General features: G+C 42.4%; 1 protein-coding gene across 1 annotated transcript; it reads right to left on the bottom strand.

The window, feature by feature from the left end:
- Window positions 1-27,306: 27,306 nt before the first annotated feature.
- On the bottom strand, window positions 27,307-135,094 carry TMEM116 (transmembrane protein 116). Its single transcript, XM_082243805.1, has 11 exons — window positions 134,915-135,094; window positions 83,808-83,854; window positions 74,169-74,232; window positions 71,769-71,897; window positions 59,017-59,109; window positions 51,958-52,007; window positions 49,493-49,570; window positions 46,021-46,156; window positions 43,876-44,020; window positions 43,030-43,106; window positions 27,307-27,617 (listed from the first exon to the last, which is right to left on the bottom strand). Exons 1-11 carry the CDS (start codon window positions 134,981-134,983, stop codon window positions 27,420-27,422), a joined length of 1,086 nt encoding a protein of 361 aa, XP_082099931.1. The 5' UTR covers window positions 134,984-135,094; the 3' UTR covers window positions 27,307-27,419.
- Between the last annotated feature and the right edge of the window lie 9,085 nt (window positions 135,095-144,179).

The following is a 144,179-nucleotide window of genomic DNA, read 5'->3' as shown; positions in this document are numbered from 1 at the left end:
GGCGGTAATCACCGCCGCTCTTCCACGATTGTCGGGGATTGAGTGAGGAAATCCACCCACTTGTGTACACAAAGCCAGGGACAGATTACAGGATTCAGCATAGCTGAACCTGCGATCTGTGTCTGTGTCACACAACCCCCTCCCCCCACACGTCAGTAAGCATGAGACATACATTTAACCCCTTGATCACCAATAAAGTTAACCCCTTCCCTGCCAGTGTCATTATTACAGTAACAGTGCATATTTATAGCACTGATTACTGTGGTAATGTCACTGGTACCCCCAAAAATGTCAGTTAGGGGTCCGATCTGTCTGCTGCAATGTCGCAGTCCCACAAAAAAAATCGCAGATTGCCGCCATTACTAGTAAAAAAAAATAAACAATAAAAATGACAAATCTTTCCCGTAGTTAGTAAACGCTATAACTTTTGCGCAAACCAATCAAAATACGCTTATTGTGATTTTTTTTTTTTTTACCAAAAATATGTAGCAGAAAACAAATTCGCCTAAAATGTTAAAAAATTTTGATTTTGAAATTTTTTTTGGGAATGTTATATATGTTATAAAAAATAGTTTTTTTTTTTTTTTCAAAATTGTCGCTCTTTTTTTCAAAAATAAAAATCGCACAGGTGATCAAATATCACCAAAAGAAAGCTCTATTTGTGGGGAAAAAAAGGACATAAATTTAATTTGGGTACAGCATCGCACGACCGCGCAATTGTCCGTTAAAGTAACGCAGTGCTGAATCTCAAAATATAGCCTGGTCAGGAATGGGGTAAAATCTTCTGGTCTTAAAGCGGTTAAAAATACGCTCATTGAGAATTTTTTTGTCAAAGACATGTAGCTAAATACATTTTGGCCTAAATATATGACAAAAATTGAATATATTGGATCATTTTTAACTGTCAAAGTAGAAATGTCAATTTTTTTCGCAAAATTTTTGCTCTTTTTTTATTAATATCGCGAAAAATTAAAAGCGCAGAGGTGATCAAATACCACCAAAAGGAAGCTCTGTTTGTGGGGAAAAAAAGGACGTAAATTTTGTTTGGGTACAGGGTTGCATGACCGCGCAATTGTCAGTTAAAGTCACGCAGTGCCAAGTTGGAAAAAGTGGCCTGGACGTAAAGCAGGAAAATCCTCCGGTGGTAAAGTGGTTAACAGAGGCATGGTCTCCAGAAAGAGAGATATCATTTTACCCCTGTACAGATCATTAGTAAGACCTCATCTGGAATATGCAGTTCAGTTTTTGGCACCAGTTCTTAAAAAAAGATATCAGGGAACTGGAGAAAGTGCAGAGAAGGGCAACAAAACTGATAAGAGGCATGGATGACCTCAGCTATGAGAAAAGATTAGAGGAACTGGATTTATTCTCTCTTGAGAAGAGGAGATTAAGGGTAGATATGATCAACATGTATAAATACATAAGGGGTCCATGTAGTGAACTTGGTGTTGATAGTTGTTCACTTTAAGGTCAAGATAGAGGACAAGGGGGCACTCTTTAAGTCTAGAGAAAAACAAATACGGAAAGGTTTCTTCACCGTAAGAGCTGTGAAAATGTGGAATAGGCTCCCTCCAGAGGTGGTTCTGACTAGCTCACTAGATTGTTTTAAAAAAGGCCTGGATTCTAACATTTTTTTTAAGGCAAAGTTGATCCAGGGAATATCCGATTGCCTCTCGGGGGATCAGGGAGGAATTTTTTTTCCCCTGCTGTAGCAAATTGGATCATGCTTTGCTGGGGGGGGTTCGCCTTCCTCTGGATCAACTGCGGGTATAGAATTGTGTATATGGGATTGTATGGTTGGGTTTTCAATACTGTTTTTTTTTTTTTTTTTTAACCAGATGGACTTGTCTTTTTTCAACCTAACTATATAACTATGTAACCAGTACATGTGTGAGTATGGCACAAGGACAGGCTCAGGGTAGCTTGGCTTTTTTCCCCCCACACCAATGGCTGCTGATAAAGGATGCATGCACTGTACTGTCACCATATAAGGAGGTGACAAGAATGGTGAGCTGTGACAATACATGAAGGCACCACCAACACCCAAAGACCAATTTTTCTGCAACTGTTAGCCCAGCGCATATAATTTAAATTTTTTACAGCTAGACCATGTCTTGCTTTCATCAAAAGTACCTCTATAGGGTTGTGTTCTGAAGGCACCATACTTTATCTAAAAAAAAATGATTAATCTTTGCCTGAATGTACTATAATTTGGCTTCTTCACATCCATCCAAAGTCTGCCAAAGAGACACCAGAATTAATCCAAAAATCTCTAATCTTGTTCCAAGTTCATTAAATTGTTGCCTCATCATACAGACTGGCTCCCCAAGCCGTTGTTTACAAAATAAAGAAAGCTTGCAAGGAAAATCAATTTAAATGTCATTTTTTTCTTTATAAATGTCAGTTTTGCTGCAGCAGGTTCTATACACTGTATAGATGCGTGACTTTACAGGCAGACTAAAGGGACCCCCCAGGCACTATATTTAAGGGGATTTTTCATTTTTGTTTTAATTGAAGCATTGTTAAAATCACTGCACCTTTAAAAACGATCATTATCTTGTATATAAGCCTTAAAAATGGGGACTTTTGATTCTTCAAGTTCGGTACCCAAAGATTTTAATAGGATTTGCGGTTCAGCTCCAAACTTTTGCGATGTTTGAACGGTCTGGCATGAATCAAACTGGCAGGTGTTCAGCCCAACTTTACTCTACATATTGTATGTTGTTAAGGTATAGTGGTAGTGTCCGTGAGGTTAAGGCCCTAAATCGGGTGGAAACAGGAGCAGGGGACCCGATTCAACCAGCCACTCCTGCATGAGTAGCGCTACAGAACCAAGGGGCATAGTTTACCACTGGTAAGTAAATCTTGATGAAGGGCGTTCCCTTTTTAAAACAAATTAAAAAAATAAAACCATAAACATGCCTGACCTCCAGGCTATCCCTAAGGATACCCTAAGAGACTAGCTTTAAAAGTCTTAGCGGTATTTACAGGCAGAGGAGGTTCTACCAATTCTACTATATTGACTAATGGGGGGATACCTATGGAACCAACAAATGCAAGACATTTTTTTTAACCGCCTTGTGCTTATTAACACAAGCTATTATTGATATCATGAGTCTTGAGGTTTGTAGAGCCATCTAACATGATGAAAAGGGACGTTTTGGGCTGGGACAACTGACAGCTACACATGATCTCTCAAGCCCTTTAAACGATAAACACCTAATGCCTGGTATACACTACGTTTTTTTTCTTTTTCGTTCAGCCTGGAGCTCGGAAGAAGCTCACTGTACTATGCAATGTTAGTACAGCGATCTCCCTGCTGAGCATTTGTGTTCTGACAGGGGGACTGCCCCACTGCTAGAACACAGCAGACAGCACTCTTAGCCATTGGCTGCGAGAGCTGATCAGATGCCAATCGGCTGCTGATTTTCCAGCATGCCCGTTTGAACGAAGCCGGACAGGCTACTGTACGCACTGGCCAAATGTCGCCTAGTTTCTGTTGAACCAGCTGATACCGGACGATATTCGGCCAGTGTGTACAGCCTTAACACTAATACATTGAATAGTTAAACCCATTTTAAACAGGTAATATTTGTGAACTTGACTAATGGCCCGTACACACAACCTGAAAATTGGACGACAGATCGTCGCATGTTGAAAATGGAGAGGTTACTAAAGTTACTAAGAATTCGGAAGTGATGTAATGTGTTATAGTGTATTTGTATTGTATTTTAGGACGACAACTGTACTGGTTAAACAAAACATTTTCGTGTCTATCCAATCAGATAATATTGGATGAACTGTCATGATCGGCTCTCGAAAGCTCTGTTCTAATGATCTGATTATCGCATGATCGCTTTGAAAGAGGTATTTTTCGTCCGATTTTGGGATTGTGTGTACGGGCCATTAGAATGCTTTTGCTGTACTAAGCTTTTTACGTATAGATGATTTACTGTGACAGGGTTGTCAGCCTCAGGACTCTTGTGCATTTTACATTCTTCTGTCAGTCGGTCTGATATGACTGCAAGCAGTTTTTAATGGTAAACACTTGTGAACTTTGTGAACTCTAACTTTATCTTAAGCTGCTGTTTAAATAGCAGGTTGCTAGTTCTGTAGACTTGTGCCAGACGTGTGCCATAATCAAATTTTTTTATAATCTTGAGCTTTATCAACAAAGATTATTCATTAAAGGGTGTTAAAGTTAACAATACATCCTGTCTACTAAGGGCTTGCTTACATTTATCCTGTTGTCATTTATTTTTACAGACATTGCACTACATTTTGAAAGAATCGTGTTAATTAATTGGACTGCTCAGGGCAACTCACAAAAGATGCAACATGTAGAAAGACATCTTTTCCTACTGCTGCAGCTCTGTTTGGCATCTAACAAATGGGAAATGTATTGTTTTCTATAGGACTCATTCCCATTACCATGCTGCATTTCAGCTTATTGGGAAAAGGTTTTCTGCATGTTTGTTTAGCCAATGGCAATAATCGCATGCTAGAAATCCAACATGCTGGTTGTATCCAAGTCAGTTTATGAATCAACTTGGATACAATCAGCCTGCTGATAGATGGATCGAATCTTGATCAGTCTCTGGTGAACTGGCAGAGATTTTATCAATCTATGGCTGGCTTTAGAGATTCAATGTGTAGAACAGAAGCCAACCACATCTAAGTTACCATGCATCCACCATTTATTCAGTGGATCATCCTGACTGAGGTGGCATTTGTCTGCCAAATTTTTCATTAGGCTGCCCATGTTGGCTTATGACATTAATGTACTTAAGTGGCAAAATTGGCCAGTCGTTACAAAAAAAAAAGACTTGTACTGGGAATGTTTTGTCTTCTTGTCAATTTGATGTTGTGCGCTTGTGTTAAGACTATTCTAATTTACCGGTAATGGAGTAATATCTGTCATTTGGTCAAACCCATAGATTAAACAGAAATGCAACTAGACCCTGGCAACAAAGCTAACAAAAGTGATGTAATTCTGGTTGTTCTAATGCACAGACTACTGTTCACTCCTTATTACGTTGGCCACTTGAACTGAAGCAGGTTGAAAATTAATACTTTTAGCGTCTGCTCACCTTGACACAAACTAATGAAGCAAGAGGGAAGAATGCCACTGTAGAGTCTAAAGCATTCCTGACAAGTATGAATGATACTTGATTCTATTTACTAAGGAGGGATTGGGTATATCCAACGTCACATCCCTCCCTCTGTTACTTGTTCTTTTCACTTTCATTGGCAAACAGAAAAGACTTATGATCATTTATAGCAATCTTCAAATATTTTAATAGTTGTATGTTACACAACTGCATTCCAAAAAAGGAGAGTTACACTGACCATTGACATGGGACAGTGGTCTGATGTTGGCTCATGATTAAAATATTTTTTTTGTTTTTGATTGGCATATAACCATCCTTACTGGAACTGCCACACATGCATGTTTATGCACCTCTCTCTTCTTTTCTGTAAGGAAATTCAAATGAAAATAGTCAACTTTTATCTCTGAGAATGATTAGCTTAGAGTATCGATTTTCACCTGAGCATGGCCATGGTCATTAAGGTCTTTGTCAAATTTTGCTGGATTGAGTGACAATCATGCATGTACAGTGAGTAGGTTTTATACATACATACATTATTCGTATTTGTCACAAAAGATGCCCTACATAAATAATACTGTACACCTAATATTTGACATACTGATAATATTTCCGCAACTAGAGTATAGCAAGAAACTAGAGGTGGAAAAAAGCGAGATGCAATAAATGGATTAAAAGTATTGGTATCCTGTAGGAGAGATATTTCTTGTGGTCTTCTGGGCTTGGCGTTTGTGAAGCAAGACATATTTCAGACCAGGGGTGTACCTAGAGCATTTGGCACCCGGGGCAGATCCTATATCTGGCACCCCCCCCCAGGGCAGTCGTTGCACCGCATGATGACACGCTGACGTTGACGCCATGTGTAGTGCCTCTGTGCAAATGTAGGAAGACCCCCTTTACATTACACAGCTCCCGTACCTCTGGACCCCTGTACATTACACAGTCTCTGTACCTCTGGACCCCCTTTACAATACACAGCCCCCCATTACTATGGACACCTTTAGATTACACAGCCCTCGCACCTCTGGACCCCTTTACAATATACAGCCCTCGTACTTCTGGACCCCTTTACATTACACATCCCCCACACCTCTGGACCCCTTTATATTACACAGCCCCCACACCTCTGGACCCCTTTTCAATACACAGCCCCCACACCTCTGGACCCCTTTACATTACACTGACCTCACACCTCTGAACCCCTTTACATTACACTGCCCCCACACCTCTGGACCCCTTTACATTACACAGCCCCCCCACCTCTGGCCCCATGTACATTAAACATCCCCCCCACACCTCTGGAACCCTCTACATTACACAGCCCCCACACCTTCGGACCCCTTTACATTACACAGCCTCCACACCTCTCAACTCCTTTACATTACACAGCCCCCATACCTCTGGACCACTTTATATTACACAGCTCCCACACCTCTGGATCTCTCTACATTACACAGCACCTATTGACACCAATTCTGGGGGTAATATTACATCCTCTTGACACCAATGCTAGGGCTTATTATTGCATCCACTTACACCAATGCTGGGGGTAATACTGCATTCACTGACACCAATGCTGGGGGTAATATTGCATCCACTGACACCAATGCTGGAGGTAATATTGCATCCACTGACATCATTGCTGGGGGTGATTAACAAACTGGCTTTTACTCCTGCTTTCATTTCCGTGTGTGCCTTGCTGCAAAAAAATGACATTTACTGCATTCTATCCATTCATAGAATAGGAATAAAAGAAAATTATGGGAGCATTGGAACTACAAAAAAAAATACTGTTAAAATTTGTGAGTGATATCTGATTTGAATGAAATGCTTGTTCATACCAGAAGGTGGTGCAAAAAAATCCACATTCCGCGTGTGTTTCCCTCACTGCATTCAAAACGCACTGGGTGTGTGATCTCCTGCGGGTGTATATATATTTTTCTAAGGACACCTCTAACGCAGATCACAATCGCAGTGCGTTAGCTTGCCCCGGACCTCATGGTACTGCAGTACCATGCAATTTGGTGCAGTACGTTTTTGAAAAAGTAGCGCATGCATTACATTTTTGTGCTTTGCAGTGTGATTTCAGCCCATTTAAATGAATGAGCTGAAAATCGCACCACATGGAGTTGAACAGGAATCCAGCATGTATCTGTGTAATTCAGGTGTTACCCAGCCATAAACCTAATTTCAATTATTATGTTCTAAATATGCTCTTGACTAATTTGCAATAAAACTGGTATGGGGGGCAGTTCGGCATTTTCGCCCTTGGCTCCAGAAGATCTTGTCCCATCACTGGCCAGGACAGGACCCCCTCCCCCCCCTCTCTAGACTGTAGCTTGCAGACTTTACTTTACGCTACTTATAGGCTCAAACTAGTGGTATGAAGGGTTCTATTCACAATCCCTGATCACCACTAGAGGGGGAATTTTCAAAGCTGCAATGGAAAAACAAGTAAAATATGGAACAGCAAGCAAGTCACATAAAAAAATTACTCTGAAAAAATGTTACTAAAAATGACTGCACTCAAATCACTGAATCGCCCTTTAAACTAAAAGCAGAGAGTTAGTACATCAATGAGTGGTGGTGAACACAGCAACCCCCCCCCCCCCCCCCACTTCCACCGTTATCAGACACCAGCTCAGAGTGGCAGACACAAACACCCCACCCTCTTCTCACACCTGCTCAGGGCGGCTCAGGTGACTGGGTGGCAAACACCATGCAAAAAACAGAAAAGAAGCCCGTGCGCTGCCAGAAAGTATTTAAAGCAAAGCAGAAGATGAAAATAAAATAAAAGCAGGAGATGAAAAATAAATGTGTAGAATAATAGGGAAAAATCAGCCAATTCTGTATTTTCATAGAAATACCAGATGAAGAGATAGAGCACATAGAATACTAGTGTGGGCCTCTCACACATGGAGGGAGGAGCCTGCTAATGGAGCTGATCCCGACGGCCTGCTGAGTCTCTGAGCCACCGCCCAGAGAGATGTGAGGGAATGCTCTCTCACCTAGCCTCGATGCCTGCCTAGCTGGATCCCGCTGCCCCCCCACCCACCCCGCTACCCGGAGGCCCCGACCCGGTCCTGGTTGCCGACCCCCCCTGAGGCTTGGAGGAGGGAGAACGAGCACCCTGGGTCCCTCCGGGAGACTGGAATCGGCTGTGTATTGGAGAGGTGGCCGCCGAGTGCAGGAGCTGCTGAGAAGCTGGGAGAGCCGGCGTCCAGGATCAGGAGAGAAGGTTTGATTGGAGTGAACACCGTCGAGGGGCCAGTGCTGGAGGGATCCAGTCTGGAGAGACCCAGCAACATTGGATATCGTAATCATCCCCACCATACCACTCTACAAGGGACGCCACAGATTAGCCGAAGGGGACTGGTGAGAGGGGAAACCCCCCAGAATTTTCATATGAACGATATCAAAACCGTCTTTCTTAAAAATACTATCATCATTTTGGAGTGTATAAATTAAGAGCTAATGTGACTGTGATGGAAAAATGGTGTGGGACCCTGCTTGCTTGAGTGCGAGAGAAACCCCCAGAGAGGTTGTACGTTTATTTTTTAACATCAGCTCTTCTTAAAAAGCACTGTCTTATTATCATCTGAGTATGTAGCTTAATAGAACAGAGGGACAAATCTGAAAAAAGTGCGGGACTATGCTTATTTAAGCGAGAGGGGAAATCCCCTAGAACCCCCCTGCGTTGGATCATAAAATCAACCTTCCTTGAAGCACTGTTAAATTATCACCCAGGAGTATATAGCTTAAAGAGTCAATGAGACTGTTGAGAAAAAATGTGCGGGACTCTGTTTACCAAAGTATGAGGGGAAACCCCTATAGAATTGCACTACATTTGATCTCATTCCTAGTCCTTCGTGAAAGTATCAGTATATTTTCATCTATGAGTTTATAGGTTAATGAGTCAGAGGGATGGTTCTGAAAATTGTGCGGGACGCTGCTTACTTATGGTAGAGGGGAAACCCCCCCAGGATTCTATTCCACATGATCTCAATATCAGCCCTCCTTGAAAGTACTGCTGGATTATCTTTCATGAGTGTATAGCTTAAGAATTGTCGGGACTGTTTGGAAAAAATGTGTGGGACTCTGCTTACTTATATAACTTAAGAGCTAATGTGACTGTGATGGAAAAGTGGTGTGGGACCCTGCTTGCTTGAGTGCGAGGGAAACCCCCCAGAGAGGTTGTACGTTTATTTCTCAACATTAGCTCTTCTTAAAAAACACTGTCTTATTATCATCTATGAGCATGCAGTTTAATAGAACAGAGGGACAAATCTGAAAATAGTGCGGGACTATGCTTATTTAAGCGAGAGGGGAAATCCCCTAGAACCCCCCTGCGTTGGATCCTAAAATCAGCCTTCCTTGAAGCACTGTTAAATTATCACCCAAGAGTATATAGCTTAAGAGTCAACGAGACTGTTGAGAAAAAATGTGCGGGAATCTGTTTACCAAAGTATGAGGGGAAACCCCTATAGAATTGCACTACACCTGATCTCATTCCCAGACCTTTGTGAAAGCATCTGTATATTTTCATCTATGAGTTTACAGTTTAATGATTCAGGGGGATGGTTCTGAAAATTGTGCGGGACACTGCTTACTTATGGTAGAGGGGAAACCCCCCAGGACTTATTGCACAGGATTTCAATATCAGCCCTCCTTGGAAGTACTGCTAGATTATCTTTCATGAGTGTATAGCTTAAGAATTGTCGGGACTGTTTGGAAAAAATGTGTGGGACTCTGCTTACTTAGGGAGGGGGGAAACCCCCTAGAATCCTCCTTTATTGGATATAATATACCGGCCCTCTCTGAAAGCAAAGACATATTGTCATCTATGAGTATAAGGCTTAAGAGAAGGTGGGTTTGTGTTGAAAAGGTTCGGGACTCTGCCTGTTTGAATGAGAGGGGAAACCCCCCAGAATTCCTATATGACCAATCTCAAATACTAGCTTTCTTAGAAAGCACTGCTACAGTATTTATTTACGAGTGTATGCTTAGGAGCCAGTTGAACGGCCCTGGAAAAAGTGCGAGACTCTACTCACTTAGGTGAGTGCGGAGGCCCCTCAGATCTTACTTGCGCGCATTGAGAAATGTGCGGGAATCTGAGTGCTTGAGTGAGAGGGGAAACCACCAGGGTTTTCATACGTTTGATTTCAACAAACTGCTTCCCCTGGTAGCACAGCTATATTATCATGCGTGAGTCTATAGCTTAAGAACTAGGGAGACTGTCGTGCAAAAAGTGCGGGACCTCTCTTACCTGAATCACTGAATGATATATATGATATTTAGTTCATACTGAGACATAAGAGGAAGCTATACTGAGGGCTTATTCCCCAGAGCCGAATCCACAATGAGAGGTAAACCGGCAAAGGAAGTGGCAGGGAAACCTCCAAAAACTACTGCAAGCCCAGGAACAATTAAAAAATACATGACACCTGAGGGAAAAGATCAAAACACACAGCAAGAGGATCAACCGGTTGTTAGACCCAAACAAAATACAGAGGGAACCAAGAAAATTAAGAATCAAAAGCATATAGGAGTAAGTGGAGAAGAAAGCCTACAAGTGTCAAGAGAAAGCAGTATAACAATAGAGGATGGAGACATGAATAGAGAAGAGAAATTTAATGAAAAAGATTATCCACCATCAAAATCAGAAATGCGGGAAATGTTTGCCAGCCTTGAAAGATCCATCAAAGCCGAGATGGCTACCTTATACGTCGACTTTGGGCATATTCTGGGCAGAGTAGAAGAAATAGAAGAGAAGGTGGAGTCCCAAGGAAAAGAACTAAAAAATCTAAAAGAACAAATGAGAAAAATGAAAATGGAGCAGAGAAATATGTTATACAAAATCGAAGATCAGGAGAATAGAAATCGTAGAAAAAATCTGAGAATAAGAGGATTACCAGAGAAAGGGCCAACAGAAAAATTAGAAGAAACCCTGGAGAAGTTATTTAACCCTCTGCTGGGAAAGGCGACCACAGATAAAATTGAGTTTGAGAGAATTCATAGGTTGCGTAAACCAACCAATCTACCAAAAGAGAAAACAAGAGATGTGATTGCAAGATTCCATAAATACGAGACAAGGGCCCAGATCTGGGAGAAAATGAGAAGTAGACCGGAATTAAAATATGACGGGGAGGACATTCAGATTTTCCCAGACCTGGCAAAAGAGACAATTAACAGAAAACGCATTCTTAGACCAATGGTAGAAATATTAAAGAAAAAAGATATACAATACTTTTGGAACTTCCCTGCAGGCTTAGGAGTGAGAAGAGATGGGAGGACAGTACTACTTAGATACCCAGAGGAAACCAAAGACTTTTGTGAAGCAGTAAAAATCCCACTCATAGATATTCCAGGCTGGACAGACCAGGAGTGCCCAGAGGAAGAAGTTGATGAAGGAGAATTGAATCAGTGGAAACAGAAGAAAAAGATGAAAACAAAAGGATGAAAAGGGACTGGGGGGACCGGGGAGATTGGGGGAGGGGGGGGAGGGCTGGCGGAAGAAGGGGAGGAGGGGAGGAGGAGCAAGTAAGAATAAAAAACAGGTGGCCCTATGGAGATCAGCGGGCCGTCACCATTAGACCCTACGGTAGGGAAGATGGGAGGGAACGGTGACCACTAGCAGAGCTCGACCTCGGCCACAAGTCGATTGGAAAGGGAGGAAGGAGAATCGACAACCCTGATGGAGGGACCGGGAATAGTTGGGGGAGGGGAGGGTAGGGGTGGGAAGAGGAAAGGGGAAGAAAGAGGGAAAAAGAAGTCAATAGATCAAAACGTCTCCTATAAGAAAATACAAGAATTAAGAGAACCCATAAGACAAGAAAAATCAGAGGGATTAATGCCATCTCTTAGGGATCCCTGGTGTTGGTTGAACAGTTTTTATGGCCACCTTAGAGTTGAAGAGATGATAGAGAAAGACAGTAATGAAGATTAAGAAACAATGGTTATAGTTAACATATTATCTTACAATGTCCGAGGTTTAAACTCTCCAGAAAAAAGGAAAAAAATTTTAAAAGAAATTAGTTATTTGAAGGCAGATCTGACATTCTTACAGGAGACTCATTTATCTCATGCAACTAATATTAGATTATATTCTAAGAGCCATCCTACCTGGTATTACGCGGACTCACCCGGGAGGAAGTCCAAGGGAGTAGCCATTGGCATCTCTAGGGACCTTGGATTTGCTCTCGAGTCGAGAATGGTAGACCCAGAGGGAAGATACCTCTTTCTAAGAGGAAAAATAGGAGATGAAGATTTGACCCTAGTAAATATATATAGCCCTAATGAGAGACAAGTAGACTTCCTAGGTAAAGTACTGGGAAAATTAATGGAGTTTAAAAAAGGAGGAGTCATACTGGCAGGGGACCTCAATCTCTGCCTCGACCCTAAAGTAGATACCACATCAAAAACCCTACGGATAAATAAAGTACAGGCAAAGAAAATAAAGGAAAAATTATTTACAAATCAACTGGCAGATATTTGGAGAATTCTCCATCCGAAAGATAGAGATTATACATGTTACTCAAGTGTACATGGAACATACTCAAGATTGGATTATATACTAATCGAACATAGGTGGATCGAAAGGGTAAGCGAGGCTGAGATTGGGGTCAAGACTTGGTCGGACCATACCCCCATTATGGTAAAAATAAAAATGGCGAAAGAGCGGCCTAGGATGGATGCTTGGAAAATAAATGAGGAGATTTTTGGAGATAAAAAGTGGGAAAAAGAAATAGTGAAAGAGTTGGAATTCTATTTTCAAATAAACGATACAAAAGATGCACCAAAAGACATAGTATGGGAAGCTCATAAGGCTTATATGAGGGGCATATTTATCTCAAAGGGGACCCAAAGGAAAAAAGAAAGAATAAAAGATAAGATTAGGCTAATGACAGAAGTACATCAATTAGAGCAAAAACATAAAAATACACAAGATATATTAATAAATAATTTACTTGAGGTGAAGAGAGAAGAATTGAAAGATCTACTAGAACAGGAAATAAAGCAGGAAATGAAAAGATGCATAAAAGAAAAATACATTGAAAGTAATAAGGTTGGGAAAAACCTAGCAAAAATCCTGAAAAAGAAGAAAGGAAAAAATTTTGTAGATAAAATTAAAAATAAAAATGGGGAAATAATTCAAACAACGACAGGAATAGCCAAAGAATTCCAAAACTACTACGCAAATCTTTATGCAGTAAAGAAAGGTGAGATACAGGGGAATGAAACAGAAAGGAGGGAGAAAATCAAAAAATACCTTGTAGACGCAGGATTGACAAAGATAGATGAGGAAAAGTTAACATTCCTAGAAAGACCAATCTCAGAACAAGAAATAGAGAGAGCTATTAAAGAAACGAGTCTAGGTAAAAGCCCAGGACCGGATGGGTTTACCATAGGTTATTATAAAAAATTTAAGGACATTTTAATCCCAAGATTTAAAGAATATATAAACGGAATAGGGACTCAGTACGAGATGAGTAGAGAGGCCCTGTCAGCATCAATCACAGTTATACGGAAAGAGGGAAAAGACCCGGTACTATGTTCTAGTTTTAGACCCATCTCCCTACTTAATGTTGATACTAAATTATTCACAAAAATTTTGGCCACTAGAATGAAGAACCTAATGGGGGAGTGGATACACAATGATCAAGTAGGATTCATCCCGGGGAGACAGGGACGGGACAATGGGATAAAAACTATACTGTTGATAGACCATATGGTAAAAAGTAGAGCTCCCAGTCTACTTCTGTCAATAGATGCGGAAAAAGCATTTGACAGGGTAGACTGGGAGTTCATGATAAACACCCTAGTGGAGTTGGGAATAAAACCTAGAATGTTAGCCTGGATCAAAACTTTGTATAATCAACCAACTGCAAAGGTAAAGGTCAATGGAACTTTGTCAGACTCGTTTAAAATGCTCAATGGAACAAGACAAGGATGTCCCTTGTCTCCGATGTTATTTGTCTTATCTTTGGAATCACTACTGGCAACTATTAGAAAGAGTGTGGACATCGGGGGCATAAAGGTGGGACAAGTGGAGCATAAGGTATCTGCCTTTGCAGATGATATCCTGCTTTACATAAGTAATCCGAGGATTACTTTGCCCAACATAATTAAAATAATGAAACAATATGGAGAACTATCCAATTTAAAAATTAATCAAAAAAAATCAGAAATATTAAATATTAATATCCCTAAACAAGAAGAGGAGATGTTAAAAAAAGAATTTCAGTTCAACTGGAGAAAAGATGAGATTAAATACTTAGGGATAAAATTAACCCCAACTCCAGAAAAACTCTACAAAACAAATTTTCTAGAACTTCTGAATGAAGTAAGATCAGAATTAAATAGATTATCTCCGAGAATTTTTTCCTGGATAGGGAGAATAAATACGATAAAAATGATAATCCTGCCAAAAATTATATATAAATTCCAGATGATTCCGATTTCATTACCTCAAGTATTTTTTAAAACACTGAAAAGATTAATATCCCGCTTTATTTGGAAATACAAAAAGCCAAGGGTAAAGTACACTACACTATGTAAAGGTAAGGGACAAGGGGGACTAGCCCTACCCGACTTTAAAAATTATTATTTTGCAGCAATACTCACAAGGGTGATAGAATGGACAAAAAAAAATAATGATAGAAATTGGGTGGTAATTGAAAGCACGATGAGTGGTACACACCTAGCAAAAGTTATATGGATACCTGAGAGGTTTAGAAATCTGGACACTAACACGCATATAATCACAAGACATGCTATTAAGGTTTGGGATAATATACATAAAAAAGAAAATTGGAAACACAATTCACCACTGATCCCGTTACAGGGCACAAAATTTTTTGCACCAGGGGAAGAGAAGGAATTAGGTAAATGGATAGAAGAAGGAGAAGCACAATTAGGGGATATAGTAGAGAAGGGGAAAATTATAACCTTGGCGGAGCTGAAACAAAGGAAAGAAAACTGGAAGATAAATGAGTGGAGGTATATCCAACTAAAACACTTCACATTGTCACTACCGCAGCCATTGAGAGATAAAAACGACCTCCGCCCTCTTGAGCAATTATGTCTTAAAGATAAGATAATAAACAATATTTCGAATGTGTATAAAATACTATTAACAATAACAAAAGAGAGAGGAATAACATTAAAAGAAAAATGGGAAAGAGACCTCGGCCCGTGTAGTAACAACAAACAGTGGGATAAGAGCCTTCAATTAGTACATAAATCCGCGATAGACACCAACACGGAGGAGATGAACTATAAATTGATTACAAGGTGGTACAACACTCCTGATAAGATGGGAAGAATTCAGGTAGAGAGTTCAAGACTTTGCTGGAGGGGATGTCAGATGGTAGGGACTATAGCCCATATATGGTGGGAGTGCCCAAAAATTAAAGTATTCTGGAGTGAAGTTATAGAATTAATAAGTAAAATTACTAAAATAGATATTCCCTTGGATCCTTGGAAATGCATGTTTCATGGAACCCATATGTCAGTGAATCAATATAAAAAAACATTACTCCCTCACTTATTAAACTCAGCTAAGAGCTTGATTCCCTTTAATTGGCAAAAAGAAGAGGCCCCCTCCAGGAAAGATTGGCTGTTAAAAGTAGAGAAAATAAGAAAGTTGGAGCAGCTGAGGACCTGGGAGGAGGAAGAACAGGGGAATGAAGAGGAGATTTGGGATGAGTGGCAAGAGTTTAAGGACACAAGGGAATACAGAGAAATAATAGGAGTCGAATGATAAGAAGAGACGGGGGGGGGGAGGGATAAGGAAGGGAAGGGGGGAAAAAAAAGGGATAAAAGGTAATATGTGTAAAATGTATATGAAAAAATTCTCCAGCGATTGGAGTGTTGTAAATAATTTTTTACCTGGAAAATTTAATAAAGAAATATAAAAAAAAAAAAAAAGAAATACCAGATGATCAAAAGTATATGGAATGAATCGGCGCTATTTTCAAAATAACTGAAGAATAAATAAATAATATAAAAATATCATAAATACATAAATCTGTTGAGATAAATAAATAAATAACTCTTCAAAGTGCAGGTGATGATAAATGCCTAAAAAAGATATATACAAAACCACAAGGGGATTCTACAGCAGGTGAGTAAAGGTGACAGTGACAGTGAATCAAAGTGCCATCCAATAAAATCAATCCAAATAACCATGGAGTACAAAATAAATATATAAAAATTAAAGTGCCATGTAATAAAATATATATATCCAAAATATCCGTGGAATGAAGTTATATGTAAATAAATCAAAATTATTCACATGGAAAGTTCAAAAAAATTGTCCACTTGTTGAGGAAAATAAATATACAAAATTTCTAGTGCAATACTCTGTGCAGGAAAAAAAATCTGAATCCTTCTATTATGCCATATCCATAGGTGACAACAATTGATAATAAAAATTGTGACTAGTGGTGATGATCCAAACAAATATTTTTTGACTGTGTGGTTCAAATCCAAAAGTGATGATGCAGGGTGAGCAGGGAATCCAACAGAAAACATACAGGTGCAATGGCCGCTCACCTCACATTACACCAATACTGGCGTTTCTATATGCAACCACTGGGAAGTTATAGGGATGATGGATTCCTCCTTCTCTCCTTGTAGGTAGGGGTATTATTACGAGGGTCCCTCGGTGGCTTTTCCTTGGGTGGGTCAAAAAGACCCTTGAAAAACTCACGTCATCTGTGACGCAATGCGTTGGGAGGAACTTGGTGACGTCACTTCCGGTCACGGCCGAAACCGGAAGTTCCCGCATTATACACCGCTATTGCGCCAGCCTACTGTCTCTTCACTAAATGTGAGTTATTTACCTATTTTATTGATTAAATAAAGCATTACATACTTCACTATGGGAGTTTATTCTGTCTTTCTGAGCCCATGGGAGTAATCGTGGGGATATATATATGATTGAGCGTCCCACCCAAGGAAAAGCCACCGAGGGACCAGGGGCCATTGCATCTGTATGTTTCCTGTTGGATTCCCTGCTCACCCTGCATGATCACTATTGGATTTGAACCACACAGTCACAAAATATTTGTTTGGATCATCACCACTAGTCACAATTTTTATTATCAATTTTTGTCACCTAAGGATATGGCATAATAGAAGGATTCACATAGTATTGCACTAGAAATTTTCTATATTTATTTTCCTCACCAAGTGGACAATTTTTTTTTTTTGAACTTTCCATGTGAAGAATTTTTATTTATTTACATAACTTCAATCCATGGATATTTTGGATATATATATATATATTTTTTATTATATGGCACTTTAATTTTTATATATTTATTTTGTACACCACGGTTATTTGGATTGATTTTATTGGAGGGCACTTTGATTTACTGTCACTGTCACTGTCACCTTTACTCACCTGCTGTAGAATCCCCTTGTGGGTTTTGTATATATATCTTTTTTAGGCATTTATCATCACCTGCACTTTGAAGAGTTGTTTATTTATTCATTTATCTCAACAGATTTATGTATTTGTGATATTTTTATATTATTTATTTATTCTTCAGTTATTTTGAAAATAGCGCCGATTCATTCCATATACTTTTAGACACCATGCTAACCCACACTCCCTTATCACAAGCTCACCTTCAGCGGCAGAGGACACTGCCATCTCAAGCTGCCACCCACCGCCTCCCCAGGGCAGCAGCTCAGCCTCAGGAACACCAGGGCAGATGACACAATGTGCAGCGGTAGCCATGGGCAGAGAATAGTGACAGGCCTGGCTCAGCAGCGCAGCAGTGGTGGAAGGAGCGAGGCGGAAAACACAGACCAAACCGTGGGTGTTCCAGCTGAAAAAACTGCCAAAGGAAGCAGCCAGGGCTCTCGACACCCTCCGGATGGCATCACCTCTGGCAGGTTTCTCCCATACCGGGTACAGACTGCACCCCCATAGCATCGCCACTGAACCCCCCAATGTGTGACATCTGGGGCGGACAACCCACAAGCTGGTATATCCCTGTTTCAAACCGACAGTTTTTTCCATTGTGCCTGGCTGTCTATATACCTACCATGTGCCTATACTCTCCTCCTAAAGAAGTGAACATTAATCATGACATGCATTGAGAGTTGCTACACTTCTATTAAAGATATATGCACCCAGTCCTATATGGACATGGGGCATTGTTTATACATCATAGGTACAGTCTAAATGTTCATTGTTCTATTGTTGGTGTCTTGATCCTCCCTATTGCTTGGTTGTACTTATGCTATGTTTACCTTAATACCGCTGTTTCTTTATTATGGTCTTGTTGACATAGAACTGCCTTTCTGTTAAAAAATAAAGTATAACAAAAAAAAAAAAAATAATAAAACCACCATTAAGAGATTTAGAGACCCAAACTATGGCTGGATTCATAAAGTGAAACTCCAGTTTAAAAAAAAAAGTCCTCTCTGGGTCACTTGTGTACATTGCAAGGATTTTGGCGAAAGCACCACTGCAGAATCTTACCTGCTTCTAAATGCTGTGTGGGGGCTTATTGCTGTAACTGCTATAATCTGATCAGTCCCCATGTTGTAATTTGGAAAAGTTTGGAAAAAGTAAAAGCGTTGCAATAACATGGGCAGGAAACGTCCCCCCCCCCCCTCCCCCAACTACTGTATTTGTTTTAGTAAGCCTGTACAGTATATGTGAGTCGAGCCACCTTGTTGACTAATTTATATTTATTGACACCACTAAAAACATTTTGTAGTGAGTGCAAAATGCTATGTAGAAAAATTGGTAAGTTCATGATTTCCCAAAGTTTACAATGTATGCTGGTGGTACACATTCTGGGTGATAGACTACCTCGTGAATCTAAAGCATACAGTTAGGTCCATATATATTTGGACACAGGCAAAATTTTAGTTTTTATCATTTATTTACAAAAACATTTTCAAGCTATAGCTATATAATGGATATGGGCTGAAAGTGCACAGAGTCAGGTTTAATTTGAGGGTATGTATATCCAAATCGGAGGAAGGGTTTAGGAATTATAGCTCTTGAGAATAGCCACCCCCCCCCCCCTTTTTCAAGGGACCAAAATTAATTGGACAATTGAATCAAAAGCTGTTTCATGGTCAGGTGTGGGCTACTCCTTCAATATTTCTTTTTCAATTAAGCAGGTACAAGGTCTGAAGTTGATTCTAATTGTGGTATTTGCATTTGGAATCTATTGCTGTGAACCTACATCATGCGTTCAAAGGAGCTGTCCATGCAAGTGAAACAGGCCGATGTAAGGCTTTAAAAACAAAACGAATCCATCAGAGAGATAGCAGAAACATTAGGAGTGGCCAAATCAACAGTTTGGTATCTTCTGAAGAAAGAAGAATGCACTGGTGAGCTCAGCAACATAAAAAGGCCTGGACATCCACAGAAGACAACAGTGGTGGGTGATAGCAGGATCCTCTCTATGGTAAAGAAAACCCCATTTACAACCTTCAGACAAGTGAAGGACACTCTCCAGGAGGTGGCGTATCATTGTCATAGTCTACAATCAAGAAAATAATTCACAAGAGAAAATACAGAGGATTCACCACAAACCATTCATAAGCCTAAAGAATAAAAAATCCAGATTAGACTTTGCCAAAATACATCTAAAAAAGCAAGACTCATTCTGAAAAAGCATTCTTTGGACGGATGAAACTAAGATTAATTTGTACCAGAATGAGGGGAAGAAAAAAGTGTGGAGAAGGCTTGGAACAGCTCATGATCCAAAGTGCACAACGTCATCTGTAAAACATGGTGGAGGCAGTGTGATGGCATGGGCATGCACGGCTTCCAGTGGCACTGGGTCATTTGGTGTTTATTGGTGATGTGACAGAAGCAGCCGGATGAATTCTGCAGTGTTTAGAGATATACGGTCAGTCCAGATGCAGCCAAATGCAGCAAAGTTGATTGGACACGCTTCACAGTACAGATGGACAATGATCCAAACCACACTGCAAAAGCAACCCAGACGCATTTGAAGGAAAAGAAGTGCAATATTCTGCAATGGCCGAGTCAATCACCTGATCTCAACCCAATTGAGCATGCATTTCACTTGCTAAAAGCAAAACTAAAGGCAGAAAGTCCCACAAACAAAGAACAACTGAAGACATCGGCAGCCTGGCAAAGCATCAGAAAGAAGGAAACTCAGTCTTTGGCAATGTCCATGGGTTCCAGACTTCAGGCAGTCATTGCCAGTAAAGGATTCTCAACAAAATATTAAAAATGAACGTTTTATTTATGATTATATTCATTTGTCCACTTATTTTTATGAATGTGTCCAATTAAATTTGAGCCCCTAAAAATAGGGAGACTGTGTAAAAAAAATGGTCGCAGTTCCTAAAATTTGTACCTAATATTTTAAACGTATAAAAATTGTGCCTGTGTCCAAATATATATGGACCTAACTGTAGCTGACCAATGCCCATAGACACTCCCCCTCCCCCCTTTTCCCCCTTGTATTAGTCATTTTCTCTCAGTTCGCTTTTGTATTAGTTTACCTGTCTAATACTAGAGGGTATGTTTATATTTATTAACAAAATATATCCTCTTCTATAGCCTTGGTGGCAATTAGCAATTCTAGAAAGCTGTGCTTCAATTAAAACAGAATTTCTTTGAAAATGCAAGAAACACACCTTAGTTTTTGCAAAATGTTTATTAATTATCACTTAAAACAGCAACACTAGTAAAATGCATCAGCAGAAATAACAAGATATGTCTAATGAAAAATGAAACTAAAGATCTCAATATTCTTCTTACAGGAGTACTTTTTAAAACAATTGCTGAACAAATGTGACAAGCATTCTCCCTGCCATGACAGATTAAATCTGTATTTTATCTAATAAGATTATTTCTTTATGATCATCAGCTCCATCTAGTTGCCACAATGTGGTACCTTTTACCACATTGTGGCAAAAAAAGGGAAATTACAGATAATGGCCAAAAGATGAAGCTACGACTATAGATATTTATCAAATTAGATGAAATACAGAGATAAATCATTATGGCTGGGTGAATACTTGAGACATTGATACAGCAAATTTTTTTTTCTAAATAAACCCCAAAGTGTTATTACAATAAAGTGTAAGTCTACTTTAATTTGATGCTATGAGATAGCGCTGTAAAATGAAATCAAATACATTAACAAATAATATTTATTGCCTGGTTTGTTCCAATATGTCAATCTAACGTTTTGCTAATGGGTAAAGGTAAGGTAATTTCATGTCAATGCAATGATCACTATACAAAATATTTAAAGGGACCCGTCCATGTAAAACTAAGATATTAAATAGTGGATGGCAGATGAGATAATCCCCTAGCTTTACATACACCTGTCGGAATGTCAGGGACAGAAATCTTCATTCACGTATCGTGGTTATTTTCTCTGCCACCCAGTCTCACTTTGAATTTTAGCATTCATGTTATATTTAGAGAAAATTTCAGGTTTTCTGGCACTTAAAAATATTTATTTGAGCCAGCTTGGACCAAAATAATTATTTGTATGCCAGAATGGTCCAACTGCTAGGCTGTGATATACTGCAGCAGCTTGTGCTAAGTTCGGTAAGTGGTACTGTGTTCCAGCAACAGTACAACAGACTCTCCCTCTACTCATAGATATAGAGAGAGTCTGTTTTATTGTGTCTCCACTGTGACAAACTCACTCAGGACAGGGGCTTTTGGAGGGGACTGCAGGCTAGCCTCTTGCCTACTGACAATGGGCCCTGGCTTGTGAGGGAACACCGCTCTTTGTGGGGTGTATGCTGGGGGGACCCTTGGAGTTATGTTACTTTGGATTCAAGTTCACATCTCCCCAAGACACACAGACGCTGGGACTATAGGCCTAGGATCCATGTTAAAAGCCTAGCTGCCTATTGCCAATATTGGACTGCTCCGCACAGTCAGACTCATGGCAGATGCTAATGTCATCACCCCAACCACCTTTCTTCCACACATTGTTGATTGTGCTGATTAACTCACCTATTGTCTACTCTGGGGATGTGTTTCACTTCTAATAATATGTATTGTACTTCATGAGATCGATGACGGCAAATCTGCTAGTTATTTAGCTCAAGTTAATTAAATCACTGTCATCTATTAGTTGCTAGTGGGAAAGTAGAATACTGTTTGTGTTGGTTGTTCCTTAGATATGTTAATTATATTTCTGTACACAATTTAATCTGCATAGGCTAATATAATCAGGCAACTGACCTGGTGGGGTATATATTCGGTGTGAGTTTGTTCAATAAATGTTCCAGATTTTATACAAGCTATTTTTGGCTAGTTTTGTATGGGGGTAGCTAGAATATCTGATATCTATGTTCAAGACTGAAGGAAGCAATATTCTGACAGAAAGCGCATTGTGGGGTCACGGTTCCATTACATCCGCCATTTAGGGAATGGCCAAGATGGGGCTTTGTGAAGTCATCTGCCTGCCTCTCCAACTAATTGCTAAAAATATATTGCTCAAAGCAACGTTAAAATGTATCTCTTATTTGATCTGATTGGCTGCAAATGGGTTCCTTCTTGCTGCCATTGCATTTTGTACATTCAACAAGGAAATATTGAGCATTTTTCACTAAGCACAGTGGAGACTTTAAAAACTTAAACCTACGATACAAGATAAGATAAACATTATTTACAAATGTACTTTTTGCCCTTGCTTACAAACTCTCAGCTGATATTTACAGACAGTAAAGCTGGCTTTAGAGAGCTCAGTCCAATCAGTATTGCACATAATTTAACAGAATGCCTTGTTTTCTATTAGTAACCTTTCATAGGCTACACAACTGTCTTGTTAAGGTTAATATTTTTCCTAAGGCAGTTTTATTATACCTACCACTCACACACAGCATTTATCCAGCAACAATAAATATGTTTCATGTTGTCCTTTAACACTCATTTCATGCCATACTCAACATAGTACTGTACAGGAAGAAAATAAACTCTTGTGTATACCTCTAGAACAATGCTTCCCATTCTTTTTTTCTCTTGCATACCCCCTTTTCATAAATTGTACCCCTCAATAGAAGAAGGCCAATAGAGATGTGCCTGGCTAGACATGCTGTGCGGTGGGTGTGTCCACATTGCAACAGTGGAAGGGGCTTAATGGTTAAATACCTGAACCTATTTTTCTCTAAGGCCGGCCATAGACAGAGCAAATTTATTTCCTGCAACAACGGAATGTCGACAGGTATGACAGGAGAATCCCTCCTGCGGAGCCATTGTGACAGTGATTATTGCTAGCGGCTATAACAGTCGCTTGTAAAATCCAGCAGAATGGTCGTACTCAAGTATTCAATCAATCTACTTGGGTACATTCAGCCTGCCCATGCATGGTTCGAATCTCATCTTGTTTTTCCTGAATTGGCCGAGATTCGAACTGTCTGTCCAAGAGTGGGTAAGAAACAGAGAGCCTCTAAGTAACAATTACCATCTCCTCCTATGACAAAACCATCTTCAGCACAACTATATTTATTTATTATGGGTATTTATATGGTCCTGACAATTTATACAGCTCTTCACACACTGTACATTCACATCCCCCCATTTCCCTAATATGAAAGTGAAGTGTATATGTGAAAGTATAAATGAAAAAGTAAGAAGGAATAAGCAGAACATACAAAAGTGTATGATGTATGCTGTGCTCATACTATTTTCTGCTACTTGGCTTCACTGTCCTCACCGCCGGTCTGCAAGGTAACGTTTTCTGCTTCCTCATGCTCATCCTCTTGCTTCTTTGAATACGTTTTTAGTTGCACAATTTGCAAGCAATATCAAATTTATACTTATTTATAACAAATATTGCAAGGAGGACACCTGCAGAGCATGCAGTACTGTCAGTGTTCTGTGACTGCTGTTGGTGGATGTAACTTCAGCAAGAGGAGGAGGGTGATGTCATGACTGAGCTACACTTGATTACAAGGATGGTATAGCCTTTTGTGTTATTTTGAATTTTGTGTTCAAGTACCCCAAATGTACTACCTTGTATCCAGAGTTGGGAACCGCTGCTCTAGTGGATCTTACGCAATGTGCATAGTTATTTACAGAAACTAGGTTTTTTTTTTCCCTGTGAAATCTTGTAAAAAGTGAGGTCAGGTCGGTACTATTAGTTCTTATTGCCCACATCCTTCTACTTCCACAAACTTGGGCTCTGATGGTGGATCACAGAACATGTGATGTAAAGCTTTCTAAGGGTGGCTATAGGCAGGTGCAAACCAACCAAACTCAGTCCTCAGAAAACTGAAGTATGTATATATATTTTTTTTAATGTCAGTAAAGAGGGGAAGACCAGATGCTGCCAGCATCTCCTTATCAGGGGGAAAAATGGCCCAATTGCCCAGTTGCTCATTAGCCCCCTAAAGTGTGTTGTCTATAATGCCTACATGCCTTCATAGATATGAGACATAGAAATGGTACTTATCATCCATGGTGCTGTCATGTGGAATCTTGTGTTGAGTATACAAATAATCACTATTGAAGAGCTATAGAAAAAATGTAATTTCAGCTAATGAATGCATTTATTAACCACTTAAGCCCCGGAGGATTTTCCTGCTAAACGACCAGGGGGTATTTTGCGATTCGGCACTGCGTGACTTTAACGGACAATTGCGCGGTCGTGCAACGCTGTACCTAAACGAATTTGACGTCCTTTTTTTCCCACAAACAGAGCTTTCTTTTGGTGGTATTTGATCACCTGTGCGATTTTTACTTTTTGCGCTATAAACAAAAAAAGAGCGTAAATTTTGCAAAAATAACAATATTTTTCACATTTTTTTATATGAAATTCCCCCCAAAAAAAATGTAAAAATCCAAATTTTTTAACATTTTCGGCCAATTTGTTTTATCCTACCTATGTTTGGTAAAAAAAATCGCAAAAAGCGTATTTTTATTGGTTTGCACAAAAGTTATCGCGCTTACTAACAAAGGGAAAGATTTTTGTCATTTTTGTTGTTTTTTTTTTTAACGCGTAATGGCGGCGATCTGCGATTTTTTTTGCGGTACTGCGACATTGCGGCGGACAGATCGGATCCTTGACTGAAATTTTTGACACTTTTGGGGTTACCAGTGACATTTCTACAGTAATCAGTGCTATATATATGCACTGTTACTGTAAAAATACACTGGTAGTGAAGGGGTTAACTTTATTTGGGAGGGAGGGGCTGTGTGTGTCCCTAGGGGCGTGCTTTCTACTGTGATTGGCTGTGGTTTGAGGTGAAAGGACACTGATCAACAGATCTACATAGTAGATCTGTCTGATCAGTGTTTTAACACCGAGGAGAATGACAGGCAGCTTGTTTACACTAGCTGCCTGACTTTCTCCCTCTCCCATCGGGTCCACCGGTCACACGCGCGGGGGGGTCCGTGACAGCGCGGGAGCGCGCCTCCGGCGGCGCGCGCTCGCTCCCCAAACCCTCCCAGGCTTGTGACGTTAATTAACGTCACTCTGCCTGGCAGGGGCTGACCGCCGCAGTAAATTTACTTGCGGCGGTCGGCAAGCGGTTAAAGTACCCACCTGATCTCTCCCTCAAGAAACCACTTCACCATCTTGGCAACGTATATTATAATAATAGGTGTATGTCAGCCAGGGGTTTTAAAATTTTAGACTATGTTTAAACAAATATTTAAACCAATGAAAACAAAAGCTAAGTTGAGTCCATCTTAGTTTACAGATACATTACCTGAGGGAAAGATTTGTTCTTGTTACACTAGAGTTCTTTCCCCAGGCAAATGCTGAATGTGAACAGAGAAATTAGGAAAAATGTGTAGGTCAAGACTTTCAGAGCAATTACAAGACTGTAGCACAATAAAACACACGCAACCTAGCCACTATCTCTCCAGGTTCTAGACTATCAGTACGGTAGAGGCTCTGCACATCCAGTATGTACCATCACTCCTACAGAAACACTTCATGGTTTAATGTTCATGACAATATTGTGGAGATCTGAGTAAAAAAAAAAAAAAACTACGAGTCTATATAAGAAGAAGGCACAATTTGCATTGATAGAATGAACTCATTCTAGAAGAGAGCTCTTTTCCACTACCACCATCGGCAACAGCAAGAATTTTACAAAATGTTTAATTTTATTTCACAAAAAAAAAAAAAGAACAAAATGTAGTGCTTAGTACTCTAATGTGAAATTATCCAATGGCAGGCAGCTAACAGTTTTCCAGCTGCTTGTAAACTCTTACACCCCTCATTCTCTTCCAGCACTTGTCCGTTTTTCTTCAGCAGCTAAAAGTTGAGAAATTACTGGCCTTTGTGACTCACAGTACAAATCATGAAGAGGCCACTTAGTATAAAACATACAATAAAACTAAATATGAAAAACAAGTTACAGAGACAAATAAAATAACCCATGTAATAAAGTAGACAGGATTGAAGCAAGTTGTTTGGCTACCAAAACATAGCTACAAACTCATCCCTTACATATATACAATAAATGAGCCGATGTATCAAAAGTAGTGTTGTGTCATTTCAGGTCTGCAAAAAATATCTGCAACATAGTCAGTATGGGACTAAAACATCTACCATCCTTACCCTGGTAATGCTGCCTTATTGAAGCTAGATTGCTAAATATGTAAGTCCAATTGTGCCATAGTGCAGAGCAGCCTCACTTCATTTAGTTTAGGTTTTAGTCTATCATAATATGTAGATAAGTGCAGTAGAAATATATTGGCATGCTCAGGTTATTTGAATAGAGACATAGGTAACACATTGTACTGCTGTAGACAGTGCTAAGACCTAGTGCCACAGAACAGGTCCCCTAGGCTTGTAATAAAAATAAATATTAAATGTTATAGTCACATACAGTAAGCATATGACTACCCCTATTTATTAATTAAAAAAAAGTGCTATTATATACATAAATGATAAATTATAGAAACCTATAACAGCCGCTCAGTTACCAGTTTTACCATGTTTAGTGTAATGTTCAAAGCTGATTTTTGATTGGTTGTTATGATTTACATCACATCATTGCTTTAACATCACAAATTAAACAAAGGCCAAAATGCACTGCTGGGCAACCAACATTCTCCTGCATGTTCACCAGATTTCCAAAAACTATCAGGATGCTAAAACAAGGAAGAAAGTGTACAATGTTCTATAAGCAGATCATGACAATGACCCCAGTGCTCATTATGATAGCATGTATATTCAAATAGGCCTTCCAATATCTCCTTATAGCTTATGTGCAGTTCACTTTTTAAGTCTGTCAAGTATGGCAGAAATCCAATAAATCCTTGTGGACAGGTTAGAGGCCGACATAATAGTTGTTCAGCATTGCTTACTGTGGTCCTCACAGCGCTGATACAGTGTTTGGTCTAAAGTCACTGGTAGAGGTGTGCATGCTAGCATACAGTTTTTTCTGTGAGCGCAGGAGAGGAGTCTGTGTGTCCACATCCCGACAGCCTCTTTGTTTTAAGCGCCGTAGCATGTGTTGTGTCCAGCCGTATGCCAAGCAGTTAATAAATCCGGGTGAGACTGCTGTAATGGCCTAAAAAAAAATAAAAGCAAGCTATACTTTAACATAAGGAATGAATTATTGTAATAATATCAAACATGAAACACAAAATGAGAACATTAAATGGAAAAATAGCCACATGCCCTTGTCAAGTATCTAGTAATTGTGCAGAGCTTGTTTAAAAAAAAAAATGCTGACCATCAAAGCGAATCTAAAAAGGAGTATCAAACTATCAGAGGGTGCTTTTGTGCCAGGGTGGTGCCATCTGGCCTTCTCTTTGACTTTTCCAATCGGAATACTTGTTGCAAGTCAGACAGGGACAAGCAGGGGTTAATCTTCTGCATTGTGTATAAAGGCTGTGTGATCCTGTCTTCTGTGACCCTCCCCTTCTTTAAAGTGCATGTAAACCCTCACATATACCAAGTGAAGTGAACAGCCTCAGATGATACACAGAGATGAAACAAATCTCACTACATAAGTTTTACATGCACATCTGCTGTCTTCAGCTTTCTATATTCCTTAGAAAGTGCCCATCGTGTTAGCATTTGTCTCTTCCAGTTCAGCACTGGGAGTGTAGTCTTGGCAGACACTGTGAGACAGCTGATTGAAGGAAAGGCACACACCCCACTCCACATAGGCAAAGGAAGAAAGGAATGTGCTGTGAATAGACAAGCTTTCTGCTAATCTATTTATAGCAACCACCCCAACACAAATTTCAGCCTGGTTTTATCTCGGTTGTCAGAGAACTTGTAAGAAAGTATTATTCTGATAACAGAAGAACAGAGTGGGAGAAAAACACAGGACTCAGGGCTTTGGAGAGAGATAAGAAAACACTATTAATATATGTGCCTAGGTCAAATTTATGAATCAGGTTTACATCCACTTTAACTGATTCCAACACATCTCTTGATAGAACATAGCATTAGGGGTCAGGCTGCACATGCTCAGTTTGGTGTGTATTGCTAGAGAGTTTTTTTTTTTTCTTGGGAGAATTCATGCGATCAGCACAGGGCCAATCAGTACTGTCCGGACACAGGATCAGGGAAGAATGAAAACTCCTCCTAAAAGCTTAAGCAGACACTGATACAATTACAAAACTGCTATATACTGCTGATGAAAAAAAGGTATTTAGCAGTTTATATTTACTAAAACTATTGCATTTCCATGTTCTGTGTACGGTGGGAGACCAGATCTAGTGAATGCAGGCTCCTGGATCCAGTAACACTTTAAGTCTCTTTAGAAACCAAAACGTCTGGGAGTTTTGTTATACTGTGCCCACAGTAGTTCCTCCAACCCTGATGTCACTACTGTGACTTGTAGTGGCTTGTGCTTCAGCGGAAGGAACCAGTGAACACAGTTGGGCACACAGGAGATCAAAACCCCTGTTAGCGTCAGTCTCTATTCATCACAGGGGTATTCGTGACATGGTGCCATCCATTTTTATGACAGATTGACAAATTAAGTTTTGCCATCCTCTGCCTATATCTCCCTCACCCGCATAGCCTATAGGAATGCTGGCTTCTGACTTATTGGTGCTGGCTTTTAAGAAAACCCATGATTTGCCCAACAGGGCAATGCAACAGGTTCACTTTAATGTCCCCCTTCCCAGCAGCACATGCCTTCCCTTCACTTCTCTGCTGCTTGGGAGAGGGGCATTTTTTTTTTGCTTTGCCCTGCATGGGCAAAGTACAGGCCTGCTTTCAGTTAGAACCAGTGCTCCCGTAGATCAGGAGAGCAGGCTGGAGACAGGAAGGGGCACTTCAGGGGTACACAGTCTTTGCGCCCTTCTGGTAGCACTGGCTCATCCAGGCGAATACAAAATAAAGAGACTTTCAAGTATTTCTGTCACTGCTTTGTACTGTGACTGTGGTTAATGTTTTAGGCTCTAGAATATACTTTCCTTTAAACTCAGATGCTTCTTGATCCATACATGAAAACATGGCATTTTACCAGTTTGACCGCACAAGAGGCTGGCTATGACTTGCTGGAATCACTGTTAGGAAATTAACTTTTAATGTGGAAAATGTTTGCTTTGCAGTTTATAATGATCTCATTCTGTTTAGTTCTATTATGGTTGTGGAATGTAAGCAGATGGAAAAATTCTGCTAGAGGCATGAAATAACAGTACAAAGCACTGCCATTCCTTTTTTAAGGAATTGTATTTAATACTTTTCTTTTAATATTACATGCATAGATCAGCCTTAATCAACCACTGTGCCGCGGCACACTAGTGTGCCGCCAGAGGTCCTCGGGTGTGCCGCGGGATCATGGGGGAGAAGGGCTGTCAGATGAGCCAGATCTTCCGATCCCCTGTCGATCTGTACATCGGCACTGATAGAGAGCTTGGTCAACTTCAAATGTGAAAGTAAAGGGAGGGGAAGTGTGCTGTGCTCTCTGCTTTCCCCTACAGTGCAGTACCCGGCCAAATGAAAAAGGTACTGTGCTAGAATGTTTCAAAAAGGCTTTATATATATGTGTGCGTATGTGTGTGCGTGTGCATGTATTTACATGTGTGTACGTGTGTCTGTATGTGTGTGTACGTGTGTGTGTGTGTGTCTGTATATGTGTGTACATGTGTCTGTGTGTGTATTTACGTATATGTATGTATGTTTTAATCCTGACCCCCCTATTCCTGTACAATCAGAACTGCTTTTGTATGGGTTGTTTGTGATAGCAGCAAGGACTGCTGCTACTCTGAAAAGCAATCAATGCTCATATCAAGCATTTAACAGGTGGTAATGAGGCAATATGTTGCCTCCTCACCACCTGTTATAAGCCTGTAAATACAGCATTACCACACCACAACCATGCAATGCACACAGTTGCGGGGTGGTTGCAGTGCAGCCCCATTCACCCTGGGTATACATCCAGCTGCAGCTACAGCATGTGTATGCCCCCAGCTGCTACCTTTGCAGCTAAAGGGGGGAGAAGTTGGGGGTGGTAAAAACAGCTCAGCCATGTGGTTTTACCGCCCCTCCAACCTGACATGTGAACAAGCCTTTGGTTCACATCTGTGTGGCTGCTTGCTGCGTGTAGGGCAGCCCATTCATTTCAATGGGCTTCCCTACCCGCAGAAATGCAGAGAAAGAAGTCTCTAACACTTTTTTAAAAATTGGGCCGCATCAAAAGCACCCAATGTTTTCCAATGTTTGGGGTACCAATAAGAATAATGGCACCCCTAAAGAGCAGAGCATTTGTCTGTGTGTCAGGAAAGAGCGCAATTTTGCACGCGTTCCTGCGAAACACAGTAACGTGAACCAAGCCTTGGACAGGGGTGCCTCAAGACTGAAAATACTTTTCAAGGGTGCAACGACTGAAAAAAGGTTGAGAAACACTGGTCTAGATAATAACATTTGAAGCAAAAAGCAATAACTGTCTGTTGTACACAACTACTGATTCAATTAGTTGTCTCTCCCCTTCCCCCCAAAGTCCCCATAGGAACTCACAGGATACCAAATATAATTTTTTTTGTTTAATTTCTGTTTATTGAAAAAAATGTTTCAAGAAGACAAAGAAAAACAGAACATAGACCATACAGTCCGACATTAAATACGGCAAGTAGCCATGGAACAATATCAATGAGTACATAAACATCTCAGAGCGCGTCAAGCACGCCCAGTCATGAAAAGTCTGAGAAAACATACTGATAGCAGAACATCTTGCATCATAAAACCAATGTCAGAGAGAGCCTATAAGAAAGTGAAAGGATAGTAAAAAGCAGAAAAGAAAGAGAAAGAAGAGAAGAGGGCAGCAGGGAGAAAAAGGTAGGAGGGGGGAGAGGAGGGTGGGAAAGTAGGCCACGGGTGACTTATGTACCAAATAATAAAAACTTTTAATCAGATAGGATTACATTTTAATAAGAGGACCAAGGTTGCCATGTAAAGGGAAAACGGTCTAGTTTGTCACGGGCTATGAAAGTAAGTTCCTCTAATTGGTATGTCATATCAATTTTCCGTAGCCAGTGACGTATCGTGGGAATGGTCGGTGAGCCCCAGAGGGCGGGGATCAGGGCTTTGGCTGCATTAAGCATATGAGGGATCATTGATCTTTTGTACTTAGAGGGCGGCATGTTAGTTCCATGCAGGAGGACAACCCAAGGATCTGATGGGATGGTAACTTCCGTGATCACATTTATAAGCCGAAGGACTTCCATCCAGAACGGTTGTATTATTGAACAGTGCCACCAGATGTGTGCGTGCGATGCAATATCTCCGCATCCCCTCCAACATAACGGGGAGATGGCCGGAGAAATAATGTGCATTTTCCGCGGGGTATAGTACCAACGGGACAATAACTTGTAGTTGGATTCCGCCACCTTGGTGGAGAGACAGGAAATGTGAGCCAATGCAAGAATTTTGTCCTTCCGGCTATCGGAAATTTGAGATCCAATATCTAGTTCCAACTGCGAGGTGGAGTGAAGGGGGGGGGGGGGTCCCGAGGGGACAATATTGCCTCAATTGGGTTCAAATCCTTGGAGTCACGCAGCGGACGTGGAAGAGCAGCTATGAACCTGGATAACTGTCTGTGTCTCCAATGGTCCATACCCGTTGCGGGGCTGGAGCCCAAAATGTGGCTAAGTGGCTTCACAGTATTGGAGTGGGTTACGTGGGACAACAGGAGGGGAGTCTTAGGAGACCAATTTTTAAATCCAGCATCCAGTTTGCCAGGCATGAAGTGGTTGTGATTCAGCAGAGGCATTAAAGGAGAGTTGTAGTTCCAGGAAAACTTTGTATGCATGGAATCCCAGACAGACAAGGTTGATAGGGTCAGGGGAGAGGTGTTTGGGGAGAGGGCCCTGGCGGACCTTGGAATCCATGGTACTGCAGACAAGTCTCTGTCACATAGATCGTATTCCAGCTGTACCCATAATTTAGAACTAATGGAGTACTTCCAGTCAGCCACACGGGTTAGTGAGACTGCCCGAAAATAGTCCCTGATACTAGGGAGAGCAAGTCCCGCACAACGCTTTGGACGAAAAAGCGTCGTCTTGGCAATCCTGGGGCGCCTGCCCTGCCAAATATACCTGGAAAGCAAAGACTGCAAAATAGTAAAAAGCCCAATAGGAACACCCAGCGGTAACATTTGAAAAAAAAATAGAAAACGAGGCAAGATGTTCATCTTAACTATGTTGGTCTTGCCCAACCAGGAATGGTGTAAAGAGGACCACTGTCGAAGATCTGATTTGATCATATTCAATAGGGGAATATAGTTATGGCGGAACAAATTATCCAAGCGGGGGGTTAGATAAATACCTAGGTATTTCAATTTGTCCGGACACCATTGAAACGGGAAATGTGGGGACAGGGCGGAAACTTCAGCATGGGGGATATTAATGTTTAATATTTCGGATTTAGACATGTTGATCTTGAAGTTTGAGAGGTGGCGGAAGTCTGCGAAAGCTTGTAAGAGTACAGGTAAAGAGATACGAGGTTGTTGGATGAAAAAAATAATGTCATCCGCATAAGCTGCGTATTTGTGCGTCTGACGGTTCACAGTGACACCATGTATATCGTTGGAGTGCCTAATAGTGGATAGAAAGGGCTCGAGGGAGATGGCAAACAAAACGGGCGATAAAGGGCACCCCTGTCGCGTGCCATTATGAAGGGGGAAGGGAGTACTAAGGAGGCCGTTAACCCGTACCTGAGCCGTTGGTTGGGAATATAAAGCTGCAATACGTTGTATAGCTTTGGGGCCAAGGCCAAAAAAACGGAGGGTAGTCAACAAATAGTCCCAGTCCACCTTGTCAAACGCTTTTTCAGCATCAGTAGAAAGGAACAGGGTAGGCTGGGACCTAGTGCGGACAAAGTGGATTAGAGAGAGAGCACGAAGAGAGTTGTCCCTCGCCTCTCTACCCGGGATAAAACCAGTCTGATCAGCTGAGACCCAGGAGGGGATCAAGGGCAGTAGTCTGTTAGCTAACACCTTAGAGTACAATTTAAGATCCACATTTAGGAGGGATATAGGGCGGTAACTGCCACATTCTGTGGGGTCTTTGCCAGGCTTAGGTAGGACCGAAATGTGAGCAGCTAGTGATTCTGGACGAAAACCCGAGGATTTAGAAATGGAGTTGGCATATGAGGTCAAGTGAGGGAGTAGGACATCAGCAAATTTTTTACCGACTTGGGTGGATTTTAGTGCCAATTGGAACTCTTCAACAGAAAAATCGTTTTCCAATTTCCGCAGGGAGCGTTTGGAAAGGGTTGGTAGATTACCTTTTTTGAGGTAAGCCCAAATACGTTTGCGCTTTTCAGTTAAAGGGAGGTGACAGAGATCACCCTCTACATGGTAAAGCTTGCCATAAAAATCTCTAAAGGCTTTGGCAATATCAGGGGAGGAATGGACCATAAGGCCAGAGGGAAGCTTCACCTTCTGAATGAAAGCTGATGATTTTTGGGCTCTAAGAGACCTGGCAAGCATTCTACCGGGTTTATCACCCCACTCGTAACGTTTATGGGCTAAAAAGTGAAATTTGCGCTTGGTAGCTTTGTCAAGTAAGGATCGTAGGGATTCCCTAGCCTCTGTTAAGGCCTGAAGGTGGGAGACATGCAATGATAGTTTGTGTGACTTTTCCAGATCCGCCACCAGGGCAAGCTGCTCAGCGATCAATTGGCCCTGCTCCCGCTTCCTCCTCGCCCCCAGCTCCAGCAGTTTGCCCCTTATAGTAGCCTTGTGGGCTTCCCACACCAAGGAGGGAGATGCGTGCTCAGTGGTATTTTCAAGAAAGTATTGGCTAAGTGCAGAAGATAAGAGAGCTGCATCTGCGGGGTTCGAGAGAAGCGAGTCATTCAGTTTCCAATTAGTGGAGCGGGGTGGGAGGGAGGGAAGGAGCAGGGTGGTCATCACAGGAGCATGATCCGAAATGGATGTACGGCCAATGGAGGCGGATCGCAAAAGGGGTAAGTGAAAGTGGCTCAGAAAAATGTTGTCGATCCTAGAGTAACAACCATGGGTTTTGGAAAAGTGTAAAAAATCAGCATCTTTAGGATGCAGGATACCAAATATAATTACATGTATTATCATCGCACTGTAATTTTGACATCAAATGTCGATTTGGTTTTAGCCATAGTCTTTTGACTAAAATGCCATTTTAGTTTTAGTTGTATTTTATTCATCTAAATTGTTTTAGTCGTATTTCAGGCGACTAAAATCTCCAGTACATTTTAGTTGATTAAAATCTCCAGCACCCACCTGACATTCCCGCTTTCCTCTCGGGATCCGCCTGTCTGTTAAAGCCCCAACCCCCTGACTCTATCAGCAAGCTATATTGGCTGAGAGACGCAGGCTCCCTCTGTCTTCCTGCTGCCTGGGAGTTCTGGAACAATGCCCTGCAAACCACAGAAGAGGAAATCCTCCTTCAGATTCGTGGCTGTCTGGATGTGACGTGGTGAGTGCTTCTCCGTCCAGCAAGGTAGCACTGCATAGCACTGCACTCTCTCACTCCTATTTACTTCCCCATCCCCAAAGTATAATGCACCCTGTCCTGTGCACTCCCTCACTCCCATTTACTTCCCCATTCCCACTTGCAGATCACCTCCACATCCCCAAAGTATAATGCACCCTGCCCTGTGCACTTCCTCACTCCCATTTACTTCCCCATCCCCACTTGCAGATGACCTCTCCATCCCCAAAGTATAATGCACCCTGCCCTGTGCACTCCCTCACTCCCATTTACTTCCCATCCCCACTTGCAGGTCACCTCTCCATCCCCAAAGTATAATGCACCCTGCCCTGTGCACTCCCTCACTCCCATTTACTTCCCCATCCCCACTTGCAGATCACCTCCCCATCCCCAAAGTATAATGCACCCTGCCCTGTGCACTTCCTCACTCCCATTTACTTCCCCATCCCGACTTGCAGATCACCTCCTCATCCCCATCTTCAAGTAATACACCCTGCCCTGTGCACTCCCTCACTCCCATTTACGTCCCCATCCCTAAAGTATAATGCACCCTGCCTTGTGCACTCCCTCACTCCCATTTACATCCCCATCCCTAAAGTATAATGCACCCTGCCCTGTGCACTCCCTCACTCCCATTTACGTTCCCAACCCTAAAGTATAATGCACCCTGCCTTGTGCACTCCCTCACTCCCCTTTACTTCCCCATCCCCACTCGCAGATCCCCTTCCCATCCCCAAAGTATATTGCACACTGCCCTGTGCACTCCCTCACTCCCATTTACTTCCCTTTCCCCAAAGTATAATGCACCCTGCCCTGTGCACTTCCTTACTCCCATTTACTTCCTATCCCCACTTGCAGATCCCCTCCCCATTCCCAAAGTATAATGCACCCTGCCTTGTGCACTCCCTCACTTCAATTTACTTCCCAGTCCCCACTTGCAGCTGGGTATTACAGCCAATAGAGTTAACAGTTTTTGGGGGGTGTTTATTTCTTAAAGTTGCACTTCTGTTTGTCAAAAAGCAAAATTTTTGTTTGTTAATAAAACTTGGTTTTATTTATAAAGACATTATATATCACAATGGCTAAATCTGTGTGTGTAGTGCATGTTCAAACCTTAATACCATAAATAATAATCAAATGTATTAGATTTTTACTCCAGGAGCATATAATGAGTTTGGGAATTGTAGAGAAGTGCTTAAATAATGCATTGCCATTTAACTAAACCATTCAACTTTAGTTGACTAAAATGGACTGGAGATTTTAGTCAAAACGAAGTTGTATCTTACCACGTCTGTCAGATTAAAGAGTGTCCTGGTGGTGCTAAATGGATTGCACTGTTATAACTGAAATGTGAGGTATGTATATGAAAATGGATATCTATCTGACTGAAGATCTATCTTCCCAATTTCAGCTGGACCTTAGTGCACTCCATTAGTTCATAGCCACAGCACAGACCTTAATAATTCTGATGCACTTTGAGATTTATTAAATATTTTATTGTATATACCATGGGTCCTCAAACTACGGCCCTCCAGCTGTTGCGGAACTACACATCCCATGAGGCATTGTAAAACTCTGACATTCACAGACATGACGAGGCATGAAAATCGTAGTTCCTGAACAACTGGAGGGCCATAGTTTGAAGACCATTGGTATATACCAATTCACAGTGCAAACTATGTACTTAAAACACAGCTTTGGTATTAAGGAATTCATGGCTGACAGGCTCCGCAATCTTTTTTAAGCACTTTTGCCTATCTTGAGGAAACATTGACATTCATATGTCAGTTCCAAAGCCATGGTATTCTGTGAACTAATGTGAATGGGTTATACAGAACTTAATACTTACAATAAAACCTAATTTAGTCCAGTTACATGTAGAAATGTCAGGGTCATCATAAAGTAATTTTGTTAGGTCTAAATAATTGACATATCTGGACATGAAATATAAAGTACATGGACATGCACAGAACCTTTTAAACAGGGCTACTGGCAGCTACTTAGAAAAAGATCTACAAATAAGAAACAATACATCTTCTTATACAAAAAAAAAAATAACGTCCATAAAAGCCATTATTTCCTATCATAATCAACAAGTTTGAGAAGTCATTATTTTATATTTCCACAAAATTATGCATAGGTATAAATACTGATAAAAACTGGATTTTCGTCTTACCGTAAAATCCTTTTCTCTGAGGGTCACTGACAGACACAGCTTCAAGTCTTCAGACCATTAAGCTTATGCTCTTGCTCTCTAGGAGTAAGACTAGGCGGAAACCTTTTTAGTTACACCTCTGGGGCAGTTCCAGAGGGTATACCATCACTTCCTGCTGTAGGACTTCCAGTTTGTAACAGGCAGTGTCAGAAGAACAAATAACCCCAAAAAGAGGGGTGGGTGCTGTGTCTGTCAGTGAATCTCAGAGAAAAGTATTTTACAGTAAGACAAAAATCCAGTTTTCTCTTTCGTTCACTAACAGACACAGCGTCAAGTCTTCAGACCATGGGGATGTCCCAAAGCAGTGCAACATGGGGGGTGGAAAAAAACACCGCAAATGCAGAATTCCCAACAAGGCTAAACATAGCCAACCAGGTAACAACAGGAGCTCAACTAGGAACAACTGGAGCTCACCACCAGAAAAAAGTTCACCCTCAAGAAGCGGAAGCCTCAGCAACCACACTGCAAAACTTTGCATCCAAACGCAGCATCCGAAGATGCAAGTACATCCACTTTATAAAATTTTGTGAATGTGTGTACAGACGACCGCATAGCCACCTTGCACGCCTGAACCACTGACGCTTGATGGTGGAAGGCCCATGAGGCACTAAGCGACCTCGTAGAATGCACTTTAACAGGGAAAAGAGGAACCTGGCCCTTAATGGAGTAGGCCTGCACCACCGTCTGCCTGATCCACTTGGAAATGGTTGCAGCAGATGCGGCCTGCCCCTTACAAGGTCCATCTGTAAGAACCAACAAAGAATTGGATGTCCTAATCGGTTCAGTCACCGCCAGGTAAACCCGAATCTATCTTACCACATCTAAGGAATGTAAGGCAATTTCCTTAGGATGTTTAGTCTTAGGACATAAGGACAGAAGCACAATGTCCTCATTCAAATGAACCCCCGAGACAACCTTAGGAAGGAACGCCTGACAGGGTCGTAACACCACTTTGTCCCTATGAATCACCAAGTAAGGTGACCGACAGGACAACGCAGCCAACTTTGACACGCAACATGCGGAAGTAATAGCTACTAAGAAAGCCACCTTCTGCGACAGAGTGAACATAGGAATTTCTCAATAATATAATAATATTTTCAAAGGGAGGCCTTTGAAGCACTGACAGAACCAAATTGAGATCCCACAGAGGTACCAGGGATCACACCGAAGGAGCCAGATGGCAAATTCCCTGAGCAAAGGTGTGAACCAAGGATTTTGCCACCAACAGCCTTTGGAAAAAAAAAAGCCAAGGCAGAAATCTGGCCCTTGATGGTGCCAAGAGCCAAACGTTGATCTACACTCAATTGTAGAAACTCCAACAGGCGAGACACAGAAAAGAAGCGGGGAGAAGCCCCCCCCCACGACTCACACCAAGAAATGTACGCCTTCCAAACTCGATGATAAACCTTCCTGGAAGTAGAAGGTTTCCTAGCCTTCCTAGCCTTCAATAGCGTAGGAATCACCGACTCCGGCAGCCCTCTGTCTTTCAGCACCTGGCTATCAATAGCCACGTCATTAAAGACAGTGACCATAAAGCAGGATGGAAGATTGGTCCGAGACAGAAGATCTTCCCTGAGAGGAAGTTTCCAAGGGACTTCTGCTACTAGCCTTACCAGGCCTGTGTACCAGGATCGGCGAGGCCAGTCTGGTGCCACCAGCATGACTGGAATTCCTTCTACCTCGATTCTGCGTAGCAGTCTGACAGAAGTTGAATTGGAGGAAAGGCGTAAATCAGATGATACTGACCCCAAGGGGCCACCAGAGCGTCTGCGGCATCGGCCAGAGGATCCCGAGACCTTGACACAAACCTCTGCACCTTCCTGTTGATATGGGAAGTGGGAAGCCAGCAGGTCCACATTGGGGGTCCCCCACCGAAGACACAGTTGATGAAAAACCTGTTGATGAAGAGACCATTCTCCCAGATCCAACGTCTACCGACTGAGATGGTCCGCTTGCCAATTCTCCACTCCCGGAATGTGCACAGCAGAGAGGGCCAGAATATATTGTTCTGCCCACCTCAAGATGCTGGCCATTTCCCGGGCTGCCAGGGCACTCTTTGTGCCCCCTTGATGATTGACATATGCCACAGCCGTAGCATTGTAAGATTGTAAGGGCGTCCCTGCAGACGATCCGTCCACTGAGACAGAATTTCCAGGATGTTGATCGACAACCTGGACTACTCCCGAGTCCAGACACCTTGGGCTAAACACACTCCCAAGACACCTCCCCATCTAGACAGACTGACATCCGTGGTGATTACAGTTCAATGCAGGGGATTTTCACAGACGCAGAGCCGGGGAGCGGAGCCACCATAGGAGAGACTCCCTCAAACCCCGACTCAACAGAATCAGATTGTCCAATGACAGCGGATCCTTGTTTCATTTGATCAGAATCTCCTTTTGCAAAGGTCTGGTGTGGAACTGCGCAAACGGAACTGCCTCAAAGGTGAAGACCATCAGACCCAGTACTTGCATGAAAGTCCTGAGGGACGATCGATGGTTGGACAACAGGTGCCGAACAGCCTCCTGAAACCAGCGTCAGACCCAAGTAGTTCAGCTTTGTGGACGGAGACCATGCCGATTTCTGAAAATTCAGTGTCCACCTGAACTCCTGCAGAGTTCGCACCGTAACCTCCAAGTCGGCTTCTAGAGCCCAAAAAGACTCTGCACACAGAAGCAGATCGTTCAGGTAACCCAGTACCTCGTTTCCCCTCTGCCATAACAGGGCCAACACTGGGGCCAAAACCTTTGTGAACACTGGAGAAGCTGAAGCGAAACCAAAGGGTAACGCCACAAATTGAAAGTGCTCCTCGTCCATAGCAAAAAAAGAACCACACTGATGCCCGACATATATTGGAATATGAAGGTAGGCATCCTTGAGATCGATCAAAGCCATCAGATCTCCTTGATGAAGGAAAGCTACTACTGTGCAGATGGACTCCATCCGAAATTTCTGAACCCGCACAAAGTGGTTCAGAGCCTTGAGATCCAAGATAGGACAAACCTTGCCTTCCTTCCTGGGAACTGTAAACAGATTTGAATTAAAACCTTAGAAACATTCCGACTCTGGAAGCGGCACAATAACTTCTTGTGCTAACAGGTCCTGCACTGCTCTGTAGAGGTCCTGTAGCCGCTCTGGAGACAGGTGTAAGTTGAAGGGAAAGAACCTTGCCGGAGGCAAGGACCGAAACTCGATCTTGTAACCGAACCGAAACAGTTAGTGGATCCATTTGTCCTGAATAAGCAAGATCAGGAAAAAGACGAAGACGTCCCCTCACCCCAGATGCGGGTGAGGGCGTCCCTTCAGGCTGGGGAAGGCTTGTCTGCAGAACCAGACTCGCCCGCTTTAGACTTACCATTCCAGGGTCATTTGGAGCCTCCTGAAATGTTACGGGGGGATCTCGAGCCCTTTTCCTGCGATCCAGACGGATGAAAGGGCCACTTGTGAGCCGTAAAGAAGTGACCCCTCTTACGGCAAGGTTCCTTGCCCTTAGCAGCCTGTGGAAGCAAAGTACTCTTGCCTCCCGTAAGGCCCCTAATAATCTCTTCCATAGAGGCACCAAACAAACGGTCTCTTACAAAGGGAAGATCAGTCAGTACCTTTTTTAGAAGCCTGGCCAGCTGACCAGTACTTCAACCAGATCATGCGGCGAAGGATCACCGCTGTCACAGAAACCCTGCCAGCCAGGGGGGCCGCAACCAGGGATGCATCACAAATATACTGTAACCCTTGGATCAGCAGATCCGCCAGGTCCGCCAGCTCAGAAGGATGTTGACTCCCCTCCAGATCCTGGCGCAAAATCTTAGCCCATTCCGTTAAGGTCTGGGATACCAAGGTGATAGCAAATACTGGTCTTAAAATTGAACCAGCCGCAGTGAAAAGGTATCGGAGCAGAGCCTCCGCTCTTATTGTCCACAGGATCCTTAAAAGATGGGGAATCTTCCACCGGCAAAAGTGTGGTCTTATTCAGCCTGGAAACCTGAGAGTCCACCAACGGTGGAACCGTCCGTTTCTTCAGAATAGATTCCTCAAAGCATCTTCTAGCAAAAAAGCTTCGGTATTCCAACCATGCATTTCGGGGAACCCCACTGACTAGTGACAATCTTGTTAAAATAGGCAGGAAAGGGAAAACCTTATTCACCTTGGAAGATTTGCGGGTGCCAAATTGCACTGGTGTTGCCGACTCAGCAGCAGCTGAGTTCCCCAACTTTAAAGCTTCCCACACTGATAAATTTAGGGCCTCCACAAGTGCTTTTTCATGTGTGATTGCAGAGGAGGAGAGCTCATCCTCACTATTAGAGCACTCAGCATGCCTGGATGCAGACCCTTGTCCGTGGCAGCCAAATCAAGCTCAGAATCTGAGGAAGCAGAGGATACGGGTGAAGGTGGGAGCACTATGTAGGGCCATATCAACTTTGGCTAATAGTGACTGGAGGGCTGCCTTCATGGCTGCCAGGGCAAACTGAGACCCAGAGGGTCCCGCAGCTTCCAGGAGTGAATCAGGTGGTGTAACGAGCCCACCAGGCTCCATGACCATACAGGGTTAAGCAGAAACGCTGTTGAGCAAAGAAAAATTATTTTTTCTCCCCTGTGCACCACTGTAGCACTACAATAAGCAGCGCACCCGCGGCGCTGTATACAGCAAAGAAGGATATTGTACCCCCAGAGATTCACCGCCTGAGCTAGAAACTAAAACAATCTGCCACACTGCTGGAAAGAGGAAGAGGAAATGCTGACCTGACTCTAGAGGTCCCGAAAGCCTCAGCACAGTCTGACTACAGGAAAATGGCCGCTAATGCAAGTCTATGGGGAGACCAAAAACATGGCCGATGAACTACAGAAACATGGCAGCTGAACCGGAAATCACAGAGACCATGGAAAAGTGATAGTACCAGGCGGTGCTGAACGGGACCCTGGACTTCACTGGACCCCAGGGAAAAAAATTTACAGACCCCAGGAGAGGACCCCCCGCAGCACCCAGGTATGGGCACCCCTAACTGGGACCAACAACGGCATCACCCACCGCTCCTCCAGCCCAGCACCATGTAGCCCCCCTACCTAATTTCACCCATGCCCCCAAACAGGGGCCGGGGGGGACAGGTGAGGGCATCAAAATTTAAGGGGGAACCCCGCAAGGAGGAGGGAGAAACACAAGGGGGAGGAAGGACACAGAGGGGCCTACCATCCTCGGGGGGGGGGGGGCCCACGTCCACCCCAACAACCCAACAATTCTGTAGGAAAGGAGGGGTGATACTACTCACCATACCAAGGTCACCAGGCGGGCGCCACTCCTCCCAGCAGTCCACCGCACCATCTTGGAAATGGAGTGCTGCGGCCTGAGGTACGCTACGACTCTGTACGTGACTGTTGTCATGACCAGTGCTATGCGACCTTGTGAGGTGTTTCAGTCGCCGGTCAGCCCCCATCCAGTGGGACTATGTCGCAACCAACTTAATGCAGAGCTATTAGTTGGGTCGTGCTCGCAGGCCTATTGATTGTAGTTATCACAGCAATAATAAAGAAAAAGTAAAACATTTAATTTAAATGGGAAAAAATGCCAGGGCCGCAGATCCCAGCAGAGAGCCAAGCCCTTACTCCTAAACTAGGCAGAAAAAAATGGAAGTCCAACAGCAGAAAGTGATGGTATACCCCCTGGGACTGCCCCAGGGGCGTAACCAAAAAGGTTTCCGCCCAGTCCTACTCCTAGAGAGCAAGAGCATAAGCCAAATGGTCTGAAGACTTGAAGCTGTGTCTGTCAGAAAATAAAAGAGAAATAATAATTTGAAACTATCACTAGTTAAGGGAAAAACAAAAAATAAACATGAACTAACCTGAATGCAATAAAGAAATATGTATAATGCATTTGTTCCTTCGTAGTCAGCCAGCTTTAAAAGAGCTAGGATAACAGCTGTAAATGAAGACAGAGAGTGAAATATACACAGATATCCTAATAATCATTGCTTCAACTATGACACATAGAAATATGAACATACAGTATATCATATATAACTGCGTATAGCAGCAGAAAATGCAAATTCTAAGGCTTATTTATTTAAAGGCCTATTCCATAATAATTTGGATTTGGAAGATAATGGTGGATTTTATGTCCCCCAGAGACTAAAAGTATAACTAAATACAAACATTTTTTTTGTAGTTTTGGATGGAGTGGAAGAAGGATTAGAACGCTTATCAGTTTTTATTGCTGTCGTTTAGGAGATTCACCTTCTCTATTTGTCCTGTTTACCATTGGCATTAGAAGTGAAAGTAAAAGAAAATCACAACTTTTTGGGTTGTCCCCAGAACATTAATAGAGCGAAATTCTTCAAATGGGGATACTAGTTCTGGTGACCTGGGGGTCCCCAATAAATTTCACTAATTTACAGGGATTTCCTTTTAACTTCCATTTTGGCCGTGGGAATCTTCGCTATGGGACACAAATGGCAAAAAAATAAAAAATCCGACAGGGGTTATAACTCTCCCTTACTGTATCCAAACTGAAAAAAAAAATTGCCTATAGTTATACTTTAGAAAAAAACTTCTCACCCGAGCCTTGGAATTTCATTGTTCATTAGCTCAACACAAAAAATGATCAAATATACTCTCATTCTTGTCAAACATCCTTGCTATATGAAGAAACTGGGAATTGGCTATTAAAAGTTTAGATTTAGGAGACTCACCTGGCAAGCAACAGAGAAAGAAGATGGCAGGGAAGAGCAGAAGGCTCCAGCTCATTACTTTGATCACTGCCCACTGTTGGTCTTGGATGAAGCCTGCTGTTGCAAGATGCCTTTGGACAACAGCCTGCGAATATCCTGAGATCACCTAGAAATAGCAACCAAGCAGCCTTAGGCTTTTATGTTGTCATTAAAATCAATATTCGTGAAAAGAAAATGAAAAAATGTTGGAAATTTTGCTGCCTAAACCATTTAAATCTGCCTTTGATACTTCTTATGTATTTGCATTTTAGTCTTTCTTTGTCTAAACTATTGGAGGCTTTCAAGTGGTTATTGTGCCTAGACAAAAAAGGAAAAAAAGCCCAACTCCAGTCAAATCCTTTTTTCTTGCTTTGACTAGTGCAATGCAATGGTTAGAGCTTCTTGCCGGGTTTTTATTATCATGTTTATGCCTACTGGGGACATGTTCTATCCCTTCCTGTAAGGAAAAAATAATGCAAAATCTCCCTAATAGAGACACAGGCAAAAAAAAACAAAAGCATGTTTTTTATTAGGGTTGGTAAGGGTTTGAATTTTTGACAATGCTTTTCGGCTGTCTGTGCCTTCCTGCCCTGGTGACAACCGCTATCATAATTTTTTGTATGGTTGTCACAGAGACAGGATGTGAGGGAGAATCTCCCACATAGGGTGAAAAAAGATAAATACAATTCCTTATACAAATTATACCGTAACTCTTTCCCACTGACTCTAAATCTAAAAAAAGAACAAAATTGGCTGGAGTTGGTTTAAAAAGAAAGGGGCAATGCACTAATCTTTGACTAAAGTCTTTAAAAGAAATCAGCAGGATAAAAAATGCACCATGATGCCATATCAAACCAACTGCTGTAATTTCCTTTAAAGTTTAAGGGGGGAAAGCAATAGCAAAAAAAATGACACCTATCAGGATAGAAATCTGGTGGGAATGGCTCTTTGTGAGATCGACAGAGAGTAGACATGACAGAGTTAGAACAAAAATTTGTTTCGTTTTGGATAGATTCGTTATGTTACCAATTTCGTTATGGAATTTGTTTAGTTTTGTTAAATTTCATTTAGTTTTAGTTAAAATTTGTTTCATTTATTATTTTCCAACTTTTCAGAACAATTAGAATTTGGATCAGTCGAGAAAAGCATTTTTTTTATCATTTTTAATTTTTCCGGGCTATTGTCAGACTTTTTTTCTTTCCATTCATTTGTCAGTGGGGAAGCCCGCTGACAGACGACGACTAGGGGTTGATGACTTGTGGTTGTTAAGAATGCAGGCAGCCAACTTCCTGGCCCGCTTCTTAACAACCAGCTATTTCATCACTCAGAATTCAAATCGGTCGATCATTTTTCGACAGTTCCAATTTTTAATCTTTCTGAAAAGTTGGAACTCCTTACAAAACGAATAAACTAAATTTAATTTAATGAATTGCAACTAAATTTGTTACTATTTCATTCGGAGATTTGGGTACACCCCAATTTCCAAATAATCAAAAATTCATCCGAACTTGTATTCGGACTGAAACTAATTGCACATGTCTAACAGAGTCAGAGGTCACCTGATGTTTGACTCTTAACGGGCTATCATCTGCCTCACATCATAGAGTGCAAGTTATCAGATCTTTTAGTTATAGTTATGAAGGTGTATGGCCTAATCAGTTAAAATATCTAGCTATCTCATCGGCACCTTCAGCTCAGAACAGAAATCCTGACAGTATGGCTTCAAAATCGATATTTTAACATACACTCAGCTGTGTTGCTGAGTACCGCCATGGGGGGCGCATTCATTCTGTACTGTAAACAAGGTATTGTATGATTTTTTAAAGATGCCTTCATCTGGAATCTCTGTAACTGACAGTAGATTACTGCTTGTCAATTATTTAGCATCATTCTATATAAAAATTATAAACTAAGAGGGGAATTTATCTAAACTGGACCAGAGGGAATGGAGAAGCTGTGCATGGCAACCAATAAGATTGTATTTTCAGCTTCTACGCTTAAGCTTTGAAGATGAAACACAAGTGTTCCAGATTCTGTCTGCTCCAGGCCTAATACATTTCAATCTTTGTGTGTTAAATGTAAAAGAATGAATTCCATCAGTTCTACCACCACTTTGATGTTACATACCAGTATGGGGATGACTGTAAGGCAGAAGGTAGCCAGGTAGACACCTGTGCTATAGAAGTGTAGGTCTTTACAGACACTTTCAGTATATCTGTTGGGGTCTGCTGTTATCTGGGATCCAACATTCAACACCAAGCAGCTGTCAAAAACGTTAGAGCAAGTTAGTCATACAAATTTAATGTCTTTCTAATAACAATACAGACTTCATTACTGTTTATTGATTTTTACTTACAAAAAAAAAAAAGGCACCTGAGGTCTATTCGTAAATGGCAGAACGTTATGGTCACCAAATACTAACCTAATACTAAGAATCTGACAAAACTCAGCCGTTCCAAGAAAGTCTGATTCCACATGAAATGTTGATTTTATCAACAACAGAATTTTAGAACCTTTTTCATTTACCACTGCGAACTAGGCAAATTTAACCACTTTAAGACCGGAAGATTTTCCTGCTTAATGACCAGGCCCTATTTTACGATTCGGCACTGCATTAATTTAACGGACAATTGCGCAGTCGTGCGACGCTGTACCAAAATAAAATTAACGTCCTTTTTTTCCCCACAAATAGAGCTTTCTTTTGGTGGTATTTGATCACCTGTGCGATTTTTATTTTTTGCGCTATAAACAAAAAAAAGAGAGACAATTTTGAAAAAAAAAAAACAATTTTTTTCACATTCTGCTATATAACAACCCCCCCCCCCCCCCAAAAAAGTAAAAATCTAAATTTTTTAACATTTTAGGCCAATTTGTTTTCTGCTACATATTTTTGGTAAAAAAAAAAAAAAAACAGGGAAGGGGTAAACAGTGTTGGTGATCAAGGGGTTAAATGTGACCCTAGGGGAGTGATTTTAACTGTGGGAGGGTTGGGCTTGTGAGATGACCATAGAGACATGCGATCCTATATCGCATGATCACATAGTCTCTGTGATCATCTCAGGCAGAAGGACAGACGGATTTGTTTACATCAGCCGTCCGTCCTTCTCTGTCAGTGGGGAGAGATCGCCGGTGTCAGGTGGCAATCGGAGCCGCCTAACACCTGCACTGGCTTCCTCGCTGGTGCTCGCCCCCTAGCCTCCTGAGAGCGAGCAACTTAGAGCTACGTCGCTTTGTCCAGGAGCGGCTGCCTGCTGCAGTAAATTTGCGGCGGGCAGTCGTCAAGTGGTTAAAGTGTTACTAAAGCCTCCTTTTTTTTAAATTAAAATAACAAACATGTCATACTTACCTGCTCTGTGCAAGATTTTTGCACAGAGCAGCCCTGACCCTCTTCTTCTGGGGGCTCCTCTTTGGCAGGTGCCCCTACGGAAAGCTGCTTCCCATGGGGGCACCCATGCGTGCTCACTCCTGAGTCCCGCTGCTGCATCCACTGAAAGAGACAGCGTGTCACTGGATTTGGTTGACAGCAGGGGGAGCCAATCACTGCCACTGCTATCAATCTGTTCAATGAGGAGAACGACAGTAGCGGGAGCCGCTGTGCTCATGCACATCGCTAGATCGGATGGGCTCAGGTAAGGAAAGCGGGGGGTGGGGGGGGGGGGTCTGGGGGCAGCTGCAGCAGAGAAGGTTTTTTCATAGAATACATTTAGGAGAAAAATCTTAAGGCTTTAGTACCAAGTTAAAAGTTACCAACATGTAAGCACTATTGTTTTGCTTTTGTGATGCCAACAAATTCAAAGATTTGCCTAGTTTCTGTATTCATTGTTATCTGCCTTCTGCAACATTCATCAATAAGCTTTATTCTTCTAGTATATGTTGCTAGATTTGCTATGTATTAATTAGCCCCCTTATCTTTTCATTGAAAAAAGAATTTCCAAATGCTACATTTAATGGATTAGTAGCACAGTGTGTTACCTTTCCGGGAACTACCACTATAGCAGATTCACTGAAAAACGTGCTTGTCTTGTGTTTCTCAGCGAACAGTGAGCATCACAACAGCTCATTACCACACAACTCCCCACACGCACCCATTCTATATGGTCAATGTACATCAGGACAATCCTGAATGCTCAGCAAGCAGTGAAATCTTTTATTATTTCTAGAATGGTTGCTTTCCTACTATACTGCGGTTTTGCAAAATTAATATCTTCTTAGGATAGAAGACCTCTTTTTGGCCACCAACCAAGTGGGCAGGAAGACATTTTTAGCATCAACATGCAGCAGGCAGCAGGAGTCCTCCAGCCATACAGTGCAACAAGCTTCCAACATATATATAGGGCTAATTAAAGCAGCTCATGCATAGGATAGAAACAAAACAGGACTTTGCAAGGGTTGGACCTTTAGGATTAGCAGAGGAAAGCAATACCCTAAAGCATGGGTGTCCAACCTTTTGGCTTCTCTGGGCCACATTGAGTGTAGAGAAATTTTCTCTGGCCGCATATAAAATATATACTATAGTTAAGGTATACAAGTAATAAAACGCTGCCGCCCCCCCCCCCCCCCCAGCACTAATTTAACACAACTAGTGGATGATCCCCTCCGAGGCAGCATCTGCCTACAGTTAGTTGGAAACCTCTGTGGCTGTGCCCCCAACTCGACTTCCTTCCTCCCCAGCAAAAAAATAAATAAAAATTGTCAGGGGGCAGTGGGCCGCATTGCCTGTGGTTCCGGGCCGCATGCGGTCCCCAGGGCGCAGGTTGGACATGCCTGCAATAAAGTGTAACTTCACTTAAAAAGGAAAGTTCTGCTCATCCCCCTCTACTATTAATGAAAGTTTATTTTATTTTTTAAATTTCTTTGGAGTGGGTTCCTTTTTCTGGCAGGTACCTGATTCCACGTCTGCATTTCTAGCTTTCCCCCATGCGCAGTGGGAAGCCGACTGTGAAACAGCAGGAACTTCCAGCCAAGATGGTGGCACCACGGATGAACACAACGCTGGACTCCTGAGCTGGTACCTGTTTATTAAAAGTTGGCAGCTACAGTATTTGTAACTTCTGACTTTCATTTATTTATTTTTTTAAAGAATAACCATAGTTCCTCTCTAAAGTGTATGTATAGACAAAACTTTTTTTTTTTTGTTGGATAGAGTAAGGAAGCCGAATTACCCCCGTCAAGTTGTGACTGCTGTCCCCACTCCCTGCTGGGGAGATTTTACCTCTCTTCATCCTGGGAGCTGTCACCAGGACAAATAATGGGAAATCCAGAATTTTAGAGTTGTCCCTAGGACAAGAGCTAAAAGCAGTCTTCCAATGGGGACATTTGTTCGAGTGACATTTTCTGTTGCGTCACGCAGACAGGAGTTAAAGGGAAATCTCCCCAAAGACACAGACAGTTATTTTAACCCTTTACTTCTCTATCTAAAACCAAACAAATTGAGACTTTACATACCCTTGCTCAGATCCGCTGATCTCTTTCATCCTTTAGCCACTTCCTATCTATATGCATGCACTATAGTATCTGGTGCACATCATTGCTCTGGACTGACAGTGGGATATTGTTCACATACAGCACATATACATGATTTCTTACAACTTGTATTTACCTGAGACTGCTGTTCTCATAGCAACTATTTCTATTCCCAACGCTCAGGACAGGCAAAGTGAACAAGAATGGAACAACACTGAAATAAATGGGGCTTTATTATTAAAGAGGCAGTACAGATAGATATATTTACACAAAGGTATATCATTTACTAAATGGAAGCAAGGCACGGTAAACCTGTTTTTTCTTTAAATATTCAATGCATGCTTAATTTCTATTTTTAGATGTCATATCATACACAAATAAATAAATCATCAACTAAGAATATAAGAAAAGGGAGCTAGGTTGAAATAACAAATATAAAAAGGGTGTTGCAGTAAAAAAGTATCCAAGCATTTGAAAAGCATCAGCACACGATTGGGTATTCTCAGGATTGGCTAAATGAGTTGAATATTCATACAATATTTTGGGCAAAAAATTTCAACGTAAAGTAAGTCAGCCTCATTTATATCTACAAATCAAATATACAAATGTAAACAAAAAAAATATATAAAAAACGTTGAGCTAGAGTCAAGAAAGGGCTGCCAGCACTGAAAGGCAAATACAAAAACTCCCAATAGATAACGTAATACAATAGTGTAGCGCTAAAACATGAATGATAAAAGTATAAGGTTATAAATACAAAACAAATAAAATGAATGTCCATATCAGAAAAAAGGAAAGAAAAAAAAATTCCAGTCCTTAATCCAAGATCCCATATGATAGGAGGTGTGAAAGAAATTAGCACTGGAGTTAGTCTAACTCCACACCCGTAGTGTAAACACAAACTGCTTACCGGACAAATTTGACCACTAAGTTATAGGCGGTCAAATTCAGCACAGGGAAAAATAGTCTCCCCAAAACCATGCACTCGATGTCACCACTTAAACTCGTCCGGCAAAATGGATATTGGGGAAAAGCAGACAGACACTTCCATAGCGAACTGCTGGGATCTGATCATGTGAGATGCAGCAAGCTGAACACTGGTGGAGATAATGATGGTCATGGTCAGGTCACCTGACCCTCATTATCTCCACCACTGTTCAGCTTGCTGCATCTCACAAGATCAGATCCCAGCAGTTCATACTTATTATGCTATGGAACTGTCTGTCTGCTTTTCCCCTATATCCATTTTGCCGGACGAGTTTAAGTGGTGACATTGAGTGCATGGTTTTGGGGAGACCAATATTTTTCCCTGTGCTGCATTTGACCACCTATAACTTAGTGGTCAAATTTGTCCGGTAAGCAGTCTGTGTTTACACTAGGGGTGTGGAGTTGGACTAACCCTTTTCAGTGCTACTTTCCTTTACTCCTCCTATCATATGGGATCTTGGATTAAGGACTGGAATCTTTTTCTTTCTTTTTTCTGATATGGACATTCATTTTATTTGTTTTGTACTCATAATCTTATACTTTTATCATTCATTTTTTAGCGCTGCACTATTGTATTAATTATACAAATGTGTAAGAAGCAGAGAATATGCCACGTGTGTTAGATAGGTATTCACTAGATAGCAGGTTAAGAAGGGAGCAAAAAATATGCAGGTTTCCATAAAACAATGAACTTTTTTCAACACAAGACAAAAAAAAAAGTCTTGCCTGTGTGTCATAATAGTAGCGGCATTTAAAGGACAAAATACTGCATAACCATATACAGTATGATAAATGCATGTAATGATAACATTCAGTATGTGAAAACCTCTTTATTTAACATTTTTATTTTTTCTCCAAATCTACATACAGGCCCAACTGCTCATGAAACAGGGACATAGTGTGGGTGCAGGGTGTCACAACCTTGGCCTGCATTAACCATTTAATGTTGGAGAAACTGGCGCTGGAGTCATCACATCAGCACTGCTTATTATGTTACTGGCAACTACCCATCGCCAGGTGAAGACCAAAGAGAAAGGGGACCCTGTGCATCATGTAACCGGTTACGAAACTTTGGAAAAATGTAAATCTTATAAAAAATACAGCTGAGGGGAAGAGGGAAGATCTAGGGGGCTGGGCCTGGAGTCTGTTTGGTCTTATGCATTTATTACTTTTAAGGATTCGTGCAAACTGGGTGATTAGCCAAGGTGCATGAGGCTCCAATGTTTAGGTACGGGCAGAGAACACAGGTGCACTTACCAGCACGTTGCCAACAGGCAGTCACACCTTAGGTGAGACTAACAGCTGTTGCAGCTGGAAAATGTACCTAAAGGTATTAAAATTTAGGGCAGTGTCCACCCAGGGACAAATGCTCAGAGCCCATATGGCCCTGGGTGCACATTGACCTAAAAGTAAGTATTGCTAGGTGCATTGCCCAGCCCCATGGAGCTGCAGCAATTGTCTCTCAAGGAGTTTGGCAGGCTGCTGGAAGAGGGGACGGTGAACCTGGGCCCTCCGTCCGCAGCTAAACACTGAATTCCAGCACATTGGGGCTAAATGCCCAGTGTCCATTAGCCCTAAGGTGACCTGGTCACAAAAATAGTATCCTTTTTTTACCTGGATAGAACTGTTGTTATTCTTCCAAAGCAGCACTCTTTTTCTGATATCTACATTGGGGAAAAAAAGAAAAGTGTAACTTTTTTGTATCCATTAAAGCTCACCAGCAGACAGATATAAAAAGACTAGTTTTTCCATTCCTTTGCTGCCTTGAACTCAAGGACTCGCTTTTACCTGACCTTGACACCAGGCGAGTTATGTTCATTGAATGTATACAATCCTAGCCCTCGGACAAATGTTTTGTGTTAGTTACTCTGGGTTTTTCTTTGAACAGACAAACAGAAGTCAAAAGTACTTAATATTATGTCAGTGGTGTGGACGAGAGCAAATGCCTCCAGGGAACGTATCAGGTGAAAAGGAAAAGTAGTATCTTTTGAAGGTGAATGTAAGGGTCAAAAGGATTAGAATGTCAGCAGCTGTGAAATACAACTTTTTTCTGATGCCATGTTGTCAGTTTGGTCCATCAATCAATGCCCTCTCCCCTTAACCTTATGCACCGGAAGAGCTACAGTTCAAGTGCATTGTTCAGTAATAAGAGTAAGTAGTAAAATACAGTGAACAGGATGCACTATCTCCAGCAAATGTTTTCTAGTAAATTTTCAAATGTGGAAGGAATTATCTAATAAAATGGGAGAAAATCTGAAGGTGGTCATACGCATACAGATTTGTTAATTTGCTTCTTCAGGAACAAGCAAAAAGACACTTAGTTTATGACCAGGTTACAATAGATTTGTGATAAATTTATGTCTTTGACCAATAAATGTAAAATATAAAACAGCACATTACAAATTTTCTACATACATCAATATACCTGCGACACCAGAACTAAAGCTGGCCATACATTTTGGTCAACTCCTACTGAATCAGCTGAATTCAGCTTTACAAACTTTAATCAGATAATCGAAATAACCAGGCATAAAATTGTCACCCAAACAGTGACTATAGCCAATCAGCTACAGTCACTGTTTGAAAATTCTGACAGCTGTGGGTGCCAATACAATAGCCGGAAGAGGAATTCGTCCATTCATACTGTTTACTGTGGATGGAGCAATCTGAGTGAAAGAAATGTATTTCTGGTGGCCAACTTAAGAAAAACATTTTTAGGGCCCATTCAGGCCTCAACACACCTACTTCACACTACACAGATGTGATCCAAAATACACTGCTCGAAAAAATTAAACACTTTGAAACCACATCAGATCTCAATAGGGAAAATCTCATGCTGGATATCCATACTGATATGGACTGGGTAATGGGTTAGGAACGAAAGGATGCCACATCATTTGATGAAAATGATCAACCTACAGAGGGCTGAATTCAAAGACACCCTGAAAATCAAAGTGAAAAAATTATGCAGCAGGCTAGTCCATTTTGCTGAAATTTCATTGTAGCAACTCAAAATGGTACTCAGTAGTTTGTATGGCCCCCATGTGCTAGTATGCATGCCTGACAATGTCGGGGCATGCTCCTAATACGATGACGGATGGTGTCCTGGGGTATTTCCTCCCAGATCTGGACCAGGGCATCACTGAGCTCCTGAACAGACTGAGCTGCAACCTGGTGGCATCGGATGGACCGAAACATAATGTCCCAGGGGTGTTCTATTGGATTTAGGTCAGGCGAGACTGGGGGCCATTTAATGGGATCAATTCCTTCATCCTCCAGGAACTGGCTGCATACTCTCACCACATGAGGCCGGGCACTGTCATGCACCAGGAGGAACCCAGGACCCACTGCACCAGCATAGAGTCTGACAATGGGTCCAATGATTTCATCCCGATACCTAATGGCAGTCAGGGTGTCTATGTATAGCCTGTAGAGGTCTGTGCGTCCCTCCATGGATATGCCTCCCCAGCCCATCACTGACCCACCACCCAACCAGTCATGCTGAATGATGTTACGGGCAGCATAATGTTTTCCACGGCTTCTCCAGACCCTTTCACACCTGTCACATTTGCTCAGGGTGAACCTGCTCTCATCTGTGAAAAGCACAGTACGCTAGTAGCGGACCTGCCAATTCAGGTGTTTAATGGCAAATGCCAATCGAGCTCCACAGTGCCGGGCAGTGAGCACAGGGCCCACTAGAGGATGTCGGGCTCTCAGGCCACCCTCATGATGTCTGTTTCTGATTGTTTGGTCAGAGACATTCACATCAGTGGCCTGTTGGAGGTAATTTTGTCGGGCTCTAGCAGTGCTTCTTCTGTTTATCCTTGCACAAGGGAGCAGATACTGTTCCTGCTATTGGGTCAATGACCTTCTACAGCCCTGCCCACCTCTCCTACAGTAACTGCCTGTCTCCTGGAATCTCCTCTTCTCTTGAGACTGTGCTGTCACACCAAACCTTCTGACATTGGCACATATCGATGTGCCATACTGGAGGAGTTGGACTGCCTGTGCAACCTCTATGGGGTCCAGGTATTGCCACATGCTACTAGTAGTGACACTGACCCTAGCCAAATGCAAAACAGTCAGAAAGGATGAGTAGGGAAAAAATGGCAGTGGCCTCTACCTGTAAAATCATTCCTGTTTTGGAGGTTGCCTCATTGTTGCCAATCTTGTGCACCTGTTATTTCATTAACACCAAAGCAGCTGAAACTGATTAACAACCCCCTCTGCTACTTAACTGACCAGATCAAAATCCCAAAGGTTTAATTGACTTGATGCTATATTCTGAATAAAAGCTGTTCCATTAATTTTTTTGTGTATATGGGCTGGCAGCTTCTGTATTTTAGGTTACTGACCTGAAAGAAATATGCAGCATGAAGATCAAAGTAAAAACTCCTGATCCTCATACTTGTCTTCAGTCAGTATTTCAGCAAATGGCAATGGATTAGCATGGCAAACTCACATTTTAACCACTTTACCGCTGCTCACTAGAGCTCTACTGCGGCAAAGTGGCTCTTGTAGGTCCGACGACGTAGACCTACGTCGCCAGACACTCCCCGTTCTCGGCGGCATGCGTGCCGCCGGAGGCTCGCTCCTGCTGTATTCAGTCACAGCGGGTGTCGAGCCAGCGGAGGAGCGGTGGTGGTTACCGCCGCTCTTCCCTGATCGTCGGGGAATCGAGTCTGGAGATCCGCCCGCTTGTGTAAACAAAGCGGGCGGATCTCCTAAGTGACAGGCAGGGTCAGATTGCAGGGTTCAGCATAGCTGAACCTGCGATCTGTCCTTGTGTCACTCAGTCACCTCCCCCCACACACGTCAGTAAGCACCAGGCATACATTAACCCCTCCCTCTCCAATAAAATTAACCCCTTCCCTGCCAGTGTCATTTTTACAATAACAGTGCATATTTATAGCACTGATTACTGTAGTAATGTCACTGCTAACCCCAAAAGTGTCAAAAATGTCAGTCAAGGGTCCGATCTGTCCGCCGCAATGTCGCAGTCCCGCAAAAAAAATCGCAGATCGCCGCCATTACTCGTTAAAAAAACCCACCAAAAACGACAGAAATCTTTCCCTTAGTAAACGCAATAACTTTTGAGCAAACCAATCAAAATACGCTTATTGCGATTTTTTTTAACCAAAAATATGAAGCAGAAAACAAATTGGCCTAAAATGATAAAAAATTTTGATTTTTACATTTTTTTGGGCGGGAATTTCATATAAAAAAATGTGAAAAATATTGTTATTTTTTCAAAATTGTCTCTCTTTTTTTTGTTTATAGTGCAAAAAGTAAAAATTGCACAGGTGATCAAATACCACCAAAAGAAAGCTCTGTTTGTGGGGAAAAAAAAACATAAATTTTGTTTGGGTACGGCGTTGTATGACCACGCAATTGTCAGTTAAAGTCGCACAGTGCTGAATCACAAAAAGTGGCCCAGACGTAAGACAGCAAAATCCTCCGGTGGTAAAGTGGTTAAAAGCAAAGATCAGCAACAGCAGCCTACATATCTACGTGACTACCGGTTTCTTTTATTGACAAATTATACTGAGGGAACAGATACACTGACTCAGAACATGTATTGGTAGGATGATGCAAATCAGGATTCAGAGTGGTGCAGTTTTAAGATATAGGCTGCAACAAAACTATAACAAAATAAAAATATAATAATAATAATATAATATGCTTTTTTTCTGCATTGCCTGTGTGTTTCATATTGTTCAAGCTTAGTCAACTAAGGCCCTATAGTCATATATATACAAGCCAATTATTGATGACATTATCACAAATTTAAAAAAATAGGATAGAGTAGGTAAGGTTTAAAACTGCTGTTATTTATTGTTTGGTCATCTGTGTCTCACTGGGGAGATGTCGATCAATTTCTTTACCTAAATACTTAGAAGTTAGATGATATCTTTCCAATGCGTCAGAAGCCCCATCTTAAGCTGGATGCACAATATTTGAATTTCACCTGCTTCCTGCGGAACCAGCTGAGATTTGCTATCTGCGCTGCCACCCCCCGTCCGACATCCTTTAATTGAAAGAACAAAAGAGCCAGACAGAAAATTGTCAGCTGAACAGTATCTGCATCCAATCAAATCCAGTCACTGTTTGGGTATTCTGACAGGCACTGACTGTGGCTGTGTCATTATACAATAGTGTCCAATACTGTGTATAGCGAGGATGGGGCAATCAGCTTGCAGGCTGAACCTAAAATAATCTATGTGCATGTGCACAGCTTTAGACCAGGGCTCAACAAACCCTAGGCGCCAGGTCACATTGGCGACTAGAATTAACCACTTCTGGACCGGAAGATTTCCACCCTTAATGACCAGGCCATATTTTGCAATTCGACACTGCGTTACTTTAACGGACAATTGCTTGGTCGTGCGACGCTGTACCCAAATAAAATTTATTTCCTTTTTTTCCCACAAATAGAGCTTTCTTTTGGTGGTATGGTATTTGATCACCCGTGCGATTTTTTTTTTTTTTTTGCGCTATAAACAAAAATAGAGCGACAATTCTGAAAAAAAACAATATATTTTCACATTCTGCCATATAACATTCCCCAAAAAAAATGTAAAAATCTATTTTTTTTTTTACATTTTAGGCCAATTTGTTTTCTGCTACATATTTTTGGAAAAAAAAAATCGCAATAAGTGTATTTTGATTGGTTTACGCAAAAGTTATCGCGTCTTCTAACTATGGGAAAGATTTATGTGATTCTTATTGTTTTTTTTTTTTTTACTAGTAATGGAGACAATCTGAGATTTTTTGCGGGACTGCGACATTGCGGTGGACAGATTGGATCCCTGACATTTTTGACCCTTTTGGGGGGACCAGTGACATTACTACAGTAATCAGTACTAAAAATATGCACTGTTACTGTAATAATGACAGGGAAGGGGTAAACACTGTGGGTGATCCCCGGCTGAGCAAGCGGTTTCCGCTTAGCGGAGGTGCCCGTGTGAATGGGGCCTAAGGTGGCATAAGTTACTGGATCTCCTATCGCCTCCAACTTGCTGAACTGTTCTTCTCTAATGAGCCACTGCCCATCATACCATCAAGCTAGGTACACATGGGCCGAATGCTGGGCAACATCAGCCAGTTCATTAAAAACTGGTTGCCATTCGAACCGTGTGTATGGCAGCCGGTCTGACAGAAGCCGGCCATTCTGCATGCTTAAAAAAAAACTGGCTCCTAACTTTTTTAGCTGCCTCCTAGATTTCAAGCAAATTTGTCAAGCCCTGCTTTAGACAGCTGTCATGGGAACAATTGGCCCTACTAAATGATTTCCCATCTAAAATGTTGGATTTACCCCTACTTTCATTCCTGGTGACATTTGTGATCAGGACAGTAAGAGAGCGAATCTCTCTAATAGGAACACAGACAGCAAAAAAAAAAGAAAATCCAAAATCTAAAAAATGTTTTGCTGTAGTTGTAGTTTAAATGATCAATTAGGTATAATCAGTTTTTAATTCCTAACATAAAAACCTGTTGTTAGTTATACTCAGCTTATAATTTTTACACAAAAAAACAAAAAGAAACTGTTGCTGCTGGGACATCTACAACTACCAACTCCATCTGAACGATACGACCAAACAATAGTTTGCAGTCATACTTCATTCTGTTTTGTTTATGTACTCAACTTCCATTACATTGAACTACTGATGTTGAGCTACAGCTTCTTTTTATTGTTTGTTCAGGAGAAATATCTCTCGAAACATGTAATTTACCTTTCCTACACTATGTCACAGAACAATGGAAACATGTCTTTGCTTTATTTGTAAATGTGAAAAAAAGCAATAAAGTATTTATTACAGTAAGAAAAATAAAAAACTATTGTATCTTCATACTTGGGAAATTATCAGTTACCGTTATAGAAATGGTAACAATGAAAACTGCATTATTAGTAACATCTTGGAAAAACAGTATTATAGCTACAAGCTCCCAGGGCAGCCATCAGGGGGGGACAGCCCATACACATGTAAGGGGCCCAGGCGTTCCAAGGGGCCCAGCTGCCCAGGCCCCAACCAAGGAGACCGAGTAGTTGCAGCTGTAGTAACTAGCAATTGCTGAAACATAGCGGCTGAAGAGCAACCCGATGCAGCTGAAGGGATGTCTCTTTGCTGAAAATAGGAGGCTGATACTTTGCTGGATTGGGATATCTCTTAGCTGAATTTATGAGGCCATCTCTTTACTTGATTAGGATGTCTCTTTGCTGAATATATGAGGCTGTTTTTTTTGCTGGATAGGGGTGTCTCTTTGCTGAATATATGAGGCCGTCTCTTTACTTGATTGGGATGTCTCTTTGCTAAATATATGAGGCCGTCTCTTTTTTGGATTGGGATGTCCCTTTGCTGAATATATGGGGATGTCTCTTTGATGGATTGGATTAATTTGAATTTATTAAGTTATAAGAGTGTTAAAATAGAAGTGGGTGCACTGAAGGACTTGGTGGGATGGCCAGTAGGCGATTCAGTGGGACAGCCAGAGGGCGGGCCCTTTGGAATGTTGGTGGTCAGGCCCAGAGGGGCCCAAGCCTAAAGCTGTGTAAGGGGCCCCAAAATTTCTGATGGCTGCCCTGCAAGCTCCTGATATGTTATTTGATTATATATCTTCTTTAGCACATGCAAATGCTTTGAGCTAAAAATTAAACACTAACCAGTAACTGACCTTATGGAACTCACTTTCCAGCCTTCTTCTCATGTTATTGAAGTTTTGCCAAGTATAGTTTAAGGTGTGGAAAAAAGTGGACATATAGAACATCTGTAAAAAGGAAAAAAAATGTAAAAGCTACGGTATACTGTAAATTACAAGAAAGGGTCACTATAAAATAATAATATGGTTATCAAAAGATTAAATAAACTAGTGGATATTCTTGTGTCAAACATAATAACAGAAATCTAACATATAAAACAGAGATCTAGCATATAAAAGTACTATAGAGAAGAAACAAGGTATATTCTTAAAAGTCCAGTTATCATTTCTAGAAACACAAAATTGCAAATACAATAAAACATAAGATAAACACATTTAATGATTGGTATGATGAGTGCTGAAGATGCAAAAAACTAGAACGTACTGTATTATCATGTTCACAATCAAACATATGCAAACGTTGGTTGTAAATGTTAGAGACCATTGCCAAAGTCATAAATAATTCCTTCAAACCATTAATTTTATTCCTACACTTATTTGATGTTACACTAAAGGATTACACTGATTACTACATTATCAATTTCTGCAAAGTTTCTTCTGCCAAAACATTGAAATTATTCTCACCCCCTGAAGAATGGTTGAACCCTTTTAAACATTTGACAGAAACAGAAAAAAAATATTTTTTTACTAATTTGTATAAAGAAAAAGGAGCATTGACTCCGCACGTCAAAATACATTTTAAGTCCCTCTTAAAATTGAGGCTCCGTTCACATCTAGGCATCCTGGGTCACGATCGCGATCCGGGATGCCTAAATGGCAACAGAGAAGCAATGCAGGTAACAGAAAAAAGCCGCTCAGGTGAGATAAAGTGCTCCGGTGCAGGTCGGATCCGTCATCCAATAGTCCAATAATCAACAGAAGAAATGTGACCGCACTCAGGAGAAGATGAAGATGGAAGTGTTTAATTCCCCATACACTTGAATATACACAATGCTTCACATAGACCTGGGACAGGTAAATGCGTTTCACGATTCCACAGATCGCTTATTCATTACCAATATATTCAAGTGTATGGGGAATTAAACACTTCTATCTTCATCTTCTCCTGAGTGCGGTCACATTTCTTCTGTTGATTATTGGACTAAATGGGAACAGAGCCTAAGATTACCTACAAGAATATGGCTTCAAATAAATTCAGGTATATCAAGGAACAGTATTTGCCTGTAAATACTTTACAATTGTCCTAAAATGTTTCCAGGGATTCCAAATGTTGGAGGCTCTATGTTGTGTTAGTACTGCCATTAGCAATATTTGATCTACACTATATTACCAAACGTATTTGGACACCTGCCTTTACATGGACACGAACTTTAATGGCATCCCAGTCTTAGTCCGTAGGGTTCAATATTGAGTTGGCCCACCCTTTGCAGCTATAACAGCTTCAACACTTCTGGGAAGGCTGTCCACAAGGTTTAGGAGTGTGTCTATGGAAATGTTTGACCATTCTTCCAGAATGGATGAGTGAGTTTGGGGTGGAGGAACTTGACTGGCCTGCTCAAACATGACTGCACACCAGTGCACAAACAAGGTCCATAAAACATGGATAAGTGAGTTTTGGGTGGAGGAACTTGACTGGCCTGCACAGAGTCCTGACCTCAACCTGACAGAACACCTTTGGGATGAATTAGAGCAGAGACTGCGAGCCAGGCCTTCTCGTCCAACATCAGTGCCTGACCTCACAAATGCGCTTCTGGATGAATGGTCAAACATTCCCATAGACACATTACTAAACCTTGTGGACAAAAGGTGGGCCAACTCAATATTGAACCCTACAGACTAAGACTGGGATGCCATTAAAGTTCATGTGTGTATAAAGGCAGGTGTCCCAATACTTCTGGTAATATAGTGTATCTTGTATACCAAAGAATCATTTTTGGGATTTTCCTTGATTTCCAATTTGAAGCTAGATTGATCTTTGCTGTATTTAGCAAATGAGGGAGTATTCCATATTAGTAAGCCTTACGTGAAACAGAAATACAATGGAAAAAGTAAAACCAGAGACCAAGAGATGGGGCCCACCTAGAGATCCTAAATATCACATATGCCACTTTTGACCACTACGTATAAGGCCCCTTGCATACGGACGTCATCATTTACTGATGTTTAATCAGGAACATGTGACAACCGTGTGCAAGGGGCCAAAATCTGTGTGTAAATACCTGAGTAATGTTAAGTATAGGCAAGTAAAGGTGTGTAAGTGTACAGAAGAGTAAACTTCTTCTTCATTGCCAGTTTTGTAATATTCTCATTAATTCTTATGACGCTCGTGTGCAAGATGCCAAAATGTGTAAACGCAAGTAAATTACTGCACTGAAATGAAGAATTTTTCTATTTTTGTTTTACTGAGCTGTGCTCAACGCTGTATTACTGATCTTTACTCAGCTGTGTGCAATGTCCCATAGACAACAATGCATTTCATTTTAGATCAGTAAAAGCTCTTGTGTGCAACAGGCCTTAATAACCAGATCTAGACACCATATATGGGCAACCGACATCCCACCCACCCCCTTATTGCATCCTCTACAACACTTTGGGGAAGAGGATGCCAATAAAGAAGAGGATTGAAAACTAAAGTGCAGCCAGTTTAAAGTTCAATTCCTCAATTTATGAACTAATGGAAGATGTATGCAAACATATACGCTATGCAACACAATACATTTGACCACTTTTTGGCTTGTATGGCTCAGACACAATAAAGTAACAAAGGAAGGAGAGTCTCTCCTTCATTTGTTACTTATCATGTCTTTTCAGTCAACGGACGCTGATTAATTCATATGTGATTAAGAGGGCCTCCTTACACTGGATCTTTTTGGCTCTGGGCCCTCTTTATTATAAGGCACATTAGAAGGAGTACCTCTGCCTTTCAAACACAATAAAGACTTGCCTTTTTGCCAAAATATACAAAGTTTTATATATTTCAATCTGAACTCCCTTTTGCTGTCTTTTGTTAGTAACCCTTCCTCCCTGTCTCCCCCACATCCCAAGACCTTGAGAGCTATGGATTACTTTCTAAATGGTAGTTGCCAATTGACCGCTTTATGAAAGCACTCTGAGACATAATTACATTTCAAGACTGGCATATTATTGTTGAAATTTTATGCTACAGTAATGCTCAAAAAAACACTATTATTTCTACATATTCAATATCTAGTTTTACTTTATGTGTATTCCCAATTATTTTATCTTTGCCTTTACTTGGCCCACACAAGGATTCTACTAAACAAACCTTGTTCAACTTTTCTAAGAGACAGATATGGTTTTGCATGCACATAAACCACCAATTATCACTCCATGTAACTCAGGTATTTTTACATGGAGTTATTCCGACTAAATGATGAATTCACCAAGGTAGTACACCGGGATAGGTATGCAACAAATAGAAGAGGGTGCCAGATCAGTATAAGCAAGATAAAAACTGTAACTTATTAAGTATCACTTATCACATGTAATCAAGCTGTAAACTGCACACAGGGCTGTTATAGTTGCTCAGATGAAAGTAGGGCGTCTCGATGGACTGGAGAGCAATTACAGGCACAGACCAGGACGAAGGAGGCAGGGCCTCAGAAACGCGTTGCGGACCGGCCCCTCTCTCAATCTGTCTGCTTGTGTACTCAGATGCAGTGGTGTGTGTCAGAGCCCCGGAGGCCACCAGCTCTCCCCAAGGCGATTCCTGTTCTGTGCAAGTAATTGCCTTCCAGTCCATCAAGACCACTACTTTCATCTGAACAACTATACTAGCCCTGTGTGCAGTTCACAGCTTGTGAGTGCTTAATAAATTACTCTTTTTATCTTGCTTATACTGATCTGGCGCCCTCTTCTATTTGTTGCATGCCTTTGAGGGGATCCCAATACCCATCGAGGAGCTGCCGGTGAAAGTATGGGTCCTTTCTCCTATCAAGATTACCATCCCTGTGCAATAGTCTTCTTCAGTGGACTCATATGACTGTTTGTTTGGCCAGTGGAGCACTGACTCACCTGCTATTCATTAGTGAGTGACTTTTGTCCCCCAGGATAGGTATACTAATTAAAAAAAAAGTAAAACTTTCTTTTTTTTTTAACGGGTAGCTTTATTTAAAAAAAAAAAAAATGTCCTTGTGTTAACAAAAAACAAAGACAAAAAAAAGAAAAAATGAAAATGTGCCCAGCAAGGCACGGCACTAAGACGCAGCTTGGAACAATACAGAGCAGAACAAAAATATCAGATTATCCATACATTATACCAGAAGGTGTAATAGGGACCAAAAAAGGAGGCCACTTGTCAGGATGTAACATAGCAAACACAATATCACATGAAATGAAAAATGCAAGAAATACCTCGCAGCCAATGACAGAGAAGGGTTATGAACATAGAGAAAAATAACATTACTCTGAAATAACTGTATCTTGGGAATCCAGCCAGGGAGACCAAACTTTAGTAAATTTCTTGGGGCAGCCTCACACTTTGTAGGTTAATTTATAGATAGATATAGCCTGGTTAACAAGATGAAGCCATAGGGGTAAGCAGTCATTTTCTGAGTCCAATGAGAGTTAAAGTCACGTTGCTGAATGAGACAGCGTTATCCTTGTGTTAAAGCTTTGTGAACCAAGTCTTAAGTCTCATTGCTTCAACCATTTCCTCTTTCCTCTGTTACCTTTCGAAAGTTTCTAACATTTTATTGATAAACTCAATTTAAAAATAATATACAAATAAACTAGTGGATAATTTAGAATGCTACCATGTTTTAGAACTGCCCCTTTGAAAACAACATTGAGCTGGTTAGGAAGTATTGCAGTGATAATAAAATATTGCCCACTTGGAGAGTTGGAGGTAAGACAAAAGACACCATAATCATGGCTACTCTTTACTGTATATTTGCAGCACAGTGGCTAAGAGGTTATGCCTCGTACACATGCAATGATTATCGGCCGACCGGTCGGCCGTCTTTTTTCCAGAGTTGTGTTTTGTTGGTTGGAATGTGCCTAGACTGCACACGAATTTTCTCGACCAACAAAGATCAACTTCAGAAGTGATGTCGTGTGCTGGTTTACTTTCCGTGTGGTTTTTCTTCTCTGAGCCTTGCTCATCAGATTTTTGTCTGCCAAAGTCTGTACTGACTGACGGAAAATCGGCCGTTGTGTTGACGGCCAACAAAAATTTTATAGCCTGCACACCAGATTTTATTCGACCGAAAAGTCGGAGTCGGTTGTCAAAAGCATCATACTAACAAGCCGAAAATCGGCCGATCGGACGTTGGCCGAAAATTCACGGCCAACTATCGACGCGTGTGTATGGGGCATTAGCACTCCCACCTAGCAGTACTAGGGACGTTGGTTGGGATCCCAACCACAACACAATCTGCCTGGAGTTTGCATGTTCTCCCTGTGTCTGCGTGGGTTTCCTCCTAAACTCCAAAGACTTGCTGGTAGGTAAATTGGCCCTAGTATGTATGAATGTGAGTTAGGTGCCTTAGATTGTAACCTCCTTGAGGGCAGGGACTGATGTGAATGTACAATATACAGTATATAAAGTATATGTAAAGCGCTGCATCAATTGAACCTATAATAAGTATTGTTGTGGAGAAGGACAGAAGAATATGCATTCAAAATAGGGAATGCCTATCCTAAAAAAAAAAAAATGAAACTACACTTTTCTCAAACATTAAAACGAGTCTGGCTAGTTTTATTATTTCACCAATATAAGGCACTCACATTGTCAAAATCCAATCACATGCTTATTCACTGAGCAAATATAACATTCCTTCTCACTTCTGCCCTGGACTTGCCTAATCCAACACTTAAACATACTTTTAATGTGAAAAGCACTTCTTGCCTATGATTATAATTGTTTGAATTCCATTGTGTTCATTTCCAGTCCCCACTGTGAATGTTTCCTTACATTATAGTAATGGTAGACAGCACACATGGCGTTCAAGGTGTTTTCATACACGTTTTCCTGTGAAAAAAAGTTCATTACATGTTTTCCTTGTCTGTTTTCTTTGTATGCATAGCAGCAAGCTGCCTGCAACATCTATTTATGAAAACATAAGAGTTTGTGACATCCTAACCAGTCCCTCGCTCCAGAACGTAACTAGAACCTTCAGGGCCCCGGTGCAAGAAACAATGAAGGGCCCTCCTGGACCCCTGGCCGGGGCCCTTCCCTTCAAGCCTTGGGCTCTTCCTACTGATCCTGGGGCCCTTTACTCTCCTTGCGGGACCCTTTCACAAGTTCTGCAGTGGGCCCCCTTGCTGCCATCTTGGGGCCCCCCACGGTGGTGGAATGCCAGGGTACGGTTGCAAGTGTGACCTTTGTGATCCTGGAAGTTCACCTGCTGGTGTCAGTAGTTTTTATTTTATAACCCTCCCTGGTTCTCTATTGTGACACATCCCCTGCAGCAGCCGGCAGGAGAGGGGAGGGAGCACAGTAGGGGGGGGGGGGACACCTGCTGCTCTTCCTATACAGGTGTACAGGGGAGCTGCATAGGCCCCCTGCAGCATGGGGCCCAGTTGCAATTGCAACCCCTGCAACCCCTGTAGTTATGCCCCTGCCTCTCCCTTTATTCTTCCTTTGTAATTTTTTACTGTCATATTTTAAAGCACAATAGAATGTACACTCACCGGCCACTTTATTAGGTACACCTGCTCAATTGCTTGGTAACACAAATCACTAATCAGCCAATCACATGGCAGCAAATAAATGTGTTTAGGCATCTAAATGTGGTAAAGACAACTTTCTGAAGTTCAAACCGAGCATCAGAATGGGGAAGAAAGGGGATTTAAATTACTTTGAACGTGGCATAGTTGTTGGTGCCAGACGGGCTGGTCTGAGTTCTTCAAAAACTGCTGATCTTCTGGGATTTCCAATCACAATAATCCCTAGGGTTTTCAGAGAATGGCCCGAAAAAGAGAAAATATCCAGTGAACGGCGGTTGTGTGGACGAAAACGCCTTGTTGATGTCAGAGGTCAAAGGGGAGAAAGGGCAGACTGGTTCGAGATTATAAAAAAAGTAACAGTAACACAAATAACCACTCGTTACAACCAAGGTATGCAGAATACCATCTCTGAATGCAAAACACTTTGAACCATGAAGCAGATGGCTACAGCAGCAGAAGACCACACCGGGTGCCACTCCTGCCAGCTGAGAAAAGGAAACTGAGATCCATCCTGCCTTGTATCAATGGTTCAGGCTGGTGGTGTGGAGGATATTTTCTTGGCACACTTTAAGCCTCATAGAACCAATTGAGCACCGTTTAAATGCCACGGAGTAGTTCTGAAGGCAAAAGGGGGGTCCAACCTGGTACCAGCAAGGTGTAACTAATAAAAAGGCCAAGGGGTGTATTTAATAACATGTTACAAGATAGCAAAGGGCAAAAATAATCTATCTTTAGAGAAAGCTAACTGCCTACAGAGTGGGATTGATTTACTTAAGGAATATAAACTATTCACTTATCAAAATATAAGTTTACTGAGCCTAATGAATAAGGTTTCTGCATCCGTCCAATGAGGTGCTAGCAAAACATAATTTTTTTTTACTTCTCTCACACATGGTTGGTTATTTAAAGGACTTTATTCACTGGAATTTCTTTGTTACCAGTCATGGCATATCTTTTCTTATGGGACTTATGTTAAATCCATTAAATCGAGTGGCGGCTAGTGCTCCATGAGTCGGGGGGGGGGGGGCGGCAGACGGACACGGACCCCCCCAATCACTCCAGCCCGCACCACCACACCCCCCCTTCCTGTGCCAGTATACTTACCTTGCTCCGTGGGACTGACAGGCAGCGGCGGTGGCTTCCCCCTCAGTCTCATTGTTCCCTCTCGGCGGCCGTCTCCTCTCTCCTTCTTGGCCAATAGGATGCCTTCTCCTTTTGGCCAATCGGGAAACAGGTCTCAGGATCCGCTTCCTGATTGGCCGGGAGGAGAATTAGTGTGGCAGGGTGTCACACAACTGGGCCGAGCCCACCCTTTTTTGAAGCCTATTAGAGCCTCTGGCTCTAATCACGTGCTTAAAAAAAAAAAAACCCCATTGGAATCCATGCGTCCGGCGCCCTACATGTAGATTAGTGGGCCGGACGCATGGATGGGGGACCGCCACTGGTTAAATCCTATACGATTATTTGTATGTTTGTTGAGCGCTGTATTTCTGTATATATTTTCCAGAGTGCTTTATGTAAACTCACACTTATTGCACGGAGCAATTTCCTACTATTAAGCGCATACTGACATACTATTTATTTATTTACGGTTATTCAAACTGACCACACCTTCGCCTTATTCACTTACGATAATCACTGTCTTCTCCCCCACCCACCCTCGTGCCGGGAGCAGAATGTCAGCAATGTCTGTCTTGATGGGGGGATCGTGCAAATTTCTTACCTGTAGTTGCAGGAGAGAAATTCGCACCCTGCATAGCCGGCCTACACACAATCTATAACTTTACTGTTTAGTTTTTTTAATACATTGAAGTGTATTCTTTCCAAAAAAAACGCTTTTGAAAGACCACTGTGCAAATACAATGTGACATAAAATATTGCAACGACCGCTATTTTTTTCTCTAGGGTCTCTGCTAAAAAAAATATATTTAAAGTTTTGGGGTTCTAAGTAATTTTTTAGCAAAAATACTGATCTTAACTTGTAAGCAACAATTCAATTGTCAGAAATAGGCCTGGTCTTGAAGTGGTAAAGGAGTTGTAAAGTCAGAAGGTTTTTTTTATCTTAATGCATTCTATGTGTGTGCAGCCCCCCTCAGCCCCCTAATACTTACCTGAGGTCCCCTTCTGTCCAGCGATGTCCATGAGTTTCTCAGCCATCCGAGATTCTCCCTCCTGATTGGCTGAGAAACAGCAGCGGCACCAGTGGCTGTTGCTGCTGTCAAAGACAGCTAGCCAATCAGGTAAGAGAGGGGGCAGGCGGGGTTGGGCTCCGTGTCTGAATGGACACAGGGAGCTGTGACTCGGCTCAGTTGCCCCCATAACAAGCTGCTTGCTGTGGGGGCACTAAACAGAAGGGAGGGGCCAGGATCACAAAAGAATGACCCGAGAAGAGGAGGATCCGGGCTGCTCTGTGCAAAACCACTGCAACAGAGGAAGTAAGTTTAACATGTTTTTTATTTTTATAGGAAAAAAATGATACTTTAACAATCACTTTAAGGCAATAGTCCATTAAGGCAATATTCCACAGGAGGCAATAAAAGTCCCTTGGAGTCCATGATTGGTAGAAAATCACAAAGGCAGCAAATCCATAATTAGCAGCTGCAAGTCTATAAGGTCCCCAGGCTTGGGACCCCCTCCAGGAATCGTGATTTGGCTCCTTCCCCAAAGGGGGTGATCTCTTCGGCAGAGTAACTAGCTACAGAAACGACCCAGGTGCTTGGGAGCAGCCCCTTTAATCTGGGTTGACCTGTAGGGGTGGTAACTTGGCTGAAAATGGCAGGAAAAGCATTAGCCCTTACATCCTGGTTACCCCTAGCTCCACTAGCTCAACCTAAGGACATAGGAAACATACAACTTGTAACATTTGTCTCCTGGCTGCCTCAACTAACATGAGGAAATGAGCTCAGTCAAAGAAAACAAGTGCTTACACAGACAGACACAATAACCCCCTGTAGGCACCTGCCTACAAATAAATATAATAACGTTTATGTAAAAAAAGGTTTTGGAGAGAGTAAGGCTCCGTTCATATGTAAGCGTATGGATCACGGGCAGAACCGCCGCGGTTCCGCCCGCGATCCGGAGATTATTGCAAATCGCGGGACGCCTGTGCGTTGCCCGTTGATTTGCAATATACCCCCCCAAACGCTGAGCGATGTTGCCGCGATTTCCGCCTGCCGAAACGCGGTAACATCGCGCAAAAAAAATCGCGGGACGCAATACGATCCAAAGAAACTCTTGTACTTTTTTGGTCGTAATGCGTCCCGCGATTTTTTTTTGCGCAATGTTACCGCGATTCGGCAGGCGGAAATCGCAGCAACATCGCTCAGCGTTTGGGGGTCTATTGCAAATCAACGGGCAACGCACAGGCGTCCCGCGATTTGCAATGATCTCCGGATCGCGGGCGGAACCGCGGCGGTTCTGCCCGTGATCCATACGCTTACATGTGAACTGAGCCTAAGGACTGGTCAAAACCTTTGCTTATTTTTTTCAGTTTGTGCTCCATTGGGGAGATTTCCATTCACTTTCCGTCCTACAAATACACCAGGAAGTGAGTGGAGATGTCCCCACACCCCTCTTTAACAGTTGTCACTTGAACACATTTATCTGTTGAAAGAGTTCAGGCCATGTATATTTACACAGATAGCTTAAAGCATAACTAAAGGCAAAACCATTTTTTAGTTTTGGATAGAGCGGAGATGGATTAGGATACCTATTAGATTTTTTTTGCTGTCTGTGTCCCCATTAGGAAGATTACCCCTCTCAATTTGTCCTGTTTACTGTTATCATCAAAAGTGAAAGAAAATCACAAATTCTGATTTGTCCCCAGAACAGTAATAGAGGGGAAATCTTCCAATGGGGACTTGGAGGCCCCCCAATGAATTCCCTTAGTTTTCAGTGATTTCCTCTCATTTCCTGTTAGGCTATGGGACAGAAAGTGAAGGTAAATCTCCCTAATGGGACACAGAAAAGCTGACAGGGGCTATAACCCTCCCTTACTCTAACCAAAATGAAAAAAAAGGTTTTGCCTATAGTTCTACTTTAAGTTCAATACACAGGTTTCTATACTTGTGTCTAAGGACCATAAATAGTTAAAATATGAACCTAGCTACAAGGGCCACATGTTACAAGAAACTGCCTTACAAGAAATGTGTCTGGTCTGTAACAAGGTAAAAACTGGATTGTCTAGAGTCATGAGATCACTGACAGCTGAGAAACAAAACAAAGGCATTACCTGACACATACCTCACCTCACCTCACCGAGCTGAGCACTCAACCTGTACCATGTTAATGTCAATGTCAATGTTTATTGTCATAGTCAATGTTTCTGTTTCCAAAAATAAAGAAGCCCATCAATCAGGCTTTCTCCACCTTTAACCCTTGGAATAAAGCCTTGTACACACAATCAGATTATCGGACGATCTTTCGTCCATTTTTTTTGTTGCATGTTAGTCTCATGTTGAAAGTGAAGAGGTTACTTTCATAGGAAAATTCCCGTACGACAGAATTCTACTTCAGAAGTGATGTCTTGTGTTGAATTGTTTTGTATGTGTTCTTTCATTTCTGAGCATGCCTAGTCTTGCTTTTACAATTTTTTCGGACAAAAACTATACTGATTAAATGAAAATTGGACGTTGTGTTGACGTACAATAAAAATTTTATAGCCTGAACATCCAGTTTTTGTCATCCGAAAATTCGTAATCGGCTGCCGAAAGGACTAAATTTTACTTCCGATTTTCGTATCGTGTGTACGGGCCTTAGCATTCCGGTTTCAGGGAACCCCTGCTAAACATGACTATATCTAAGACTCATGAGTGATAGTAAGTGGGAAGAATGCTCCTTACATTTGTGGTCATTGGGAAGAATTATCCCCTCACAGATAGCTATAAAAAATCAATGGTGTTAGTGGGAACTTATCTGAGAGGCATAAAATTGCTCAAAAGGAACCCATAGAGACCTCTGGAGGAGTCCTATTTGTGAAACCCTGCCATAGATTCATAGATTATGCAATTTTCTCTCCTTCCATTATGAGTGGAAGTAAAAAAAATGGCTAGATTTCTCTTCAACACAGTCAGTGTTGATGGGTTAATCCCCCCCCCCCCCATGGCGCTATTGTGTTCTGGCTGCAGGGAAAATGGCTAAATGGGCCCAATTTGGACATTTTCACTTAGGGTGTACTCACTTATATTGCCAGCAGTTTAGACATTATTGACTGTGTGTTGTTATTTTGAGGGTACAGCAAATTTACACTGTTATACAAGCTGTACACTCACTACTTTACATTGTAGCAAAGTGTCATTTCTTCAGTGTTGTCACATGAAAAGATATAATAAAATATTTACAAAAATTTGAGGGGTGTACTGACTTTTGTGAGATACTGTAGTTGTGGGAACGCTATTAGGTGTCTGCTGCAGCCACTGAATGTATTAACACATATATCCACATCAGTAACAATGGTAGCGTGGAAGTACCATTCACTTATTTAAAAGTTGAAGCAAATTTTGGCAAAATTTGGCTAAATCAGTCATTTTGGCCCAGTTGAAGCTTCCATAGTTATTACTTTAATGCAGTCAGGCAGCATTTACTGTAGAGTACTAAACATGTCCTTTGCAAAAGTGCTAGCAGCATGCTAGGGAGTCGGACCACTGCTCAACAAAGAATAAATAGATTGGTCTGTGCAAGTGGAGGGTGGAAATGCCCTACCAGTGCTCCAATCAGCAGTGATCAAGCTTCTAAAGCAGCACTGTTGATAGGAGCACTTGGCAGGGGGCAAATCATACTGCTGGAGACCTAGATGACCTAGATGACTGCGCTGTGTTAAACAGCGGTCCAACTCTCTAGCATGCTGCTAGTACAGGGTCTTCTAACCTCTGCTTCAGCACAAAGCAAACAAAAAAGACAATCATGTGTATTACTGTATGTGCAGTCTCACTGCATATACTCTAATCATTTTGGAGGTTTAATAGATTTTTTTTATCAGCATAGAAAAATGATATTCAAACATTTGACAAACAGATGCCCTGATCTCTGTAATGAAGACGGTTGACTGACATGTAAGAATACCGGAGTACAGCACTTACCTGACCCACTGCCTGCATGTTATAGCATGCAACATTGTGCTGACATGATCTCCTATAAAGAACAGCTCCAATGAGCCAACACACTGCGAGGAGCAAATCAGAAAGACTAAGATAGAAGAGAGGCCGAACCTAGGAGTGACAATTACAAAAACATTATTGTCTGCAATAAGTCATATCTTTGAAGCTAAAATACACTTTAGAAGAATGCATGTATATATTATGAATGATATAACAACATAAATATGCAGTGAGCAAAGAACTACAGAATGATTTTAGCTTTAAAAGAGAATTTAAAGACAATTTGAGCCAATATTTTCCTTTTAGTTTTGGGTAGAATGTAAAGGTTTAGAACCTTGTTAGGTATTATTGATGCCTGTGTCCTAGTGGGGAAGTTTTCCCTTCACTTACTGTCCCAGTTGTAGGACATATTGTTTCCATATTCTCTGTCGGCCACCTCCTGCTGGACACCCTTCAATTGAGAAATCAGAGAATAGTCAACTTAACAACAGCTGCATCCAATTAGATTTGGGCGCCGGCTGAGGCTGTCAGAATATAAAAACCACAGCAGGTGATTCCTCCATACATGCTCTATAGTGTGGATAGGGATACCTGTTTGATTATTTTCTTTCAACCTGCAGGCAGTCTGGGTGCTGGCTTGGATTCTTACAGGAGGGTAGAGCCATTATTAGATGAGAGAGAGATAAAGAGAGAGAATTATTGCACTTTGGTAGTGATGTCCTAGTGGAGGACACCTATTACTCACCTCGCCCATAAGCTAGGTACAACGGCCACAAGTTATTCAATTCCTTGCCAAAAGCTTCATTGGGGAAATTCCCTTCGAAAAGGTCAACAATTCTGCCTGACTATAACTTTTCTGATCATTACGAGAACTTTCAACTATCAATCAAGTGGCTGTACAAACATAGGATTATTATCATATTTATGACATCTGTCCCAAACTGCTAGAAACTTCACACCACAAGGGCCAGGAGGGGAAGGAAAGGGGCTTTGAACGATGCCTAGAGGATCATGCAGTTATGCAAAAAAGTAAAGTTTGAAAATGTATTAAAACAATATATTAAAAACATTCCCCAAAAATTAGAGTTGATAGAGAAGACGAAACCCATGTCTCACAGAGCGTTAAGAATTTTACAATATTCTGGCATATCAGAATTAAGTCCCAATAGTCCTTGCCCGGGACCCCGATGCGTTTCAACGTATTCAGTCTTCCTCAGGGAGATAGTGGACGTTGAAGTCACATCAAATTTTCTAAAGCTATAGCATATATTACTAAAGTATATATACACACAATAGATAAAGCATGTATTTTTTAACACATTAAATGCTTTATCTATTCTGTTTGTATAAATACTTTTGTAATATACGCTATATATTTAGAAAAACCAATGTGACTCCAACATCCACTATCCCCCTGAGGAAGACTGAATAGGTTGAAATGCATTGGGTTCCCGGACAAGGACTATTGGGACTTAATTCTGATATGCCAGAATATTGTAAGATTCTTACATAGAAACATAGAAACATAGAATGTGTCGGCAGATAAGAACCATTTGGCCCATCTAGTCTGCCCAATATACCACTCTGGTGTTTAATTACAAGAACTTGACATTGTCTGAACTTTCTTTTTTCCTTGGCCTCTGTCAATCCCCCCCCCTTTTTTTTTTTTTTACAATTTCCTGTATTACATTATTCAGGTTCCATTTATGGTGTGACTACGGTTATTGAAGGCCATACAATTGGATTTGTGGAAAAACTCTTTTTACTGAAAAGTTTTTAAAACGTAACTATTCAAATATCACCTTTGCATAAAAAGTGGTGGCAGTGACAGGTGAATGCTTCCTTCGGCTGCCCCACTGCATGACTAGAAAACCCCTTTTCTGTCCCTCAACTCCATCAGGGAGAAACACTTGAAAAACCCACAGGTTAAGCAGGGCCAATGATGTTCTTAGAAGGTAGGGGGCACCGTATTTTATCTACAAAGGGTGGGGTTAAAACTATCTTCCCTCTCCTCAATAATATTCAATTAGAACCCATAGATGCACCAAGCATGCCTCCTGAGGTAATCACCCCAAAAGGGACATAGACAGCAACAAAAAAGGTAACAGAGGATTTTGTTTTATATTTCTTGAGAGATTGGGGTCATTTCCAACTCACTCCTTGTACAATTATTGAGGCTGGAAAATTAGTGGGAAATTACCCAATAGGGTCTGAGGCAGAAATAACGCCTGACATTGGTTCTAACCCAAACTAAAAAACTGTTTGGGATTGAGCTGGGTTTTAATTGGGCAGTATTATGAGCAAAGAATAAGAGTTTTCACCTCTGCTTATTCCTACAGTATGTGATAATATAGATGTTAGTCATTTTAACTAATTACTTACCTCTGCTGATTTTACTACATTCTGAAAGACTGCATAACCAATTATTGAGCCAGGACCTAAAATACTAAAAAAAAAAAAACCTGTAAATATATATATATATATATAAATTTATATAAGATGTATAAATCCAAAACAGGTATAGAGGCACTCATGGGTCTTGCAGATGAGATTTTCATTTTCAACATTTGACGAAAGCTCAGTCCAACTTTTTTGAGAAATTTCAATATGGAAGTGAACAGCCATTTTTATTGGTCCGTTCACTTCCATGTTGTAGTTTCTTGAGAAAGATGGACTGAGCTTCATTGAAACGTCGACAAAACAAACGCTGCTGTTTTGATCTATCTCATCTGCAAGACCGGTTAGTACCTCTATATCTGTTTTGGATTTGTATGTATTTTGTGGTGGGTGAGCACCAGGGCATTTACCTCAAACACAGAGTGCGGTCGCTACCATTCAGATTATTTAAAATATATGTATATTTTGCACAGTAAATAACATGTTCCTATGCATGCTGTAAGATTTATGAGTTATGTTTACTCATTACATACACAGGCTCTACATCCAGCTTTACCATTGTACACAGTGACTTTTTTCACAATGCAAGTTAATTAGTATCGTGATTATTTGAAAACAATGCTCTCCCTAAGTGGCTTTTTGATTATTCCAGTGTTTGCTAAGCAGAATACATTGTTGTCTGGTAATCTACAAATCTCTATATTTAATATTATAGAAAAATAATAAAGGAGCTGGATGTGAAAGCATATCAACCATAAGTTTGGGGTAAACACTGCTCAACGTAAATTCCAACTAAAAATACAGTTTATCTCTAACTTCATAATAGCGATTATGATAGGCAAGGCTGGAAAATTCAGCAGGAGGATGTTGGCACAGGGATCTCTGAAAGACATAAGAAATCAACCTATTGGTATTTACCAAAAGCAGAAATCAACCTGTTGGTATCCGCCAAAAGCAGAAAGTATCTTGCTACGCCTTTTCCTAGTCAGCTTCTACAGATTATGTGTTATGCCCCGTACACACGATCCAAAAATCAGACGACCGATCGTCTAATTTTTTTTGCTTGCTACTCGCAAGTAGAAATTAGTAGGTTACTAAAGTTACGAAAATTCTCATGCGACAGAAAAATTATTCTGAAGTGATGTAATGTGTTGTAGTGTATTTGTATTGTATTTTCAGGGGACAACTGTAATGATTAAACAAAAATTGTACAATCTGGTATTGTACAAGGAAAATTTCCATGCTTGCACCATCAGATAATATCGGATGAACTGTCGAGATTGGCTATCGAAAGCTGTGTACTAACGATCAGACTATCGTAAAATCGCTTCTAAAGCATTATTTTTCGTACAATTTTCGGGCCGTGTGTACGGGCCATATTTCTCTGATCTTGTCCTGGCAACCTTCTATTCTAGGGCAATCTGTTGGGTCACTTCTGTGTTGTTTACGCTGGCAGCCTTCATATCTAGTTTCTGTTGCCCACACCCACTCTCGAATAGCTGTTTGTTCATTTTCCTGGTAGCCCTGTTAGTTCTGTCCCAGCACATCTTGTTGGGTTGCTTTTGCCCCTGCCTGATTGCCCTTGACAACTTTCTGAGCTACTGACACTTTTTTGCTGCCACTCAAGTGTATCCCTGTTGGCCATCCTGTTTGTCTCACTTGTGACTACAGCAAAGGCCACAACTTGGAGGTGTCCTTCACAACTCCACCACCAGCCCTTTTGGCTAAGATTAGGCACTCCCTGATCCTGCCCCCACTTCTGCTGACACAACCTTTAGTCTATGTTCACTCATTTTGTAGTTTTCTAGTCTGTTTGTTTATGTGGTCCTCACCCTCTTCTTGGCTGCCATCCCAATCTGGCATTTGACCCTCAGACTCTCCATATGTGATCTATTAGCTATGCTCTTTCTTGACGCTGCACTAGGTGTGTCTAGGTCCCTAACCCAGGCAAGCAGTCTACTGCTAATCCTAACATAAGACATGGTCACATGGTCATTAAGAAGTAAACTAAACTTTACCATGGATGCACTTATGTTTAAGAAAAACAATATGTTAGTTCAGGTTTGACAAGCAACACAGTTATGTCATTTCAGCATCTTAGTGATTCTAAATTTAGTATCAAGAACAGTCAGGAAAAGTCATGTGGATTGATGGTGTTTGCTTCGTTACACACCCTAATGACATGTGATTTCTAACCATACCTGCAGGATCTAAAAAATACAGTAAACAACATACAAAGTAAAAAGTCATAGCGGTGTGGCAGATGGTAAAGATTACAGCAGTTGTATGATCTAAAAATAAATTTTTGTTATATTAATACCCAAAAGAAGATGTTTACGTATACAGGCAACAGTGTTGAAAGCCCCATACCCAGGGCTTCCCATGGTGCCAGGTCATCTAACCTTTTGAACTTTATATCAGGAGACTTGAGCAATGCTGTGACACTGGTAACATGGTTTTTGAAGGGGATATTTACAATTCAGTCAAAGTCACTCAGGGGGAGATTTACTAAAACAGCTGCACACAGAATCTGGTGCAGCTGTGCCTAATAACCAATCAGCTTCTAGGTCTTAGGCTCGGTTCACATTGGTGCGATGGAAGACATCACATGTGATTCGCACCGCACTGCTATGCAAATCACATGCAATGTCTGTGTGATGCAAATTCAGCTATACAGATTGTATGGCTAAATTTGCATTGTATTTGGAACAAAGTTGTGCAGGACCCTTTTTTTGGTCCACACCAGAATCAGATCGCATGGGTATTCACACCCAATTCCTGTCCAAATTGACAGTTCGCACTGTTATATGTGAACTGATCTTGGGGTGTCATTAACTTTATATTGACACTCCCAGCGGTTCGCATATGGCAGTGTAAACTGCTTGCGAGTTGGGGTCGATACGGGAACCCGCAGTGGATTTGCAGGGTTTCCACATCGCACAAAGGGAAACCGAGCCTGATTGTCAAAGCCTAACTGAACAAGCTGAAGTTAGAAGCTGATTGGTTACTATGCAAAACTTCACCAGATTCTGAGTGCACCTGTTTTAGTAAATCTCCCCCTAACTGTCTGGTTCTGCCTGAATATAAAGAGACCTTGTTCCCAAACCATTCATGTCAACTAAAATCCTCCCACAAGTTTATACGTTCATTTAACATATTTTATGCACATTATCTACATGTAAAATCCTCCCTTGTGTAGACGTCCAAAATTCCTGAGACGGCTGCTTGGGTCCACCGTGTTGGATGTGATGTCAGTAGTCTCAGTGGACTCAGAACTGTCACTCAAGTCACACTCTATAGCATGGGTGCTCAACCTGTGGCCCTCCAGGTGTTGCAGAACTACCCCATGAGGCATTGAAAGGCTGTTAGTTACAAGCATGGCTCCCAAAGGCTGAGGCATGATGGGACTTGTAGTTCCGCAACAGCTGGAGGGCCACAGGTTGAGCACCCATGCTCTAAAGCAGTGATGGTGAACCTTGGCACCCCAGATGTTTTGGAACTACATTTCCCATGATACTCATGCACTCTGCAGTGTAGTTGAGCATCATGGGAAATGTAGTTTCAAAACATCTGGGGTGCCAAGGTTCACCATCACTGCTCAATTAAATCCCCCTGTTTTGCTCCCCTGGCAGCTACATAAAGGCCTCATTCGGGTCTGGTATGGATTTTGAGGTGAACCCCACGCAAAGAAACGGTGTGGGGTCCCCCTAAAATCCATACCAGACCCTTGTCCAAGCGCGCAGCCTGGCAGGTCAGGAAAGGGGAGGGGGACGAGCGAGCGGCCCCACCCCCTCCTGGACCATACTAGGCAACACGCCCTTAACCTAAATAATTTGGTGCTGTGGGGTAGGGGGGGCTCTGCACCCCCCCCATACCCCAAAGCACCTTGTCCCCATGTTGATGGGGACAAGGGCCTCTTCCCGATAACCCTGGATGGTGGTTATGGGGGTCTTATCGTAATCTGGACACCCCCAGCAAAAAGGGGGCCCCCCCAGATCCTTCCCCCCCTGTGAATGGGTATGAGTGCATTGTACCCCTATCCATCCATTCACCCCAAAAAAGACAGTGTAGTGTAAATAATTTACAAGAGACGGTTTTGAGAAGTCCTTTATTAAAAATATCCCTCCGAACTTCTCCCTCCGGTCTTCTCCCTCCAATCTTCTCCGCTGCCGATCTGGTCCTCCACTGACGATGTCTCGCGTGATTATGCCGGTTCCACTCTTTGTGGCTTCTTCTTCTTCTTCACGCACTGTCAGGTGATGACACAAGGGGGCGGGGTCTATGGGTGACGTCACTGGATGGCCACCCCCCCAATGGCTATATAAGAACCCGCAAAGAGCAGAGCCGACATTATAACTGGAGACATCATCAGTGGAGGACCAGATTGGCAGCTGAGAAGATCGGAGGAAGAAAACCTAAGGGAGGCTCTGCAGCTCGTTTTTTCTATCGCCCTGTGTGCATGAGGCCTAAAGGTTATGTAAGAAGGCTAGAGAAGTTGGTAAACACAGTCAGTATTAGACACTCCCAGAACTGGAGAAGACTATGAGGTGCAACAAAGGAAGGGGCTTTGCTAGGCCATTAGTAGCAGTCAAATTTTCTAGGAAGTTCAAAGTCACATTGCAAGGGAATAAAAAATAATTTACAGAAAGGAAAAACACTGCCAGTACACATTTAGGCTGGGTTCACACTGATGCGCTGCCAGACATCGCATGTGATTCATACCGCATCGCTGTGCACATGACATGCGGTCTGTGTGTTGCAAATTCAGATGCATAGTTTGGCTGAAATCGCATTACATTTGGACCAAAATGGAGCAGGACCCTTTTTTTAGTCCGCACTGGAATCGGATCACGTGGGTGTTCCAATTCCCGTCTGATTTCACAGCTTGCACTGCATTCTATGAACCAATTTTGGGGTGTCATTAATGTTACACTAACACCCACAGCGGCTCGCAGAGAGCAGTATGAAGTGCCTGCGAGTTCCCGCATCGCATCAGTGTAAACCCAGCCTTAAAGTACACAATTTTTCTCTGTTTTTACCTGCAATTTTTTTAGGTTGATGAGAAGTTTATCAGTTTTAAGCCACTGAGGTTAATAAAGTACATTTTGTACTTAATTTTTGTCTTTTTGATATGTAGAAAGTAAACAAAAATATTGGAAAACATTACTGTTTAATGAATTGTCTCCAAAAAAAAACATTAATTTGGTGTCATAAGCAATGAGTTATTGCTAAATAGGTAGGACCATATCCGGAAGGTGGAAACTAATCTGGCCCATAAGGAATAAACAGCTACAAATGATCAATAATAAAATGATAAATTTAAATGTGAATATATTATTTTCCACTTTCCATGGTAGTTTAAAAGATTCTTCCTTTTTTTCAACCAACTTGCCAAAAAAGTACAAAAATGCCATCATAATAGGAAAGATAACTGGATAAGTTTCTTCACCACTTAAGCCCCGGAGGATTTGGCTGCTTAAAGACCAGGGCCTATTTTGCGATTCGGCACTGCGTGACTTTAAAAATGACACTGGCAGGGAAGGGGTTAACTTTATTAGAGATCCAGGGCTTAAGTGTGTCCCTAGGGGCGTGCTTCTAACTGTCAAGGGGCGTGGCTTTTGATGTAACCACAGAGACATACTCCTACATAGCAGGGTCGTATAGTCTCTGCTGTTACACCAGGGAGAATGACAGGTGGCTTTGTTTACATTAGCTGCTTGCCTTTCTCCCTCTCCAGCGGGAGATCGCGAGTGACCGGTGGACATCGGAGCCGCCGATCACTCGCGCGGGGATGGCCGTGAACGGGCGGGAGCGCGCCTCCGGCGGCACGCGCTCGCCCCCTACAGGCTCCTGGGCGAGCGACGTAGTACTACATCGCTTTGCCCAGGAGGGGCTGACTGTCGCAGTAAATGTACTTGCGGCGGTCGGCAAGTGGTTAAAGAAAGCACACAAAAATTATTTTTTTTTTTTTTTCAATCGATTTGAAAGAAAAGAATATGCACTCTACTTAAGTTGAGTAAAATATAAGGCTGGGTTCACATAGGTGCGGTCACCGTTTTCAGCCTAGGGTCCGATGCATTTCTGTTCACCGGTTCAGGTGCAATTCAGGTCTGAATTTTTGCTTGAATTGGCACATGAAACAGATCTAAAAACGCATAGGAACACCGTGGCCGCCCCAAACATGTGTGAACTGGCTCCATTGAGAGCTGGTCACACTCGTATGTCATGCGAAATGGATGCGAAACCGCCCCCAATTCGCACAAATGTAAAATAAAAATTAAGAAGTGTGGTGGTCGTCAATGCCGTCCAAGAGAATCACAAGCCGGCGACCCATCACACTATGTAGATGGGATTTTAACGGCTTTGGGATAGTCTGTAGTAATAGACAATTAATTAGTATAAAAATATTGCTTTATTGAAAAAACATAACAATACATATAAAATATTAAGAGCATATTCTGTAAGCATGTACAAGGTGATTACAATCCAGTGCATCATAGACATGTGGAAATAGTACAATGTGACTTGGTAAGTCCTACATGTTTCGCCGAGGCTGAAAAGCTCTCATATTGGCTTCTTCAGGGACAGTATAATGGAATCACAGCACTGTTTCTAGATGCATTAAGTGTAGATCACAGAGCATGCCAAATACACCAAGGTCCCAACACAGGAGAAACAGAAACAAGGATGTAATCCAAGCGCCATAGGAAAGGGTTAAAAACCAGTATCCAGACCCCAGGATACCCACAGGGCAAGCACTGGTCCAAATCTACAATCCGTGGAGAGCGTTTCCAGGACCATGAAACACGGAGGAAGGATATATGTCTGTGCTAGGTGCCACTGTGCATTACAATGCCTCTGAAGGAGATCCCCACATCCAAGTCTGGCGTGCAGAGGGAGCCTCGGCGAAACATGTAGGACTTACCAAGTCACATTGTACTATTTCCACATGTCTTTGATGCACTGGATTGTAATCACCTTGTACATGCTTACAGAATATGCTCTTAATATTTTATATGTATTGTTATGTTTTATCAATAAAGCAATATTTTTATACTAATTAATTGTCTATTACTTCAGACTATCCCAAAGCCATTAAAATCCCATTTACATAGTGTGATGGGTCACCGGCCTGTAATTTTCTTGGACGGCATTGACGACCACCATACTTGTTAATTTTTATTTTTCAATTGAACTAGGGATGTGGCTACGGGTGGCTGTTGTTTAACCACTTGCCGACCGCCGCAAGTACATATACTGCGGTGGTCAGCCCCTCACAGGCAAAGTGACGTATATATACGTCACTAGCCTGTGAGGCTCTGGGGAGCTCCCACGCGGTCACGGACCCCCCCGCGCGTGTGACCGTTGGACCCGATATCCGCCGGTCACTCGGCGATCGTCGGTGGAGAGGGAGAAAGGCAGGTGGCTAGTGTAAACAAGCCGCCTGTCATTCTCCCCTATGTAGAAACAATGATCAATACGGTTCTACTATGTAGGACCGTTGATCATTGTTCCTACAGCTCAAGCCACAGCCAATCACAGTTAGAATCACGCCCCTAGGGATACACACAGCCCCTCCCTCTCAAATAAAGTTAACCCCTTCACTGCCAGTGTAATTTTACAGTAACAGTGCATATATATATAGAACTGATTACTGTAGAAATGTCACTGGTATCCCCAAAAGTGTCAAAAATGTCAGTCAAGGGTCCGATCTGTCCGCCGCAATGTCGCAGTACCGGAAAAAAAATCGCAGATCGCCGCCATTACGCGTTAAATAAAAAACAACAAAAATGACAAAAATCTTTCCCTTTGTTAGTAAACGCGATAACTTTTGCGCAAACCAATCAAAATACGCTTTTTGCGATTTTTTTTACCAAACATATGTAGCATAAAACAAATTGGCCGAAAATGTTAAAAAATTTAGATTTTTACATTTTTTTTTTTGGGGAATTTCATATAAAAAATGTGAAAAATATTGTTATTTTTGCAAAATTTACGCTCTTTTTTTGTTTATAGCGCATGATCAAAAAATTGCACAGGTGATCAAATACCACCAAAAGAAAGCTCTGTTTGTGGGAAAAAAAGGACGTCAAATTTGTTTAGGTACAGCGTCGCATGACTGCGCAATTGTCCGTTAAAGTCACGCAGTGCCGAATCTCAAAATACCCCCTGGTCAGGAAGGGGGTAAAATCTTCCGGGGCTTAAGTGGTTAAGTCAACACTTTACCCAATCATTCAATTCGCACAAATGTGTCATTTTTAAAGCTCTGTTTGTTGTGTTAACTGCTTTACTGCTTGTAGCTATTTACCCTTGTTAACCATAGTGATTCATTTCAGATACTGGCCTATCAATTTGATAATAGTTATTATTTATGATTCTGAAGTGATACATAAACAAATGATATTCTACAATCTGTTCTCACACCATCTGCCCAAACATTTAAATTATGTTTCTGGAACAATGCATGATGAAATTATTTTACAAATTACAAAAAGGGTTTTTTTTTTGTTAGCTTTCAAACACAACGCTTGATATAAATTAAATAACTGATAACAGTTAATACCACCAAAAGAAAATTATGTTTTCTCAAAAAAGTGATCAAAATAGAAAACTGACAAAGTTTTACCAAATTACTAGGCCCATAACGGAAATAAGAAAATGATTCTGCAGCTTACAAAAGAATTCTCAAAACAATTTTTGTTAATTGTTCTGTTCCCCTGGGGACAAAGTACACGTAGTACTTTGTCCCATCTTTCTATGTGCTGTCTAAGGCTAGTTGTGAGGTCAGACAAAGTACCCCTCCTCCTTCTATGGCCATCCGACAACGCAGCTAGAACAGAGACGGCCCCTTTGACAGATGGCACTTTTCTCAGAATCCAAGCACTAGCTCAAGATAAGGAATGCAATGAGAGGGAGCTTCTGAACTAAAATGTTTCAGAACTTCAAATGGACAAGTGCTTGGAGATGAAGAAAAGATCCACCTGTAAAAGCAGTCATCTCCTTGCTAGCTGCATTGTTGGACAACCTTGGAAGAGAAGGGGCCCCCTGTCTAACCTCACAGCTAGCCTTGGACAGCACATAGGAAGATGGGACGAAGTACTACATCTAATTTTTCCCTGGTAAGCAGAATATGATAATAAAATGGAAATGAGGCATCTTCTTTATTTAGAGCAAACGTGTCAGCTGTCACATACTGGTTAAAGCAAGATCCTGGTGTGTAGAGTAGACTGATGCCAATGCAGATACCATATTATGACAATGCTAATGCATTGGAAATCAAGGACTTTGTCAAAGACTGATCTAATTGCTTTTCGAAGCTGGACAACTGCAGATAATCACATAAAATGGTATTCTTCTAGAAAGTTTCTTCTATATTTTGACATAAGCTAGACAATGACTGACTCAAAGGAAATGCGCCATGTAATCTAATTAGTATACACTTGCATGTCCAAGTACCCTTTTGTTTAAGGTGACAGAGGTTCTTCAAATTTCAGGGGATTTCATTAAAAAGGCAGAACGAAAGCCCTTTAGGTTAAGTAAATTCTGACAGGAGGTGTGGCTTAAAGCTCAAAACCTGTGTGCCCAGGGGCCAGTGATAATAGTCAAGCTAACTGGTTCTCCTACCTTAGTGTAGCTGTAATCACTTGTATCCATTTGATTGTAAAATACACCTGTGAAAAGAATAAATATTAGTACTAAAAAAAATACCTTTAAAGTAGATGTAACCCTCTCCTATACCCAGTGAAGTGAACAGCCTCAGATGATACATAAAGATGAAACAAATCTTCCTACATACGTTTTACATGTATATCTGCTGTCTTCAGCTTTATATATTCTTTAGAAAGTTCACATTATGTTAGAGATTTCCCCTTCTGTTCAGCACTGGGAGTGTAGTGAAGCCTTACACTATGTGACAGCTGATTGGAGGAAAGGCCCACACCCCCCACTCCACATAGGCACAGGAAATAAAGAGCTGTGCTGTGACAAGACCAGCTGTCTGCTAATCTGTTTACAGCAACCTCCCATGACACAAATTTCAGCCTGGTTTTATCTTGTCAGAAGAACAGCAGAACAGAGCAAGAGAAAGACTCAGGGCTTTGGAGAAAAATAAGAAAACACTGCAGATAGATGTGCTTAGGTCAAATTTCATGAATCTGGTTTACATCCACTTTAAGCTAAATAAATAAATAAACAATATACTACAACACTAAGGGGTTGATTTACTAAAACTGGGAGTGAAAAATCTGAAGTAGCTGTGCATGGTAGGATTGGCAAAAAAAAAACTGGAAGCTGATTGGTTTCCATGCAAAGCTACACCAGGTTTTGCACTCTTTTTAGTCAATCAACCCCAATGCCTTATATATTTTACAAAGAAGTAAACTAGTAATTAGAAATATATCTCTATAAATAGCTCTGTTTACATATATATATATATATATATTCTTTGGTGACATATCTTTAGAAAACACATAAGAGTATGCTTTGTACCCAGGAATTTCCAAATGGACAAATTAATTATGCTCATACTGTAGATATTAGATGACTGTTGCCTAATCCCGCTGATTTGGCACACCTTAATCTGAGCACCATTTATGGCGCTTTTCCACTGCATGGAACCAAACAGTTCAGCTTGCTTTTGCGCTTTTCTACTGCATGGTACCGCATGGTAGGGTGTTGGAACGGTTCGGTACGGTATGGTACATCGGCGCTTTTCCACTACATGGAAAAGAACGGTACGGCTCGCTTAAACAGTACCACCTCGGTTGTGGTTCCAAGAGGGCCGTACCGGTACCATATCCTACAATCCTTTGCATGCAGCCTTGACTGTTCGTCCCACCCACTTTATCCCACCCACTTTACTTTAGTGGAAAAGCAAACCGTACCATACCGCACCAAACCGTTCCAACACCGTACCATGCGGTACCACGCAGTGGAAAACCAAACTGAAATGCAAAAAAGGGGGGAGGAATAAATGGACTTTGAAGGCACCGTAATAAAAAACAACACTTTATTTTAGATACGCATTAAGACCACAAAAGTGTGTATCGACCGATCAACATGGACAATTTCATTGATCAGAGGATACAAATGATAGGTGAGTGGGGAGGACCTCACACCTAAAGCATACAATGCAACAGACAATACAAGATTGCATTTGAATGATATACAAAGGAGAAGTAGGGCGCTATACGCTGCACACAAGCCGCACCACGGTGCAGGCAACGCAGAGCGTCCTGTACAGTATGATAACAGCTTCCAAAAGGAAATAAACCAATATATCCAATTGCTCTACATGTTTCGCCTGGTGTTCAGACTTCATCCGGAGCGGTTTGGAATATAGATTCTGTGTGGTAGGATACAATGGGATTAGTATAGTAAATACCATCAGTAAAATGAACATTGATGTTGCAAGTTGAATATGTCCAAGCAATTAACACATGTCGCCAGTTAGAACACTAGCTGGCAAATTGCTAGAGTGTTCTCATAATTAACATCTAAAATAGTACAGCTGGCACAGAGGGGGGGGAAGGGAGATGGTAGACTCATCTCCAGTCATGGTCAAACTGGGTGGGCTATGGGTCACTGATTCAAGGGTCTCAGGAGTAGAGGGGTCACTATGGGGAACAAGGGAGAAAGTAGCAAGACATAAAGGATCATATAAGTCAGGTAACAATACCTACCCATAGGAAGATGTTGCTGGAGCCAACCAGTAGGCACCAGAAGAATAATAAACCAATCTTGTAATTAGTAATCACGAGGGGTGACCTGTTGAGGTAGCTGGAGGAGCACGCACTGCTTATGGTCAGATTGAAAGGGAATCAGGTAGTCACAATATAGGGTAAGCCTGTGGTAAGGAGTGAGATGTCATAGGGCCAGTTAAAGTAGCAGGTAACGGCATCCAAGAGATGTAACAGGGGGTAATTATAGCGACAAATAGCAATATACCCAAGCCAGGAAATATCCCACGAAAATGGAGATGCAGAAAACATAAATAGCAGCATTGACAAGAACCAGCACCCACAGGGTTAATGAACCCTAATCAGAAAAGTAGATTAGATATATGGAACACCAACACCTACAGAGAAAAACCACAGGGGGGAGGTGCCAGATGTCTAAGGACAGGGGCCGTGAAGGGTGGCCAATGTCGGTGTTAAAGTTAGTATATACTCACCTGTCCCATATATAGCCGGACATAAGGCATATAGTAAAATAGCAGGCAGTTCCTCCAAAACGAAAAAAGCTAACAACAGATAGACAATTAAAAACTAGACTGGAACTCTAGATGGACAGAGAGGCGAAATAAGGAGATAAGGATTACCATGCAGCGCGTCCTCCAAATGCTCCTCGAAGACACAGATCAGTGACCCCCGGATGGGGAATGACCGCCATAACGGAGGCTGGATATCTGCCTCCTTTATAGCTCAATTGTTCCCGGGTCAGTGAGTCACCCGGAAGTGACGTCAGTCTGACCCCGGCCGTCCAGCCCACGCATGCGCCAAAAAGCCGTGCGTAAAAGGGTAGGAAACGCCGGACTGGCAGGGCGTGGGAGGGGAGGAGCCCACCAGAAGCCCGAGGGTCTAATGGGCTCATATGCCACATCGAAAGCCTCCAACAGGAAGCGTTGCAATGTGGCTCCCCGGCCGCACAGTGAAACCTAATAAACTCGAGTAGACCGTTGACAATGAAGCAGCGCCACCCAGTGGAACCAGGACATAGCAACATCCCCCAATGACAGCAGCACCTATAGGAAGAAAAAGAAAAGAAAACAGGGATATATTGAATTGAATATCAGATCCATGAATAAATTATGTTAGATATAGAAAGGTAAATGCATAAAATTCCAGCCATGGCAAAAGCCCAACCATATGGGCGTCTGCAATGAGAAGGAACAACCTTCAAACTGAGGAAATATATATCGAACAATGAGGGCGCAAAAAATGCGCACCAGGTCCAATGAACCATATATGAATCACAGGAATAGTCCAAAGAAGGGGGAGGAGGGGGTGGGGTTGTGGGAAGGGGAAAAGGGGGGGAATGGTAGAATTACAGAAAGGATTTGAAAGACTGTGCCTCATTCAACCCCGGGCGGCAGGTGGCATTGAGGCGTAAGATCCAGAGTGCCTCACGTTGTAGGACACGCCTGTTCCAATCGCCTCCACGAGGGTCTTGAGGAATCACCTCTAGAATAAAAAAATGTGCACACCGATTATTAAATCTGTGGTGCAGATCTAAATGTCTGGTGACAGGAGTAAGCATCTTCCCTTTAGAAGAACAGTATACATGGTCGTTAATACGACGTCTGAGTGGGCGTACAGTCTTCCCTACATAGAAGACCCCACAGTCGCAGTACATTAAATAGATCACCCCTTGGGTATTGCAATCCACTCGAAATGTTGGAAATAGGGTCTCACCATTGGGTAACAAAAATTGGGTGCCTTCAGCAACCCAGGGGCAGTAAGCACACTGATGGCATCTGAAAGTGCCCCTGTTCCTGGGGGGGGGCACTCTAGACGGTTGATAGAAACTGCTTGTCAAGCGATCGCGCAAAGAGCGCGTCCGCCTGAAAGTCACCTGTGGGGTGGGATTAATGTGTTTGCGGACAATGGGGTCTTCACCGAGCATGTGCCAGTGCCTATTCAAAATACTTCTAAGTAAGCCTTGGTGGCTCGAGAACTCAGTGATGAGTCTAACAGTGGGTTGATGTGGGGCCACGTTGGGTTTATAAAGAAGTTCGGCCCTGTTTTTAGAGCGGGCACGATTATAAGCTTTACGTAATATGCTTTTACTGTACCCTCTCTGAAGGAGGCGGGTACGTAGGAGGCCTGCTTGATGGTTGAAATCAGTAGTGAGCTTGCAATTACGCCTCAGCCTGATATACTGGGCATAGGGGATGCTACGTAGTAATGTGGGTGGATGCGCACTGGAGGCATGGAGAATAGTATTGCCTGAGGTCGGCTTACGGAATAGGTTGGTCACAACCTGGCCCTCCGAGTCCTTCATGATGGTCAGATCTAGAAAGTTGACCTCGGTAGGATGAAAAGAAAAAGTAAATTTCAAGTTGAACTCATTGATGTTAAGGAGTTCAATAAACTTGGTCAGGGTATTAGAAGAGCCTAACCACACAATTAGAACATCGTCAATGTATCTAAGCCATAATTGGATATGGCAGACATACTGAGTGTAAATTTCTTCAGAGAAGATGTAACGTTCCCACCCCCCCAGGTACAGGTTGGCGTAGGCAGGTGCACAGCATGTGCCCATAGCCACCCCCTGCACCTGGAGGAAGTGGGAACCATTGAAGGAGAACCAATTGTGGGTAAGGACAAATGTTAATAGTTTGAGAAGAAACCGATTGAAGGGCCAGGTGTGACGATCCTGTTCGGAGAGGAAGGTACCTATCATCCCGACGCATAGGTGTGCGCAGCCTATTGCATTAGGGTGTGCACCCCAAAACTCAAACTCACATGCGCATATATATATATATATACACACATACACACGCAAACACCCTTATAAATAAATGTGAACAAACATTTAAATGTATCAAAACATTTTTTAAATGTATTAAATAAATAAATGAAACACTTAATATTTGTAACTTATTAAAACATTGAATTTTTTATAGAGGTTGAAGGGCAGTAAAACTCTGCTTTCGAAACGTTCTTTTACCACCCCTCAACCGCTACCATCTTTTAGCTGTAGAGGCAGGGCTGGGCATGTTCATATGCCACAGCTGCAATTATATCCCCTGTTGCTTTCAGCAGGTGTAGAACCCACTGACTGTGACCCATTCAAATGAATGGGGGCATTCTGCAAGCGCCCCACAACCATGTGCAATGAGTTCCCCTTTACACTGGGAAATTGGATGTAAAGAGTACTGTGGACTCTGGTGTAAAGGGAAACTTTGATATAGGGCAGTGGACGGTGTCAGTAGAGCAGTGGAAGGTGTCAGTAGAGTAGTGGACGGTGTCAGTAGAGCAGTGGAAGGTGTCAGTAGAGTAGTGGACGGTGTCAGTAGAGCAGTGGATGGTGTCAGTAGAGCAGTGGAAGGTGTCAGTAGAGCAGTGGAAGGTGTCAGTAGGGCAGTTGAAGGTGTCAGTAGAGCAGTGGACGGTGTCAGTAGAGCAGTGGATGGTGTCAGTAGAGTAGTGGAAGGTGTCAGTAGGGCAGAGGATGGTGTCAGTAGAGTAGTGGACGGTGTCAGTAGGGCAGTGGACGGTGTCAGTAGGGCAGTGGACGATGTCAGTAGGGCAGTGGATGGTGTCAGTAGGGCAGTGGATGGTGTCAGTAGAGTAGTGGACGGTGTCAGTAGAGCAGTGGATGGTGTCAGTAGAGCAGTGGAAGGTGTCAGTAGGGCAGTTGAAGGTGTCAGTAGAGCAGTGGACGGTGTCAGTAGAGCAGTGGATGGTGTCAGTAGAGCAGTGGATGGTGTCAGTAGAGTAGTGGAAGGTGTCAGTAGGGCAGTTGAAGGTGTCAGTAGGGCAGTGGACGGTGTCAGTAGAGCAGTGGACGGTATCAGTAGAGCAGTGGACGGTGTCAGTAGAGCAGTTGAAGGTGTCCGTAGAGCAGTGGAAGGTGTCAGTAGGGCAGTTGAAGGTGTCAGTAGGGCAGTGGAAGGTGTCAGTAGGGCAGTGGACGGTATCAGTAGAGCAGTGGACAGTGTCAGTAGAGCAGTTGAAGGTGTCAGTAGGTCGGTGGATGGTGTCAGTCGAGCAGTGGAAGGTGTCAGTAAGGCAGTTGAAGGTGTCAGTAGAGCAGTGGAAGGTGTCAGTAGGGCAGTTGAAGGTGTCAGTAGGGCAGTGGACGTGCACAGATGTTTAACCATTTTTTTTTTAGTTTTATTTTTTAGTGTTTTTACAATTTTCTAGAAGCCACATTGGGAATGCCGGTAGCACTGCGGGGGGAGGGGGGACCAGAGAACACGTAGGAAACAAGTAACCTGGATACAGGGCCAGTGCAAGGATTTTTTCTTGAAAGGCAAAAGGTGCATTTTGCAGCTCCCTGTTCTCCACCACCATCCTCCCGCCAAACCTGTCACACACAGTAACACCTTCTGTATGAGAGTGCCTCAATCTGGATGAGGGAGCACAGGTGGCACCTTCAGCAGGGGGGGGGGGGGGGTAGTGTTAACGTTAGTAACAGATTTAAATACACTGACAAACTGAAGCCAAACTCCAGCAAACAATGTATAATCAGTTACAGCAAAAATATTTTTTTCCCTTTTAGTATAAAGGTTTTACATAAAAAATATGATCATTGTAAGCACTGCTGTCAGTGGGAGATGGTTTGTCATATCCCTCCAACTGCTACCTCTGCAAGAGAGCTTGTTCTGTTGAAACAACAGACTTTCTGGCCAGATCACCAGATGAAAATAAAAGAAAGTCTAAACAAGAAAATAAATGTAGCCACCCTATCTAAGAAGGGTACCTGGGCAGTGTGACGGGATGGGGGCAGTGCGACTGGAGGGTGGGGCAGTGTGACAGGAGGGGAGCAGTGTATGATGGGAGGGGGGCAGTGGAGGGCAATATGGGGGGTCAGTGTGACAGGAGGGGGGCAGTATGGGGGACAGCATGATGGGAGGGGGACAGTATCGGGGGACAGTGTGCCAGGAGGGAGCAGTATGGGGGGGGCAGCATGATGGGAGGGGGACAGCGTGATGGGAGGGGGCAGTGGAGGGAAGTATGGGGGAACAGTGTGCCAGGAGGGGGTAGTATGATATGGGGGCAGCACGATGGAAGGGGACAGTGGAGGGCAGTACTGGGAGACAGTGTGCCAGGAGGGGTAGTATGGGGGAGCAACATGATGGGAGGGGGACAGCGTAATGGGAGGGCGGCAGTACTGGGGGAGTGTGCCAGGAGGGGGTAGTATGGGGGGCAGCATGATGGGAGGGGACAGTATGGAGGGGACAAAATAACAGGAGGGGGCAGTATGGGGGGCAGCAGTGGGGGTATAGTGTGTCAGGAGGGGGCAGTAAGGGGGGGCAGCATGATGGGAGGGGGCAGTATGGAGGGGGCAGAGTGACAGTCAGTAGGACACCAGGCTGGAACACTACACTCTGCTGTGGCAGACATTGTGTTTGTGTCTTACCAGGCAGAAAGGGATAGGAGGCATTTCTAGCATTTCTCCTACCTTGCCCAGCAGCAGGAACGGCATTGAGAGAAGAGGCGGGAGCTGAAGCTGGAGTCGGGGGGCGGAGCTAGGAGGCAGTCCTAGGTACGGATGCTTGTCACCATCGTGGATAGCTAGCAGCAGGCTGGATAGGAGGTCCGGTGGGACGGCATACAGTAACAACCGATCCCGCTCCTGCAGCCACTGAAAGCCCTGCAGGAGTCAAGAAGTGAATAAGGAGATCGGTTCTCCTATATGCAGCCCCGCTGGCTCCCCTATCCAGCCTGATGCTAGCTGTATCCACTATCCAGGATGGTGACAAGTAGTCCTCTGTACCTAGAACCGACTCCGACACAGGTGTAGACAAATGTGACAGGGGAGCTACAGGGGCCCCCTTCAGCACGGGGCCGGGTTGCACCCCCTATTGTTTTGCCACTGCAGCTGATGCTACATCTATAGTCCGGCTACAGCATTCCTGACAGCAGGTGGCGGAGTGATATTCAGCTGTCAGTGATGCTGTAGCCGGAACTATAGAGGTAGCATCGGCAAATGCGGCCGTCTGCCTGCTTAATCCGCGGTCAGTGACTTCATTTATGAGAGGTACACAGCCGACTGAAAAATAGTCTCACTCAAAGCGCTGCCATTATCAATTAGTAGAGGTGCTGAAATAGAGATCCCACACATTCTGCCAGCAAAAAAGCCCTGGGGTGTGCCAGATGTGCCTGGGCATTAGGGTGTGCCCAGGCACACCCGGCACACCCCGTGCGCACGCCTATGTCCCGACGCCCTGCTCGTGAGGGATGCTCGAGTACAGAGCCTCCACATCCAAAGTCACGAGCAGGGCGTCAGGAGGAAGGACCATCCCCTCCAGGGTCCTCAGCAGGTCCACAGTATCCTTGATATATGAAGGAAGACCCACCACATGTGGGAGTAAGAAGAAGTCGATAAAACGACTGGCGTGTTCGGTGAGGTTACCTATACCCGACACAATAGGACGCCCAGGAGGGCAATGTAAATTTTTGTGCGTCTTAGGGAGGGCGTAAAACGTCGCCTCCCTAGGAAGACGCACATTTAAATAATTATATGTGTCTTGGTCAATAATGCCATTCTGAAATGCTTCGCCAATAAGGGTTTTGTATTCCTCACCGAACCTGACAGTCGTGGAGCAATTTATCCTCCTATACCACGAGGTGTTGTTAAGTATGTCGTAACACATTTGTTCATAGCTTGCCTTCGTCATAAGAACTACGTTGCCCCCCTTGTCCGAGGCTTTAATCACTAAGTCTGGATGTCGTTGTAGATTATGTAAAGCTCTATGTTGTTTAGATGTGAGATTACCACGGGAAGGTGGCAATTGACATCTATAGATATCGCTAGCACAAGCTATCAGAAAGGCCCAAATCTTAGGGTTGGTGTTAAGGTCAGGGAAGGCGGTGGATTTAGGTTTAAACTTCCTGTGGGTAGATGGAGGGGTCACCTCCAAAGGAGGTGGAGCAGCTGAAAGTAGGCCCGATGGAGGAAAAGAGGGGGTGCGTTCATTTTCCTCCAAAAGGAGGATCAGATCACGTAGAGCCATGAATTCTTTAATAGTGAACTTTTTGATCTGTTCGGAGAGTTCGCGCTCTTTATTCTGGCGGACATGCTCCTGATCAAAGATGAACCTGTATGTTAGGTTGCGGCAAAACAGGTATAAATCCTTGATAGTGTTGTACCTATCTAATGGAGTAGTGGGGCAAAAAGTTAGGCCCAGTTCCAGCAGCTCCACCTCCTCGGGGGTAAGCACATACCCAGTCAGGTTGATGACAGAGAGGTTAGACTTTAGGTGGGAGGGATGGGGGGTTGACTCAGCTGAAAAAGGGAGGGTTGTGACCCTGGAAGACTGAAGTGAGAGTCCAGTGTAGTTTGTCTACTGCCAGGCAGTAAACCCAACGAAGAAGATGGGTTAGAGGCCCCTTGTTGGGGCAAAATGGGCCCCACCGCAGGGCTGGTGTTAATGCCCAGTTGGCCCGTATTGCTATCAGGGGGATTGCTACTGTCTGCCAGGGTAGGTTGGAGCATCTGCAGTGCCCGGGCCGCAATGTTGCCCAGGTAGGGATCAGGGGCAGGACCCGATGCATCCACAGAGCCCAAAGCACTAGAATGGCTGTTGTTAGAATGGGTAGACGGCTGTTTCTTGGCTGGTAGGCCAGACCGTTTGGCTGATTTGAACGGAGGATTGGGTGCAGCAGGTGGGCGATTGTGGAGACCATCGCGAGCCCTAGAACGGGTAAGCATGCGATTGGAAGTACCAGACTGTTGTGAGGTATTGGAGAAGGACGATGAATCAGATTCACCGTCCGTCTCTCTGTGGTCAGAAGCCCTGGAACTAGATGTAGCATTGTAAGGTTGTCTAGGTCGTCTGGAACGAGATGGACCTTGCCAATGATAGGCATAGCCTTCAGTGAAGGCCAACTTGTCCTTTACAAATTTGAGTTGTTTCTTGTGAATGATGTCCTTGTTTAGTTTAGTTGTATATTCCTTGACTTCTGACCATCTTTTATCATAGTTAGCATGTTTCTTAATATTTTCATATTTGCCATATAGAGTGGCTAACTCTGAGTCAAGAACCGTCAAGTCCAACCTGTATTGGGTCACCAATAGTCTGCATAGCTCAAGGCTACAATGAGTCAAAGCATGCTCCCACTGTATCTTGAACTCAGCTGAAGTGATCTCAAATGATGGGAACAGTTGTACTCTGAGACCCATCGGGCATATCCCATCTTGAATATATTTACAGAAATATTCGATGTGCCAAAACAGGTTGGACTTACGTTTGAGTAGTTTCTTGACTGTGTTGATGTATTGGTTCAGGCTAATATCATCGCTGACTGGAGTGGCAACACTCTGTTGCAGCTCCGACATGTAGCCAGTCCATGCCTCACCCATAAACTCCATCCCGGTACCACTAGGGGGGTCCAATAACCAAGTATTCAGATCACAATTAGACACTGTTGAAGATAAAGAAAAAGGGGGGATGAAACACAAAAAGGGGAGGAGAGAATAGGGAAAAAAAGGGGACACGGGAAACAAACAACAAGCACAAAAAACCTGGTCAGGGACTGGGGACAACCAAGTGTCGGCAGTCAGTGATCAGGAACGAGAATGATTCACAATAGGTATAATAATTGAACATGAGTGGTACATGAGTGGAAAACCAAACTGAGCCAAGCAGGGCCAAGCAGGGCTGAGTGGAGCCGAGCCGGTACTTGCAGTGGAAAAGTGCCATTAGATCCTAGATGACACCCCTTTTGACAAATCTAATCAAAACGTTCTATTAGCTAAGCTGTGATTTAGCACCAAATAAGTAGCACAATAATGCCTTTTTAGAACAGACGGCATGTACATCTCGCACTCTATCACATATCCCAAAAATAAGGGGATTATTCCTCTTTTTAGTATACTAGGTGAATGCACATATATCATCCCTTTGTGATCCATGGCTAACTGTACATTCAGAACCTCTGGTGTATAGCAGTGCTTCTCAATCAGGGTGTTGCAACACTCTGGGGTGCCGTCTGGGTTCCCCCGGGGTGCCGCCAGCACAGAACTTAGTTTGTCCTGGATCAGTTTCATGAGGTGCCATTGTGCGGGTGGGCTCGCAGGCAGCACCATAACCAACAATGATCTAGGACCAGGACACAAGGTATTGTTCATTGCTATGAGCATGGCAACACTTGACTCTGATCCAGGGCAGGTGACATGCAAGGCTACTCCCCAGCATTAAGGAGAAGACAGAAATCCATCTTGTGCTGACCTGTGTGACTGGGGCTCTGTGATATTGGAATTCTGATGTGATGGGGGGACTTTGTAGTGATGGTGAGGCTCTAATGTGATGGGTGGAATCTGATGCATAGGGGGCTCTCTGATAGGTGGGATTCTCTCTCTGGGGGCTCTGTGATGGGGGGAATCTGATGTGATGAGGGGCCTCTGACGTTAAGGGGGACTCCGGCATGATGGGGAGACATGTAATGTGATGGGGGATCTATTATGTGTAGAGATGAGCTTGGCATCCTCCAAACCCTTGCATCAAAGTCTCGCTCTTTTTCAGTCCAGTTGGCTGAGATATTCCCTATCCCACCGTATACGTATACATAGGGGTAGGATGCTGGAGATGTCAGTCCCCTTATGTGGATGTATGGCCATATTTAGTCAATGTCACTGGCCAAATATGGGCAGGAGTCCTTATAAGGGCACCGGTGATGCAACTTTTCCAGGGGCCAATTGTGAGACCCTGGCTACTTCCCCAGTACATATTGAAAACCCGGAAGCAGAAGAAAGAAAAAGTAACTTAGTTAAAACCCTTTGCAAATAGCAATGATGTTTGCAAATAGCAATGACGTAAAGAGTTGCATGCACCATTGATGTTTGTGCAGGTGGAAGTAAGGGTCTGCTTTAATTAGTCACAGAAGCTATGTGGTTGCTTTGTTTCTGTAAGTAAACAGCAACCCTAGAGCATGGGTGTTTTTACCAGTTCTCTGTATAGCTGGTGCCAACTTCCTCACAGCTGACCTTAAAGTGCTACTAAACCCACAACAGTTAAATTAGCCTGTATATGCAGTAAAGCATGCTTGTTAAAGTCACTGTGGAACCTAAGGGGTTAATTCTCTGCAACGTGTAAGAAGGCTGTTTGATCCTGTCTTCTTTTGATTCTCCCCTTTATTCCACAGTCCTCAATCCATCTCCTGATAGAACACAGCCTTGGAGGCACTCTGCACATGCTCAGTTTGGTGTGTATTGCTAGAGAGTTTTTCTTTTCTTGGGAGTGTGCATGTGATCAGCACAGAGCCAATCAGCACTGTCAAGAAAGAGGGTCAGGGGTCCTGCAGTCTCATAGGACAGTCAGAGTAGAATGAAAATTCCTCCTACACGCTTTAACCGGACACTAATAGAAGTCATAAGACTGCTATATGCTGCTGATGAAAAAAGGTATTTAGCAGTTTATTTTCTCTAAAACTATTGCATTTCCATGTTCTGTGTACTGTGGGAGACCAGATATAGTGAACGCAGGATCCTGGGTTTAGTAACACTTTAAAATACATCTGTACTGTAGAAAAGATTTTCCCTGCATGGTACTTCCCCTCCCATTTCTACAATGCAGAAATGTGGTATTTGCATAGGAAGTCTAATCAGCAGTCTCGGATAAGGGTCTGGTATGGATTTTGAGGGCAACCCACACCATTTTTTCGGCGTGGGGCTCCCCTCAAAATCCATACCAGACCCGAAGGGCCTGGTTTGGAACCTGAGAGGGACCCCCACGCCGTTTTTGTTCCCATTTTGACATGGAGTTCCCCCTCAAGATCCTCAGAGCGCAAGTCGCACCACAAGTCGGATAATGCGTGATGCGACTTCTATTCAAATCAAAGAGGCTCCCATAGGGCACCATTGATTTTCACATAAAAAAAATTTGCATAACATAGCTTAATGCTGTATAAGCAACGTTAAGCAACGTTAATCAGCCTTTAGCAGTGTCAGACGCTTTTACAGCTCTGACGCTGGTCATCAGAAGGCGCACAGGCCCTGGGTTTTTTTGCAGCTTAAAAACTAACTGGACTGTTATGCTGTGTTAACTCTGTCAAGTAAACCTGTGCCACTTGGGGCTCCTAAAAGCCTGTGTGTGCGTGAGGCCATAGAATAACATTGAGGGGCGTTTTTAAGCTAAAAAAAAAAAATGTCTGACGCTCCTAAAAGCAGCTGCAAAAAACGCCCTGTGTGCATGGGTCCTAAATCTTAGATGAACATATTTGTCCACATCACAGGCACACTTTAAAGGGTATGCAAGCTTTAACCATTTAAGCCCTGGAGGATTTGGCTACTCAAAGACCATTCCCTATTTTGTGATTCGGCACTGTGTGACTTAAAAGGACAATTGCGCGGTCGTGCGATGCTGTACCAGAATGAAATTGACGTCCATTTTTCCCACAAACAGGGCTTTCTTTTGGTGGTATTAGATCACCTGTGCAATTTTTATTTTTTTGCACTATAAACAAAAAAAGAGCGACAATTTTGAAAAAATAACAATATTTTTCAAATTTTTTTTATATGAAATTCTCAAAAAAAAAATTTAAAAATCAATTTTTTTTACCATTTTAGGCCAATTTGTTTTCTGCTACATATTTTTGGTAAAAAAAAAAAAAAAATCGCAATAAGCGTATTTTGATTGGTTTGCGCAAAAGTTATTGCGTTTACTAACTAAGGGAAAGATTTATGTAATTTTTATTGTTTTTTTTTTTAACTAGTAATGGCGGTGATCTGCGATTTTTTTGCAGGACTGCGACATTGCGGCGGACAGATCGGACCCCTGACTGACATTTCTGGGAGTACCAGTGACATTACTACAGTAATCAGTGCTATAAATATGCACTGTTACTGTCAAAATGACACTGGCAGGGAAAGGGTTAACTTTATTGGTGATCAAGGGTTTAAGTGTGTCCCTAGGGGCATGATTCTAACTGTGGGGGGCGTGGCTTGTGAGTTCTGTAGTACCAACACACTCTAGTGAGCGAGACAAACTAATCTCTTTCCACAGCTGTAAGACTGTAGTTCAGAAGGCAGGCGCTGTGAAATGTGTGACACGGCAGCGCTTACTCACAGGGCATAATGAAGACGTCACAGAATTTGAGGAAGTAAATGTGTGGGGAATCTTCACAAAGTTTACTAAGATTGTTCAGATTAATACTGTATTTCAATAACTGAAAACCAATGTGAAAGCGAATTTATGATTTTAAATTTTGACTACAGATACACTTTAAAGCTGAAGTTTAAGTAGGTATATTTTTGCATATTTATTTTGTGCAGCTTGGACCAATATAAGTATATACAATGGGGGAAAATAATTATTTGATCCCCTGCAGATTTTGCAAGTTTGCCCACTTACAAAGAAATTAAGTGTCTATAATTTTTATCATAGGTGTATTTTAACCACATTGCCACTGCTCACTAGAGCTCTACTGTGGCAAAGTGGTTCGTTATCGTCTGGCGACATAGACCTACGTCCCCAGACACTCCACTTTCTCAGCGGCGCACGCGCGCCGCCGGAGGCTCGCTCCCGCTGTATTCAGTCAACGCGGGAGTCGGGCCAGGGTAGGAGCAGCGGCGAACGCCGCTGCTCTTCCCCGATCGTCGGGGAATCGAGTCTGGAGATCCGCCCGCTTGTGTAAACAGAGCGGGCGGATCTCCTAAGTGACAGGCAGGGTCAGATTGCAGGGTTCAGCATAGCTGAACCTGCGATCTGTCCCTGTGTCACTCGGTCACCTCCCCCCACACATGTCAGTAAGTACCAGGCATACAATAACCCCTCCCTCTCCAATAAAATTAACCCCTTCCCTGCCAGTGTCATTTTTACAGTAACAGTGCATATGTATAGCACTGATTACTGTAGTAATGTCACTGCTACCCCCAAAAGTGTCAAAAATGTCAGTCAAGGGTCCGATCTGTCCGCCGCAATGTCGCAGTCCCGCAAAAAAAATTGCAGATCGCTGCCATTACTCGTTAAAAAAAAAAAAACACCAAAAATTACAGAAATCTTTCCCTTAGATATGTAAACGCAATAACTTTTGCGCAAACCAATCAAAATACGCTTATTGTGATTTTTGTGACCAAACATAGGTAGCAGAAAACAAATTGGCCAAAAATTTTTAACAAATTTGATTTTTACATTTTTTTTTGGGGGGGGGGGGGATTTCATATAAAAAAATTTGAAAAATATTGTTATTTTTTCAAAATCTACGCTTTTTTTTGTTTATAGCGCAAAAAGTAGAAATCGCACAGGTGATCAAATACCACCAAAAGAAAGCTCTGTTTGTGGGAAAAAAAGGACGTAAATTTCGTTTGGGTACAGCATTGCATGACCACGCAATTGTCAGTTAAAGTCGCACAGTACCGAATCGCAAAAAGTGGCCCAGACGTAAGACAGCAAAATCCTCCGGTGGTAAAGTGGTTAAATGATAGAGACAGATAATCAACCAAAAATCCAGAAAAAAGACATTGCAAAACATGACTTAGTACTTGGTGGAGAAACCCTTGTTGGCAAGCACAGAAGTAAGACATTTCTTGTAGTTGGTTACCAGGTTTTTACACATCTCTAGAGGGTTTTTGGTCCACTGTTCTTTACAGATCTTCTCTAAATTCTTAAGATCTTTTGGCTGTCACTTGGCAACTCAAAGTTTCAGCTTCCCTCATAAATTTTCTATAGGATTAAGGTCTGGGGACTGGTTAGGCCACTCTATGACCTTGAAGTGCTTCTTCTTTTGCCAATTCTTTGTTGCCTCGGCGGTATGTTTTGGGTCATTGTCATGCTGGAAGACCCATCCACGACCCATCTTCAGTGTTCTGGCTGAAGGAAGAAGGTTCTCATTCAAGATTTAGTGTTCTGGCTGAAATAAGAATTAGGCTCTCAAGATTTTACAATACACGACCCCGTCCATTGGCCCCTCAATATGGCAAAGTCGGCCTGTACCTTTAGAAGAGAAACAGCCCCAAAGCATAATGTTTCCACCTCTGTGCTTGACTGTAGAGATGGTGTTCTTAGGGTCATAGTCAAACACGGCAAGTCGAGTTAATGCCAAAGAGATCATGTGTTATGTTAAAAATCGTTTGTTTTGTGACTGTGGTCCCAACTGCCTTGAGATCATTCACAAGCTCCTCCGGTGTAGTTCTGGGCTGATCCCTCACTTTCCTCATGATCATCCTTACCCTATGAGGCGAAATTTTGCATGGAGCTCTAGACCGAGGGCGATTGATGGTTATTTTGTATTTCTTCCAATTTATGAATAATCGCTCCCACGGTTGTCTCCTTCTCACCAAGCTGATGGTCTTGTAGCCCATTCCAGCCTTGTGCAGGTCTACAATCTCGTCTCTGACGTCCTTTGACAGCTCTTTGGTCTTGCCCATGATGGTGAGGTTTAAATGGAAGAAAGAGATTCTGTGGACAGAGGTCTTTTTTACACATCCTGAGTTGTCGTTAGGAGCACCTTCTTAAACTGAGAGGACTAATCTGTGTACCACGTGAGCACATACTGTAGCCAGTCTGTGGCAGCCAGAATTATTCTTGGTTGGTAGGGGATGAATAACTTATTTTACTCTGCAAGTCAATTTATAACATTTATTGTATCATCTGTTTTTTCTGGATTTTTGGTTGATATTCTGTCTCTATAATTTAAAATACACCTATGATACCAATTATAGACCCTTCATTTTTTTGTAAGTGGGCAAACTTACAAAATTTGCAGGGGATCAAATAATTACTTTCCCCACTGTATGTACCATACCTGTGAGATCCTCATGGAAGCTGAAAATCACTGTAGTGGGCCTGCTACTATAATGTTTGCCTCTAGCTTCTGGGTTCCCTGCCTAGTGGCTGCCTTGCTGCTTAGTCAGCACAGGAGGTCCCTCCCTCAGCAAAGGCACCATTCAAAGAACACTTCAGCCTCAAGGAATGCCTGATGTAAGTATCCCAGGAGGTTTTAGGAAGGGATACGTCATTCTTGTCTAGGTGATAGAAGCTGGACGAGCAGCCTGGATCCCGCAGAAAGGGGTATTTTTGGGAGGAGGGGCAAGATCTGATTGTTTTACAGGAAGGGGGAGGAGTAAAACAAGTTAGTTAGAGAGGGTGAAGGTCTGCTTTAAATTGGATCATTAACACCAGAGTGATATTGCCACATTTGCTGTTTATGATCCTAATGGAATAGGAGGTGTACACAGAAAAGTCTGTTCTTTAGCCCTCGTTCATATTGGAGTGACTTGTCATGCAATTTGACAGGTCAAATCACATGACAAGTCACACCCTATTGTCGGCAATGGCTATGTTCAAATTGATGCGACGCCGACTTTGTGGTGCTGCATCCAAAAAAAGTAGTTCCTGCACTAATTTTGGTGATTTCGGTTGCGACTTGAATAGACATCTCTGCATGAAGTCCCAGAGATGTCTTCAAAGTCGCACCTGAACTCGCCCTACATGCAGCTTTGAAATAATGCAATTTCAGATGAAGTCACATGATTTCAAAGCCGCATTCGGTGCCGGTTCACACATATGCGATGTCAGACATCGCATGTGATTCGCAACATACTGCTCTGCAAATCACATGCGATGTCTGTGCGTTGCGAGTTCAGCCATACAGATTGTGTGGCTGAATTTGGATTGCAATCGGACCAAAGTCACACAGGACCCTTTTTTGGTCCGCACCAGAATCGGATCGCATTGGGTGTTCACCCCTATGCGATCTGATTCATGTCCGAATTGACAGTTCGCACTGTGATATCCAAACTGATCTGGGGGTGTCGTTAATGTTGTATTAACACCCCCAGTGATTCGCATATGGCAGTGTGAACTGCCTGCCAGTTGAGCGCGATGTGGGAACCCACAGTAGATCTGCAGGGTTCCCGCATCGCATATGTGTGAACCGACATTCAATGTAAAAAAGGGCTTAAAGTTATGAATAGACAGTGCTTGCATGTTTGCCTTTTCTATTCACCTCTATATGCCGTTCTATGTAGCTGTGAAAAGCACATTTAGCTTACAATGAAACCAAGAAGTATAATATGTATTCAAATCATGTTGCAATCTGTAAATTTGTTTGCTGTAAAGTCAACATGGTATATCTGTACTCTCAATTACAGTTACTCAGTAAGACTACTTAAGATAAGAGAAAACAGGTTATACCAGTGGTTCCCCTTTCACTACAATAGCGGATGTGAAAAAATGGTTGTAATTCTCAGGAGACCAAAGAACAAACCTCATTGCTCTTTGGTCTATTTTGCTTTTTTTTTTATTCTTTTTTTTTTCCAAGAGACGTTTCTGGAAAACAAATTTTACAATCCTTCGGTAGCAGACAAAACCATACCTTTATTAAATACATAAGACACCATGACATTATGGCCAGGTAGATACAGATATCACAATGTATCATTAAAGGGAAACTCCAATCAAAAATCACATTTTTACTATTAATAGTATTTTAAATATCTTTATCTTTGATATTATTCATTTTCTGTCTAGCTGCTTGTGTAGCTTAGAAAGCCTAGTATTTTAAATATTTTTATCTTTGATATTATTCATTTTCTGGCTAGCTGCTTGTGTAGCTTAGAAAGCCTTATCTAAGCTGGAAAAACAAACTTCCTATTCTTCACCGACAATGCTATCTCCCTTTATCTGAATTTTATAAGCTGTCTTTCACTTCCTGATAGGTCTGTCAGTCTTTCTTAGACAGACATGCCTAGACCTGTGCAGCCCCGCCCCCATCTCCGCCCCTCCTATCCTTTACAGTACATGATTTCTGTCTTCATAGCCTCATTTAGCCTAGCAGCTTCTCCTGGGGGGGGGGGGGGGGATCACGTGACCGGCGCAATATATGAAAGAAATAAGGTGCAAAGGAACATTTTTTAAAGTTTGGAAGGACGCAGATTCATTTCTATTGCTCATTACATGTGAGTAATGAGTTTTAGGCTCCGTTTCCACTAGTGCGACATGTCATGTGACTTTGGACACATAAAGTCACATGACAATCACAGCCTATTGATTTCAATGTCACCTGTTCCCATCTACGACACTTTGAAAATCAGGGACTTTGATAAGGTGCTTCCACTACTTTGATGTGACTTTGATCCAGAGAGTGTAAAGTTGGATCAAAGCTACACTCAAAGTCGCACTCTAAATCGCACAATTTAAGAGTCGCACTAGTGGAAACATAGCCACTAGGTAAAGCGCGACTTTGGAGCCACTTTCAGTGCAGCTTTGATCCAACTTTACACTCTGGATTAAAGTTACATCAAAGTAGTAGACCTTTTCAAGGTTGCTGATTTTCAAAGTTGCATAGATGGGAACAGGTGCCCCTGAAATCAATGGGCTGTGACTTGTCATGCGACTTTGTGTGTCCAAAGTCGCATGACAAGTCACACTAGTGGAAACGAAGCTTTAGTCTACGTTTCCACTTTTGTGATTTAGAGTGCGACTTTCATCCAACTTTACACTCTCTGGATCAAAGTCACACCAAAAGTTGCATCAAAGCAGTGCAGGTACCTTTTCAAAGTTGCATAGATGGGAATGGGTGCCATTGAAATCAATGAGCTGTGACTTGTCATGCGACTGTCCAAAGTCACATGAAAAGTCTCACTAGTGAAAACCGAGCTTTAGTCTACATTTCCACTATTGCAATTTAGTGTGACTTTGATGCAACTTTGATCCAGCTTTACACTCTCTGGATCAAAGTCGCATCAAAGTAGTGCAGGTACCCTTTCAAAGTCGCTGAGTTTTAAAGTGGAATAGATGGGAACGGGTGCCATTGAAACCAATGGGCTGTGACTTGTCATGCAAGTTTGTATTACAAAGTCGCATGACAAGTTGCACTAGTGGAAACGTAGACTATGTGGTTGCGTGTACTATGATAATAGTAGACTGTGAGCTGAGACCCCAGAGCACTTCCAGCTACACTGACAATCCCCCACCCCCCCCCCTGTGTCCAGCTTCCTTCTCCTATGGTAGTCTTCATTCAAAGCCCAGCACAGCTATACTGTATATGTGCCCCTCCCCCCCAGCACAGCTTTACTGTATATGTGCCCCTCCCCCTGTGTGGATGGCCCTTTTTTTCCTTCATTTTTTCATGAATTAGGATGTACAATCCATCCTTACTGATAAAGGAACAGTGGGTGGGAACCTATGATCAGCTCCTCCCATTATGTGTACGCCCACTGGCTATACAGGAACAGTGCCCGTCCCTGGAAGTGATGTCACTAGCCTCCAGTAACCACACCCACTTGCTGCTCTTGGACTCAGCAGGAAGAGGGATTGAAGTCATGTGACAGAACTGAAAACTGCTAAATAAAGGTAGAAAAACTGGGATTTTTTCATTTTGACACATAAGGCTGAACTTAGCTTACATTAATGATTGCAGGGGAGAATTTAAGGTATTAGACTGTACTTCCGCTTTAATGACTCCAGAGCCATAAACTTTCAACTACGTCATTAGGGTTGGTGTCACCTGGTGTGGTAAAACATGGTGTCACATCCCCCCAATAATTTTTTTCCCCTCAGAGTGACAACAGGTCAGGCAGTAGGGCACTGAGCAGGCTAGCATGTTGACCCAGCCCCCCCCCCCCCCAGCCTGCCATAGTGCTCTGCCCTGCCACTGCGGAGTGACAGCATGACAGGCAGTAGGACACTGAGCAAGGTAGCGTTTTAACCCCCCCACCCCCCCCCCCTTAGCCTGCCACAGTGCTCTGTCCTGTCACTGCGGAGTGACAGCAGGACAGGAAGTAGGGCACTGAGCAGGATAGCGTGTCAGCTCACCTCCCCCCTTAGCCTGCCACAGTGCTCTGTCCTGCCACTGCAGAGTGACAGCATGATAGGCAGTAGGGCACTGAGCAGGATAGCGTGTCGGCTCAGCTCTCCCCCTTAGCCTGCCACAGTGCTCTGTCCTGCCACTGAGGAGTGACTGCAGGACAGGCAGTAGGGCACTAAGCAGGATAGCGTGTCAGCTCACCTCCCCCCCTTAGCCTGCCACAGTGCTCTGTCCTGCCACTGCGGAGTGACAGCAGGACAGGCAGTAGGGCACTGAGCAGGATAGCGTGTTGGCTCAGCTCTCCCTCTTAGCCTGCCACAGTGCTCTGTCCTGTCACTGCGGAGTGACAGCAGGACAGAGCAGAAGACACTGAGCAGGCTAGTACATCGGGCTCTCTCCTGTTTAGCTTGCCACTCGTGCACACATGAAACTGGCCCCTGTAAATTATTCAGTGATTGCCAGTACGCCAATCCGTGTGCTGTCAAGGATTGGGGTGACACACCATCTCGGTCAGATATCACTTCCTACTTGATGGTGTCACCCCTCTGGTGGGTGTCACCAGGGAGCAGTCCACACCCCCGCCACTGCGTACTTTGAGCTGAATGACTTAAAACACACCAGTGATCTGCAAAGAATTGTCTTGCCCAGTCTATGAAAATATGGACTGTAGCTTCTAGGTGCATGTGATGGTACTTATGATACGTCAATCTTGCTTATTTGGTTTGATCTCCCCAGTAGGGCAAATCATCTGGCAGCCAACACAGAGACACAGCCAAGGCTTTGCACAATTAGATTGCAAAGGGGGAAATACAGCAAGGCATATGAAGGCCAACTGTTCCTAAATCATATCTAAACCCAAGAACAGAAATTGATGACATTGCAGCTTGCCAGTACTTAGATTAGGTGGCTGCGTTATCTTTCCTTTTTTTCACACTTTTTTACATTTACTTTAATTTGTTAATTCAGCTAATAACTCACTTCCTGTCCTAGGGTGGCAACTGTAATGAATAGCATTGGCATGAATGGAATAGGAATATGTTTACCGCTTTTAATTGTATATTTAGGGGACCAATAAATGTATTGTTAGAGTTTATATACACCTTAAGAAAGCTGTGATAAAATAATTATATCAACCTTTCCACCATCTGGCTATTTGATATCTTAATATTGCTGATCAGATAGAATATTTTCTGTCAGTCTCTTTCAACTTGTTATATTTAGTAATAAAGTAGTGTGTTTATTGGCACATTTAGTGCCGGTTCACACTAAAGCGGCACGACTTCGGGGACGACCTGTGAAGTCGCGTGCACCGCGACTTCGGCGCAACTTGCACGGACTTCATAAAATGAATGTCTATGCAAGTCGCTCCAGGTCGCTCCGAAGTAGTACAGGACCCTTTTTCTAAGTCGGAACGACTTGTGTCTCTCCTATTAGAACGGGTCCTGTAGCACTGCATGGACCGCGACGGACCGCGACTTGTCAGGCTGACAAGTCGCCTGACAAGTTGCGGTAGTGTGAATGGAGTCTTAGTGGAACCCTGTGTAGATTTTCCAAAACTATGTAATATGATGCAAATAAATAAAAACCTGACTTGACTCAACCACCAAGAAGGTAAATCACTGTCTGCTACAGCTCACTGGGCTTGTTGGAAACATAATTGTATTGGTTGTATCGACAAAAAAAACAACAACATGTAAATGTAAAATGGTACCCCACCACATTAACACAATACACACACCTAAAATCATGCATCCAACCTCACTCACATTGTAATGGTATAAATAGTACCCATATGCATATATAGTGACTAAATAGTATGTACTGTATGTGTATATTGAAATTAATGTGGTACAAGAACGGATGATCCTAACCAAGAATCTTCTTATGCTGGACTCAGGATACTACCACAAATGATCCATATGTATAAACGGAAGTCCATGGCACCAAGCTAGGGGTCTATACCCATCAAAAAAGGAAGATAATGAAAAATCTGGATTGCCCAGTTTGTGCTGAATGGAGCACAAGTTCTGAGATGACATGTACCAGTTAAACCCCTTCAGGGGGTACTGGTTGGCCTTGGCCTCATAAGTTGGCCTCATAAAGAAACTGCTGGGCCAGTGTTGAATAGCCAAAGTGAGTATGTGAACGATAAGGAGCCTCCCTCGCACACCAGTAACGTTCAAAATCACATTTAATGGGCACATACAGTCACCACTTTGAAGACTGTTACTCTGTGTCTAAAACATGCAAGTTTCAATGTCCATGTGTTCTATACAGCCATTTTATCATGAAATATTCCATTAGGTGCATGCATGCATGTTTATACTTATCCATCCTTGGTGCCAATGAGAGGTTGAATCCAGAATTCAATAATGAAAGGAAGACCTTCTTTGTGCATAAGTTTCCCAGTCCATAGTGGACCACCCAGTTCAAAGAGTAAATGGATGCCAGAATGGCCTGACCGGTTGCGCCAGGCACAGGCCAGCTGCTTCAGAGGCAAATGGAGGCTGGCTTAGTCGCCATGTGATCTACCTAAACTAGCCAATTAATCTGTATCCAATATATGCAAGCCCTGGCACTACAAAGTCGTTGGTAGATCTACTCCTCTATTATACAGTTCTTTTGCATGTGTTTGCACATGTATACATGTTTTTTATGTGTATGGGTGTTGGTTGGAAGAGAGGAGAAAGAACGTAGAGGATAACAGTTGTTTAGGCATAAAAACACATGAAACTGCTTGTGTCACATGTCTACAGGTACTTTCACTAAAGTCTATGATGCCAAAAATGCATGACACAGCTCTAAAGAAATCCGTTTTGAGCTTCAAGCAACTGATTGTAGAGATGTGCACAGCCTATGCAGCATTCCAGTTGCTGAGTGTTGTAGTACATAGGCTTAGGTGCAAAACATATGCAAAAGTGTGAATGGGGGCTTAAGAAGGTTGTACACTGAAAGTGCAATATGCATGGAGAGGTAAATGCCTTATGCATAGGGTTTCAGGGTTAAACAATAACTACTTTTGTTAAGAAAAAAACATTCCCCTCTGGATGATCTATTTATATTGCAAGGGTTCTAACGAGGAAGGTTGCAGGGTTTGAATCAATTTCAAAGTGATTTCCCTTTGGGCAGGGGATGCCCAAAATCTGACTTGTATCTTAGTGCAGACTTGTGGGAAAATCAGTGAGCCAATCACACAAGAAGGAAATTACATTTCTGGGGGGGGGGGGGGGGGGGGGTCCGTACACCATCTGTGTGTTATTTTTATTTATTTTTTTATTTGCTATTTTTGCACAAATAGCGGATGTAACGGAATCGTGAGCCCACAATGTGCTTGTGTGTTTCCCTCAGAATACCGCTTCCTTCAGTCTTGAACATAGATGTCAGATATTCATAGCCAACCCCCCCCCCCCCCCCATACAAAACTAGACGAGAATAGCTTGTATAATATTTGGAACATTTATTGAACAAGAATACAGGCTTTTTATACACTTGAGAAGTATGCCACTGACCGCCCAAATATTTACCCAAAACATTACTCAATGGTTATATAACCAGGTACAGCTGACACAAGGCTAATCCCATCATAGAAGATCCTACAAGAATTACCCAAATTAGCCACCAGACAGAAACAATAGGTGAATGGGAATCCACATCTAAGCAATGCTTTGAATATTTAGGAGTCACAGACTTCAGCGCAACGGTCTCACAGTGTAAAGTGGGACTAAATCCCCACATATTTCGGTATATAGTTGACAAATATTACTGTTCCATTTGAAGTAATACAAACCATATTCTCAGTGTCCATCAAGCAAGCAGGCGTCCATCATAGACACAGGGTGACTTACACATAGGAGGGGCCCAGGGAGCCGAGAGTCAGTGTTGGATGTAGGGTAGAGGGGAGAGTGCTGATAACAGATGGGCCATAGGAGCCTATGGGTAATGTCACTGCTTTACCAGCTGTTGTTGAGCACTCTCCCCTGTAGCCACCGCTGGCTGTCAAAGGGGATTACCTGTCATTTAATAGGACAGTGTTTCTGCTGACACTTTCACAGAAGACCTAGGTGTTAATCATTATTAGGCATTCTGACACCTTCATGTAATCCAGGCTACAGCAATAATTTCACACAAAAAGTACCCTCAGGCCTATAAGTAGTTATGTAATGAACTCATAAAATGCAATTGCTAAGCAATAAGTAACTTGTCATCAAATAACATTTTTAACCTCATCTCACCCAGGCCACTGTATATAAACGGCCAGGTGGAAGCTCCGTTGTTCTGAGTGGACGTTCCCATACGTCCCTCAGAATGAGTGCTTGCTCGCAGCCGCGAGGCTACACAGCGACGCGATCCCACGAAGGCTGTAATCACAGGACACAGCCAAGACATGATCAGGATATGGTCGCTATGACTGGCCCTCCCGATCACATGACGGCTGTGTCAAATCACAGCCTTCACAATGTAAATAGAGACGCTTGTCTCTGTGACAGTTATCCCCGCTGAGCTCAGTGAGGGCTCAGTGAGAGCTCAGTGCGGGGGGGAGCAGGGGAATCTGCAAGATCTGTGACAGCTCTGTGTGTAAGGATGATTTTACACACAGAGCTGTCACAGATCCCCCACAAACAGTACACCAAGCACCACTGTCACCCCTGTCCCCATACACATCTGTCAGTGTCCTCATAAAACGTCTGTACCAGTGCACAAAACATCTGTCAGTCCCCCATCACATATGTACCAGTGCACAAAACATCTGTCAGTCCCCCATCACATCTGTACCAGTGCACAAAACATCTGTCAGTCCCCCATCACATATGTACCAGTGCACAAAACATCTGTCAGTCCCCCATCACATAAGTACCAGTGCACAAAACATCTGTCAGTGTCCCATCACATCTGTACCAGTGCACCAAACATGTCCGTGTCCCATCACATCTGTACCAGTGCACAAAACATCTGTCAGTCCCCCATCACATATGTACCAGAGCACAAAACATGGTAGTGTCCCATCACATCTGTACCAGTGCAAAAAACATCTGTCAGTCCCCCATCACATCTGTACCAGTACACAAAACATGTCAGTCCCCCATCACATGTGTACCAGTGCACAAAACAGGTCAGTGTCCCATCACATCTGAACCAGTGCACAAAACAGGTAATTGTCCCATCAAATCTGTACCAGTGCACTAAACATCTGTCAGTACCCCATCACATATGTACCAGTGCACAAAACATGGTAGTGTCCCATCAAATCTGTACCAGTGCACAAAACATCTGTCAGTACCCCATGACATCTGTACCAGTGCAAAAAACATCTGCAATAGTGCATCATTGTGACATCAACATCTGTCAATGTCTGCTGGTGGCCGATCAACATTTGTCAGTGTACCAGTGTCCCACCAATAAATAAATAAAATATTTAAAGCGCCCTCATGCTTGCGTTTAAAGGCGAACGCACAAGTTGGTCCCGTATGCATACGTAAACAGCAATAGCACCACACATGTGAGGTATCGCCACGAACGTCGGAGTGAGAGCAATATTTCTAGTACCAGACCACCTGTGTAACTCTAAACTGGTAACCAATAAAGACTTATGAAGTGTCACCTACGGAAGTTTTCAAATACCTCAGTTTGGTGCCAATTCACAAGCGTGTGCAATTTTAATGTGTGATATGTTTAGTATCTATTTACCAAGCGCAATACCATATTTTATATTTTACAGAAAATGTGGGTGTTATATTGTCTCTGTGTGCATTGAAGTTTATTAAAATGTATTTGTGCATTAGTGTGAAAAAATTGCAAAAGCTGCTGCGCAAATACCGTGTGACATAACAATTTGCAAAACCCACCACTTTATTCTCTAGGGCCTCTGCTGCAAAGATATATAATGTTTTGGGGGTTCTAAGCCATTTTCTAGCAAAAATACAGATTTTTACTTGTAAACAAAAAGGGTCAGAAGAAGGCCTGGTCCTAAAGTGGATTATGGCTGAAGGTGCTATTTGGATGTTGCGCTTATCTATGTGGCCAGGCTGTGAAAAAGTCTCACACGTGTGGAATTGCCATACTCAGGAGGAGTAGCAGAATGTGTTTTGGGATGTAGTTGCAAGCATGGCAATGCCGTGTGTGAGAAATAACTTGTTAATATGACATTTTTGTGAAAAAAAAATAATAATAATAATAATCATTTCTTAATTTACCTAAGAATTGTAGGAAAAAATAACAGCTTCAAAAAACTCGCTATGCCTCTTACTATATACCCTGGACTGTCTTCTTTTCATAAAGGGGTCATTTGGAGGGTATTTGTATTGTCTTGACATGTTAAATATATAAAATATATGAGTTTCAGTTTTTGAATTGAATTACTGAAAAAAATGAACTTTTTGATATTCTAATTTTATGAGATGCACCTGTATACAAGATAAGATTGTTGCGCTTTAACACAAGTGTGTTGTTCTTTGCTGCTTAGGTGCATTATGGTACCATTCAAAATGAAATGATTTGTTCATTACCATGCTTTGTGGTAAAACATGGAAAAAAAGACTGTATTTTACCTGTGTCACTGTAATGCTATTGTATAAATGGGCCCTCAATGAAAACTGCACATGTAAAAAAGAAGTAGATAAAGGGATATACTGTAGGAAACTCAATTGATTTTCAAGTTTTGAATTCCTGTTATTGCTGAACTTTGCCCTGGCCCTCCTATATTCCCATTGAGGGGTGGTAGAGCAGAGTCCACCTTTACACAAAAAGACACAATTTGCTAAAATTGCCAAGGTATATCTACAGATCATTGTTACATGCTACATTTATTAGACCTCTGCTTGTGGATCTTATTATCCTCTGCTACAATATTGTTGCTCCAGGATTGTAACATCTGAACTGAAACCATCTATGAAATGTCATGAATTGCTGCCAGGCTAGCTTTTTTTCTTTTTTTTTCTATTGTGGTTTTTTTTTTTTTTTTTTCATGAATTGCTGCCAGGCTAGCTTTTTTTTTTGTCATGAATTGCTGCCAGGCTAGCTTTTTTTTTTTTTTTGTATTGTTTTTTTTTTTTTTAGAAGGAAGACGTTTTATTGTTTTCCTAAAGCATATTATAAAGAAAATTAAAACAAAATTTAGGAGAGAAGAAGCCCAGTTTACACTTGCTTCCTCTAACTCACTCATTCAAAGATTCCCCAAGCCCTATAGCCACTGAAAGTTAGTGGAACAGCCAATATGTTGGTGTAAGCCCATTTATTTTAGGTAACTGGATGAAAAAGAAAATTGCCTGAAAGTAGCATTATATTTTCCTGTCTGTTGGCACGTTTGCTGAAACTTCATTCTGTAGCAGAGCTCCTGGCATTAATGCTATTCCACCCTTCCAGGTGTATAGAATAACATGTTCCCTGCTGGTTGCTGTGGTTTCTTCTGCCAACCCCAAGATCTCTACTGGGCCCTGCTGTTTTAGCAAATGGGAAGGTAAGTAAAAAAGGCTGGCTATACCCGATTCCTTTTTTTGATTCAGCCAGTGGGCTGAACAAAAAATAAAACAAACAGATTCCTCCATCCACATAAACCCAAGTCTTACCATTTTTTTCTCCCAAAATAATTAACATGGTATATTTACCTGCTCTGTGCAATGGTATTGCACAGAGCGGCCCCAAACCTTCTCTTCTTGGGCACCCTGCCAGCGTTCTCTGCTCCTCTTCTTCTGCGTGTGCCACCTTGCAATGCCACTTGCTATGGGGGCACATGTGTGGGCGCGCTCCTGAGCCGAGCTGTGTACATCCATTGACAGTCACACAGCGCAGCTCACCCCCCACTCACTCCTCACAGCATTTGATTGACAGCAGTCAAAGTCAATGGCTCCCGCTGTAGCCTCTATGTCTTATGATAAGGGGAAGCGGAAGAGAGGAGAGTGCTGCTGCAAATGGGCACAGCGCTGGAATGAGAAAGTACTCAGGTAAGTGTTTAGGGGTCGGGGGTGATACAACTACTGGGGCATTATTTTACATAAATTGAGGGAATGCACTAGGGTACAAAATCTTTTGCCTTTAGAACCACTTTAAATTTTCCATGCAGATGATTGTGTATTTAAAGTGAACACAGTGCCATCATATTCACTAAGCTAAGTGAACATTCACTTTGAAAAGTAAACAACATTCACACTAGCTGCACACTCTAAACAGTATATTTTAGCATATGACTCATGTCCTCTGTTTAACAGGCACCACTGTTTAACATTTCTTTTTCAAGCGGTAGTAAACCGCTGACTTTTTTTTTTTTAAAACCTGCAATCCAATGTCATATTGTGCTAGTATGCATCACATACCAGCACAATATGTGAAACTTACCTTAGAACAAAGCCCTTCAGCTGTACGCTGTAACTGCTGAAGGCGCTTCCATCTTCATCCGGTCTTCCTTCTGGGTTTCCTTACTCCGGCTGTGTAAGTGGCCAGAGCCGCGATGACATCACCTCTGTGCATGCTCACGGGAGCTGCCATTTTTGGCACAGGACTCACAGGATTCTGAAGGAACGGCACTAGTATGTCATTTTCTGAGCGCATGGGCTGGTGACGTCACCAGCTGCATCTACAGTAAATATTTCCTAAGCAGTGCAAGTTTAGGAGATATTTACAGTACAGTATTTACAGTACCTATAGGTAAGCCTTATTATAGGCTTACCTATTGGTAAAATTCCTGCATGGGAGTTTACTCCCACTTTATAACTTGATTGGAAGTTTACAAAGTGTACACTAAATTCAGGTCTCCACACACCAGCGAGGTGCCCTGTGCAGCAGGGACCATCCAGTGTGCTGTGGAAAAATGCAGCATTTCTATACCGCACATCACACCAGTAGTGATGGGCCGAAAACCTCCCTTTTCGGTTCACACCAGAACATCTCGAACAGGGGAAAAGTTCTAGCGAACATTCAAACTCTTATAAAGTCTATGGGACACGAACATGAAAACTCAAAAGTCCTCATTTTAAAGGCGTATAAGCAAGTTATTACCATAAAAAAGTATATAGAGACCATACATCGTTTTTACAGGAGCAGTGATTTAAATTATGCTTAAAGTGAAACAATAAAAATGAAACATTCCTTTAAATATCCTACCTGGGAGGTCCCCTCAATGTGCCTGTAAAGTGGGCATCTGTACGATGTATGGATCTGGCTGCAGCAATACTGCCATTTCCAAAGGAAAAAATGTAATTTAAACTTGCTCGCAGCTGTAATGTATTGTTGGCTTCCGGCAATACAGATAAAAATGTTTATTTAAAAATGGCATAGGGTCCCCCCCCCCCCCCCCAGTCCATACCAGGTCCTTCGGGTCTGGAATGGATTTTAAAGAAAAAACTAAATTAAAAAGAAAAACAATTTAGGGTCCCCCAAAACCCATACCAGACCCTTATCTGAGCGCGCAGTCTGGCAGTGTAAATTTAATCATTTACATCAGCATCAGCTTGATAGCTGCTGTTGATCCAGGACTGATTCAATTTTATAAATGTCAGCGGGTCAATGGAGTCTGTGGACAGACGCATTCTTTAATCACAAAACCTCCAGCAGCACAGAATGTCCATTTGGAAAGCACGCTGGAAGCAGGACAGGCCAGTAGCTCCATTGCATATTGAGCAAGTTATGCCAAGTGGTCAATCTTTAAGACCCAGTAACCCAGTGGATGCTCAGTTGGAAAGGTCTCCAAGTCTGCCCTTCCCCTAGATAATCCTGTACCATATGTTGCAGACGCTGCCGATGGTTGCTTAAACCTAACAGCCCTGGGCGCTGAGGACTAAAGAATCGTTTAAAGGCATTGGTCAGCTGGCCGCCTTATCCACCGCTCCTTCTTTGACCGAACAAAGCCTTTAGAAACACATTGTCTATGAAATGGTAACCTCCCAGTGTCTGGAAAGGTGTTACATAAATTTTTCTTCAAGGCATCCTCAAGATGTTTCATCCTCTGCTCCCTCTGCGAAGGCTGGATGAGCTCTGCAACTTTACCCTTGTAAAGTGAATCAAGAAGTGTTGCCAACCAGTAATGATCCCTCTCCTTGATACCATGAATCCTCTGGTCCCTTCCCAGGCTTTGCAGCATCAGGGAGCCCATGCAGTGTAGGTTTGAGGATGCATGAGATTCTGAGTCTTCTGGGTCACTAAGGATGACATTGTCAGGAGCAACCTCTCCCCAGCCACGTACAACTCCTGGGGTTTCTGGGGAATGAAAACCATTCCTTGAAGACTGCTGTATGTTATCCTCTACATCCATGCTGCCAAAATGCTCCTCCTCCTCATCTTCCTCCTGTGTGTTTTGTGGCCCCGCAGGAATGTTATCTGCATTAAGGGGGCCTTGTGAAGAAAGGAAGTCCTTCTCTTCCTCCCGCTGTTCTGCCTCAAATTCCCTGTCCATAATTCCATGAAGCGTGTGCTCCAGCAGGAAGACTAGAGGGACAGTGTCACTGATGCATGCATCGTCGCGGCTCACCATCCCTGTGGCCTCCTCAAAATGGTGACAGGACAGTGCATGCATCTTTTATCAGCAGCTACTAGCGCGATGAAAAGAAGCCAAGCTCCCCTGAGCCTGTCCTTGTGCCATACTCACACAGGTCCCTCTGCTGCTTGATGAAAAGGCAGCAGTTGAAAGTGCTAGCAATTTGACCAAGCTAGCATTTAGACGCTGAGCATGTGGATGGCTGGGACAGTATTTTTTTTTTATGGTTTAGCAACTGGGGTAGGGAAATTTGCCTGCTGGTCCAATCAACAGGTGGTGTACTGCTAGCAGATTGAGTGCAAGTACCTGTGGCACCCATTGCTATACCATCATCCCTCTCAATGCAGGTTTTTGAGAGGACTTGAGGTATAATAGGGGTAGAGATCTTAGCTGAGGAGCAAGGAGAAGTCTGCATTTTATTACAATGTGGGTCCTTCAGATGCTGTTGCCAATGGACTGCATGGCAGGTCGTCATATGTCTTGTCAAGCATGTGGTGCCCAAACGGCTGGTGTTCTGGTAATTGTACACAGCAGATGCCAATCGTCAGGAAGACACAAACTATGTAAACAAGGCAGAGCTCTGTCCTGTCAGCAGGGAAGTAATGGCTTTTCTTTCCCCGCAAAGCAGGGAATTAAATCCATGACTTCCCTTCGTAAAAACAGCACACATAGTACACAAAACACTGGCTAGGCACACATATAACCTCTTTATCACCCTAGATGTTTAACCCCTTCCCTTTCAGTGTCATTAATACAGTGTAAGTGCATATTTTTAGCACTGATCACTGTACTAGTATCATTGGTTCCCAAAAGTGTCAGTTAGCATCCAATTGTTTGCCGTTATATTGCAGTCACACTATAAGTCGCTGATCGCCGCAATTACTAGTAATAAATAAATAAATACAAATTCCAGTATATACAGTATCCTATAGTTTGTAGACGCTATAACTGTTGTGTAAACTAATCAATATACACTTCTTGGGATTTTTTTTACCAAAAATATTGTAATAGAATACATATTGGCCTAAATTTATGACGAAATTCGTTTTTTTTTTTTTTTTTTATTGGATGTGTTTTATAGCAGTAAGGAAAAAATATTGTTTGTTTTTTCAAAACTGTCTTTTTTTTTTTTTTTATGCGCAAAAAATAAAAGAACGCAGTGGTGATCAAATACCACCAAAAGAAAGCTCTATTTGTGGGGATAAAAAGGACATACATTTCATTTTATTTACATAGTTACTTTATTTGCATAGTTAGTTAGGTTAAAAAAAGTAATCTAGCTCAACCAACAGAAAAAAAAAACACAACCATACAATGCCATATACACAATCCTATATACACATTTGATCCAGAGGAAGGCGGAAAACCCCAGCAAAGCTTGTGTACAGCGTTATATGACCGCACAATTGTCAGTTAAAGTAACGCATTACCGTATCGCAAAAAGATGGGTAAACATCTACAAAACTCATATACAATGCTCGTACTGTATACTGTATATATGAGAAGGATGACATTTCAGTTGTGGCCTTAGGTAATGCAGTGTAGGGCACACCACACCCAGGGTTCTTATCTTTACCTCACTGGTCTTCAATATAGACTTTTGTTGTCAGCTGACAAGTAACGCGAGCAAATTGTTTTGACAGAAACTCGCTTCAAACTCAAAGGCGAACTTTGAATACTCAGGTATACAATGATTTAAAAATATTTTTATGCTCTGGCTGTCAATGTAAGTTCATGTACGTTTCTCAAAAATAAGACCCTAGTAAAGTCAATAAACCACAAAGAAAATGAATTATAGCAAACAAAGACAATTAGAAACATTCTAAAGGCATAACCAAATCTAATGGAAAATTGGAACAAAGTCCAGCATCAAATCTAGAAGATAACTCTTGCCAGAACAAATAGTTTTGGGCTGATTTATAAAAACTGGAAGACGCAAAAAAAAAAAAAACTGATGATCCAACAAACTGGTTTTATTTTGTTAGTTTGACCGAAAATGAAAAGTGAAATACGACTAGTAATGGCAACAAAGTCAATTTTGTGTTAATTTTCTTTTCTGGAGTTTTTTTGAAGCAGTCTCTAGTTCCTGCAGCATGTCCCCAGTCTCTGACCACTGCTGTAGCTATAGCTGAACATCTGATGCATGTCTGCACTCCCTGACCATCTACTTAGTGCATCCATGGACAGTTTCTGTTGTTTTACATACACTAAATAATATGTGCAACCAGGGCCATCTTTAACACAGGGCAAAAGGGGCAGCTGCCCCGGGCCCAGTCATTGGTGTGGGACCCAAAGAAGCTGCCCCTTGAGCCCATAGTGCAAATAGTTGATTAATGGATTCAGGAGGGCCCAAAAAATGTTTGCGCAGAGTCCAATCAGTATTAAAGACGGCCCTGTGTGCAACCTTTTGTGATGTCAGGAGCCAACTTGAGATCTACGTAACTCATGAGCTGTCCATCACAGATCACACAGAGCTCCTATTAAAGTAAGTTAGGTATTATTTAATAAATATTTTAGCATTTATTTGGACTGCTTCTTAAAGTGTACCTGTGCCCAAAATACACCTGCTTTTAGGCCCATTGTATGTGGGGCATGTAGCTCCTGTGTGTACAATCCTGATATTTTATTGTGCCTAGGAGGCACAGGTACAGCACCTAGCTCCGCTTTCTGCAGCCTGTCAAAGTCAATAGTATGCTGAAATATGCTGAATTCTTTACCGAATACCTGCATTCCAGACCTGCATTCCAGGCATTCCCCCCAAATGCATAGGGACATAAAAATATGGGTACTAAAGGGGTTGGACGCTGCACTTGTGTCTCCTGGGCATACTAAAACGACAGGATTGCACGCATAGGAGCTAGACGCCTTGTGTGCAAGGGGCTCTAAAGAAGTTCTTCACCCTGTTTGAAAAACAATAAGAAATCAGTAACTACAAATACTATAGCTGCTGACTTTTTAAAAAAAGGACACTTACCTGTGAAGGGATCCAGTGCCATCCTCTCCCAGGCCAGTTCTTTGCCAGTGTTAAGGTCCATAACGCCAGAATATTAACTATGGAAAGCCGTCTGTGACTCCTTGCAGCCTCAAAGCCGGCTTCCTATTGCACATGCCTGAGCAGCACTGCGCTTTATGAATTGTTCTGCAGTCTTCTGGGACCTATGACGTGTCCCAGAAGGTTGCAGGTGGGGAAGGGGGGACATCTTCTGCAATTGCCTAGGCAATCTGACTGGAAGTGGGAGTAGGTACCTGTCAGAACTCGTCCCCCTTTCCCACCTCCCCAAAAAAAGTTCCAAAAGAAGTAGAGGATGGAAGAAGGAGGGCATATGGCGGAAATTCCCCTTTAGGATGAAATTCCACTTAAATGTGAAATTACCCATTTTCAAACATTATCAAAGAATTCAACAAAGCAAATAGTCTATACCCACTACTAGCGAGGCTTGGAAGAACACTGTATAAAACATTGAACAAACACTACTGAGCAGCAAAAATTTACAAAGAAGGATTCTTCCTGGATGCAGAGAAGGAGTTTGACAGAATGGCCTGGGACTATAGGATGGCAGTTTTCACTTCTGTCAGACTATGGGAGATTATATGCATCACCCAATCTCTGGGCTATGGTAAAACCAAACAGCTCACTGTCAAATGCCTTACTGACTTAGAATGGGACTAGACAGTAAGCTCATTGTCCCATATTTACTTAAGATAGAGCTGTTCTTCTGATGCCTAAAGTGCTACTAAACCCACAACAGTAAAATCAGTCTGTATATGCAGTAAAGCATGCTTGTTATACTCATTGTGGAACCTAAGGGGTTAATCCTCTCTACTGTGTAAAAAGACTGTCTGAACCTATCTTCTCTGATCCTCCCCTTCTTCCACAGTCCCCAATCTTCTGCTAGGACGAAGCCCTGGGGGCACTGCACACATGCTCAGTTTGGTGTGTATTACTAGAGAGTTTTTTTGGGTGTTATTTTTTGGGAGGGTGCATGTGATCAGCACAGTGCCTGCATCAGCACTGTCCAGACAGAACGTCAGGGGTCATGCAGCCTCATAGAACAGTCAGAGCAGAATGAAAACCCCTCCTACAAGCTTCAAGCATTGTGCGGCGTGACACTGATAGAAGTCACAAGACTTCTATATATTGCTGATGAGAAAAAGTATTTAGCAGTTTATATTTACTAAAACTATTGCAATTCCATGTTCTGTGTACTGTGGCAGCAGGGCCATTTTAATGCATGGGCACCCCTGGGCACTGCCCAGGGGCCCCAGGTGCATATGGGGCCCCACAATAATCTTGCATTACATCATACTTGCCAATTGTCCTGAATTTGCTGGGACAGTCATGCTTTTTACTAAACTGTCCTGGGATGGCCGTGTCCTGGAAAGCATCCCAGAACCTGTACTGTGCCCCCCTGATCTCCCAGTATTGTGCCTCCTGATCCCCCCCGTACTGTGCCCTCCTGACCCCCCCTGTACTGTGCCCCCCTGATCTCCCAGTATTGTGCCCTCCTGACCCCCCCTGTACTGTGCCCTTCTGCTTCCCTCCTGAACTGTGCCCTTCGTGTTGATTAGTCTTTGATGTATGGCATGTTTTCTTATTGTTTAAAATTAGATTTTACTGAAAATACTAATGAATATATTTTGAACTCTATTATCTATTTATACTTTAATTCTTAAGAGTAGGTACGTAAAGTGGGGCAGGCTTGTGGGGGCCCCAGTGCATTACTTTTCCCAGGTGCCTGTGATGTTGTTAAGATGGCCCTGTGTGGGAGACCAGATATAGCGAACGCAGGGCCCTGGGTTTAGTAAGGCTCCATGTACACGGGACGTTGTTAAAAGTCCCTTTGAATGCTGGAATTTTTAGGACGTTTGAAACGTCCGTTCGGTCGCGTTTGTACCCGCGTTTAGCGGGTGTTTGCGTTTAGAACCGTTCCTAGAGGTCAAAAAAATGATTCCCCTTTAAAATGGAAAAATGCGAATGCTAAACGCGGGTCATCGTGTTCGGTCGCGTTCGGACACGTTTTTGCGTTTGAAACGCCGGGAAACACACGTTCGAACGCAAATAATTGCGTTCTAAAAAACATCCCTGAACGCAACTGCCTGCAAATGACTGTAAACGACCATGTGTACATGGACAAATAAGATAACATGGAGCTGCGTTCAGGGGCTTCTGAAAAAAACGCCCAACTGCTCCTAAACGGCCATTTCCAGTGTCCCGTGTACATGGAGCCTTACACTTTAATCTCAGATCAAAATCCAAAAAAACTTTACAATAGACAGAAAGAGATACAAATTTTCAGCCTTTGCTGACAATGCACTTCTGTTTCTAACAAAATCCTATACAATGATCCCAAATTTGAGAGCATTAGAAAAGTTCCAATGCCTATCTAATGTAAAAGTCAACTATACCAAATATTCTGCCTTAACCATGTCCCTCCCAGCAACAACCACATCCCTCCCAGCAACAATGGTAGCAGACTGCCAACAAATATTTCCTTTTATATAAAAAACAGACACAATCTACTAACCTACTTAGGAACGCAACTCCCTTCCTGTGTTGCAAAGCTTTATTTATTCCTGTAATTATATGACTCTTTTTAGAAGACCTTCAACAAGACAAACTAGGGACAGGTTGCACTTTTTCTGGTCTGGGTGGCTGGCCATAATAAAAATGAATATCCTCCCAAGACTACTGTATGTTTTTCATACTGTTCCTAATAATTTACCTAAAGCGTTCATTGTCTCTTTACAAAGGATCTACTAAGGATTAATATGGCAAGACACAACTCCAAAGCTAAGAAGCTAAGCCTATCACACACGTCATTATCAAAAATAAAGGGGAAATAAGTCTTCTGAAGAAATATTTTTTGGCATGCATTTTACAAGAATAGTAAATTAAAACATTTACACCACCCCACGGGGATTACATTTTTTTGTGCATCAGTCTCTGAAGACCTTCTCATGCATCAACCCAAAAAAACACACATCAATCATGAACATGACTTTAATATTTACTACCTTTTGTTTCACCAGCCCCTTCCTATTAGACTGTAAGCTTGCAGGAGCAGGGCCTTCCTAACCCTCTTGTATTGAATTGTATTGTTGCTGTATTGTCGCCCTTTATATTGTAAAGTGCTGTGCCAACTGTTGGCGCTATATAAATCCTGTATAATAAAATATGCTTTTATGTAACTTGTAAATCTTTTATCTCAGTGCCTAGTTCCTTTAGGTCCTTATGCATTATTCTGGACTTTCTACCTGGTATGTCTCAAAACTTCTTAGCAGCACAACGGCGCCATTTCAAACGAATAGTGTGCTGATCCTTCATCATACAATTATTTATGTACACTTTTTCTTTAGATTTACCAAGATCGTATAATATGAGGGCAAACCTAAACACTCAATTTGTATACAATCAGGCAGGCCCTTGCACTATATAGATGAAGGTAAATCTAATTAAAAAGGAGATTGAATAAGACCATTGTATAATGTATGGCCAGCTTAACAGAACAAACTCATGCACATCACTGCGGTCCTATATCCAAATGAGACACTCTGAACAATCCCAAAATATGTCCTATGTATATGAGAACACTCACACATCTGAAATCTTTAGGCCTAAAATAATTTCCCCAAAGATGTTTAATCCCCACCCTCTTTACTTCAAACTTTTTCACCAAACATTTCCAAAAGATGTTGGCGACGTGAGCTGGACATTATTGTATATTTGGTGGCAATGCCCTCTTATATCCCAGTTTTGGATGGACGTGCACTGTATTGTCTCAACTGTATCAGGTAAAAATCCAGACTTAGTACCTACTGCATATACCCAGAATAAGCGTACCTCTGTACTGCCAATCCCAGAACACCCAGAGTGAAAGACTGGTTTCCTAGACTTAACAAAATGGCAGAAATTAAGAAACTCAACTATAAAGTATAGCAAAAGACAGATAGTCTAAATACAGTCAAACAGGACATGTTGGCTAAACTATAAAACCACTGCAGCGTACCTTTGAATACAAGACAATAAATAAACATACTCAAACCATGCCAAATTTAAATACCAAATGAGATGGCTGTACAATCACCAACTGAAAATGGGCATTTCCTTTCCAGACTGTGAGACATACCCCTTACAACTGGAGACATGACTCCCCAGCAGAGTTGTATAAAGTACTCGAAACCCATACTTGAGTAAAAGTACAAGTGCTCGATCAAAAAGTGACTTGAGTAGAAGTGGTAGTGCTCGATCAAAAAGTGACTTGAGTAGAAGTACTAAAGTATTCAACATTTTTTGTACTTAAGTATTGTAAGTAGTTTTTTTTTAAATTTTGCTACTCAAGTACTGAAAGTAAAAGTACCAGTAGTTTTGAAAAAAAATTGCTACTCAAGTACTGAAAGTAAAAGTACAAGTACTGTGTTATGTAGTTATTAAAGAAAGAAGTCAAAAGTTTGAACATCATATTGTTTTTTATTATTTCAAATGCAGCTTTTATTTATACATACAGTAGCATTTATTTTTGTATGCGCTGATAATACACGTTTTGAACTTCATGAAACCTGTCATCTACTGTTCTAGCAGTGGTAATTTTTATAATAGTAAGGAGTAACTATGCAGCACAAAAAAAAAAATATCGGAGTAGAAGTATTGAAATCATCGAAAAAATGTAGTGAAGTAAAAGTGGAAGTAGAAGAAAAAAATTCTACTCTAGGAAAGTACAGATACCGCCTTTCGGTACTTAAGTACAGTAGTGAAGTAGTTCTACTTAGTTACTATACATCTCTGCTCCCCAGTACTTACCACCACCCTATGAAACCCTAGGGCTGGCCAGAGATGACTTTTTATTTTTATTTTTTTTCGATCAGCCAATAGGCAGATCAAAAAGAAAAAAAACAGCTTCCTCTATGCGCACAAGCAAAGTGGATGGAGGAATCCTCCCTGCTGTGCCATTGTATTTTAACAGTGGTGACTTTCCGCTGTGAGAATACACTAATCAGTGGCTGCAGCAGATTGTCTGCAGCTGCCAATTGAGAAGTATTTTCCAACAAGTTATTCAAAAAGAAGTGGGTCATTAAATTGACTTCTGTCCAGCGGACATGGTCATAGATCGATTACAATTCAGCTGTTTCTTGCTGAACCGGATGCATTTCAATCCATTCTTTTCAGCTTAGCGCTCCCTTCAAAGTACCTTTTATTCCCCCTACACCCCTTCATTTGTCCAAATTGTTATTTTACAACACCGCTGCTAATTCCTCCCTCCCCAATGTTTTATTCTCCCCTGCCCCTATTTAGGGCGACTAACACCTACAGTATGTCCCAAAATACCAAATGTTTTTTTGCACCATACACAAGAAATTAATCATTAGGACAACACTCACTCAATAATACCAACAGATGACCCCCCTAACAAATGGGTAATCAGTCTGAATTAGAGAAGATGCATTACCACACTCACAGTCTTAACAAAAAAAAGAAAAGAAAAAAAAGAGGCCTTTATTCAAACCTTTTACACAATATTGCACAACCTCAGGGACAGAAAGGTGCAGCCATCTTCATATAGTAGTAGAAAATCTGGGATTTTTTTGGACTTTCCCAAATATTTAAGTTTATCTTTGTTACTGAGATGTATTTTTTTTCTTCTGTTTTTCTGTTCCACCAAAATGTGTACTAATTTCCTTCTCTTTCTGTAAGGGCCCATTCATACTAGCCATATGCTAAACTACTCTGTTAGTGGGCGGGCTGCAGTGAGGTGCGGCAAAGAGGCAGTGTGAAGCTCGTTTGTGCGTTTTAGTGCATAAATTAGTTCTCTTTTTTTTTTTTGTCAGCTTTATTTGACGTGCAAAAGACATTTCATTCATGCCTACATTTGTACGTGAAAATTTTAGTAAACTCCTTTTGGTAATAAAAGAAAAAACACTGACAGGAGTTCCAATCCTTTCCCACTCTATCCAAAACTAAAAGAAAAACGTTTTTATATAACTGTACTTTTCCTCACATTGAGTGCTTGTTTTAATTACGTTTCATGCAGAACAATTTTTATAATTTTATAATTTTTTCTCACACGTTTAAATCTGCATTTTTTTTGTGCTAGAAATTGATGAAGCCCTGTAGAATAAAATGGTGGCATTTATAACTGTTAAATCACATCGACATTTTAAGGAACAAATACTGTCCACCGAAATAAATTTTAGTGCACACAAACACAATATAACAGCGGTCGCCAACCAGTCGTCTATGGACCACGAGAAAATTTGGTGATCCCCAGGGGTTCTGCCGCAAATCAACATTGTGGCGAATGTATACCACTCAATGTTGTTTCCAGTGTTCTCATAGTAGGTGAGGTTGAATAAAGACAATAGTCCATCCAGTTCAACCTGTGTAGGTGTGTGTGGCTGTAATCGTCTCACATACCCCTGAATGTTCTGATCCTTGAGATGTACGTCTAAGAGTCTTTTGAAAGTCACCATACTACCCGCAGAAACCACCTCTTGTGGTAGAGAATTCCACAATCTTGTAGCCCTAACAGTAAAGAACCCCCCATGTTGCCTGCAATCCCTTCGACTGAACAGCTTTTTTTCTAAGCTGAGATCCTCATTGAGATATTTAAAAATTGCTATCATGTCCCCCCTCAGGCGTCTCTTCTCCAGGGAGAATAAATCAAGCGATTGCAGACGCTCTTCATAATTAAGGTCCTCCAATCCCCTAATTAGTTTAGTTGCCCTTCTCTGGACTCTCTCCAGCTCCAACACATTCTCGATGCGCACTGACAGTCAATACTGTACCCGATGCCTCCTCTGTAATTCCAGTGTTCTTCTGAAAACTCCAACTCGCAAAAATCTCCAACCACGTCACTTCCAGTGACTATACAGCAGGAATAATTGGAGATTTCGACGAGTTGCTGTTTTGACAGACCACCAGCAGCCTGCACAGTATGGTACACGCTATAATGACTGAACATTGTTAGTAATGCCCTCTACTAGCCAAAAACATGGCCGCCTCCAAGGTGGCCACAACTTTGTTCCTCCTTACCCGGTGTTTTGTGGAAAAAGGCAACTGGTGGTGTACTGTACTGTACAGGCTGCCGGTGGTCTGTGAAAACAGCAACTCTAAATCTTCAATTATTGCTGCTGTAGAGTCAAGTGTCGTGGTTGGAGATTTTGGCCAATTGGAGTTTCGGCAGAACACTGGCTCCTGTGAACTCAAGAGGGAGGCGTTGGGAGTAGTGAGGAGAGCAGGAGGCGATGGAGAGGACTTCCAACACTGATCACAAACTGTGGAAGCGAGCACAGAGCTCGAGCACATGGCTGGATAAAGAGGTGAGACCCAATGATGAGTCTTTGTAAGGCAGCATTGTGATGTAGAATGCGGGGGGGGGGTGGTTGTCAGTTGTCAGAGGGGGGCACAGAGTATTATATGTATAAGGCAGCAGTGTGATCCAGAAGGAGTGGGGTAGAGAACTGGAGTATTGTGTGCATAAGGCATGTAAAATTCATGGTAATGTTCCGTGGGATTCAAAATTGTGAGTTTAGTAGCCTGAGAGGTCCGAAAGGTTGGCGTCCACTGCAAAATAATACCCAATGTTTTGGTAAAATATAAAAGACCGGGTTGCGTCAAGTAAATAGATACTAAACATATCAAGCCCTAAAATTGCACATGCCCTTGAGATGGAAAAAAACTGTTAATCTTTTTTTTCTTTTTAATATTTATTGAATTTTCAAGGTAACAAAGGTAAAAAAAACAAATACAGGATATAGAGCCAGAGGGCCCTGAGTCACAGATCTGAGATACAATGCAAACATTTGGTGGAAATGAAGACCCAACAAGCCGGGCAAACCCAGTGAAAATCACAAAGGGTCACGTACCAGCTGGAGTAATAATCAAAGCTACCTAAGAAGTAGTAGTGTGGAGAAGAACTAGAATACCTGTCGGGTTTTTTGAGCAATGAGAAATTCCTGCCTCACAGAAGTTCCCATGGACACCATCGATCTTTTTAGCTATCTGTGAGGGGATAATTCTTCCCAATGGCCACAAGTGTAAGGAGCATTCTTCCTACTGACCATCACTCTAATTCAGGGGTCTTCAAACTATGGCCCTCCAGTTTTTCAGGAACTACAATTTCCATTATGACTAGTCATGTCTGGGCATGTTAAAGTTTTACAATGCCTCATGGGATGTGTAGTTCCACAACAGCTGGAGGGCCGTAGTTTGAGGATCCCTGCTCTAATGTATCATTCATGAGTTGTGGATATAGTCATTTTTAGCAAGGGGGTTTCCTGAGACCGGGAAGTTATTTTAAGGGTCCATCTGTGGTAAGAAAGGTGGTGGAGAAAGGCTGCTCTAGATAGAAAACCTGACGTGATTGCTATTGTTCCCCCAGACATATTCACTTCATCTTTTTTCCTGCCTACACTAACATGAACAGGTATATGTGGCTGAGCGGATTGTTTCTGTTCTGCTCACGGAGCCTGAGGGCAGTTGGATTATGTAAGCACCTCTGATCTCCCTTCTAAGTCTATGCATACTTCCATGTATAAATGAGCTGAGTGCAAATGTTTTCAAATTATAATTTCTGGAATGTAATACAAAAATTACCGTGCTTTTGTACAGTGATAGGTGAAACCTGACAAATCGACTTTTTTGGACCCGATACCGATACCGATATCTAGCGTTGTGAAATCGCTGATACCAATACCGGAGCCGATCCTGAGCTACACACAAAGCAAGCGGCTGCAGTACAGAGCAAAGCCGCTGCTTCATGTGTACGGCTCCTCCATTCACAGGCGGAGGGCATCTGATATCACTCCGCCTGTGAGCCGGACCTATACAGGAAGTAGCGGCTCCCATCCCATACTACTACTGCACCAAGCAAGGGATGGCTGAGCCGTTACTAAGCAAAAACCGGATCGGCCAGTGAATCGGTCAATGTTACCGATCCCCCGATCCAGCTATAATGGCCATATCGGCGCCGATATCGGATCGGTGAATCCCTAATAAAAATGCAGTTATTTAAATGATTAACCTAACAAAACAGCATTACGCATATGTCTCTGAGCTATAAATAATGAATAATGCACCACTTAGTAATTAGGTGAAATCACTTCCCCTCAGGATACAACCAGTGCCAGTGTCAATACCAACGAGGAACTTAGTGTCTGTATTGTATGTGGATCAGACAAAAGGACACCATTTATTAGGAAGTGTTACTACATTACAGACAGAACACCTTCCTTAACCACTTCACGACTGCCCTATAGCAGTTTTACTGCTACAGGGAAGCTATGCAGGATCATGTATATATATGCGATCCTGCAATTCCGGGTAGCCACCGACGGTTCGTTCCCACTGTGATTATACGGAGAGGGAGCCGATCAGTGGGTACCACGGACTGGATGTCCGCCGTCATCCGCCAATCGTCCAGTACAGAGGCAGAACGGCAGTCTGCCTATATAAATAAGGGAGATTGCCATTGTGCCAGTAGGGAAGCCATGGATCCTGTGTTCCTGCAAAGTAGAGACAAGGATCCATGTCTTCTCCTAGTAAAAGCACCTGTTACATGACACAGTACAGAAACACTGGCTAGGCACACAGTTAACCCTTTGATTGCCCCTGATGTTAACCCCTTCCCAGCCAGTGTAATTAGAACAGTGACAGTGCATTTTTGGCACTAATCACCGTTCCCCAAAAACGTATCTAAAGTGTCAGTTAGTGTCCAATTTGTCCACCAAAATATCGCAGTCCTGCTATAATTCGCTTATCGCCGTCATTACCAGAAAAAAAAAAAATAGAAAATCCATAAATATATCCCATAGTTTGCAGACGCTATAACTTTTGCGCAAACCAATCAATATAAGCTTACTGGGATTTTTTTTTTACCAAAAAACATGTAGCACAATACATATTGGCCCAAATTGATGAAAAAAATAGATTTTTTACATTTATTAATTGGATGTGTTTTATTACAGAAAGTATACATTTTTTTTTTTTTAATTGTCGGTCCTTTTTTTGTTTATAGTGCAAAAAATAAAAACCAAAGATGTGATTAAATACCACCAAAAGAAAACTCTATTTATGGGGGAAAAAGTGCTTTCATTTTATTTGGGTACAGCGTCGCATTAAAGTAATGCAGTGCCGTATCGCAAAAAATGGCCTGGTCATGAAGGGGGGTAAATCTCCTGGAGCTGAAGTGGTTAAAGTAAAGCTTTGGGTTTTTTCTTCTCTTGAAATAACAAACATGGTATACTTACCTGCTCTGTGTTGTGGTCTTGCACAGAGCAGCTTCGATCCTCTTCTTCTGGAGTCCCCCGCCGACGCTTCTGGCTCCATCCCCACGCCGAGTGCCCCATAGCAAGCCCTTGCTTTGGGGGCACTCGTGAGTGCTAGCTCCTGAGCCCCGCTCTGTGTGTCCATAAGACACAAAGCAGGGCTTCGTCCCACCCCCTCTTTACTGGCTCTGATTGACAGCAATGGGAGTCAATGGCTCCTGCTGCTGTATCTGAACCAATAAAGAGCAAGAGACCAAGGAAGCATTGGCTCTCGTGCACATCACTGGATCGAGATTGGGCTCAGGTATGTAATTGGGGGGCTGCTGGGGATGCTGCAGGCATAGAATGCATGAAAGTAAAAAAAAACTTCTACGGTTACAAACACTTTAAAGTTTATGTCAGATATTAAAGCCACAAATGAATGCAGGTATTAATATATCAATAAATACATATATATTTATGAAAACAGCATAAATGCCTGAGTTTGACTTGCAATCAGCCTCTTATTCTATTCTACAGCAGAGACTGGAACATGCTAGGTGAGGGCAGAGTAGCAGATAGCTGTCCTCTTCTCCTTTCACTGTCCAGTCACAGGATGCGGGAGAAGACCTGTATGTGTCACTTAATTGCAGCAGGAGAAGATCATCTCTCCTCCCCTATCATACAGAGCTGTGCTTTGTGGCAGAGCTGTTTGAATCTCAGAAACGGATGGGCAAACATACTAATGCTTTGGCAGGTAAAACAGTTCATTTACATGTGTTTCACCTGTGTATATAGCTGGTTGCCTACAGTTCAGCTTTAATCATAATAAAGGAAAGCAGTAATCAAAGCTAAATAGCAGTTGAATTCCAGGCAACCTGCTAGTTCTGGGGTCCTGAACTCATGAATCTTTTGGTAAATGCAGTAAAAGACAATGGGGTTGATTTACCGTACTTAAACCGGGGAGTGCAAAATCTGGCGCAGTTGTACATTGTAGCCAATCACCTTCTAACTTCAATTTGTTCAATAAAGGGTTGATAGAAAAACCTGGAAGCTGATTGGTTTCTATGCAGAGCTGCACCAGACAGAGTTTGCACAGTTTTATTAAATCAAGCCCAATGTACTACTGCAGCATTTATACTCTCCACAGTAATATAATACATTTGTACATGTGAGCATGTGAGTCATATATGGCAATTTACATCTTCTTAGTCTCTGTTCATATTTATTTAATTTTATGCACTTTGGCTAAAGAACGACAATGCACTACAAGAGGGTAGGGTCAGGACAAAGATTGGGCAAGAGGGGCAGCTGCCCTGGGCTCAGAGAGGCAAGGGGGCAAAGAATAGATGAAGGGTGGTACACCTATTCTATGGCATGTATTAACAGTGGGGGAGGGGGTGCAATTCTGCATCCTTGCCCTGGGTGCTGGACAACTCTGTCCCGGTACTGCAAGAGGTTACCATTATTTTCTATGGGGCCCTTCACACCTGTGCGTTTCTCTTCTGTATATCTTAAATTTACAGGTGCTTTTGTTTGGTATGACAATATGTAATATGCATACACACAAGTGTGTACCCAGCCTACAATTAGCGTAAACTTGGCTGCATGGCAGATTGAAAACACGATATAAAAAGCCATGGAGTATTTTATTCTGGCACAGTTCAGCTTCTGTTTCTTTATATATTTTCAGTTTGTACTGCCTATAGCTGGTATGACACGACAACACGAAAACACAACAACACTATACAAAGTACAACTCGCTCATTTAATATATTACTGCATCTAGCTTAGTGCCTTTAGTAGGCTCATGGACACACTTTTATGCTTTATAAACACTCAGCAGATTCAGCTCACTAATAATGACGGCCATAGATAGGGTGACATTTTGCCCAATACGAGAACTAATCTACCAACCCACAATAAACACAAACTGACCATTAAACCAGCAGATATCTGATGAACAGATTCTTCACAGGTTGGAAAATGAATCTCATTAGATGATTGTGAATGGCATTCGTATTAATTAGGACAGAATGCAGGGTGATTAGGGTCACTGGGGCAGATTTTCCCAAGTAATAGAGGATGTTCACCCAGGAAAATCAGCTCAGTGAATGCTTTTCTAGGTAGACAGTCTCTACTTCTTTAGTCATTCAACGGTACATTCACTATGTTAGAAAGACAGTCTCTACTCCTTTAGTAAATAAACTGAACATTCACTTTGGTAAGTAGACAGCCTTTTCTTCTTTAGGTCAACTAACATTTACTTTGTTAGAAAGATAACCCCTACTCCTTTAGTAAATCAACTGAACTTTCACTTTGCTGGGCAGGCAACCTCTACTCCTCCATAAATTACCTGAACATTACCTTTGTTGGGTAGACCGTGTTTACAGCCTTAGTAAATCAACTGAACATTTGCTTTGCTAGGTAGACAGTCCCTACTCCTTTAGTGAACCAACTGAACATTTGCTTTGCTAGGTAGACAGTCCCTACTCCTTTAGTGAACCAACTGAACATTTGCTTTGCTAGGTAGACAGTCCCTACTCCTTTAGTGAACCAACTGAACATTTGCTTTGCTAGGTAGACAGTCCCTACTCCTTTAGTGAACCAACTGAACATTTGCTTTGCTAGGTAGACAGTCCCTACTCCTTTAATAAACCAACTGAACATTTGCTTTGCTAGGTAGACAGTCCCTACTCCTTTAATAAACCAACTGAACATTTGCTTTGCTAGGTAGACAGTCCCTACTCCTTTAGTAAACCAACTGAACATTTGCTTTGCTAGGTAGACAGTCCCTACTCCTTTAGTAAACCAACTGAACATTCTATTGTTTTTGCCACTTGCTAGGTACACAGTGGGGTTGATTTATTAAAACTGGAGAATGCAAAATCTGGTGCAGCTGTGCATGGTAGCCAATCGGCTTCTAAATTCAGCTTGTTCAATTAAGCTTTGACAAGAAAATCTGGAAGCGAATTGGTTTCTGTGCAGAGCTGCACCGGATTTTGCACTCTCCAGTTTTAGTAAATCAACTTCAGTCTCTGAAACTTTAGTAAATCAACTGAACTTTTAACTTTTCTAGGTAGACAATCTCTACTCCTTTAGGGCCAGTTCACACCAGATGCCGTCCAGTTTGGTTTTTTTTCTGCATTAAAAAAGTACGTACAGTAGATTATATGGGTTCCATTAGCCAAGTTCACACCAGTGCGGACAATTCCAGTGTGTTCCAGTGAAGAAAAAAAAGTAGAACATGCTGCATTTTTTCTGCCCAAAGCTCTACTGGAACATGGAAAAGCTAAACAAAAATGCACCGGGACACACTGGAATGCATCTAAATGCATCGAAAATTCCTTATAGCAAAAAAAAAAAAACAAAACCAGGAAACTTTGGAGAAAAAAGAGGGGAAAAATGCATTAAAAACGCATCATCCGGATTGTATTTCTCTGATGTGAACTGGGCTAGTAAATCAACCACACTATAACATCTGTACAAAATCAGCTCCATCACTGGTAAAACTGATATGGCCAATGAATAATTTTTAGGAAAAGCGTTCAAATTTGGACAGGAGCCACTGAGGCTGATTAACTAAATGAGTGGAAGCTATCCACTTAGGAAGTGTATGTTTACTTTACAAAGTGACGGTTAGGCAGGCCACAGATGATGCGATTCCTTTTTTTCCTACAACAACGTGTTGCAGAAAAAAATTGTTTGATTCCCCTGTAGACACAGTCAGTGTTGATGGGGGAATCCCTCTTGCAGAGCTATAGTTTTCTCCCAGCAGTAGGGGGGGGAATCTGGGGCCGGGAGAGCTCAGTATTAACTGCTACTGGCTACAGCAGGTGGCAATAATTGCATCCCAAAGCCTAGTACACGTTATACGTTTTTTTTTTTTGTTTAGATTGGAACCGCTGTACTAACAATCCAAAGTTTGCACAGTGATCTCCCCCTGCTGAGCTATTGTGTTTGGACAGGGGGACAGCCCCCGGGGATAGGACAGCCCCCAGGGATGGGACAGCCCCCCCTACCGAAACATTCCGGTCAGCACTCTCAGCCATTGGCTGAGAGTGCTGATCGGGAGCCATTCAGCTGCTGGTTTTCCAGCATGCACGTCCGACACCGCCAGCTTCTGTCCGACCGGCTGCCATACACACGGGCCGAATGTCGGCTGGTTTTTAATGAACCGACCGATGTTGCCCGGTATTCAGCCCACATTTACTAGGCTTAAATATCCGACATGCTGGTTGTAACCAAGTCGATTGATGAATCTAGGCTCCTTTCACACGGGCGGTGCACCGGACGGAGTCCATTATGCTCTGTGGGGAATCCACCGATCCCCGCTGAGCAGACGGATGACAGCTCTGTCTCCACTCTGTGTGCAGAGACGGAGCTGTCAGATCCCCGCTGTCCTCTAAGGGAGATCGGATGAGAATGGACCGCCTGTCCGACCTCATCCGATCCTATCCGATCCGATCTAATCCTCCAGACAGATGAAAAATAGGGTCCGGATTTCACGGACAGGACCGGATTAGATAGCAGCGGGTGTCAGCGGACATGTCTCCGCTGATATCCGCCGCTCCATCCGATCAGGGCCGGATTAAGAGCATCATGGACTTGGTGCTGAGGATTTTGAAGGGCCTTAAGGGCCGTGCCTTGGCATGCACCCAGAGGAGGAAGGGTGCAGCCATGCATGCCTAATTCCACATGGGATGCTGTCTCTGAAGCCCATAAACACATCCATGCATCGGCAACTGTCCCTCCTTGTCCGGCCTTCGTGCTGTGTGGGGAGGTTCTGAGGGAGCTGCCTGGGGAAGCGAGCATAGAAGCCAGACTTCTGTGTTTACAAGTGACAGAAGAGCGGTCACAGTGAATATGGCCAACCTGGGGCCTATATAAAAGGTAGGGGCCTGGAGCTGCAGCTCCAATAGCCCCTACGTTAATCTGGCCCTGCATCCGATCAGGTCCACCTGAAAAAACTGGCAGGCGGATCGGATCGGAAAGCCCATGTAAAAGGGGCCTAACTAGGGTGCCCATACATGGAACGAATCTCAGCCGGTTCAAACCGCCTATGGTCGGCCTTACTAAATAAGGTAAGGCCCAAATGCACAATCATGTACTAGAAACATTCATTTATTTATTTCTATACTGAAAGTAAACACAGCTTTACCTTTTTAATCATTATGCTTTGTTCTTGTCAAAAAGATAAGATATGTCTACATATCAGGCAATAAACTTAGATAAAAAAAAAAAAAAATAGTCTGACTTCCTTTGCTGAGAACAGAGCGGAATCATTAGCAATTGTGGTTGGGTCAAATAAGGTAAAATATGCACCCATCATCCAAAATCCTACATTTTATGGAACTTCCTTTGGGAGTCTCTATTAGACAATAATAGTGAACACAGCTTCGATCCTATTTACCTCCATTTACTCTGAAAAATATATACAGTTTACTTTGTCAAAATCCTCTACCCCTGTAGTAGATACACCCCACTGACAGCTGGGCCAAATGATCTACATCCCTCGTACAGACAGTCAGAAGAAGTGATTTTTTAGTTAAAGGTCGAACATACACAGATATTTGCAGGCACAGAATATGTCCAGTGTAGAATCCACAATGATTTTCTGGTAGAGGTGCTACAGATGGGGCTATAGAAGTGAATAGCTGTAAACGATAATGCTTCCGTGCGCCCCATCTGCGGCACTTTGGATGCGGGAAAACGCCAGGAATCTTACGCTGGGCATTTTTTGGCTCCATCCACATGGCCATAACACAGAGCCGGTTCACACTACTCCGACTTATCAGGTGACTTGGTCGCCAGACAAGTAGCTCCCAATGCTGTGCAATGGAACCGTTCTAATCAGAGCGACTCAAGTCGCTTCAACTTAGAAAAAGGTTCCTGCACTACTTTTGGGCGAAGTCGGAGCGACTTGCATTGACTTCTAATATGAGAAGTCGTTTGCAAGCCACGATGAAGTTGCGCTGCACAGGCGACTTCAAAGTCGTCTGAAGTTGGGGCGACTTTGAGTTTAGTGTGAACCGGCTCTTAAACATTTACTGATCATTAGGCAACAAACAAACGTTACTGCGGAGATGATCAGCAAATAGAAAAATTGCCATGTTCTTTTTCTCAATGTGTATACATGTCCTCTGACGCAGATCTGTACAAATGGTTGTAAAAGAATAGTAATGATTGTTATTGTCTAAACTACATTTTCAGTAAAAAAATAAATAAATCTAATAACCTAAAAATGTGATTAGCGCTTCTGCCATGCAGCACTGGGGTCCTTAGTTGGAATCCTGGTTAAGACGCTGTCTGCATGGAGTTTGCATGCACGCCTTGTGCTTGCATGGGTTGCTTTCCACAATCCCAGACATGCTGGGGGTTAATAGGATATTAAAATTGGTGCTAGAATGCTAGAAAGGAACTTTAGATTGTAAGCTCTTTAATCTTAGAGACTGATATGAATGTAGTGTAAACTGTCAGCAATGTAAAAAAAAAGTGTATTTTTTTTTAAATTGTTTTAGAAATAGTCAAGAAATAAATCATCTCTGTGAGTAATGATTGCAGATGTAGAAGTCATAGAGCTATAAAAGAATGGAGAGATGTGTACTCACCCCATGTATGTGTTCTGCCAGGGTAGCATTGATCCACAGGGAGTTATTGTCTTCCATAGTATAATCCATGAGTGCTGGGTGAGCTCTCCTCTACAGAGTCCAGCAGGGGTTGTCACCCATCCTGGGGGAGATCAGATCTGACAGTCCCTGTACAGGGGCAGTGCCATCACTCGGTGCAGAGGGAGGGTGCCGCTTTTACTTACTGTGATGGGAGGGGTTGGAGAAGGGAAGTCCCTGTGACACCCGTGACACAGACATCAGGAATCAGGTCACTGGGATCGGGACAGATCGGTGTCTACACCACAATCAGACCTGTCACTGAGCTACTGTATAATCCCAGCACATCGCATCCTATATGTATCTATGTACAGAGCAAGGATCGGCACGTCTGTCCCTCTACTCACTCTATGTTCAGGACTAACATCTTATGGTAATGTGTCTGAATTGTCACTTCCCTCTCTGATCTCATCTCTGATCGCTGACAGTACACAGAAATATCATACGGACTTGTCAACTTTCTTTTTATTTGCAGCAGCAGCAGCACTATATAACCTGTATATAGCTATGCAAATATACACTAATATGTCAAAAGTATTGTGACACCTGCCTTTACATGCACATGAACTTTATTGGCATCCCAGTCTTCTATTGGCCATACATCAGCCGTAAAATCATTCAAAAATCTGTCATTTGGTCCCTTCTTTTGTTTTTCATCCAGTTAATGGACAGGGATAGAAAATCGTTTTTAACTTTCCGGAGCTGAAAAATCGAAGGAACAGTTTGGAAATTTTCTGCCAAACGAACGATAAATTGAAAGGTTAATGGGTTTCTCGCCCAAACTGTTTGCACTAGGCATATGTGACAAAATGAACGAAAAAATGTATTCATTTATCTCCAAATTTATCGATCAAAATTCGGTCATTACATGATGGCACGATCGTCTGCTCTCACAGCCGAGTGTTCGTTTTTCGAAAATGAGTCAGAGCGATTTTTGGTATAGTGTATGGCCAGCATTAGTCTGTAGGGTTTAATATTGAGTTGTATATTATACAAGCTTCAAACTCGTTTACCAGATGGGATGAACTATGAGTGGGATGTCACACATTATTATGAGTACGGTAATCTAAGGCATACTTTAGCTTTGGGTTGCTTTCATGGATATTTTTGCAATAAGGAACTATCCTATATATAGCTTTGTATGATATGTTCTACCTATGTTCCTGGTACGCTGTAAGGTGGGGAGATATGATTCTGTCTTTTTTTTCTTTTAGCTGCATGTCCATTTTGCTTTGGTATATGTGCTATATACATAGGCTGAGCTTCCTTTATACATGTATTTTTTTCTGTGATTTTCTTTCTTTTTTTAGGAAACGTTATTGCTATTTTCGTTTCCTTTAGTGCCGGTTCACACTAGGGCGACCTGGTCGCCTCACAGGTCGCCGCAGGTCGCCTCCCACAGGTCGCCGCAGGTCGCCTCCCATAGGGAAGCTACGGACCCGTTCTAATAGGAGCAACACAAGTCGCTCCGACCTAGAAAAAGGGTTCGGAGCTTCTTTGGGGCGACCAGGAGGCGACCGCCATAGACTTCAATGTTATGAAGTCCGTGGCGACCGCTCCGAGGTCGCGGCGCGCTGCTCGCACCGCGATCTCGGAGGTCGCCCCTGCAAGTAGCGTCGCGGTAATGTGAACCGGCGCTTACTGGATATACGTGCATACATATATATATATATATATATATATATATATATATATACACACACCTGGTTCCAAAAAAGTTGGGACACTAAAAATTGTGAATAAAAAGAGAATGCAATGACGTGGAAGTTTCAAATTTCAATATTTTATTCAGAATACAACATAGATGACATATCAAATGTTTAAACTGATAAAATGTATAATTTTAAGGGAAAAACAAGTTGATTTTAAATTTCATGGCATCACATCTCAAAAAAGTTGGGACAAGGCCCCAACCTTGGCATCCCCTCTTCTTTTTATAACAGTCTGCAAACGTCTGGGGACTGAGGAGACAAGTTGCTCAATTTTAGGAATAGGAATGTTGTCCCATTCTTGTCTAATACAGGTTTTTAGTTGCTCAACTGTCTTAGGTCTTCTTTGTCGCATCTTCCTCTTTATGATACACCAAATGTTTTCTATGGGTGAAAGATCTGGACTGCAGGCTGGCCATTTCAGTACCCGGATCCTTCTTCTACGCAGCCATGATGTTGTAATTGATGCAGTATGTGGTGTGGCATTGTCATGATGGAAAATGCAAGGTCTTCCCTGAAAGAGACGACGGGAGCATATGTTGTTCTAGAACTTGGATATACCTTTCAGCATGATGGTGCCTTTCCAGATGTGTAAGCTGCCCATTCCACACACACTCATGCAACCCCATACCATCAGAAATGCAGGCTTCTGAACTGAGCACTGATAACAACTTGGGTTGTCCTTGTCCTCTTTAGTCCGGATGACATGGTGTCCCAGTTTTTAAAAAAAAAACTTCAAATTTTCATTCACAGTCCATTTTAAATGAGCCTTGCCCAGAGAAAACGCCTGCGCTTTTGGATCATGTTTAGATATGGCTTCTTTTTTGGCCTATAAAGTTTTAGCCGGCAACGGTGAATGGCACGGTGGACTGTGTTCACCGAAAATGTTTTCTGGAAGTATTCCTGAGCCCATGTTGTGATTTCCATTACAGTAACATTCCTGTATGTGATGCAGTGCCATCTAAGGGCCAAAGATCACGGGCATCCAGTATGGTTTTCCGGACTTGACCCTTATGCACAGAGATTGTTCCAGATTTTCGGAATCTTTGGATGATATTATGCAATGAAGATGATGATAACTGCAAACTCTTTGCAATTTTTCTTTGAGAAACTCCTTTCTGATATTGCTCCACTATTTTTCGCCGCAGCATTGGGGGAATTGGTGATCCTCTTCCCATCTTGACTTCTGAGAGACACTGCCACTCTGAGAGGCTCTTTCTATACCCAATCATGTTGCCAATTGACCTAATAAGTTGCAAATTAGTCCTCCAGCTGTTCCTTATATGTACATTTAACTTTTCTGGCCTCTTATTGCTACCTGTCCCAACTTTTTTGGAATGTGTAGCTCTCATGAAATCCAAAATGAGATAATATTTGGCATGACATTTCAAAATGTCTCACTTTCCACATTTGATATGTTATCTATATTATATTGTGAATAAAATAGAAGTTTATGAGATTTGTAAATTAGTCCATTCCTTTTTTACTCACAATTTGTACAGTGTTTATTTGAATGAATTTACTGGGTATATTTTTACTCTACCCGTTACACAGTAGTTACATAGTAGTTGAGGTTGAATAAGGATGTTCTTGAGTAGGATGTTCTATATACAAGTACTGTTTGTTATGTTTGTAAAAAAAAAATAAAATAAATAATTTTTCATCTTTTCATTTATCTCATTTATATGTGCTATGGTCTTAGAATTATTATGTTTTTTCACATATGTCTATGATGCTTTGAATGTATTTGTATAGGGCAAGCACTTGGCACTTGATGAGTCACAGCTCATTTTGGGCTATTTAAGAGCATACATCATTAGTGCCAACAGGTTATGATTAAGCAATTGATTTTGCGAAACATGTGCTCCTTTGACGTGTGTCATGAAGTCTCTTTGATTTTCCTTGTTGGATGTTTTTACTATAGTAACCACTTAAGCCCCGGAAGATTTTACCCCCTTCCTGACCAGGGCCTATTTTGCGATTCGGCACTGCGTGACTTTAATGGAAAATTGCGCGGTCCTGCGATGCTGTACCTAAACGAAATTGACGTCCTTTTTTTCCCACAAACAGAGCTTTCTTTTGGTGGTATTTGATCACCTGTGCGATTTTTTGATCATGCGCTGTAAACAAAAAAAGAGCGTCAATTTTGCAAAAATAACAATAGCTTTCACATTTTTTTATATGAAATTCCCCAAAAAAAAAATGTAAAAATCAAAATTTTTTAACATTTTCGGCCAATTTGTTTTCTGCTACATATGTTTGGTAAAAAAAATCGCAAAAAGCGTATTTTGATTGGTTTGCGCAAAAGTTATCGCGTTTACTAACAAAGGGAAAGATTTTTGTCATTTTTGTTGTTTTTTTTAACGAGTAATGGCGGCGATCTGCGATTTTTTTGCGGTACTGCGACATTGCGGCAAACAGATCGGACCCTTGACTGACATTTTTGACACTTTTGGGGTTACCAGTGACATTACTGCAGTAATCAGTGCTATACATATGCACTGTTACTGTAAAAATGACACTGGCAGTGAAGGGGTTAACTGTATTGGAGAGGGAGGGGTTAAGTGTGTCCTAGGGGTGTGCTTCTAACTGTGATTGGACATGGCTACTGGTGTAAGAACAGAGATCAACGGTCCTACATAGTAGAACCGTCTGATCTCCATTCTTACACAGGGAAGAATGACAGGCGGCTTGTTTACATTAGCCGCCTGCCTTCCTTCTGGTGTCACGATCGCGAGTGCCCGGCGGACCCGATGGCACACGCGCGGGGGGGGGTCCGTGACCACGCGGGAGCGCGCCTCCGGCGGCGCGCGCTCGCTCCCTAGAAGCCTCACAGGCTAGCGACGTAGACCTACGTCTCTCTGCCTGTGAGGGGCTGACCGCCGCAGTAAATAGTTGTGCGGCGGTCGGCAAGTGGTTAAAAGATCTCCTAGCTATTGGAAGTGCGGTCACCTTTTCCTCATTTGATTTACTTACCGGACCATTCTTCCAGAAGCGCATTTGTGAGGTCAGGCACTGATGTTGGAGAGAAGGCCTGGCTCACAGTCTCCACTCTAATTCATCCCAAAGGTGTTGAGGTCAGGACTCTGTGAAGGCCAGTCAAGTTGCTCCACCCCAAACCTCGCTCATCCATGTCTTTATGGACCTTGCTTTGTGCACTGGTGCGCAGTCATGTTGGAACAGGAAGGACCATCTCCAAACTCTTCCCACAAAGTTGGGAGCATGAAAATGTCCAAAATGTCTTGGTATGCTGAAGTTCTCTTCACTGGAACTAAGGGGCCAAGCCCATCCCCTAAAATACAACCCCACACTATATTCCCCCCTCCACCAAATGACTTGGACCAGTGCACAAAACAAGGTCCATGAAGACATGGATGAGAGAGTTTTGGGTGGAGGAACTTGACTGGCCTTCACAAAGTCCTGACATCAACCCAATAGAACACCTTACGGATGAATAAGAGCAGAGACTGCAAGCCAGGCCTTCTCTCCAACATCAGTGCCTGACCTAAAAAAAAATGTGTTTCTGGGAGAATGGTCAAACATTCCCATAGACACAGTCATAAACATTGTGGACAGCCTTCCCAGAAGATTTGAAGCTGTTATAGCTGCAAAGGGTGGGCCAACTCAATATTGAACCCTACAGACTAAGACTGGGATGCCATTAAAGTTCATGTGCGTGTAAAGGCAGGTGTCCCAATACTTTTAACAATATAGTGTGTATGTATATGTGTGTGTGTGTGTGTACATATACATATAGGTACACCTGTTCAATTGATTGGCAACACAAATTGCTAATTAACTAATCACAGGGCAGCAACTCGATGCATTGGCATTGGCACGTGGTGAGGACAACTTGCTGAAGCTCAAACCAAGCATCAGAATGGGGAAGAAAATGGATTTAAGTGACTTTGAACATGGTATGATTGTTGGTGCCAGATGGGCTGGTCTGAGTATTTATAAAACTGCTGATCTACTGGGATTTTCATGCACAACCATCTCTAGGGTTTACAGAGAATGGACAGAAAAAGAGAAAATATCCAGTGAGCGGCAGTTGTGTGGGCAAAAATACCTTGTTGATGTCAGAGGTCAGAGGAGAATGGGCAGACTGGTTTGAGATGATAGAAAGGCAACAGTAACTCAAATACCCACTCGCTACAACCAAGGTATGCAGAATACCATCTCTGAATGCACAATACATCAAACTTTGAAGCAGATGGGCTACAGCAGCAGAAGACTACACCGGGTACCACTCTTGTCAGCTAAGAACAGAAAACTGAGGCTACAATTTATACAGGCTCACCAAAATTGGACAATAGTAGATTGAAAAAATGTTGCCTGTTCTGATGAATCAATTTCAGCTGCAACATTCAGACTAGATAGATCAGACCAAATTGAGGGACAAATCAGGAAGAAATAGGGACAGAGGGACTTTGTTCTGATTGAGGGACAGTCCCTCAAAATCAAGGACAGTTAGGAGCTATGCAAGCACTAAATGAATACTGGTTTTCTAGCAACACCTTTCAACATAAGCTGGTTATCAGACTGACTTCTGTTGAGCAGATAGCAGTACACATGTACCAAAAGTCGGCTGATTCCTGCTGAACCAGCCAACATATGGTATGGGTGATGCAGTGAAGAATGCATTGCACCACTTTCTACCAGAGACAGCAAGGCTGAGGATAATTATTATGGTCACTGACACCAATGCTGGGGGGTTTTATTGCAGTCACTGACACCAATGCTGGGGGTTATTATTGCATTCACTGACACCAATGCTGGGGGTTATTATTGCGTTCACTGACACCAATGCTGGGGGTTATTATTGCATTCACTGACACCAATGCTGGGGGTTATTATTGCATTCACTGACACCAATGCTGGGGGGTTTTATTGCGGTCACTGACACCAATGCTGGGGGTTATTATTGCATTCACTGACACCAATGCTGGGGGTTATTATTGCGGTCACTGACACCAACGCTGGGGTTTTTATTGCGGTCACTGACACCAATGCTGGAATTTTTTATTGCGGCCGCTGACACCAATGCTGAGGGTTTTTATTGTAGTCACTGACACCAATGCTGGGGGGTTTTATTACGGTCACTGACACCAATGCTGGGGGGGTTTTATTATGGTCACTGACACCAATGCTGGGGGGTTTTATTACGGTCACTGACACCAATGCTGGGGGGGGTTTTATTATGGTCACTGACACCAATGCTGGGGGGTTTTATTACGGTCACTGACACCAATGCTGGGAGGTTTTATTACGGTCACTGACACCAATGCTGAGGTGTTTTATTGCTGTTACTGACATCAATGCTGAGGTGTTTTATTGCGGTCACTGACACCAATGCTGGGGTTTTTTCTTTCCATCACTGACACCAAAGCAGGGGTTCTTTATTGCCGTCACTGACACCAATGCTGGGGGTTTTTATTGTGGCCACTGACACCAATGCTGGGGGTTTTATTACGGTAACTAACACCAATGCTGAGGGTTTTATTGCAGTCACTGACACCAATGCTGGGGGTTTTTATTGCAGTCACTGAAACCAATGCTGAGGGTTTTTATTGCGGTCACTGACACCAATGCTGAGGGTTTTTATTGCAGTCACTGACACCAATGCTGCGGGTTTTTATTGCGGTCACTGACACCAATGCTGAGGGTTTTTATTGCGGTCACTGAAACCAATGCTGAGGGTTTTTATTGCAGTCACTGAAACCAATGCTGAGGGTTTTTATTGCGGTCACTGACACCAATGCTGAGGGTTTTTATTGCGGCCACTGAAACCAATGCTGAGGGTTTTTATTGCGGCCACTGACACCAATGCTGGGGGTTTTTATTGCAGCCACTGACACCAATGCTGGGGGTTTTTATTGCAGCCACTGACACCAATGTGGAGTTTATTATTGAAGCCACTGACACCAGTACTGGGAGTAACTATTACTTCCTCTGACACCAATGATGGGGTTTATTTTACCACCTCTTTCTCTTCATTGAGGTAGATTACAGTCAATTCATTTTGGACTGGAAACTCTGTGTCTGTTCACTACTAACTTGGTTGGTTATGGTAAATTGAACTATGTTTATCCCAATGCTGCTCCTTGCAGTGTGCACAGCTAGGATGGGAACCCTATCAAAGAACATATGGGCCTTTATGAACTAGAACAGTGTTTCTCAACTTTTTTTCAGTCAAGACACCGTTTAAAAATTATAGACAGTCTCAAGGCACACTTTAAAAGTTTCGAACAGACTCAAGGTACCCCTTTAAAAAGTATGGACAGTCTCAAGGCACCCCGTTCTAAATTGTAAAAACGATTCTAATAGTTTTGCCTAACACAGCAACATCCACACAAGTAGGACACCCAACTTTAGAGGAGATTTATTCTTCCATAGCAAATACACTTTTGAAAACTGGTACTGGCTAGTATTCCAATGTTTCTCTTCTCCCTCAATTTTTCTCCATCACTCAGCTAAGGTGCCCCCAAGAACTTTGTAATGGTGCTCAATGAAAACCTGTGGCTTGTTTAACTAAAATACACTTATATCCACACCTGGCTTCTATACAATTTTGGGGGAATTTTTAGGCATTTTGCCAAGGCACCCCTGAAGAAAACTCAAGGCACTCCAGAGTGTCTGGGCACCCTGGTTGAAAAAGGCTGAACTAGAATGAGGATGATGACATTCCTCCCAAACTCCCCCACTGATCGTTCAACTATGTGTGTTCTAAATAGAGCTGAACAACAAGGGATCTTATTATAAAAAGCTGTTACTATTATTTACCGCCCAGCATTAGCATAACTCAATGCAACATGCACCATCTGCAGGCTGCAAATGTTATCCGCTTGTTGACCCACTGCAGTACATTTACTGTGGCAGGTCTGATCCTACAGGCACAGTCACGTACCTGTATGTCGCGGCTTTCTTGCATGCGTGCACCTGAAATACTGTGCTGTTATTCACTGCAGTGCAAGCCGATCAGCGGGTCCATGCCAATGATTTATGGCCAGGACTTATTAATTGGCTGAGCAAATGACAGAAGAGAGCCCTGTAATGTTAAACAACACAGGGCCCTCTACAGACAGCAGCGATGTGCAAAGCAGGAAATAAAAACTGGCAAATTGCTTAGTAGAATCATCACACAGTAAACATTGTTAGGCAGACATTTATCCCCTTGATTGCCCTAGATGTTAACCCCTTTCCAGCCAGTGTCATTAGTACAGTGACAGTGTATATTATTAGCAATGATCACATTATTATTGTCACTAGTGATGTCCATGGCAGTTGGTCAGTCTCCCCCCCCTCCTAGTTTGTAGATGCTATAACTTTCACGCAAACCAATCAATATACACTTATTGGGATTTTTGTTTGCCAAAGACATGTAGCAGAATACATTTTTGCCAAAATGTATGAAGAAATTAGATTTTTTTTTTTTTTTTTTTATATTTTTTATAGCAGTGTAGCCAGGTGAAGAAATGGTGTGCGGTAAAATCTAAGCT

Source organism: Pelophylax lessonae, assembly GCF_965119305.1.
Source record: "Pelophylax lessonae genome assembly, chromosome: 1".
NCBI classification, from domain to species: Eukaryota; Metazoa; Chordata; class Amphibia; order Anura; family Ranidae; genus Pelophylax; species Pelophylax lessonae.
This window is presented reverse-complemented; position numbering and strand designations above follow the sequence as displayed.

Excerpts from the sequence above, each read along its gene's own strand:
- TMEM116 (XM_082243805.1), bottom strand. The coding sequence starts at position 134,983 with ATGGATTATACTATGGAAGACAATAACTCCCTGTGGATCAATGCTACC. Across the intron at positions 74,233-83,807 it reads GTGATTACAGCTACACTAAG|TATTTTAGGTCCTGGCTCAA; the intron begins GTAGGAGAACCA and ends TTTTTTTTTTAG. Across the intron at positions 27,618-43,029 it reads TATTTCTTTATTGCATTCAG|GCCATTACAGCAGTCTCACC; the intron begins GTTAGTTCATGT and ends ATTTTTTTTTAG.